The sequence below is a fragment of the Corvus cornix genome, chromosome 5 (assembly GCF_000738735.6).
Source record: "Corvus cornix cornix isolate S_Up_H32 chromosome 5, ASM73873v5, whole genome shotgun sequence".
NCBI classification, from domain to species: domain Eukaryota; kingdom Metazoa; phylum Chordata; class Aves; order Passeriformes; family Corvidae; genus Corvus; species Corvus cornix.
This window is the reverse complement of record NC_046335.1, coordinates 21,690,054-21,805,415: the sequence shown is the minus strand read 5'-3', so window position 1 is coordinate 21,805,415 and position 115,362 is coordinate 21,690,054. Positions and strand designations below refer to the sequence as shown.

The 115,362-nt window shown below is 45.5% G+C and overlaps 1 protein-coding gene across 5 annotated transcripts; it reads left to right on the top strand.

Moving 5' to 3' along the window:
* Positions 1 to 6,314: 6,314 nt before the first annotated feature.
* Positions 6,315 to 86,123, top strand: ADCK1 (aarF domain containing kinase 1). Of its 5 annotated transcripts, none has more exons than XM_039552698.1 (11): positions 6,315 to 6,416; positions 9,268 to 9,405; positions 13,663 to 13,746; positions 36,486 to 36,689; positions 62,474 to 62,632; positions 66,366 to 66,524; positions 69,713 to 69,829; positions 79,241 to 79,390; positions 79,639 to 79,836; positions 83,498 to 83,691; positions 85,120 to 85,655. In XM_039552698.1, the coding sequence occupies exons 2-11, from the start codon at positions 9,280 to 9,282 to the stop codon at positions 85,289 to 85,291; spliced, it is 1,563 nt and encodes a 520-aa protein (XP_039408632.1). In that variant the 5' UTR covers positions 6,315 to 6,416; positions 9,268 to 9,279; the 3' UTR covers positions 85,292 to 85,655. The 5 variants fall into 5 exon arrangements, with proteins under 5 accessions (XP_039408632.1, XP_039408630.1, XP_039408631.1 ...); XM_010393425.3 differs by lacking the exon at positions 6,315 to 6,416 and adding an exon at positions 6,478 to 6,960; XM_010393431.3 differs by lacking the exon at positions 6,315 to 6,416 and adding an exon at positions 6,478 to 6,978.
* Positions 86,124 to 115,362: the final 29,239 nt, after the last annotated feature.

Sequence of the window (115,362 nt, the reverse complement as noted above, 5' to 3'; positions counted from 1 at the left end):
TGTCACATTCAGACTTTGGTTACTACTGAGTCACAGGGACTGAATGACCTTGGGCAATGAGCATGTTTGTGTTGAGAGATGTTTTATCCAAATATTGGCTCTGTGCAGTATGATTGGTAAGAAGATGCTATTCTAAAATTTTATGGCTTACAGAGTCAGCTCTGAACTTTCTGTTGCTGATATAAAGGCAAAACCTGCCAACCTCTATTTAAGCTGGACCAAGAATGGAGTGGGTTTGGCCTATCAGAAGACCTGTGTGAGTATGTTATCTTCTAGAATTACCTCCAGGTAGGAGGTTGCTGTATTTCCTATCCTCCATGTTTATTTTCACATCTGTCAACCATTATACAGAGATATTTGTAATATTTCATCTGGTGACCTGAACTAATCAGGCCTGAACTAATCAGAAAAGAACCAGAAAATATTTGAGAAGTACACAACTCTAGCAGCAGAGATCCCACTGGCCACATCTTTAACTTGTATGAACTGGCATTGCTACTGTGATTTCTAGAGTTGAACTTGTTTATAGCTGCAGAAGATAGATTTTCCTCAATATTTGTGTTGCTGACCATCCACAGGAAGGAGATCAGAAGAGTGAAGGGTCAAGGTGTTCTGGTAGCAATTTCTCACCACACCTTTCCATATCTCCTCTAAGCTACTCCTCTGGGTTCATAAAATCATAGGATCACCTGCTTTCTGGGATGGTTTAGTTCTCTTTTCCCATGCCTCCTCTCCGTATATAAGGAGAGCCTTTGCGGATATCTTGTCATGTTCTTCATCAAAGTGAATCTAAACAACGCATTGATTCTCAGTCGTGAGGGCTGATGCTGACCTTCTGTCCTCTCTTTAGGCTGTCTGGCTGCTCTTGCTGCTCCGGTGCTTGAGACAGAGAGGCCAAGTCTTTGGGTTTGCATCTGCATTTCATGAGATTCACACCTGGGATGCAAATGTCTTCAACAGGAATGAAAAGGAAACGCTTTTCACAGTTTATCTTTCACAGCAATTTGGGGTAATCTGAGATTTAATTTATTCACCAGTTGAAAAGGAAAGGGAAATCAAGCCAGCATCTTTCTTTCAAGCCAAGGTTTTTCTTGCATAGCCCCGTGCAGGCGCACACAAAAGAGCTCTGATCACTCTAACTAGGTGCTTGTTCTAATTATAGAAAGATTTAGCGTTTGTTACATAATTGCCCACTGCACATCAGCACACGGCATTGTTATGCTACAAAATCCTCTTTTTATTCCCCTCTCTGCAGCAGACCCAGTGTCAGCCTGTTTAACTGAAAGCTGCAAGGAACAAAATAATTCTGAAGAAACCTCCCATAGATTTTCCAGGAGAGGCCAGCAAAAATCAGATGCTGACTTGCTCCCTGTGCTGGGAGCATTGCCAGCATGTGGGATCTCGCCGTTAAAGCAGGGGATTGATAGCCTGGGCGGCAGCCTTTTAAGCATCCCGGGCAGAAGCAGTGGGCTGTGGTCAGGAACCAGTGGCTGTGCTGAGTTTAGAGTCGCTATTTTTGATTTTTATATGCAATAGCACAGTAGCTTTAAATGGACACCCCACTATCACGCCCGCTATCAGCCTGAGCCATGGAGGTTGTGAATTTGCAAACACAAAAATCTATCGCAAAACTTACACATGCTTTAGTAGACACAAGAACAGTAGACCTTTTCCCTGTATTTTTCAGCCTTTTTAATTATGTGATTCAGAGTTGTTACTTCACATTCAATCTGTACTAATTTTTCTCATTTCCTCAGCAGTACATCAGGCGTACATCTCCCTGACTTTTTATTTTCTTCCTCTTTTCCCTCCAAACCATGAAGCTTCCTTCCAATAAAGTCTTTCCTACACAATTTGTAATGGTCCAAGACTAAGCTGTGATGCTTCACTGCCCCCCATCAGTTCAAAAGCTCCCATCTGTCCTAGAAGGGAAAGAAACTTATGGGATTGCAGCCAGTTTAGCCATCATATGGCTGATGCAGCAACTGGCCATGTGGGCCCTGTATCCTCAGTGTGCTGGCAGGGTAATCACCTTAACTCTGCCCTTCATAATTTGTAGCTGCTTTGTTTCTTAGAGGCAATATTTAGCAGGAAGCCCACACTGTGCAGGCATTGACATTAAGGTCTGCCACAGTGTACAAGTGGGGAAAACGAAAATGAAGTGAAGCCAGATGGAAACAAAAGGGGTACTGTGGCAGGTTGACCCTACCTGGATGGGAATTACCAACCAAAGCTGCTGTCTCACTCCCCTCCTCAGCTGGACAGGGAGAGAAAATAACAAAAGCTTTATGGGTTGAGATAAAGACAGGGAGAGATCACTCACTAATTACTGTCATGGGCAAAACATGGGGACTGGGGGAGATGAAATGAATTTATTTTGAATTTATTAGCAATCAGATCAGAGTAGGATAGTGAGAAATAGCCTCAAATTAAAAAAAAAAAACCTTCCCCAACTCTCCCTTCTTCCTGGGCTCAACTTCACTCCCAATTTTCTCTACTTACCCTCCACCAGAAGAGCACGGTGACAGGGAATGGGGATTATAGTCAGTTCATCACACATGAATGTATGTTGCTGCTCCTTCTTTCAAATGCTAGAACTCCTCACACTCTTCCCCTGCTCCATTATGGGGTCCCCTCCCATGGAGAGCTCTCCACAAACTTCTCCAATGTGAGTCCTTCTCATGACCTACAGTTCCTCGTGAACTTCTCCAGCATGGCCCCTCCACAGGGTCACAAGTCCTGCTAACAAACCTGCTCCAGTGTGGGCTCCCCTTTACATAGGTCCACAGGTCCTGACAGGTCCTGTTCTAGGGGGTCACAGGGTCACAGCCTCCTTTGGACATTCACTTGCTGCAGTGTGGGGTCCTCCACAAGCTGTAGGTGGATATCTGATACACCATGGTCCTCCATGGGCTGCAGGGGTCTTCACCACAGGTTGCAGGGGAATCTCAGCTCTGGCACCTGGAGTATTATGACCCTGAGATTAGCTCAGCTGGCTAGAGCATGGTGCTAATAACACCAAGGCTATGGGATTGATCCCCCTGTGGGCCATTCACTGAAGAGTTGGACTTGATGTTCCTTCTGGGTGCCTTAGGATATTCTGTGATCTGGAAATAGCCACCTACTCCTCCCTCTCCTTGTTCATGGACCTTGGTGTCTGCAGAGCTGTTTCTCTCACATATTCCCACTCCTTTCTTCTCTGGCTGCAATTACGTCTGCACAATAACTTTTTTTCTCTTCTTAACTATGCTATCACAGAGGTGCTACCACTGTCACTGACGGCCTTGGCCTTGGCCAGCAGCGGGCCTGTCTTGGAGCCATCTGGTGTTGGCCCTGTCAGACATGGGGGACGCTTTTATCAGCTTTTCACAAAAATCATCCCTGTAGCCCCCTCCACTACCAAAACCTTGCCACACAAATCCAATACAAGAACCCATCAAATGTTTCCAATATTATGTTGATCTTTTAGGAAAGTATTTAACGCACCATTGTCTCACAGCCAGGAAGAAGGCAGATAAATTACCTTTACAGCACTTTTCCACAGAGGTTTGGATGAAAAACCTATTTATCCAGGAAAAAAGACTTGTCATCAGGATGTTTTCTTGAGTACAATGTCCTGGTTTATTACTCTTAGAAGCTGAGATCTTTTGCTTCAAACATTTCCATCCTTTTGGGTGTAACTGCATTCCTGCAAGTATGAATGGAAATGCTGCACAGTGATGCTTTCCTTGCTTTGTTTCAGTGTTTCCAGAATCCTGATGGGAAAAATAACTCCCAAAGAATTATTAGGAACCTTTTGGTCTCATTTGGTTATGGTCTCTGACATCCTTCTAAAGTATTAAGGATTAATTTTGGTAGCTGTAAAATACTGGTATTTGGTAGCTGTCCCAAATACTTCTACCGTGGGTTCCCAGGTATTATTGAATTGCAGGTTCTCTTTCTCAGAAGATATTGACTGGAAACAACACTGAGTTTCCTTCTTTTCACAATGGGAGAAAAATTCAATCAGAAATGCCAAGTTTCAAGTGGGTGACTATCAAGATAGGTATTTGCTCCAGATAATATGAAAATTTTACATTACTTTTGATGATTCAGCAGCATTTTTTCATTTACTGCTTTGTTCTTTCTCTCTTTTATTGTAATCTTTATTGCAAGAAGGCTTTAGTGGAGAGATTGGTTTTGCATTGAACCTTGAATATGATCATTTTATAAAATAATTTTCATTTCTTATAGTAAGGAGGTGAAGATTAGCTGTAGAGAAAGCTGGTTTTTTTTCCATTCTGCAATTATTTTCCTAGTCACCAACAGTTCTTTTATTCTTGATGAACACAGTTGTTTTACTGGCTCATTCTTGTGAATGGAGAACAGCAGGTTTTGGGATATTTATGATGCACATCTCTTTGGAATATCCTTAAATATAAGCTAATATTAGACAGCCATGTGTGCATTTCACTGAATGATCAATGCTAAGTATAGCTGCACAGGTTAGGTTATCAATTTACACTGCTTGAGGATCTGACCACATGATAGACAACATTTGGTTCACCTCCAGCAGGAGCAGGACAAGTGTTGCAACTCTTGTCATTGCAATCCCACTGGTGAGAGCACAAGAGCACCCCTCAGCACCAGGGGCAGATGTGCTGCCAGCCCACATGCTACATGGCTGTGTAGGTGACTGCTCACACCCAACCCTGATGTGTTGCAATACCCAGACTCACAAAATAAAATATTCTTAGTGCCCAGGTCAAACCCATACCCTTCACTAAAGAACAGGTTTGATTTCTAGTTGATAAAAACATCAGTGCCCCTTCAGCGTCTCTCATAGACGTGGAAAAGGAGGGCTCTGAGTTTGTAATTTCTACCTTCTCTCATGATTTCTGATATATGTTTGTATATGCCCATACATGCATGCAAGCTTTCTCCCTGCTGCAGAGCTTTTGGTGAGAAAACACTGAAAACCAAATGAAAAGGATAATAAAGATATTTTTATAAATACATTAATAGCAAAATGAGGGGCAAGGAAAACCTCCATACTTTACTGGATGTGGGGGGGAATATAGTTGCCAAAGGTGAGGAAAAGGCAGAGGTACTTAACACCTTCTTTGCCTCCATTTTCAAAAATAAGACACGTTGTCCTCAGGACAAATGGTCTTCTGAGCTAGTAGATGGGGACAGGGAGCAGAATAGCACCCCCTGTAATCCAGGGGGAAGCAGTTAGCGACCTGCTGAGCCACTTGGATGCTCACAAGTCTATGGGACCAGATGGGATCCATCCTAGGGTGATGATGGAGCTGGCAGATGAGCTTGTGAAGCTGTTCTCCATCATTTACCATCAGTCCCAGCTCCCCGGGGAGGTCCCAGATGACCCAAGGTTAGCCAGCATGAACCCATCCATAAGAAGGACCAAAAGGAGGATCTGGGAAACTTCAGGCCGGTCAGCCTGACCTCGGTGCCCAGCAAGTTTATGGAACACAACATCTTGAGCACAATCACACTACACCTATAGGATGCCAGCATGGATTTTGGAGGGGCAGGTCCTGCCTGACCAACCTTACTTGCTTTAAGGACCAGGGGACCTCCCTGGTATATGAGGGGAAGGCTGTGGATGTTGTCTGCCTGGACTAGTGAAGGCTCTGGAGCACAAGTCCTATGAGGAGTGGCTGAGGGAGCTGGGGTTGTTTAGCCTGGAGAGAAGAGGCTCAGGGGAGACCTTATCACTCTCTGCAGCTGCCTGAAAGGAGGTTGTAGCCAGGTGAGGGCTGGCACCTTCTCCCAGGCAACCAGCAATAGGACAAGAGGACACAGGCTGCGTAAGGGGAGGTTTAGGCTGGACATTAGGAAGAAGTTCTTCACTGGAAGGGTGATTAGACACTGGAACGGGCTGCCCAGAGAGGCAGTAGAGTCACTATCCCTCGAGGAGTTTAAGAAAAGACTGGATGTGGCACTTAGTGCCATGGCCTAATTGACAAGGTGGTGTTAGGTCATAGGTTGGACTCGATGATCTTAAAGGTCTTTTCCAACCTAGTTGATTCTCTGAAATATCCTTAAACGTGAAATTTTTTAAGAGTGCAGAAGATGGGTTTTCTGAGAGCCCCACTGATAAAGCGGGATTGCGTTACCTGCAGTTACCGAACGGGAGGAGGTAACAATCCTGCAATCCGGGGTTGTTACGGGGCTGTCAGCGCATCCCGGGCGCTGTCGAAGCGCAGAAGCTCCCTCCACTCCCCCCGCTGACTCCCCCGTGGGCTCGCCCAAGGGCCGCCCCTTGCAGTCCCGCCGCGCCCCCGCCCCTCCGAGCGGCCGCGGCCGGAGACTACGTTTCCCGGCGTGCCGCGCGGGACCGGGCCGTACCGTGTGCGAGGTGGAGGGGGAGCGGCGTGGGGCGCGCGCGGGTTGAAGTGCTGGCGAGGCGGTCGGTAAGTGCCGCTCTGAGCGCCGGCGGAGCGCTCGGGCCCTCCCACCCTCGCGGTGGCCTCGGCCCGTGCCGGGGACTCCGGGCCAAGGCGGCGAATGCTGCCCGCAGCTGCGGCCCCGGTGGCGGAGACCCGGTTGCCGCACGGCTTGGCGAGGCCGGGGTTGTTCGTGGAGGCGGGAGCGGCGCGGGGCGCGGGTGCTGCTCCGGGAGACCCGGGCCCCGTCTGAAGGAGAACCGAGAGCAGGCAGCGCCGGCCCCTTGTGTCCTTCCCGGGCAGTTCTCGGGCGCGGCGGCGGACGCGGGCTCGGGGGCCGGAGCGGCCTGGCCGGGGCTTTGAGCGGCCCTGGGTCCCCAATGCCCTCGAGGCGGTCAGCGATCGCCGCCGCTCCCGGTCTGGACAGGTGGCGATGGGGTCACCTTCGGGGCTCCGACTGGGAACCGGCACCGTCCCGGCTGCCTCTGGTGGGAACAGAAGTCCAGCTGTAACGCGAGGGACCCTTCCGTGAGCGAAGTTGTGTGAAAGTCAAAGAAACCATCTCACCTAGGTGAAAAAAGAGCTGGAGGTGATCCATCAATGCAGGGCTTAATAACGAGAGGCAGTGACATCCCAAGGCTTGTTTCACAGCTGACAGGGCCTTTAAGATATCCTTAGGGGTGTCGTAATGGCTCATTTACATGGAAAAGGCTCCCCTATACCTTATGCAAAACTTTGAAATACAATTTATTCCAGAAAATTCTATTTCTGTACCTTATATTGGCGGGGTTTTAATTATTTCCTTTTTATTGCTACAACATGTTAAGCATGAAAGCAGGAACTTTTTTGCTGAAGAATTCAGCTTCTCTGCCTGTTTATTTGCTACCTAAAGTTCCCATCTTCTGTTCGTGTAGAGCTGGCGGGTATGGCAATAGATGTGATGTAACAAACTGCAGATTATAGCTTCAGGTAGGAATACAATGCAAGAACAGATGGACCTGCATTCTGCTTTCAATAAAATGTTCTGTTAGCAATTGAGAAAGTGAAGGAAAAAGGAAAAAAATAATGAAAAAGAGAGGCATATTTTCTGTTAAGAAAATGTCACTGCACCTTTTACTTTTCAATAAATGAAATGTCCAAGGAGCACAAATGGTTTAATTAAAACACTTTGCAAAAAATGACTTTTGAAGGTGACAGAGGATACAAGAGATCTCTGTACAAAAAAAGATTGGTCCTGCTGGAAGAACCCCCAAAATTTCTAGAATTCCAGTGAGGCAGGGGAAGGAGGGCAACTTTTTTTTTTGTAAAGTGCGTGTTCGTTTGGCTGCAGTCAAGAGCCCAGGTTTATTTTTTGTTGAGTTTTGATCATAGATTCAAAGGAACCCTGGTCAGCCAGCTACCCATTCTGACAGGAGAAAGAGCTGGGGTGCTGCAGGCAATTCTTACAGGCACTGACAGAGTATGTCTCAGCTTTTCTGCCTCGCAATTACCTAGGGCATGTAAGGAAATAAAAGGAAATAATAAAGTTTAGCTAAGGTTCAGGTACAAAGGTCTCTTGTGTTATATTAGCTTATTTTGCTGATTGTGTTCTTGTGAACTGTTTTTGAAAGACGTGACCTGTGTCACTGCATGTGTTTTTTGGTTACAAGGCTTCCAAGAGAAAAGGCACAAGCCAGACTGACCCTGCTAAAGGTTCATAATGAGAAGTAGGAAAGTTTCTCAGTCAAGCCTAGGAGTGGGAGGATTAGTAGACTCCATCTTGGTGGGGTGAGAGCCTGCACTGTGTCGAGGGTGCTCCTGAGAGCTTGCAGAGTAGGTGACCATACCTTTTGATTTGTGATAGAAGCAGAAGGAATAGTGAATCATATTTTCTGCCCAATACCAGCCATAGGGAAAGGAACAAAAAATGTACCTAATTTGTTGTTTTCTTTCAGGTCTGAGTCCTCTAAGATGACATAAGGAAATGGAAAATATATATATTAATGTGTAAAGAGTTACATGTTGATGCTACTTTATATACTGCAAACAGTGAATGTAGTGATCCAAAGTGCTTAGTGTGGGAAATGTGTTCATTCCCCGCCCTTGTCTCACAGAAAACATGTGGTTGAGAAGTGTCTCACCCCAGGCCTGTATTGGGCCTGTGACAGAGCTAGGAATAGGCTGTAGATTCCTGCAGATGAGTGTTCTGCCAGTACAGTTCCTGTCTGGCACTAGAATGGGATGGTGATAATGAGAAAACAAATCTCACTTGGTCACTCTCATCAGGTCCCCCATCCCCTGCATTCTCTCTGGTTGTCTGGCACTGACTGCTGGAGTGGCATACAACATCCTGGGATGCATTGCCTCTTCCTAGACCACTCATCATCAGTGTGGAACTTTTAGAACTAGCCTGGTAGAGTTTCTAAAAAGCTTTGGGTGCTGTTGATATTGCAAGTCCTCTTTTGAAACCCTGGTTTTTTATATCTTCTGTTGTTCCCCTTATAATCTGCCTATGCTGTGATATCTTCAAAAATTTGTGTTGAAGAAATACCTGTTGCTAGGATCAGAATTGACTTCTGGTGATCTCATGTCCACCTGTTGTGCCTCCTTGAAAAGCCTTTAGGATCCTGAACAAATGTTTTGTTGCACATATGCAAGGTCTAGCAGTGAGTTACTTCTGGATTTGTGGCCCATAGACACTGTTGAGTTAGGAATAGCAATGAGCAACTTACCCGCAGTTGCTGGGTGATTGCATGAGCTCTTGGCTGGGGGCAGTGGTAGCAATGTGTCATTAGGAAAGGAGCAATTAAAACTTGGATTGTCAGGTCCTCTGGGGCTGTAGGCATCAGATCACTAAGTCCTTATCAGATGTTACAGTTGCTGTTTTGTGTCTTGGCAGGGTTCATCAGTCATGGCACTAAGGGCATTGAAATTTGCCTCATTGACAGCAGCTGCTTCTGGCATCTATCTGTATGGAAACAAGTTCCTGGATCCTAATGATTTTGGAGTTGTTCGTGTGGGCCGAGCCATTGCCACAGTAAGTTCTACCATAGTAATGTGCAGGAAGATTCCTAGATGGGTAAGGGAATTGAAGTTCACAAGAACTTGTGATTTTCTGCATTCCCTGTCTGCATTTTCATTTGGCAGCTGGCTCAGGAAATCAGAAGATCTGTGGGGAGCTCTTCAAGTTCTTGACACAATGGGGAGAAAGGGGGTGAAAGGATATAAGGAATACAGCTGTTGTTTGCACATTTTGGAAAGAGAAAAATGGAGATACCGAGCTGCAGAGAGCTGTCTCTGCTTTCCTAGATAGGGTGAGACCTTCAGAGCAAGGGCTCACTTTGGGCCCACATTTTCATCAGCCGCCCTTCAAGGTCAGTCACCCAGGTGTGGTGTCTGGGTGCCTTTTAAGAGTGACTTAGTTCAAACCCTCTTCTCTGCATATGCTATTTCTACATTTTGTTATAAGGATCCTGGTTGTATTGATAAACTAGGGTAGCCATTGCCCTATGACCCTTGGTATGAGGTTTGGGGAGAGAAGGACTGGTGTTTTGAGGATCATTCTCAAAGCAAGAGTAAAGTGAGTACGGGTGATTACATACTTCTGAGATTGGAGTGGTTTCCAGATTTGTAAAATAAATGCTGTATGTGCCTAGCATCATTGATATTTCTCAGAAAACTGGGAATGGAGACTGCTGCCTTCTCCTTGAGGATGCTCACTGATGAATCCATGAGCAGCCAGGAACATGGAGAGCAGAGACTCTAGAGGGGGTATCAGTCTCCTTGTACCTCACTTGTATTATACATCTGTCACTTCAGGCCACAATCTCCATCATTTACGGACCCCCAGTGGTAAGCAGCTGTCTGTCTGCATTTTCTGTGACTTTTAAGCACTTCATTAATGAGTTTTACAGGGAGTCAGCTCCTGAGGGCAGATGCAATAAGAAACAAGCTCTGTGGGTTGGCTCAGGTGCCATGTGCGTGCAGCATCATAAACTGTTGAGAAAAATGAATGCTTATTTTGAAAGGGTGAAGGTAGAAATACAAACTGTAATCTTTCCTTCTTACTTAATAAGTGCTAAGCTTCATCCTCTGTCCCTGACCATAAGGTAGCAGCTCTTTCCATTCTAAAGCACAGGAAATTGAAGCATGGAGAGGGAATGCACCTTCTTGTGGCTGGAGGAGAATCTGTTATTCAGGGTGTTTGGGTTCTCCAATCTGCCCTTGAGTTCTGCCTGCTTGACCAGTGTTTCTCAATCTTTCTTAAGCCACTGTTTTTCTGGTAATCTACTGTTTAAGACAGAAGTAAGTGAGAAGTTCCAGTGATGAGGCTGTGCAGTTGGTCTGTGTTTTGAGTGATGGTGAGAGATTACTTTCCTGAAGAACAGGATGTAGGAGAAAAGAAGTATTCTTTGCTTTAGATGCTGGCAAATCACAGACATGCTTGACTTTCATGTTCTTTGCCTTCAGGGAGGTCACAAGTCATTGGCTGTAAAGCGCTTCACTGGTCCTGCTCTTAAATGCATTAGAGGGTTCTGCACCCATAGCTGCAAGCAGTGACCCCCAGAACCAAGTTACCAGTGCTCAGTCTTCTGTAGGTGATGGCAGCATGTGTTTAAATCTGTGTATATACTTTTATAAAAGAATGTTCTGTCTCTTTCTGAATTCTGTTTCCTCTGGTATACATGACTGCATGTATTTGAGTTGTTTCTGAGAGATTCTTTAGTCTTGCTGCACCAGTGACCTCTACCTTCCCTGCTCCTTGTTGGACAGTCAGAAGTCAGCTCTCGTCTGAGCACAGGCAGCCTGAACTGCTGTCATTCCTTAGCTGCGGACCAGATGAAGCCAGTAGAGCAGACATTCACTTCTAAGAAGCTCAGCTTTGGGATTGTTCTTTTTGTAAATCAAAGATAAGTCTCTAGCAAACAAGTGATTTTGGATATTGGATATTGGTGACATCTACATGTACCTAAAGGATCTGTCCTTCAATCTAGCCGTGCCCAGGCTTCTTACCTGGATGCTTGATTCCATCATTGAGCCATAGCCAAGGAAAATTCAGATTCTAATGAAGAGACTGCAATTCTTAAGAACTAATAAGTTCAGCAACAGCAGACACAAAAATTTAAGACAAGTTATGGTGGGGCAAACAAAAGAGAAGCCTGGAGAAAGGAACACACGAGGATCAAGGAACCTGACGTACAACTATGAGACTCTGGACAGATTTAATCTGAGTTTGATTAGAGAGATTTGAATCTGGTTGTATTTTAAGTATGTTAGTTCAGTAGTTCTTTGCAGACTCTGTAAGAAGCCTGATGAAGCTCACTAGTAGAAAATTTTTTTTTAAGCCTCTGTTTAGGGAATTGGCTCTTGCTTGTATATGGGTAGACAGCTATTCAGGGGGAACATTGTCCCATGACTTGGTAAGATCTGAGGATAGGTTTAGGAGCAGTAGAAGAGTGTACAGTGTTGAGAATTCATTGATACCAAAGTGGGACATTTAACACTGGACAGGATGCAAGCTCAGTGAAAGTAACCTGGCATTTGTAAAGGGAGAGACTTGTATATCTTTTTATAATTCCGAGCTTCAGTCTCACACTGTAACATGAATCACAGCACTAGTCTTGGATGAGAACGAAGTCAGTGGCGTGGGCAGCTTCACGCTGCAGAGAGTTTCTGTGTTCTGGTAAAATTAGAAACCTGGCAGAGCCATTGTGCATTTGCCATATTCTTTTGAGAGTATACCAGTTGTTTTGGTTATGTGGAAGGAACATTCTGTGCAGTAGCTAGACACGGGGAGGGATTTGGCAATGTCAGAGTTGCCTATCAGGATCATCATAATATTAATTTAGTGTTTAAGATTACAGTGTAATTAGCAACCGCTTAATTAATTCCCTCTTCCTCTGTAATACAGGCCAATCTGTTAGCTGCTTCTTTTTGAGTTGGAGGTGATAATTACCCTCATGGACCAAAGATAAAATAAGAACCAACTCAAGCCTTCATGCAAGACTGATTTGAACCTTTGAAGTTGTGAAGATGCTTTGAAAATTTTTTCTTCTGAGTGGTCTCTGTAGCTTTGCAGCTCCTGAGTTCATCAGGGGTAAGAAAGCCTGAAATGCCAGAAAAAAAAATTTGCTGTGCTCAGTTTACAATTTGAAAAACAGGAAACATGAGAAACCTAACCTCCACAAGGAGGGACTGTGTCTGTTACTGATTCCCAGCTTGGTCCACTCTTGGATGCATTTCTGAGCTTTTGAGTCTTTCCCTCTTGTCTGTTCTGCTGCCTTTGTCTCAAACCAGGTTTGATTCCCTTGCCTCCCTGGTTTTCATGATAAGTCGACCGTACTTTGTACCCTTCCTGGGCATGTTTATGGTGAAAGGGGGGGCTAGTATCCTGTGCCAGATACTCCCTTCAGTAGGGAGATTTTAGGAAAACTGACTTTGATGGAAGTTACACAAAAGGTTCTTCATGGCAACGATCTTGAAGTTCAAATTAGTTAGTGGACAGGCTCCCCTAGGTGTATATCCCCTTTTCTCCCTCCAAACATGACCTGTATGTTTCTCTTCCATTCACTGATGTTCTGACTGTGGAAAGAGAGGAACTTTAGTGATAGGAATTGTGAAATACCCTAGATCTGTTTTCAGAAATCATTAAGGCACTTAAGAATATAATTCCATTGTCCATGGCAATGTCTAACAGGCTTTGGCTGGATCCCATATCCTGGTTTTGTAATTGGGTTTTCGACCCTTTGGCCCCATAGTCCTTTGTGCAGTTGAATACCCCCAAAAGTACTGCTGCTTGTGCTAATCTATGAGTTTGTCTTCAGTCACTCTGTTCCCTCCTGAGCTTCTACCCAGAGCAAGCAAGTTAGGCAGTTTGGAGGTGTGAAGTGTGGGATAACTGATGGGGTGCAAACGGAGTCTGGATGGCCTCTGTTACTACCAGCAGACCCTACTGTGGAAGCTCCAGATGTCTGACCGAAGATGGGAGTCTGCTGTGCAAGGTGCTGTACAGAGATTAGGAAAATGCTTTGAGCGTCTCAAATAGAAGATGGTATAGGAATGCCAAGTGTTGCTTATTTTTAATAGCTACATATCAATCAGGCCCCTGCACTTCTTTTTGTAAGTGTTCATTGAAATGAAAATATTTTCATTTAATTTATTAATGAGTCTGTTGCTATAGGCTTCACTGTGAAGCCTAAACTTTGAAGCCTAAGGTACATACATTCTCTTTAACAGAAGTCTTATTGTTTTGATAACTGCAGAGCTTGCTCAGCATTTTTGGTTTCATTTGCAGACAGCAGTTATCACCTATGACTACCTCACCTCTCTTCGGAGTGTCCCATATGGATCAGAGGAGTATGAATTCCTCAAATCACAGGTAGGTAATAGCACTGAACTGCATTCCTTGGAAACTGCAAGGCACAGGTGTGTTGCCAAAACCATTCCTGTAATGCTGTCAGCTTAATAATTCAATATGCTTTCTACCTGATTGTTAACAGCAATATTAGATAACAGCCCCATATTAGATAAGCATCTTGCAGGACTTGCATTGCCCAGTGGAGGAGGTCCGGTCCTTTGTCAAAAGTAGCCATATGCATCCAGTGCTCACTTAAGTCCAGTAGAGACTCAAGTTCTTGGTGTATGTATTTGGGCTCTGTTACCACATCTCTGCTGCCCAGACTGGTTGTGTGGAGGTCAGCTGCTGAGAGTGGCCTGGCAGTGCTTTCTTATTCTGCTTATTGTTTGGTAATGGCCATAACATGAAGGCTGAGGGATTTAAGTAAACAGAGTGTGGCGAAAAGGAAATAATAAAGATGAATCAGACTTGCAGATCTCTGAGGAAATGACAATTGTGCAAAGAAGTGTATATCTCATTGTGAAACACTCTGTTGTGTTTTGATGTCAGTAATTAACAATAATAACAAAAGCATTTCTAGTGAGAAGGAAGACAAGCACCCCCACTGCTCCTCTCAAGTCTTGTGCTGCACTGTTCATTCCAGCCTATTGCCCTATAGTTCATTGAGCTGTGAATGACACCTGGTTTTAGTTGATCGCTTGTGATGTATGTTAGCCTGGGTTTCTCTGCTATTCTAGTTCAAGGCCTCTTTGGAGTGGGAAGTACAGCTTGTGCCAAATTAGGCCAGTCTGCATAGCATGTTTGAAGTAAGGTCTTTAACCTCTTTTCTCTTCCTGGTGCATGTAGGATTTAGGCCACTGATGGGGTTATAATGCATGGAGTGGTGCTCTCCAGGGATTCTGAGACTGGGGGGAATGTAAAGCTGGAAACAGCCTTGAGTAAGGTAGAAATCAGTTACATTGGACTCCAGCATGCTTTGGTATTCCTCTGGCAGAAAATCCACATCTGGAATGGTTTGCAGAATGGCTTCCTTAGGCTTGTTGTCATCCTCTCCTGTTTAAAGATGCTAAGCTGTTCTGATGTAGCTCCCCATCCCAGGTGAGTGGCACTGATGCCCTGGCATAAACTGGAGATAGGTGTGTTGGAGTCTGGAGCTTCACTTCCGTCTGCCCGTGTCTCTGCCCTGTACCTTTGAAGTCTGGTTTGCAGAAGGGCTGCCTGTAGCTTCCTTGAGCGACACCCAAGTTGTGGAGTTATCAGTGCTGTGGACAGCTTATTGCTTGGCAGAATTTGCAGCAGCTGTTGCAAATTCCTCACCTTTTGCCATGTATCTCCATGGTTTCATTAACCTCTGTCATGCAGGTTGTGATGATTTGTCAATCCATGCCCCAAGCAGCCAGAAAGGGCCCTGTTTACTAGCATTGCACAGAGCTGTGGCCTCCCTGCTTGGCAGCCAAGACTAGCTGAGTCAGCCCCTGCATGGGGCAGAGCCAGTGGCAAGTACAGCATGCCAGCATGGCCAGCACTAGCCTTTGGCTGCATAGAGGGACATGAGCTAGGAGACAGAAGGAAGTTGGCACAGGCATAGCATGAGTTGGCGAAACTCGTTGACCATGGGATGCCTGTCCTGCTGTTGACAGGTGTTATGGAGTGCCACCACTGAGTCTGGCAGGAACACCACTTACGGGTTCCTCCGCAACATCCCTGTAGAGTTTGTGCCAGTAAAGCATCAGTTTGGCATGGGAGATACTTTGGACCTGGGCAATTGCACACCAAACTGTTAATCTCAGTGCAGTTTTAAGTGGATGGCAACCAAGTCTTTACCACCTTGCAGCTCTTTTAACTCTCTGTGGCGGCTGATTCTGTTGGTGTTGTACTAGCTCAGAATGACTTGTAAGAAGTTGCCCCATTGGAGTTGGTACTTAAGATTAGTCACTGGATAGGGCCAAGAGGATGTGAATGCCCCTCCCAAATTAGTGTTGTAACAATACTTAGCCAGATGTTGCTTCTACTAGCTTCTGTCCTGGATAGATCTCTGGTACTCTCAGCCCTTCATCTTACTCTGTTTCTGTCCTTCTAGTGAGGCCAGCTTAACCTCCTCTTGATATACTGAGAGTTTGGAATTTCTTTTAAGTGTGTGTATAAATTGGCTGCTGATTTCCAGATGCAGTTTTGGTACTGTGCCTAGAAGAGAGATTCTGTGAGGGAGGGTGTATCTATATGTGTGTATGTGAGATCTGGGGACCGTGCTGATAGTGCCAAAAGGTCTGAATGCAGTTGTTGTGCCTCTCTCCAGTGTGGGGTGCAGCTGCATATGTCTGTGAGGTGCTTGCAGCTCGGAGTGGAAAAACAGTTTTCTCTGTGGATCTCCTCCTGGATAGAGCATACTGGTGATGCTACTTCAGTGCAAATAATGCTTAACTTGTTCTCCGTGGATTTCCAGTGAAACATTAAACTGGAGTCTCTAAATTAAATGGCCTTGAATGAGAGATGGGAAGCTTCAGTGGCAGCACCAGTCCCCTGAGCCTATTGGGGCCAAACAGGGACAGAGTCATTAGGAAACAATTAAATGCAAAGCAGATTAAGAAGGAAATGGGTTCCCCTGGGACTTTTAGTCAGGTTCCTGCTTAGCTCCAAGGAATTATCTTCAATTTTACTGTATATTTCTGTCCCTTGTGGACCACTTTTGATGCTAATAATCTAAGCCCCTCAGTTTTCAGCACTTTTTTATCACCAGCAGATTGGGGGTATTCTACTACTTTCCATGAGGCAGCAAGCAGTAGATGGGAATTCACTGTGTGTCCTGAGGTTAGTCTGCCTCTCCATGGATCTCCTGTCAGCTAGGAGATACGAGAATCCACTTTCCAGATGGCGCCCATAGCTGTTCCTCAGCAACAACCACTTTTCATTCCTGCCCCTGCCTGTAGCAGAGATGAACCTGCTTATGTGCTCAGGCTTTATGTCCTTCCCAATGGTTGCTTCATCTCACCACTGGTGGCTCGACCACATTGGCAGCTTGATCTTTCTCCTGAGTTAGGGGTCCTTTCCTGGTGTGTGGGCCCTTTTCCTGCATATGATGCCAGTGTAATGCCAGTGTACTGATGTCAAGGCCAGTGGTAGCCATGGCTGGCTCCAAGACATCGTATGTCTGTAGGTCTACTGTCAGGAATATTAGGGGAGTTATGACCATTCTTTCACTTCATATCTGTTTCATTAAATGATTCTGGACATCTCTGCACATATAAGCTTGGGCATTTCTTTTCATTTCTGCTCCTGCTTGCACTGGGCCAGAGGAAGATGGAGGGCAGCCTGCTCGGTGCCATTCCTTACCTTTTGTTTTCAAAACAATTTTATTCTGTAGGAGGCTACATTTTTCTGACATTCTTCTGCCTCCTGGAGTGTTGGCCCTTCACAGTGTTTGTCTCCTCAGTATCAAGTCAGCCTACCATGTGACATTTCCAGTGGTTTGCTCTCAATGTAGCACCTGGATGTCTTGGCTGACACTTCCTACATTGCTGGCGTCAATTTCTGTTGATCCTGCTGTCAGTCAGGAGGTGTGTCACAACATGCAGTTTGTTTAAGGGCTGGTATCAATGGAATTCTGAGTTGTCAGTGTAGTAAGAGGATTGCAATGGGTCAGTTGTCTTGCAGATTTTGGCACAAGTGGCCACAGTTGAAAATCTTGAGCAGGACATCTTTTTGTTGTTTTCCTCTGTAAGACAAAAGGTTACTGCTGTGAATTTTGGTTTTTTTTTTTGTAATAAGGAGGAGACTGCAAGGAGAAAAAGGATCTGTGGTCAAGGTATCTCAGAAGACAGTGGGAATCCATTCTTGAATTAACTTTGTTGGCTATAAAATTGCTTTGTCAGGGAAAAGCCATTTGGGGAGGTTAATTAAATCTCCTCCTTTTGAGAGCAGAATGAGGATGTTCTCCTCATTCAAACTTATGGTTATTGGACTGTCAGTACCCGGGCAAATATTTGGAAACTGTAACCTTGTGCCATCATTATACAGAATACGATTTCTTGCTCCTTGGAGGCTCTTCCTGTCTTTGCTATGTTTGCTTTTCACAGTGAAGTGGGTGTTCTCAAAATGAGTTTTGTCTCACAGTGAAGTTGTCCAACTGAAGGATCTTGGAAAGAGCAGGAATGAATGTGTGTGTGTGTGTGTGTTTTCAAAAATAATCTATAGTTTCTGGATAGTTCAAACCAATGAAATAGCCTGTGTCTTTGGACTTCCCTTGTGATTCAGTAACACCATGTGCCTTAAATATTAAGTGATGTCCTAAAACAGTTTCTTCCTGATGGAGGTGGACTGCATCTGTAGAGAGAAGTCCTCAGGAACTCTCCACAGCATTCCTTCAAAAAGGCAACTGTGAATGGAGACTGTGGGCTGTTCTACACTACAGACAGTGTGTGCAGTGGTGGGTCTACTTGTGCTTCAGCCTCTGGTGAACTGAGGTGAGAAGCAAATGAACTTCCCTATGAGACACGAAATAACCATTAGGTGGCAGTGACTTTCTGTCACCAAACTAAATGGGAACCAGTAATAGAGAGGTGAAGAGCTTCAGAGTCATCCACAGTCCCTGAGCTGATCATGTTTGGTTGCCCTATTACCTGCTCCCCAGGATATCTCTTCATCTAAAAGGCATGGTCGACACTAATGCAGTCTAGAAAAGCTACTGTCAGGGCCAGCTGGTGGCTTGATGACTCTACATTTGAGCACTGCTGTCTAGCAAACTTCCTGCTAACGCATAAAGCATGAAAGCTTTGCACTGAAATCACATAACAAGCTGTAAAAGAAATCTTCTAATTGCAAGACACTTCCTTTTCCTCCTTGTGCTTTCTGGAGTGGTGTCAGCTGAATGCTCTGGCCATAGCATCTCTAGGTTTTAATTTTGTAGCATTAGGAAGGTCCATTTTTGGGGGGATCTGTGCCTATGAAACTAGATGTTCTTCAGTCATCTGTGGTGATTTATTCAGAGAAGTGGACCATCTACTGTGACATTTTTGAAGGAGCAAGAAGGAGATAAGTGAGGGGAAGGAGGCAGTGCCTCGTTTATTGCATCTTTTTTCCTGGCTGTGCACACTTGTCCCTGAAGTGCTTTGCTCCAGGAGCATGACTATGACTTGTCAGGTGCTCGACTTTCCTGAGTGTCTGTCTCAGCTTCCCAGCAGGAGTGACAGTGTGCCTGGGGAGCATTTAGCTGTCTCTCCTCCAGATGGGGCTATCCCTTTTCATTTGAGTCCCTGAGGCCCTTACCACGTTGCTTTCTTGGAGCTGCTGGAGAGGTACATAGAAGCCAGACTAGTACCTGAAGAACATCTCATCTGGTAGAGTGAGGAAACCATTAAGAAGCCCTGGGAGGATGCAGGCTGCAAGGAGCTTGCATCTTAAGAAACATTATAAAAGGAACAAATGAGAAGTGGAGAAATAATCATGCTTTACTTAGTGTTTGGACTATGCCTTGAGTCCCAGTGTGAAATGAATGCTAAGCAGTGCAAAGTCGAGGTATGGCAGGAGATGGTATCTTCTCTGAAGAGCTCATGGGCGTGGTTGATTTGCCTAGATTTCCACCCTAGATGTGAGTGGTGCAAATAGATGTGAACATGGAATTTTTCAGAGGCTGAAGGTCTGTGTAAACAGGGAAGGAGGCAAAAAGCAGAAATTACGTAGGATGCTACTGTAAGTGACTTAACACTGATCCCATTGACATTGGATCAGGCCCTGATTAGGGATGTTTTCTTAATGAAGGACTGTGTAGCCGTGAACTACTGACCAGTTTATATGGTTCACAGAACACAGAATCACAGAATATTCTGAGTTGGAAGGGACCCACAAGGATCACTGAGTCCATCTCTTAAGGGAACGGCCCATATGGTTGTTGGAGGCCACCTGTAAAATCCGTAGAGCTGACAGGTAGCCAGTACTTAACCTATTTTAAGAACAGGAAGACAGCTGTCTTGAGAGTACAATGATCTTATCTGAGACTAGGAAAAATAGATAACCTAAAAGTTTCGTTTGGGGATAGTGACCTATAGTTGCAATGTCAAAGTGGACTTCTGAAGTGTTTTGTTTGCTCTGTGAGTCCTTGGCAAGACCCATATTGTGGATTCTATTCCTTTTTCTAAGGTTCTTGTAGTTAGCTTGCAGTGAAACACTATCTTGAAAGACTCCAAATTAGGAGTACAAATTAGATATAAAACCAGGGGTGAAGAGAATTGGTGGCATGCAGAGGATATTTAATGTATCAGGCCAGGTTGGAATTTCAGAGCAGGACTGAATATTGTAGATTTGCTCTGCTAAACCAGTGACCTTCTCACATTCTCCGCAAAGTGGATCTGATAAAAGAATGTGCTGGAAGGCAGCTCACAATTACCTGACCTGTCAAGCAAGTGTCTTCATTTAGTCAGTTAAGTCAGTGGTGAGGGAATTGCTGTGGTGGGTGGTGTCTTGCAAACACTCATCTGGACTTGTTTGCAGTGTGGGAGGCATCTTAGTGGGTTCCAGGCAAATCCTGTGAACGTATGTGGGGGCTACACTGTTTGCATACTTGAGGGAAAGGTCTCTCTGAAAGATACTGCTGTATTCTTCTATCTGGTGCCCCAGGACCAGGCAGGACTCTGTAAGGCCTGAGGAAGCCCTGCGGACTAGGAAAAAAGGAAGCTAAGTTTCTCTTGAACTGGAGTTGTTGATGATTTAGTTCTAGGAATAAACCAAAAGGTATTGTTCAATGTCAGGTTTTAAAGCTATCCCTTGCTTTATTTGCTAGAATGTTCAGGTGCCCTGCCTAGAAAATGTGCATTTTTGTACATCTGGACGGACTCATCTGTTTGCCTTAGACACATGCCAGTTTGTTCAGGTGGGAGTGCTTATAGTGAAGTAGCCACTTTTGAACAGAGGCAAAAGTTCAAAGATGGCTTTGGAAGAGTCAATCCACGATGGTAATCACATTCACTGCCACACTAGTTAAGCCTACTTTTGGTCCTACGGAACTGGCTTGGGGTGCCTTTATTTTTATTGGGTGTTTTGTTTACTTGTATCTTTTTTGGCTTGAGAGTTCTGTCTCAGTGGCTACAAGTTCTGCTGGCTACAAGTTCTGCTGATGGTGCACCATTCAGAGCAGCTTGCTGCTCCTTCCTCTGCAGTAGCATCATTTTGGCAGGTCTGACACCAGTAACAACTTGTTCCTGTCAGTGTACTGAGCCAATGTGACACAGAAGAGGGCCACAGCCAGCAGATAAACAAGGATCATCTTTATAAAACCTCCACTCTGTTCTGAGCTCCACTTTAAAAAGGAATTTGCATGTGAGCTTGCACATGTATGAACCTATCCAGTATTTTATGAAATGCCTTCTGCCAAGCCTGGTTCCATTTACTATGTTGCTAGTTTTGCTGAATTTAGAGGTAAATTCACTGAAAAGGTCACTACCAGAATTGCTTTTCAAAAAAACCCCATGTCTTAAAATGTCTTTACTGCCTGTGCAGTCTTTGTTTGAAAATATACTCATTTTGAGTTGCCTGTGAACTCTGTAACTGTGCAGCCTGTTTGTTATTGTATCTGAACACAAGTTGTTTTTTACAGAGCTGTTGAAGGGCAGCAGGCTTTGTTTATTGTAGGACGGGTGTGTGAAGAGAAGTAGGGAAGATACTCTTTTCTCCCTCGGGCCCTTTCCTTGGCATTCACAGTCAGGCAGCACAGCTGGGCATTTCCAGAGCCTGGTAGGAGCTGTTTTATCTCTGCAATGCCCTGGCATCACCTGTTCTGTCTCTCTTTTTCCTCTCCAGGACAACTTCCCTGCTTCTATTTCTTGCAGTAAGCTGAGGTTTTGCTGTGGCAGTCTGAATTGGGAGTTATTCTGTGCCAATATACAGCGTGCTGATCCGTGACTGGGGAATGTTAAATTGGAATGATGGCTCCTGATGAGGAGATGAGATCATCTCTCTGATGGAGATTGAGAAACATCAAGGCTAATTATTAGCTGGAACTGCACTTTCCTCACTCTGAGCTGGTGCTAGTTCAGGACTGTGTGCTTGAAGACAAGAGGTGACTGCAATCTGATGCATGAGAGGGGCTCCCAAGAGCAATACGAGCTCCTGCCGCCCTGACTGGCAGGGTATATCCTCTGCAGCTTCCCTGACTTCCACTCTTCCCACAGTGGACTGAATCTGTACCAGAAGTGGTGTTTGATTCTTTTAAATCTATGTTTTGATTTTAGGGTAGCAAGTGTTCAGTAATCTGGTTAAGTACTGAGCAAAATGCATGCAGAAGCAGCTTCACGCATGCACCTCTCCTGGTGTATCCCCATCTGAATGCATGCAGCTTCCCACACTGGCCCTGCACAGCTGAGCTCTCTGTTCACTTGTACTACCATCCTGTACCAGGCCTGAATCAGCATCCTGCCTGCTCCATCTCTGTCCTTACCTCTGCCCACTGATGTCTCAGCCCAGGCTGCCACCTCCCTGGCCCCTGTGCTGTTGGCGGATTGGATGCAGGCTTACCCCACCTGGCCTCACATTTCTTGGTAACTCATGTGGGAAAGATTTGCCACAATCTTAATTTTCTGAGAACTGAGACCCAGGTGCTGGGAGGATACACTGCCAAACCTAGGCAGGACAGCTGCTGGCTACAGTTTTTCACACTTGTGTCAATGGCAGCCAGACCAGCAGGTTTCCCCTTCCCAGTCCCTCTCTGCAGTAGGATTCCCAGCTCTGGCACAGCTTGGTCCTCATCTGAGAAGACGAGCTCTACGTTGTGTGTGCCCTAGTTTCATTCCTGTAAATCTCACTTCAGAGACAGTCAGATGTCAGGTTCCATAACATGTTGAAATCCAATGAGCTCACGGCCCGAGGAACTCTTCCATTTACAAACAGCCTAGCAACCCACTATATTTCCTATGAGTATGGATAGAGTGAAGCCACTAATGCGGACATGAATTTTATTTGAAGGATACTAAATTTAAATAAAGTAACAATAAAGCGATCAAGCTCTGTCCTTTTGCAAAATCTTTGAAATGGTGGGATGTATGTGTAGCTAATAAAGGAAAGTTCCTTTGTAAACAGTGTTCGCTGCTTATAATTGTTGGACATATGTGTAGTAAATTAAGGAAGAAGCAATGTATTGGTAAGACCATTTACCCACATCGCATCCCAATGACAGATGCCCCTCCTTCCACCTGCATTGCTCAACAAATTTCTTCTCAAGAGGGGAAATGAATTCTCAATAGCAACATGCCTAGTAATTAACCGCACTGTAATTCTGATGTGCAATGCTGTCACCCACCATCAGATGGGAGTGGAAAAGGCACTGCATTTTGTTGATGGTGGAACATTTGTTTTCCTCATCATTTTGACACCAGAGGTAATTGCCGTTCCTGAAATATTCTCTTGCTACTATTACAAAGCAACTGTTAGGGACAAACTAATTATGAAGAATCTCGTTATGACAGATTAATAGGCCAAGAGAGGGGATTTCTTTTTTTTTCTTTAAGGCAACTGAATAGTAAAATCTAACAGCTCCCATATAACTGCTAGAAACACATGCTTCTCTGTAAGCCAGCATATTTTTTCTTAGAGGTGAGGGATTTGAAAAACTAGGACTAGAGTATAGAATGGGTTTCCAAGCTTGCTTTTATTAAGTTTTCGGTTTCCCAACATTATATGCCAAAATGAGCTAGAGTCTGGGTGTTGCCATATGGAGGGGAGGTCTTCATGGTTGGTATTAGACCAGCATCTTCTATCTGGGTCATGGTTGAGCAGCATCATGAAGGCTTGAAGTGAAGAATGCTGGACTTGTGATTTTTACGGATTTTAGAACAAGACACGAAGTCATTATCTGGGCTGCTTTATTGCCTCTAAGGGTTTTCTGTGTCAGGGAGGCCAAACTAATATGCTGGTTGAGTTCCAATGGCTGGTATGCTTGTGTCCCCCTGGAAGTTGCAGACTACCTGCTCCAAATTATTCTTATGGGGTGCTCTCTGGGAGCTGTTGCAATGTGGCTCAAACATGTCTGCTTTCCCGTAGTAGAGGGGATTGAGGCACCTTGCCTCCCTGTGACTGAACCAGTCTGTCAATGCTCAGAGGAGGAGGACTTCGAAATACCTGTACTTCTCACTGCTGTGTTTAAAAGCTCACGCAGTGTATGAGTAGTCTGGACAGCCATCCATGTAGACTTGGTAACTGTGCTTTCAAAGAGGCAGTTAGGTATGTAACTCGTGGCGGACTGACTACTATGCGGTGCTAGTGAATGCCAGGTTCATTAAGGGGGAGCCAATTATAGGCTTTGAAATAGAAATAATGTACAATTAAAGCTCCTGAATGAGGTCTGTTCATGTTCTCAGCTTTGCCTTGATGTCTCCCTCAAGTTGTCAGGAAACTACAGGCAACTACAGATCAAAGGATCTCTGTAGTTGGGACTGAGTCCCCTCTTACTATCTCCAGCCAGGTGTTTGTCCCTGAAGCACTCTATCCAAAAAAGGAGCAAATCTTCAGAGGTAATCAATGCACAGCCCCCATTCATGCCATGATCTCCTTAATGAAAGAACAGGGAAGCTCCATTCTTTTCCAGAGACCGAATCAAGACCATGTTTATGTCATTTTCTATCTTCTCCTGCCTGCTGACATCAACTCCCAGTTTCACTGTAACTTCATTCTTCTTTATGGGATCTCTGTGTGGAGTATGTAAATGCTTTAATATTAAATATTTGAGGCTAGAAGTCATAGATAGTATTAATTTTTGATTACTAGCATGTGCTTTAATTTCTTTGCTTCATGTCCATCTTGTGTTGTGCAAATTCTTTATGGTCATTTTTTTGCCGTGCAAATATTGTCTTTGGGAACATACACAGTGATTTTACTTGGCCAGTAAGATCTGATTCTTTGGAGGATCTTTGTCAGTATTATTGTTCTGTCAGGTTTTGCACCAATACCTTTTGTTTTGAGTTCACTATTTGCCTTCTAGCCAAGGTTAGACATTAGCTATCTTCGACTAGCCTGTTGATGGAGAAATATTGAATATGTAATTTTATATAAAGATGATCTCAGTTTTATTCCCTTCACAACCCTGGTGAGCCACAGCTAAGTGCAGGGGAGGCATGTACAATATTGTTCGTTGTGATACCTGCTGCAGTAAAGGCAATTGCCTCGGGTACTGCTGGAGGTAATTCCTTCTGCTTATTGTGGGAGCAAAAGCAGTCTACTCTGGATAACATGTGGCCTCACCTGGGCTCTCCTTTTGTTCATCTCAGTTTGGTGCCATGTCAGATATTCATGTTTTACTTCATTAAATTGCTATCTCATGCTCTTTTAAAGCGGTACTCTCATAGCCAATACAGGTTCTCTCTCTTCCTTGCGTTCCTAGCAGCCATAAGGATTCAGTAGACCAAATGCTACCTTCGCTGGCACACACACAAGCCAGTTTTTTCCAAATTCTGCTTCCACTGACACCTGCAGAAACCTATTGTTTTCAGTGAGAAAGCATAGGAGTGGCTGCAAGGAAGGGTTGGACCTTCTAATTGCAGTTTAAGAAGTCTATTGTGTATGAGTCAAAACAGACACTGCTCAGTCTCCCATACTGGTGACATTGATGGGATGCTAATAGACACCAGCTGCCTTTCTTGGTGTGGAGCTGTGTGGTGTCAACTTGATGAAAAAACTGGAGTTATTTATATATTTTTTTTTCACTGAAGTCAGCAACTCTGATGGATATCCAGAAGGGAGCAGACCTTCTGAGTAACAAAGAGACATTCCTTGTTTGTTTTTTTTTTTTTTGACACAGGCACTTTTTAAAACACAGAACTGCACTTTGCCATTGGTGATGACTTATCGGCACTGCAGCCACTCTCTGTTGGATGTGGTGCTATGACAGTCACTGCAGTTTTTTGGAATTGACAGCGTAATCCCATGGTTGTTATCTTTCCTGACTTCCTCGTCAATCCAATTTAATCACTTCTAGTTATTTCATGTTTTACTGTCTCTTTCCTTTTCAGGCATCCTGTTCCTGTGGGAAGAGGTCTGTACTTTAAAGGTCAGAGCTTCTCAGATTAAAGAAGGGGGAAGGAATCTGCCTCTGTCAGTTTGGTAATGGGCTGTACTCTCTTTAGAGACACTGCAATAGAAACCCTTCTTTCTGGAGTCTGTCACCCAGCTGAATGCTGGTGTGTGTCTGCATGGCTGTAAGAGAGGGAGCTGGCTTGCTCTGCTCCCCTGGCTGTTGGAGTGACCTGCCAGGAGAGAAGTTACATATGTACAAGGAGGAGAAGCTGCTGTTGCACGATTTAATCGCCTGATGTTGACTCAGATGGGTCCTGACTGGAGGTCAGCTGTGACGTGCAGCTGGTAGGGTGGGATTCGACTGTTGGGAAGAGAAAAATGCCAGCCCAGATTCTTCAGCGTTGATGAAGTGGATGTGACGATTTCTCCCCTCCAGCTGCAACGGCTGCCTCTGTGCTTCCTAGTTTTCTGCACATCCACAGTAGGAGAGCAGACTGTGAAGCTACCCTGTCTGGACCCTCAGCTGCTGAACTAGATGAGACTTAGCTGAGCTTTCTCAATGGTGCTTGGGCCATCCATCCTCATAAAACTCACCTTTCAGTGTGCCTTTCAGTCTGTCTTCTGCATGTTGGGGCTTCCTGTGGAGTCCATGGCTTTTCCAGCTCCATTTTATTGCAGGATGGAGTGTGAGAACTAAGGGAAGAGGCTGTCAGATCTCCAGCTTCATTCCTCCTGCTAGGATTCTTCACTTAGCTTTGAAAATGTGGCCAAATCTGTATGAGCTTCTGTGACAGCTAATTCCTACTGTGGCCTTGTTTGAGTTCTTCCCCCCACCCTCCTCATGGCCCAAGACCAGCCCTCACTTCCCATGCCTACTGCCTTTCCACGGTCTTCTTACATGGAAATAGCTGTCTGGGGAGTGTTCTCCTTTCAGGTCATTTTTACTGCACAACATCATCGTCTCTTGCTATTCTGTCAATAGTATGTGGTTTCTGCAGGGCGTGTGAGCAGCTCCTGTTTAGGGAACACTCCTGTGTGTAATACACAACTTGGTTGATACTGTTCCTTCCAGCAACTGAAAATATCAAATGAAACAGGGCTTAGCAGGACTGATGAGAGGGTGTGAGTGCCCCCCGCCCCCCAGCTAAATACAATGCTAAATAAGATGGTGTCTTTACAGTACTCAGCTTGTTTTCACTGGCATCCCATGTGGTTTGATCCAAGCTGAACTGAATTAATTTTGTTAGCCAGATTTTGAGAGATGCTGTGTCAAATTTATTATCATTTCGCCTGCCTCTGTAACTGGAGCTGCAGGCTCTGTGATCAGTGGATCAAGACATGTGCCTCATTTCATTGCGGCTTCTGTAAATGTCTCCGTGCCTTCTGCAGACATGCTGTTGAATTACTTCCTATCCTCCTTGGGTTCTCTGCAATGAAGCACAGGACAGATCTATTTGTATACCAGCTATCAGGACAACAAGGCACTGAATGCACTTTTCTGAACCTGCTGCCTTTGCAAGTACTAAATGTCTGTGTATACATGGGTCTGATCCTTCTGTCTTGGGCAAATCTGATCTGATCTTATCCTCATGTGTAACTAACCATTCATGATAATGTATGTGCCCCATGAGAGAGCCTGTGTGAAGGACCTCTTGAACAGTCACAGGGTAAAATAGCCTCAAGAGCAGAACCTTGTTCACCAGAGGTAAAGTCTGGGTGTAGGGAACTCAGCTTGACTCTCAGATTCCTGCTATAGGCACAGGAGTTCTACGGCCCAGTTATTTTAGCATGTTATTTTCCCTTTGTCTCTGACCAGCCCATCCCTGTGCTCCTTGTTTTCCTGGCTCAGGAGACTTACACAGAACAGTGCATTGTATCACAGAGGTGTCTAGAGGGGAAACAGCTGCTCTCTTCTGATTTTTATCCCGAACTGCCCAACAGCTAACTAATTGCAGCTCAGTTGCTTCTATTAGCTATTTACCTAAAATTGAGCTGGCTAATGAAAATGTTTCTAATTAATACGAGGCAGATTAAAACTCATTACAGCAAGGTCGTCAGTAATGAGAGATAATCAGAGCACAAATGACCGAGCTTGGAGAAAAATGAAGATGGAACACAAACAGGTGATCAGTGCTGGTTGTGCATGCGCCGGCCAGCAAGGGCAGGGTTCAGCAAGGTGACTGCTGGTGCTCTGCCCTGCAGTTGAGAAACACTGTATCCTCCTCTCCAGAGCATCTTGGGGAGTGACTGGCCAAACGGGTGGACCTCAGCCTAGTGTAAAAATGTTTCTTGAACCAAGTGACATCTCACACTAGCAGTTTGTTGGAGGGGTTTTCAGCCACTGGGAGCTGGCAGAAGGGGGTTTTACCCCTCATGTGCCGACACAAAGAAGTCCGGAGGTCAACGCTGAAACCCCTCTGGAAGGCGGCACTCAGTGCCCAGCACACAATGAAAACGGGGTAGAGCTCCTCACCCAAAAGGGGCTGTATCCTTCTGTCGCTGTTGAGCAGGCACACAGGCAAAGGTAAAGAATTAAAGAGAGGGGACTCTCCGTATGTGTTCCACACAGGTTTATTCCCATGAAAAGACAGGGACGAAGAGACCAATTGGTGGGAGGGTCCAGGGATCTTAAACTGGGTACAGAATAGGTGGGGAAGGGGATCTCAGCCAATGGGATAGAGACAAGCAGGTGGGATTGACAGGAAGGGAACCAATGGGAACAACACATGGAGGGACTCAGGGAAGGATCCAATGGGGCGTCGAGGAACAAAGAGCTTTCTAGAACTAATACATATTAAAGAAGAAAAATGAACATACATAACTTTATACATAAAACAAGGAGACAAAATATTTAATCAGGGGAAAACATGCAAAAGGCAAAACAAGGGAATCATGGGTTCTCACCATGACTGAAAAGTTACTTGCTAAACTTGGGTTGCTAACCACCACAGCTGGTTGTCTGAGTTCTCCTCAGGAGAAAGAGTAGCTACAGCCACCTGCACTGCTACAGTTTGTTGCTAGGCCAGCCTTTAGTCACCTATATGAACTAAGTTTTGAATAGGGGTTTTAGCTGGAAGACTTCGGAGTATGTGTGGCACAGGTGGGATGTCAGCATCTGTGAGCGCTTGTATGTGGAAATTCAGAGTCCTGATGGCTCGAGCGTGTGAGCTTATCTGTTCAGCATAAAATGTTGGCCTAGGTTTGGAAAAGTCCCTTGTGATCTCCAGGGAAGTTTTGCACGAATCATGAAATGTGTTTGCTTTAATTTCAGCTACCTGCTGCATTGCTGATACAAGGCCACAGCACCAACACCAGACTTCAGCTGTCTGATGCAGGCTTACTGTCTACATTCCATTAGTACAGCGTTTACTGGCCATCCTGCTAGTTGTGTGACTCCTTGTTTTCTGTGTTTGTGGAACTGAGAAGCTTAAGAAGATGTCACTTTAGTCTGGGGGATCATCTCCATCCTTAATCCTTTCCAAGCTATAAAGTTCTCTTTCTCACTTCCTTTCTGTCCCACTGGCAACCAACTGTTGTGCCAGAATTTCTGAAGGATCTTATTAAGTTATACATAACTTATACAAATAACAAATTATTAGGTAGTGAGGTACATTGCACCAGGACTTATTCCAATTCCAGAGGTGTGGATCTATCCATCATTGGCAGTATGATCAGTTAGTATTGGTATAAGGAAGCATTTGAATGGGAAATAGCTAGTGTGCTTAGGAATGAGCTTTTGTAAAAGGTAAGTAGGAAAGATAATACAAAAAGCAGACAATCACTATTCCATTTAGAGTTAGTTGTGTGTCTTCCTGCAGCATCCTTGCTGACAGTCAGTTTGATTACCAGGCTGCTAGTGTTAGTGAAGGCTGTAGTAGTTTATATTTACTGTATGCTTATTCTGATTAGTTGAAAGAGGAGATAACAGCCCCTTAGACAGAACTACACTGTCACTGAAACTGGTTCTACGTTTTGTACTGCTGTTTTTAAAGTACCCTATTCACATCACCAGTAGATGTATCCTCCCTAAACATCTTTTGGCATGGCCACCGATTTCAGTTTCTCACTGTGTTAAATTGAGGTGGACATCTTTTCACTTCTCTCTGGTTTGTGCTGTCCTGGGTCATCTAAAGCTCCTTCTGCAGTTTTACTAGTCCTGTGCATATGGCTCTGTCATCATCAGGGGTGGAAGAGAAACGACTATGACCAGATTCCTTTCCTGTATTCTCTGACATGTCTTTTCTTCCTACCCAACTTACTGTGTTTTGGGGATACCAACCACAGAGGTGATGACATCCTCTTTTTCCTCTGTAGGGAGTCCAAAGGACAGCCTGGCTCTTCCAGTCAGTCTCCTGCTGCAGGCATTTCTGGAAGAGTGTTCTTGTCCGGGATGGCTCACAGCATATATGCTTGGGATGCTCCCACCTACTGTGTGCCACACAGAAGTTTCTTCCCAGCCTCTCAAAGGCTTAATATGAAAGACCATAAGCAGCAGTTCTGTTGTTCTGTGGAAAGAAAGCAAGAGTTCATCACCAATGTCAGAACTCCTTCAAATGGCAGGTAATTCAGTGAATATGGAAGACCCTTGGAAACAGGTTGACCTCAGCAGAAGATTTAACTGGAATTTGGGAGTTGGATACACCAAATAGGTTCTTTGAAGATTTCAATAATGCACCCTGTTTGCATTTTCTCATTGTGGCCAGACAATAGGGTAATTTTTGTCTTGATGCCTTGAGCAATAGTGTTCAAAGCCCTTTAGACATTTTATTACCTGTAATGTTCTTATGAGTCTGTAAAATGGGGAATAGTGATCCTGAGTTTTGTAAAGAGGTTTGTAAAAGCACTTTTAGAGATGAAAAGCTCCATATAAAATCAGGTATGGTTGTTTTATCATAAATATCTAAAGCCTTTCTGAATTCCATTAAGCTCTTGGTTTCTTTCTCCTCTGAAAGTGAGTGCCACTGGTTAATGTTGTATTGTGCAAAATGGGATGTAAAAAAAAAACAACTTAAAAACGGTTGTTGCTTTGTGGAATATGCCATTGTTTGTGGGTTTATGAGAGTTGGAAATAGGAATGGGAGCTTTTTTTTCCTTTCGTTATTTTATCCAACTTTTCTCTCTTATGCATCAACTCTCTGTAATCTAAGCAGTCTCCAAACATTTCAAATCTCTTTTTTAACAGACTCTTTTATATTACATGGTCATATTTCCCCTGTCTTTCTCTGTCCTTTTTTATTTATCTACCTCTTTTTTTGTGAGGGGATGTCCTAGAATCCAGGGTGGGGTTGTGCATTGAATTTATACAATAGCGTTTTGATATTTTAAACATTTTAATCTTTTTTATCACAGTCAAACAGCTTTTTTGGGTTTTCCTGACTCCTGCTGTGCATTGAGCATGCTGAGCAGTCCACAAAAATGTGATGCAAGTGTTGGATGGTTCCAGTTAATTGAGAACCCAGCAGTGTCTGCGGGGAGGACGAACTGCACCTCCCAATATGTGTAACCTTGCAGCCATCTATGCTGAGGGTGATCTCCTGGTGTATTGATTTTTCACCTGTCTTTGGTAGGGAGTTGGCAGGGCTTATTTTTCCACAGTGGTGAATAATATCTGTTGCATCTCATGGAATTGTTGTCACTGCACTGTTCTCTCCTTTGCCAGATCAGTAGCAGGAAAATGAAACCTTGGTGTAAGAACAGGTGTTTGTTTTTGACAGTGATGCAGGTCAATCATTTTGTAGTAGAGAGCTCCTTCTGCCTTCTGGGCGCTACCTGGACCTCTTCCCCTTTTCATCATATTTCTCAGTGTTTCCAGTGCTAGTTCATCTTCCCTGCAAGTAAAAATGAATGCAGGTCCTAAGATAGACAAGGCTTCTGCAGGATCATCTGGTCTAAAAATGCTCAGAGGAGGTTGCAAAGAAACTATGGTGAGAACAGCACTAAATGTTGCAGCCTTGTCCTAACTGGAGAGTCTCCCATTGCTGCTTTCTGTAGTGCTGGGTTTCTGAGCTGGGAATGGGATAAAATGAGTAAGTGATGTTCTTGTATCTCCAATAATTGCTGAGTTTTCCTTTCACTCTTTGTGAGGATATTTGTTGAAAGCCACTTGAGAGCCCCAGTAAATACCTCTTTTCTAATGCCTCTTTTCTACTGGCCATTGTATTAACACACAGTATTTTAGTGGACTGGTGAAGAATAGTTTTTCCCCCCTCAAAATCACTATTGGCTTTTTATCAGTTGTATCACATTTAGCTAGATGATTTTTAGTACTCTCTGTAATTATTGTCTCAACTAATTTAGTTGATACAGAATTAAAGCTTGCAGGACTATAGTTTCCCAGATTAGTCTGGATTTTTCTTGAAAATAGGGCAACATTTTTTCCCTTTTAGTCCTCTGGAAGTTAGCAGTTTTAATATAAGATTTTCTTTTTTTATGATTATTAGCATCTCAGCTACTTCTTGAATTAATCTCTAATTTTTATGTGATTGAAGTCTTCCAGGTGTTTTCTGGAGACGGCTTTCTTGAAATACTGTCTTGGAGAGTGTATCTCCATTGTAAGCAGTGATGGGCAGGCTGTTCTCTTTGCATTCCTAATCCTCATTTCACATTTTGTCAGCTAAGAGTATGGCCTGCAGAGTTGGGTTGACTTTTTCTGAGGGATTTCCTATGAGGGGTTGCTTCCACCACTTACTTTACTGTCTTTAGTGGCCTTTCTGAGCATTTTTGCCACCAGGTCTGTCACCAGATACCAAATACTGAAGTTCTCACTGGTATATTTTAGCTTGAGCATTTATTTTCTTCTAAATGAATTCCTTTATTTTAAAGACCAGGTTAGCACCTATCAGTTTATGACATCTGCACATTTGATGTTCTGACGAGCAGTTCTTTGCCAATAATCTGTGTCAGTAAAGGCTCCTTCAAAAGCACCCAAATTACTTGAGAAGCCAGGTCTGCTTGTACATCAAGCATAATTCAAAAAACATCCCTTTGCAGCTCTGCTTGCTGAGCATGTGCTACATCCCAGAGTTGCCTCCTCTCCATGCTTGAGAGTTGTTACTTTCACAGCTTTAATAATCAGTGTTAATCCCAGTCTAACCAGGGTTTAGGTAAAGCAGAAGAGTCTGATAGCCATGTGGGCCAATGTAGAATTTGTCCTGCTGAAGGGATTTGAGACAGAAAAAGATTCCCATGTGGACTGAGGAAAGAGCCATGTACAGAGTCAGACAGGATTTGTGATCTGAAGGGTTTTCTGACGGAAGCTTATTCTTGATATTCCTTGGTACATGAAATGCTTCCTTTCTTTTTGTAGTGTGCTCCTAGGGGTGATGCATACAAGTACGTCTGTGTAAAATTAGCTGTTGTTGCCAGCTCTTTCCTCTGATAAAAACAGTCTTGAAGAATTGCTTTTGCAACAAAGAGCAGTATCTTGAAGAAAAATTCTGAGCCATTCTGGGGATTTCCGTTTACCTTGTGTTTTCTTCAAGGTAGAACAGAAGCATGGGCCACCACTACTGGACACTGTGGTAGGAATGTGATGCTCTTATTTTGTCTATGATTAGGGGAATGTAGTCTGTCAGAGAAACAAGTGCTGCATCTGGACTGTGACCTATCTTGGGGAGATCCAAGAAAATAATAGAGATCATTAGGAAAGTTTTCTGCTAAAAAACTTGATCTGGTTGATAAGAAAAGAGTCCTTGGAAGCTGCATTCACAGTCCTGCTTCATGCTCGCTGTACTTCTGCCTCTAATGCAGACTGGAATTTTGTAAGATGTAGGGTTACAGATTTACTTCTTCTGAGACAAGTTGCTTGGTCATGTTGTCTCTCTAGAGGTGCAGGAGCTGGAATTCCCTGGTCCAGCCAGCCAGTCAGGGCATCTATCTCTTAAAAGTTTAAGCCAAGCCAGTTGTGAAAGCACTGTGGAGAATGCTGTGCATGGGGGTTTTGTTCTGTTTTGTTCCTGGAGCCCTCTGTAACCATCCTCTTTGTCTCTCTTGGCTAGGACTCCTGCATCCATGAGGCCAACCAGCTTCTCAACAGTATGGATAAATTTGTGAGGGCCAAAATTTCCTCTCAGCCTTGTGCTAGAGGAAAGAGGGGCTATTTCCACCTCTTTCTCAGCAGTAACCAATACGAAGATAAACCCTGTATGCAAGTGTGTCTACTGTCAGTTGCATTTTTAGCTACATGAGTTTTCCATCCTGTTTTTTCCATCTCCCTTGGCAATCCATGTGGTGGGGGTAATGCACTGGAGCCAGCACCTCTATCCTGAGCTGGCTGCTTGGCCTGACACCCAGCACTGCATTACAGCCCTGGGCTGCTGCTGCTCTGTCCTGAGTCATGCTGCAGCCTGGAGTCATTTGATGGGCTCCTGCTGTGCATGGGAGATCTTAGGGCCCTGTACTGGCCTGAGCTCAATGCTGGGAGCTCAGTGCTGGGTTTTCTGGGACATACCTGTATAGAGCCTTGCCCCTGTTTCCTGCCAGTGCCTTTGGCTATGGCTGCCCAAAACCTTGAGGGGTGTGGCTGGCCACCACTCTCCTTCACTGCTGGCAAGGGTTTTCCTCCACAGCTGGAGGCCGTGGGTAGAGGGTGACTATTGGAGCTGCAAAAAAGCCGCTTCCCTGTAATGGACTCCTGGTGTTGTGACAAACAAACCAGCTGCTCTAGCTCCCTCTCTCCCTTTCTCTTTCATCCCATTACTCCCTCCCTGGTTTTCTTGCTGTCTCATCTTTTATCACAACTTCCTTTCCTTGTTCCCTTTTGGCCTCCTTTTGTCCTTGCTGCACACAGGGAAGGAGAGCAGGGAAAGAGCCAGGGCAGAGGCTTGTTACAGCAGGAGCTTCGAAGCCGTTGTGTAAAATGCAGGAGAATGATGTGGGAGACTTGAGGCATGCTCATGGGTGTTATTTGCTGCCTATATATGTGGGAGTGTTCTTGAGCTGGCAATATGCTGGGGGAAGCTCATTAACCCAGCACGAGTTACACTTGCCCATATGTGCCCACCTAGGAAAATGTGTGTGTGTGTGTGAGCACGTGTCCATCAAACTGTCAAGTCTCACACTGAAGGCAAGACTTGCACATTAGGCTTTCTCCTCACACTCCCCTAGGCCTATGTTTCATGCACTTGCAGCTCAGCACTCAGTCTGCCCCCGACATGTTCCCAAATGCGAGACACTCGGCCTGTCCCATGATGGGCACCACTTTGCACAGAGAGCAAAGATAGCTGCTGAATGGCATGGGTGTATGTGCTGTTCATGAATGTTTGTGGTATTGTTCCTTTTGTCACGTACTTCAAGGCTTTTGGTGGAGTCCATCACCACAGGATCTTGGGCAGATGAGGGCTGCAAACACAGGATTTGACCTTCAATGACTTCTGACACAGAAGCCAGAGGAATTAGGAGGCTTCATGTCGCTGTTGTACCAGGGATGGCAAGAAAAGCGGCATAGACTTCGGTCCAAAGGAAGGGAATTTTTTTGTTAATTTCCAAACTCATTTATATAACCTGGTTCGCTTGAATGGCATAAGGTTATTGGTCCTTTGACCATCCAGCTCTTAGAATGATTGGTTAAACCCTACAACACCCATTTCAAAATATTTCTCCAGTCAGTAACATAACAAACTGCATAACTAACTTGCAGCTGCAAGATAAAAGATTGGTTTACAAAAACCTCTCACTGTTCCCAGCCAGCATGCATGTGAAAGCAAGACTCTCACACAGATGCTGGCAGAAAGCTGGAAAACTTCCCTGTGATCAAGCTTTCAGGATCCATAGCTTCATGCAGATAGGTGTCAGGCGTTTACAGGAGATGGGTGCACAGTTATTTTTTGTTATTGATTTGCTTAGATTTTATTAATGTACTAGGGTAAACTTATATAATATAAGTTCATTAAATATTATTCAATATAGCTGTGTCCTTGGTAGGAGCCTTTTCTAGTGAGAGTAATAAAGGCAGAAAAAATCATTGTCACTGAAGGATGTGGTGGCTGTTCTATTCTTGAGGAGCAGAATGAACCTTAAGAGCTGAAATGCAGACCAGACAAGTGTTTGGCAATGGGTTTTTGATTTGGTAGTTGCGTTTTGGCCACTGTGAGCACAGCTGGCAAGTCTTCTAACACTTGGTTGCTCAAACCACTGTCACTGCAGACTTTGTTGGCAAAGACCTGGCTGGACTGGAGGGGTGTAATTTCCCCTTGTGCGTGTCAGAGTGAGGTGAGGAAGATGAAGGATTGCCCACATACTGTCCTTCTCACTCCCAAATAGATGTCTGTAATTTTGATTTTTAACAGACTCTAAGTTCCTGGAAGTTTCTGGGATGGTTTCTGTGGTTTTCTTCTCATTTTAATTCACTGCACTTACACTAAGAGTCTGATATAATGGTTGTGGTTGTGATTTTTGTCTTTTGACAAGGGGCTCCCAAACTATGCATCATAGTGGTGAATCACAGTGACAAACCAATGCTGCCCTATGGCCAGACTTTTTTTTCTGTGCAAGGATGAGCCAAAAACTAATGTGCTGTTACTGATCATGGTGCCTGTACAAACAAGTGTTGAAGCCCTTTATATTCTGGGGCATCTTGTGCTGGTCTGGTTCAGACCCTTTAAATCCAGAGAGAGTCCTAATACTGAACTGACGCGTTAGATGATGATGCCCAGAATCAAGAAAGGAAATCCTTGGTCTGCTTAAATACTGGACAAAAAAAGATACATATGTAGACATGTGCATGTAACAGACAGCAAAAGGGCTTGAATAACGTTCTGGTCTCTTCACAGGTGCACCTGCGCTCTGCTGAGCGCCTCCGGGAGTTGTGCTGCTCCAACCGAGGCACCTTCATCAAGGTGGGACAGCACCTGGGAGCGCTGGACTACCTCCTGCCTGAGGAGTACACCCGCACCCTCAAGGTGCTGCACAGCCAGGCCCCGCAGAGCACCAGGCAGGAGATTGAGCAAGTTATCCGTGAGGATCTAGGCAAAGAGGTAGGGGCAACTGTAGCCTGTGGTGGCTTCTCAGGCCTCAGCAGGCCCTGGACAGCTAGAGGAAGGAAAACTGCTGTTTCTCAGTTATAAGAGATACCAAGGGAAGATAGCTCTTCCTTGCCTCTGGGAGAATGCCATGCGAGTTTTCCCTATCCATCAATGGGCATTATTGGCAAAGCTTTGGTAAGGAGAAGATAACAGAGGAGTAAGGGTGTGAAAGGTGCCAGATGGAAATGGCAGGACTCAGCAGAGCAGCGTACTCTATATGATAAGACTAACAGGGTTGTGGGAGGTCAGGATGGAGGGCTGTCTGCTACACTGAGGGGTGGGAGCTGGAGGTATTGATGTTCAGGACGAAGATATATTGGCAGAGCTCTGTGAGGGATGACTGCTCTCCCCTGGCTGCACTAGACCAATTCCAGCTAGCACTGACAGCCCTTTACTTTTTCGAGCCCCTAATTAACCCCCAAAGAAAATAATAGCATAAATCACTTTTGGTGCTGCAGTCAGGTAACGCAGTAGCTCAGGAGTTGGTGCCATCATTAACTCTCAGCAGCCCACAGCACTGAGATCAGTAGGTAGGTGACTGTGTTCATTAGATATGAGGGGAGTAAGCACAGTAAATTACAGAGGGTGTTCTGCTACTTTGCATCTTGCTCTTTACAAGATGTCCCCTCACACTCTAGCCCAGGTTGAGGAGAGGCATTTCAAGGATCACAACTGACAAGGGAAGAGGGAGGCAGGGTGCAACAGTGTACAATGGTGATGCTAGGGAAAGTGTGTGTGAGGGGGAGGAAGACAGAAGGCTGAAGAAGGGAAGCAGTATGTATATCTGTTGGTTCTCATATTTTGGGTTTTTGGAGCTGTTCTGGTTGTTCTGGCTTGTCTGACTGCATGGTAAGGAGGTAGGGGGGAAACACAAGGTAAGTGAAATATTTGCACCTAGAGGGTGCATTACGGGCAGATTTGGATGGGGTGAGTCTGCCTAGGTGTAGTTTAAGGGTCTACATATTGTGTGGTCAGGAATAACCGTTAATATTTCCCTACAGTTTAATGGCAGGGTTAAGGTCAGCCCCCAACCTGCAACATGCTCCCTCTGTCAGCACTCCGTCCTTGTAGCATGGCTGGTACCAGCTGTGTTTCATAGCTCAGTGGATAGATGGAGCAAGGCAGGCTGGCTGCTCCCTGCAGGCCTCTGCCTCCATGGGCTTCCATGTAGCAATCTTCCTTCCACAGGAGCTGTGGAAAGCCACCCCAAGGTTAGCCCACACTGAATTACCACACCACCCAACTCTGGCACAGTTTGTGTGGTGTCTCTTAAAGGCTGAAGTAGGTGCTCAGAGGTGGGACCTTTTCTCTCAAGTGTGTGTTTGTCTAGCTGCCACTGATAATCCCTGGTTTCTTTATGCTTCTTGGGAGCTAGATGAATGCTCCATGCCTCACTGATTCCCAGTGAAGCAGTTCAGATACAAGTCTCCACAGCTGCATTACCTCATAGCATTAACTTCCTTCACATGGGCAGTGCTGGGCAATATTTAATTTTTGAGACAGAGGGAGGGCAAAAAGGTAGAAATGGGAAGATGTTGCAGTGGGGACCCTGCAACATGCATATATCAAACCAGGAGTCCTGTGGAAAGGAAATATGTATGGACAGACAGATTCTTGCTAGATGTTTCAGAGATGTTTATTTCTCCAGCCCCATGGCCGGAGCTCTGCCGAGGAACTGTTCCAGTCACGGGACCAAGGGTCCTTCTGCCCGCGCAGGGAACACAAACCAACCAATGGGAACGAGGCTGAGCAGGGACAGGGAAACCCCGTGTCTGTGCCCTCAGGGCCCCTCTCCCAGGGCTACACGGCAGGGGAGGGACCCCAACACCTCACCCGTTTTATTTTAATAAAAGGGGAATGAAAACAACTGGATAAACATAACAAGAACAGTTTCAAGACAAAACAAGCCACCCTCCTGAGTCTTTAAATGTCCAATCAGATTCTGTGGAACATCTTAGGGCTGACAGAAGGGAGACAGAATTCTCTGAGCATGCTTTGTGGGGAAACTGAGGCAGGAGAAGGTTTAACTTCTTCCCTCCCCCTTTTCATCCCCCACTCGGCATTGGAAAGGGATTTTTGGGGAAACAATTGGCAAAAGCATGGTTTTGTGAGGGAAACCATGGGTGAAAAAACGGATTGGGAATACACTGGGGGTAATAGGACATAGGGTAAAAGGGAAAGGTGGGATTAGGAAAGGGAGACTGTAGGGGGGGTTTACAAGGGAGATATTGTCTAACATGACTACGATTTTTAGCATATATACTGCCTTTCACAGAAACACCATCAGGCCCAGTGACCTGCGATGCTTGTAACCCTTTTCTACCTCGTATAATTTTGAATTCCACTACCTCTCCATCTCCCAAGCTTGGGATGCATTTTTCAGGGTTATTCTTTTTAATAGCAGTTCTATGCACGAATATGTCTTGCTGGTTGTCACACCTTGTTATAAAACCATAATTTTGCTTAACATTATACCATTTTACTATCCCTAAGGTCTTAGTTACTATGATCTTTTCCTTTTTCCGAGTGGCTGCTGTTTTCTGTCTCGCTGCGTCTTTGCTCTCTCCTTCGGTCGCTCCCGTGTTGGAATTGTCGGGGCTGCTGGTGCCTGCGCGCTCTTCCCAGGGTCGCGTTCGGGGCTGTGCAGGCCGGGCCGGGCCGCGCCGCTCAGTTCTCCGTGCGTCGCCTCCTCTGGTCGCAGCTTCGCTGCCGATGCCGGGCGCTGTACCCACGTCTCGGCCGGGCCCCCGAGTGATGACCCCCCCGCGCTCCGCTCCAGCGCGCGTCTCGGCTGGGCGCGGCTCCGTTCTACCGCCGCTGCCGCCAGCCGCCGCCCGCGCGCCACCCCTCTCGGCCGGGCGTTCACGGGGCTCGTTCCACCACGTGCTGCGCACGGCCGGGCGGGCACCACCGGGTCCCGCTGCTCCTCACTCCGCCGCCGACGCTGCGGCTCGCGTGGCTCCGCCCGCACGCAGGAACCGCCTCACTGCTGCTCGCAGAGCGCTCGGTGCACGTGGCCTGGGCCGCACAGTCCCTGCACCAGGCTTCCCTTCGCCAAGACACAACTGACATTGCTCAACAGTCTCGGTAGCTAAATAATATTCACGAAAACATTCTTCCATTGGCATATATTTTGACTCCAGTATTAACTGTGTCCAAACAGTTTTCCAAAAGCCCTTCGCAAGAATTAAATCCCAAGAAACATAGAAAAAGTTCTTAAACAACCATGCCAGGAAGTGTTTCAGTTCTTTTTGAGCTTGAATCAAGCTAAAATTTACAAATCGTTGTTCAAGAATCATTTTAAGTTTAAGATAAATGTCCATATGCGGCTCTGAGAGCCAAGAGTCTTCCCACGGTTCCTCCATAGTTTAGATATGGAATAGCAAAGCAAAACCAAGAAGAGGAATCCAAAGTTTCCAGGGTTTACTCACACAAATCAGTCGCTTAGGGATCGGGGATCGTTCTGCTCTCAATTCTCCACCATTATGTTGCAGTGGGGATCCTGCAACACGCATATATCAAACCAGGAGTCCCGTGGAAAGGAAATATATATGGACAGACAGATTCTCGCTAGATGTTTCAGAGATATTTATTTCTCCAGCCGCATGGCCGGAGCTCTGCCGAGGAACTGTTCCAGTCACGGGACCAAGGGTCCTTCTGCCCGCGCAGGGAACACAAACCAACCAATGGGAATGAGGCTGAGCAGGGGCAGGGAAACCCCGTGTCTGTGCCCTCAGGGCCCCTCTCCCAGGGCTACACGGCGGGGGAGGGACCCCAACAGGAAGAAAGTGATGGAGAGGAAATGGTAACAAGAGAAAGACAGCAACGATAAAAGAGATAAATGAAGAGAATAGCATGTATAAAAATAAAGGACTGTGTAGAACTGGGCAGTATTAAAAGCTGATGTAAATGCCTGTGTTAATAGTTACAAGGTACCAAATCAAAGTATTTAAAACCAGAAAGGATTTGAGAACCTAATGCACCAAAGCTGTCCTATCTGGAGCCTAGAGGTTTTAACAGGGTTGCTTCAGGAACAAATTTAATTCCAGTGTAGCTAGATCCTCAGTGTATTTTAAATATGGTATACTTAGCTGAAATATAGGTGGCAGAGGGGCATGGTGGAGTGTCAGGGCAGAGAAGAGCGCAGAGAGGGATCCTGAAATTTTCCCTCCTGGGGCCAGCATCGCACCTGGGAACTTGCAGATGAATTCAAATAGAAGAAAAAATGACAGTGAGGGAACCTTCCCAGGGTGCCTAGGCCTAGTCCTGCTGCTCAGGAATTCAGTGGTAAGACTTCCAGTTCTCCCATCAGGCCCAAGAGCAGGGCTCTTCAGATGAATCTTAAGTGTAGGCAAGAAGTAATTACATACAGCTTGGATCACTGCAGAACAAATGGGAGAAAGAGCAACTGGAAATACAGAGATACCTAGGGAGGTATGTGACAAGCTAACAAATTAGGCAAGAGCTTGCAAAAGGGCAGGAAGATCAAAAAAAGCCAATTTCATGTATAGAAGCATTATATTTTCAGTCAATTAGAAATAGTTACCTTCTAATGTGACCTACTCCTGTGAATCTTATCATGGGATTGGATGTTTGACAAATTTTGTGGGAAAACTGGCTTAAATGGAGACCATGCCAGTGGGACTGATGTTTGAGCAAAGACAGAGCATTTGTGATGTGGATTTATGGCAGTTCAACATGACTCTGTTGTCCCCACACAGACTTGTTTGACACCCTGCTGATGGGGGATCTCCCATTCTAGGCCAGTATCATGGCTGGGGACTGGGAGCTGCAGCATGTAGCCTTGATGTAAAGGTGAATGGCATGTGTGCTGATTTGACACAGAAGGAGAAGCATCATATATGCTGACTAGTGGGTGGTCCTGTCCAACCTGTTTTAAGTCCAGGGCCAGTTTGTGTACCTATTAGGATCACTGGGATAAAAATAATCAGTAGTGAGCAGATGCTGGCTTTCTAATCTCAGCCACAGTGGTTTGGATGAGTGATGGTGGGAGGTGATGATGCTCTCGGGTGTTACATGCAAGAGGTTGAGGTGGGCGGGGTGGGATTCGCAGGGTAACACAAGTAGTAGCAGTGGGAGAGGCTGCACAAAGAAATCTTTGCAGTAACTCCTGGAAACAATCACCAGTGAGATCACAGAGCAAGAATCTTTTGGGGAGACAGTGGAGATACCACAGGTTAGGCTTGTTCTGGGTATATTCCTTGGAGCAGTTGGGAAAAGCTGTGTTCATAAGAATGGGTGATAAGATATGAATGAAAGACTCTCTCCTACCTCTATTTTTATCTTCCTTGCTTGAACAAGGTTCTGAAAGTGAAAAGGTGTCAAGCATGGAAAATGAAGGCAAACGGAATATGTTCTTTCTCTGCAGAGCTATTAATGACACAGGGAGAGAGAGCTGGTTCAGCTAAGTGCTCTCTTAACCAAGTGCATGCAGGGCAGAGCCAGGCAACTTCTGTTGAAATGTGTACACCACACATTTAGGGAGGAAGACTGATGAGGAGCTCTGGAAAATAAATCTTTCAGTGTGTGTACCTTAAAGCACAAAATCTTTGTGCTTAGAAACTAGAAAAGGTGGAAGAAATTTTGACAGCATTGGGATTAGGGGCATTTCCTCCCTCTGGTAGGTTGTTGGAAAGGACTGTCATGTGGCTGTGGGATACAGGCATATTGGGGAGGTAATGCCACTCTGTTCTGATCAAGTGCATTTCACAGCATCCCTTGTCATGTGATGGAGTGGTTGCAGAAGGACTTGGCAGCTTTTACAACCCTGGTCTTCCAAATATCCTTTGTGCCTTTCTGTTGCCTGGCTCCACTACTGTCCAGTGCATTCCCTAATACTGGTCTCACTTCTCTGCTGCCGCACAATGATAAGGAGTTTAGATACTGGGTCATCTCCTTGCTTCACTGTGTACTCTTGTCTACGCCAACACACACTTTTACCTGTTTCTAGTCCCAAAGTACCTCCTCATATTGCACATTCCAGTAGGCCACAGCATAGCTCTACCCACTCAGCACCAGTTATTACTTCTGTGTACAGCACGATGTCCCTTTTCATAGCCAATTCTCATCAGCTTCCAGCCCATCCTTACACATTGGCATTTTTTAATCAACTTATTGACCTTTTCCCTAAGACTTCTTATTCTCCCTCTTGATGTTTGTATACTCCATACTCTACCTAGGCCTTAACTCATGTTGGAGGTAATTTTCCTTGGTGGGAGACACTCCCTTCCTCCCCATCTGTCACTCTGTCCGTTCAGAAATATCCCAGTTCCCGCTCCTTTCTGGCAGGTTCCTAGGGAACAGGTTCTCCAGTCATTGCTCCTATGTCTGGTTGGATGTTGTGTGGTTGGGGATGAGGGCAAGGACAAAGTTAGCACCCCTGCAACTGAGGGCAGTGGGGTCCCAAGCAGGGTCTTTGCCATGTTGATGGGGCGCTTGTGTAGCACGGCTGCCCAGGTGCTCTGTGTCCAGGCTGTCATTGCTTGGGGCATGACAGGCTGGTGTAAGGCATGTGACTAGCCATGGGAGTGAGTGTCTCTCCTTGTCTCTTGACTTACCTTCACATCTAACAGTTGCTGAAACTGTTGCAGAGATGAGTAGAAATGGTTGAAGCTGAGCAAATGAGGGATCCCAAGAAATCCTGACTGCAGATATCCATATCTGCATTCATGCTTATGCCATTGCTGGTGAGTTTGCTGTGCTCCAGGAAGGCTGAGACAAGACAGGCTCCCTACTGAGAACACACCAGTGATTGAAAGTTCTGCTTACAATGCTTCCTTTGTTCAAAGCTGGGAGTAAGGGCTGGGAGAGCTCAGAGGTCAAGGCTTGTCTCTGCTGAAGCCAAATCATATAAAGGGCTTAAACAGATGGAACCATAGTCATTTGGAAGGATGTCATTCTGGCTCTGCTTTGTGGAAATGCAGGTAGTGGGAAGTAGTTTTTAATTGCTTGATTACCCAGCACCTCCAAAGGAGACTATCCTTTTCATCCGTAGTTAATTGCAGCTTTTACAGGTTGTTCAAGCACTATTTTGCCATTTGCAAGAAACCTCCTGCAGCCATACAGTAAAGGAGCTTGTTGATTGAGCAGGGCAGGATACATCAATGGTTTGACTGTGATTTATAAACAAAGCACATGTGGTAGAGGAACCTCCTGTGCTGTGATTTGTGAAGTAGGATGCATTTCCACAGTGATGTTTGGAGGATTCAGCCTTGGATTCCTGCTGTTGTACCTGGCAGAGCACCAGTGCTGTGCAAGTAAGAAACAGATACTCCTTGTCTGAGAAGTCACTGGCTTTGCAGCAAAACCATGGCTAAGAAGGATACTGCCTTTTTCAAATGTAAGTGGTAGAGACTAGACAATATAGAATTTTTGTCAAGTCTCTAAAGGGGAAAATGATGCCTAAAGATTTTTAGCTTTTTGTATATTTTTCATAGATTTGTAGCCTTGTAGATTACTAATGCATGGCTGTAGCTCCTAGTACTTTTCCTACCCTTTCCCCCTACATGTTAGAACAATAAGCTAACCTTCTAACACATTCCTGAAATACTGTTTAGTCTTACTTAAGAAGAGCACCACCTACAAGGACGTTTTGTTTTCCAACTGGAAACTTAGGAGACACAACAAGAAGTGGGATAGAGAAGCCTCTGGACCAATTCCAATGGGGCAGTACCCAGGGAAAAATTACCTAACCAACTGCTCTTCTAATTGGATGATATTTGATAGGTATACTAATCAACTAACCTTATAAAAAAATCATAGAATTACTGTACCATGTGCGTTTTTCATCATATTGTGTACCTGAAGGCTTTCAAGTAAAGGTTTGCTTTTATATTATTCTAACGTTGTCTGGGAAGGTTTGTTCTATTTCCAGGCAACACTTTAAATTGCTTCCTATCTTTTTAGGAATGGTATTCTCCAATTTAGTACTCCAGCTAAAACCAACTGGAGGCACAAAAGGCAAAGATCACAGGTCGAGATAAGAACAATTTACTGGAAACAGCAATGAGATAAGAAAACAAACGATAACAGCAACAATATTAATAATGAAAGGTATAAGGCAGAGAAACAATTTACGTGAAAAGCCCCTGACAATAAACAATACCTGACTGTTCTGTCCACCACTTTAACTCCATTGGAAGGAACTCCTTTTCCTTGGAAGAGAAAGAGAGTCCCTTTCCCCTGCCTCTGGCAATGTCATGAGGTGGTATCAAGTAACTTTAGGGGCCACACCCCCTCCTGGCTACTGCAAAAAATTAACCCTGTCCTGGCTGGAGCCAGGGCACTTCTAAAGTTCCCAAAGTGTTTTTTGGGTTGGGTACATGAAATATTATTCATCTGTTGTTGAAACATGCCCATATATACCTGGGAGTATGGTCACTGCAATCATCTGCAGTGATGCTGCATGGCCCTTTGATGGGGAGGGACAAAAATTGTATGCCCATGTGTACTGCCATGGGAAAGATAGAGAATGGGACCACAGCAAGGTGCTAATCCCCAGTGCAAGAGACTGCCCTGTCCTCATACTGTTATGAGAGTATGAGAAATAGAAGGAAGAGAAAAGACTCTTTTTACTCCTATTTCTGCGTGAATTCTTGGTATAGTATGGGAGCCTTTGCCGTGCCAGTGAGAGGGAGAAGGATGGACTTGATTCCCGACCTTCTGGAATTTGTTGATTAGCATTTTAAGCTCTGGCAACACATATGCTTATTTCTGATTTGCAGAATGATTCAAGCAATGCTCAGCCCTGTGGGAGAGGAGCTAGGCCTTCAATAGGCTGTTGGGTATTACGCTGCATGTCCTACAGCATCCAAGTTATTCCCAAGGTAGTATGAGCCACTTTCTGTAACTGGCTCCATATGGTGTTCTGGAGAAGATTCATTTACTGTGCTAGATCACAAGGTCTTCATATCATAATGAAGGTTGCTGCAGGTTCTGTTATGGCTCCAGAAAGCCTCTTCCCAGGCTGGCAGTGTTGTCTAACCCACCCAGGATGCCAGGACAGAGCCTGCTTCCTCCAGTGTTGCGCAGCCTTGTGGTTGAATGCTCTGCCCAAAAGCACTGATGTGTGGCACAGTGCACAGTCCCTCTTGTGATTGCTTGGGGCTGTGGACTGACACAGAATGGCTTTGCTGAACACCCAGGTCTCCTGTAGTTTGTGAACCTGGTTCTGTCCTAAAATACCATCTCCAGCAGTGCTGTGCCGGGGTGGTCAGTGAAATCCATCACTGTGCATACATCACTAATGGGCTCGGGGCAAACAGATCTAGGTCAGCAAGAGCCTCTTTTGCCTGCTATGGGTATTGTTGGTCAGAGGTCCTCATTCTGCATGATGTTACCCACCCTTCTTTACTGACCAAAGTGGAAGCTGAGCTGTGGTGGCCATTGCTCTGACAGTGTGAGGAGCTGGAAAGTGGGATGGGAGGATAAGGCCCTTCTCCCACCACTCTGAGTCTCTCTCAGCACACCCGGCAGGGCTTCCAAGCAGGCATCAATAAAAACCACATTTTTATTAAAACTGTAATGAGGAATAAAAAACCTTCACATTTCTTTCAATAACTTGGGATATAAAAAAGAGATTTTTATCAATTATGAAAAGGATTTTGGCCATAAAAAGGTAATTTAAAGAGTCTGAGATGGATGGCGAATAGCATTAATGTCACCCAGAACAAATGGTCCTGCATTACTCAACGGAAAGGCACAAGTGGCTGCCTGTGCAGTCCCGCTGCTGCTGCAGACTCTGCTGTGCTTGCCCTGCCCTGTCTCTGGTAAGAGGCCCCAGTCACTGGCAGATCCCAATGTGGCTGCCTCTACACTGAGCCCTTGTGTGAGCAGCAGCTGTCCAGAACTGCTGCTCCAAGGGCAGATGGGGAAAGCAAACAGAGAGCTTTATGTGGCTCAGGTAGTGAACCTTGCTTTGTTTCTTGTGTCCCTGCTCACTCTTTATGCAAGCTTCAGTGTTACTGACCCTTACTGTCGTGCCAAGGACAACCTGCTGTTCTGACTGAGAGGGGAGCTTTGGAAGAGGGTACTGCCACTTTCCATGGGTTTTCTCTCCACTCAGAGCTCCTGGGAGAGGATGGCTGGGTCCTGCTCATGGCAGCTTCTTCCTGGGTACTCTAGGTCCCATTGTCTAAGAGAGAGAAGGTTTTGAGTATAGATCAGAGGATAATCTCCTTTGACTTCTTTCAAATTAGTAAGATTTACAATATAGGAAGTTGGACAGTTGATTTTCTGAAGGATTGTTTGGAGGGCCTTCTGCAAGGAAGAGAAAAACTTCAGATCAGAAAATGCAATGAGGAATGGCCTGGTAAGGAATAGTTCTGAACTGGATGCTTGGTGACATTTTTTTCCTTCAATTTACGAATTCTTTAGGTGCCTGGGGGTTAGTGTATGACATACCTGCGTGGAATTTGTTGGCTCAGTGTCTGTGCAGATGGTAAGCTGTGTTACAGTACAGTTTTCTCAGAGTTTTGATTGCACCAGAAGTGTTGCTTTGATGCAAATACACCTTGGCTGGCAGTGCACAAAACAGCTGTGTCAGGCTGTATTCAGTATCCGCATCCTGCAGACGTGGTGGATGTGCTGCACAGCAATGCTCAAGCCATTGACAGAAAACACTTCTCAGCATGTGGGCAACCCTTCCAATTCCAAACAATCACTGGAAATTGGAGTCTGTATCTGGGATTAATAGTCCTTATTCTTGCATATGGAGACTTCCTTTTTTCAAATGTGTATCTCCTTTGCTCAGCAATCTCCAGGCATTTCTAACACAGCAGGATCTGTGTAGGGGCAGAAACATTGAGCTGCTGTGTGGAGGGACTGGCTTCTGTTTCAAAGCCCACTGCTGATATACTCTGAAATATTCTTCATGTTCTGATCTTTACACAGGCCGGGTTTACTATGCCTGATTTTTCTCTTGAGGGAGCAGAGAATCCCATCATCTGCCTGCCCACTGATCTTTTAATATCCTACTTGATGCTGACTAGTTATTGTCTCCTGATTTCTTTCAGAATTTTACATCTGCACAGTTACTTGGCTCTTGACCCATCAGAAACATGAAAACATGATGCAGTGAGTCAGGCAACTTTTGGCAATAGGTTATTTGTAGATGAAACAAATGACATAAGATGAAGTAAGGAGTTACAGGGCCTGACCTTGACATATCTGCATTTTTCTAACATACAGAATAGACACATATAATTTTTATGAATTTTTAAGATGTATGGTGATCTAATAAGCTTTGTTTTATGGCACTTCTGGGATCTGTCTGACAGGCAGCTCTTGCTTCTATGGAAGGATGCTGAGCCATAAAAAACGCTTCAACTCTGCCTGCAAGTTTTCTTCCCTGTGAAAAAACTGCTAGGAGCATTGGAAATTCTCCTTATGAGAAGCCACACACTCAACATGCTTTTATATTTTGAGAATTGAGGCAAAAATTGGGATCTAAGGGGTCTCAAAGTTCTTTAGACCATTAGTGAGCAAAATCTGTTTGTTCCTAGTAGGCAGACTAGCCTGAGGAAGTTTTCTCATGTTATGTTTGTGAACATTAAGAATATTTTGCACTTATCTTCTGTAAGCTTTGCAGTATTTAGTTTTACAGAATGTGAGGTTCGGAGCCAAACCTCTGAAGCTGTCTGTGACAACTGAAGAAGTAAACTCACGTGAGCTATTGCTTGTGCCAGGAGAGCTCAGCTGAAGCAAACCTATGAGTTTCTCACTTACAAAGCTCACATAACCACTGCATCTCAAATTGGCAAGTTCTTGGAAAAGGCTGTTCAGCACCAATCCTTTCAAATTTCAAATTATTAGTAGAAAATTTACATTAGTTAGCTCATTTTGGATAATGAATGAAACTGAGGTGGTATGAGTTGTGTGTGGAGAACAAAGCTAATTTTTTCAAGCACCTTATTGGGTGTAGCTGATTGGTTCAGGTCTATTAGCTGCTATTCCCATTTATCAAGAAAGGCTAGAAGGAGGCTAGAGCAATTAAAATTACCAGGGCTTATTAAAAGGGGTTATAGTAAAGAAGTCTCCCCGTGTAACTTTTCCTGCCTTGCCCTTTGTAAACTGCTAATGTCTTTACCCTGGCTGCCAAAAAGACCTATAAGCCAATGCCTCCTCTCCCAGTCTGTCTGTTGTCCTTTGGACTATAACCTAATCTCTTCCTCTTCTATTTTTTTTCCTTTTTGTTTGAAAGAGGTGTGAGGCTGGTTCTTAATGGGATATCCTGGCCAAGGCCTTTGCCAGTCCCTTGCAGTCACTAAAACCAGCTCAGGAATTACAGGTTGGCTGCTCCAACGTAAACATTTGAGACACTGGGTGGTTCTCAGTGAGTGAGCAGGAGGGAATGGAAAGATATGGACCAGACTGGTTCTGTGGTCCTTATCTCTCTAATGACTACATAGCCATAGCACACTGATTACAGTGTGTTGGAGCGAGCGTCTCCAGTGACTTAGTATCGTGTACCTGATGAGGGAGAAAATGCAGCCTGACCGCTCCAGGATACTCTCTCCTGGCTTTGCTCTCCACAGGACACATCTGAAGTCAGTGTCAGTACTTGGCCTCTCTTCGGTGAGGTGAATCCTGGGTTGTAATGAGGTGATTTTTGAGATGGTTAGAATAGATGGAATCCACCAAGTTGCTTTTCTTCATCCACAGAAGCCCAAATATTTTGAACTATAGGAAACAGAGCTACGTACCAGTTAGTATTTTGAGGCTTCCTGTCCTGCTCCTATTCCAGAGGCTGACTTTGTTGCTCTATTTTTGAGCTGCATCAGCCCTAGGGAAGGAAGAAAGGCAGTTGGATTCTCACTTTAGAATAATGGGTTGCTAGATTGCATGGAAATGCATGTGAATTAATCAAAATTACCCCCCTATCTTTGTTTCCGTAGCCTACTCTTCTCCTGGTAAGAACCTCTAGCAGTACACACTGGGGATGCCAGAGGAGAACTTAGGTTCACACTGTTTCCCACTGCACCCTGGACTGTCAGCCCTTCTCTTTGCAGTACTTGTCACCCTGCAGTGGCAGCAGCAATGCTAGGCCTGTAAGTGTAGTTGATTTATGTTAACCGTCGAAACGATAATGTTTAATCTGTAAAGTGCTAATCTATTTTTTATGTTGATTATGAATAGGCCAGCTGTGCCTACTTTCCTATTCATAGAGTTTAGTGAACAAGCCCGCTTCACAGGCTGGGTTTGGAGGGTAATTTACATGAGAGCAGACATCTTAAGGAAAGTAAATCAGCTGAGTTATACCAGTGAAGCAGGGATTTGGCAGCCCTACACGAAGATCTGGAGGCAAGGAAAAATACATGGGAGGAAGAGGAGGAAGAGACAGATAATAAGTGAACTGTAGAAGGAACAGATAGATCAGAGCAGACATGTGAAAAGTAGGGGAAATATGGTCAGGAGAAGAAAGGAAAAGTTGATACTCAGAGGAGAGATTGACAAGAAGAAAACAGGACAGGATGTGGCTGGCTTAGTATAGGACTTTTCTCTTGGCGTCAGTGCAGAGAGCTCAGGGCTCCATGGTTTGTATGACTGGTCATTAGGGATGTACTAATGCATGGTGCCAGTGACACTATTGGCAAAGTCAGTTGTGGATTTAATTTGTCGTGCAGTTGTCTCTTTTGAGGGACTTCTGTTGATCTCTGTACATTTTTTTCTGAGACTTGGCTGTAAAGGATACAAACTCCAGAGCCCCATCCAGACCTCTTTGTAAGTTTTTCTACTGCAGCTTCTCTTTAGTCCCTGTTCTTTGGTCTCTGTGGTGTGCAACTGCACAATAGCTGTGTCTTTTGCATTGACTTCTCTGCCAGGTGTGCTGGTGTTTCCATATCCCATCAAGGCACTGTTAGCACCAGTAACTGGCTTATGAGCTTTACATCTTTGGCAGAGCTTTACTACCTTTTAAGCATTATTCTTCTAAAGTAGTGACCTTATTATATCCCTTTCTTGATACCAGTTCAATTCAGGCAGGGCTGCCCACATCTGCCAGACTGCATGTACTTCCAGGTCCATCTCAGATCCCTACTGCTACTTCCCTGTTCTCTTCATCTGGGGCAGTGTTGTGTCTCAGTAAGACTTCAGGCCTGCTTGTATCTATGTAATTATAACCAAAACCAGAGGAAAGGATATAACTGGGCAGAATCTGTCTGGGATTGGGCTTTGCCCGCTGCATGTTATCATTGTACTGTGCCTCTGTCCACCCTGGTGACAGGCTGCTGGATTGTGCAATGCTGCTTCTGTCATTACTGCTCTTTGTCCCATGTGATGAAGATCATCAGAGGGCTGGAACATCTCTCCTGTGAACACAGGATGAGAGAGTTGAGGTTGTTCAGCCTGGAGAAGAGGAGGACTGGGGGAGACATCATAGCAACTTCCAGTACCTAAAGGGGACTTGAAAGAGAGCTGGAGAGGGACTTTTTACAAGGGCATGGTAGTGATAGGACAAGGGGGAATTACTTCAAACTGAAAGATGGTAGGTTTAAGTTAGATATTAGGAAAAAATTCTTTCCTGTGAAGGTGGTTCTGGAACAGAACTGCCCAGAGAAGTTGTGACTGCCCTGTTCCGAGAAGTGTTTAAAGCCAGGATGGATGGGGCTTTGAGCAACCTGGTTTAGTGGAAGGTCTCCCTGCCCATGGCAGAGAGGTTGGAACTTGATGATCTTTAAGGTTGCTTCCAACCCAAACCATTCTATGATTCTATGAAGCAAAATGCAGTGCTGTTCTGCACACTCACTGCAGGAACCCTCCACTCCTCCTGCACACCCTGTCTCTGCACACACACAAACACCATCCTGATCCTATTCTTCATTTGCCTCTCTGTGGATGGATTTTGCCTACCATTTCCCAGGTAAGCTGTGTACACAAATGCCCTGCCCCATGCTTCCTTTTTAACTCTGTGCTCAAGCCTTGGCACAGCTTCACTTCCTGACCAAATCCTTGTACCTGGCCTCTTCCAAACATCCCCTCATCACTCTCTGTATAGTCACATAAAACTGCCCATACACATCCCCCACCTTGTCTTATACGCTTCTTGAAGCCCCCAGGCTTTCAAGGCTGAATCAGAGCCATTTAAGATGAGGCACAGGTGATGTGTGTTCCTGAAGGTCCTCATATATCCTCAGGCTCTGTCAGCTGGTTATTTCTCACAGGACTGCTGCTGTTGTGCAGGCTTACTGCTGATAGGGCACTTGGGGCATCTCTGCAGTCCTCTCTGAGCCTCCCTCTGCCTGGCTGTGACTAACAGGGAGCTTGTTGTGGCTCCTTGACCCTTTCCTACACAGGTTTCAGCCAGTGAGTGGTGGGGATGTGTTTATACCTGGAGTCAAAATGGTCTTGGAAGTTCATTCGCTTCTGGGTGTTTTCTTAAATCTAACCTTCTTGCTTATGTGCCAACTGGCCCCATCTCTGTGGCATTTTGAAAGAGGCTTCATCTTGATACAGGTCAGAAATTTTTTACATTGAGAACTACCAATCACAGCAACAACTTCCCCAGGAATGTGGTAGAGACCCCATCTAGAGGTTTTCAAAACGTTCTAATCTCTTCTAGGCCTCCTTTCCCAGGAAAAGTTAAGTTAGACCATCTTTTGAGGTCCCTTCCAACCATAGCTGTTCTATGATTTGATGATTCTTCACAAATATTCTGTCTTTGCACCATGCTGCTGGCATCTGTAGGGGTGTTATGTCATTTGGGGCTATGCCTTCAGGAATTCAGTCAAGGGGTTCTGTGTGTTGGGGACCTCCACATATCTTACTACATGTGTGGCTTAAGAGAAATGGGAACTTTGAGGGGATGGGGGACAACAATGGGCTTGTTTTCGCCTGTCATTTATGAGCATTAGCACTTGATGTCTAGTACTAGATTCAGACCTTGAAATGAGATTTGGAGCAAGGTCACTGTTGATGACAAGGTTAGGGCTGCAGGCATGCTTGACGGAAAGTAGGTGACATTCTCTGTTGTGATGAGAAAGGAGACAGAAGGGATGGTTTGAGTGAGAAAATTAGGAACTGTGCTTTAGCTTCGTTGAATGTGAACAGAGATACGACTATCTGAAAGAAGATGACTGAGAAACAGGCTGAAATTGTAGTTTGGCTAGAAGCAGGCTGATGTGGAGTACAGAGCCAGAACTACAAGTCAGCAGAAAGGAAGTGGGAATTTTATGTGAGCTGTTATCCAGATGCAGTGGTGGGGGTAGAGGTTGTGAGCAGAGCTTTGTGTAACATCTCCAGAAAGCTGGGAAAGGGATAAGCAAGCTGCTCAGGTATACTAACAGAGCCATTAAAAGAGCAGAAGGCTGAGGAAACTCTTCCCTTCCTTAGGAGCTACTGGGATGTTCCTGCTATGTTAGCACTTTCAGCTCTGTTGCTTGGGAGCTGAAGAGCTGCAGAGAACACAGAAAGCCTTGAAGATCTTAATAGAATGGGGCAACTACTGCTCTACTGCAACCATGGAATAAGAATCCGTTTGGGCAGATGGGATGCAGCAAGGAGTTGTCTTCTGCTGTGCTTCCACTGTGCACTGGTGTAATAAATGAGACCCTCCTTTGTAGCGGGGGAGGAAAGAGAAAGAATGTTTTCAATTAAAATACAAAAGATGGCTGGGAGTGGAGGCATTGTGTGCTCTTGAAGGACTGTGATCCAGTCTGTCGGAACAACTGACAAGTGTGGCTCCATCCTCACAGACAGGAGAGATGCAGAGGAAGTAGTATTTCCCCAAACAGTCAGAGAGAAAAGAGTGGATTTAATGAGCATTGCTGAACTGGGAGAAAGATTAAAGAGCAAATTAAACAGAGCATTTGTATGTGCAAGGGAAGAGCAGGGAGGCATCTGCCCCATAGCCTGCACTGCTGGAGTGAATAAGTAGCTCATAAGTCACTATTTTCTTTTTCAGCATGATGGAATGGAAAGCAAGCAGGATTATATATGTATATACACACCTTGGCTTTGCTTTGGCGTGTGCAGTTTGCATAGGCTATAAGATACTTATGTCATGCAAAGTAGACTCCACAGTGACATTGTTTACTGTGCACATAGAGAGACTGTCGTTTTTCATCTTCCATTTCCACACAAGCATAGTTGTTGGTGGGCTCTTGCTTGACCATTAGGATCAGGAAGCACTGGCTGCTGTTGGAGGCCAGTCACAGACAGGCTGGAGTGTGGAAGTGGTTTAGGATACCAGGAAGGTGATTAGCTGCACAAGATGTTATACTCTGAGATGGAAAGAAGTGGGATGCTGAATGGGCCAGAGGTCATTGTGCTGATTAACTGCATCTGGAAACAGAAATGAGCATTTTCTCAATGTCCACATCAGTCTTAGAGGCACTGGTTCTTTGTTATCACTCGGGGATTCTGAGGAAATAGTTGATTCAGTCATGCAAGGTCCTTCCACCTTCCATGTTCTCCACAGAGAAGTGAACTGGACTTGCAGCTTAAAATTATGACATAGCTTCCAACAGCAAAACCTTCCCCCTAGTAATGGACATTTTTGAGAAATAGATTTTCTTGGAATTTAATTCTGAGTGTGAGATTAAAGACATGGGGATGTGGGGGAGAGGTACCTATACGGAGTACTTTGACCAGGAAAAATGCTCACACACATGTGGATGGATTAGAAACTTGTTTGGACACATCCCAGCTTTGCTGTTTCCTTTCTCTGGTTTCATCTATATGATTGTGCTACCAAAGATGTTGTGCTAGCCCTGCAGATGATGTCTGGACTCTGCTTTCTTACAATTGAGCTTGATATCTGCCTTACATCAGAATTATATTGTGCAGTTCCTCTGCCTTCAGAGTGCTTTGTGAAACCAGCACTTGGACAAAGAACAGCTGAATGAAGCTAAGCATGGAAGAGACTGTGGTGAAATGCTAGTGGAAAACCTGTAGAACTCCAAACTGTTGAAAGCATGTCTGGGTGCTGAGCTAATCTGTTAATTTTAGCAGCCTGTGTCTCTGGAAGATAGTAGGACATCCAGTAGCTTAATCGGTGAAAAACATTTGTGTCCTTGTGCCAGTCAGGAGGATGTTCCTGAGCCAGTTTTGTTTCAGTCTGACCATGACAATCCTTGCTTTTGTTAGACTAAATGTTGTTTGTTTGTGGGAGCCATGGATAAGTGGCTCCCCTTTTAGAGAGATGGGAGATGAGGTCCACCTCACACACAGGGTCTCAGGAGACATACATCAGCTCTGTCTGCTCATTGCTCATACTGCCTGTTGTAGCTGTCACCACTGAGATCCAGGTTTCGATCTGGGATGAGTGATAGTCTCAGACAGCTCTGCCTTGTCTTAAGGATCTGACTTACTCAGGAAAATAAATGAAGCTACCATGAGCGTGTCTGAGCACAGACTATTACACAGGAGTCTTCAGGGATAGAAAATAAAAGGTGCTTTTCCTCGAGGTATGCCTCTGTAATAATTAAAGGTACTATAGCAAGTAAAGTAGACTGATACTATTGCTGCACAGCTCAGTGGATGGATGTGATGAATACAAGAGTGGCTTCATGTAGGCTTTTCCATTGCTTGTCTAGCCAAGAGAGACTATGGAAAGAGGATCATAGGTGAGCAGAACAGGAAGTAGCCAGGATCCTAGGTATCAGTGAATGAGTGAGCAAACGTTGGTCTCTGGCTGATGGGGATCAAGGACCCTTCCTTTAGCAGAGTTCATTTTCTGTAACAGTAATGGCTTTGTGACTGAGAAATGCTGTTGGTAGGATCCCAGAGAAGATTCTCAGGGTTTTAGCAGGTAGTGGCCTGCAGAGGACCAAAGTGGTACCAGGTAGAAATAACAGGAAAAAACGAACTTCACACCCCACCTGTGTCACAGCCCTTTCCTAGAAGAAAGGCTGATGCTTTATGGACAGCCCTGGTTTTGTGCTATTGTAATGCCACATTAGCAGTGATTAACTAAGTTAGCAGTGATTGGCATGCCAGGAACAAGTGCGTACCATTGGCACGTGAAGTGACATGTTTGTGGCTGTGTGTAATAACTGTTGTATATTTATTATACTGATAGGTTTTTAAAGGGAAAGCTAAAAATTTTGTCCTTATAAATTAGATGGATTTCTAGCTGCACAAGATGTTATATTCTGAGATGGAAAGAAGTGGGATGCTGAATGGGCCAGAGGTCATTGTGCTGATTAACTGCATCTGGAAACAGAAAATGAGCATTTTCTCAATGTCCACATCAGTCTTAGAGGCACTGGTTCTTTGTTATCATCACTTGGGGATTCTAAGGAAATAGTTGATTCAGTCATGCAAGGTCCTTCCACCTTCCATGTTCTCCACAGAGGTACACACAGAACCCCTCTCCACAGAGAGGTGAAACAATGTTAGAGCTCAGCTCTTCCAAATTCTAGGCAGGCACCTTATTGCATATCACCCCCTGAAAAGAACCACGTTACTTTGCCATCCTGTGCACTGAAAGATGCAGGGATTTTGTGTAATAAGCCAAAGGTAATTGTTTCAGTGCATGAGAATACACACATACCTTTACCTGCAATCATTTGGATGCAGCGTGTACCTCTATATATGCACATGTATGTGTAAATGTAATATGAACACCAGCAAGTCTGTTGACAAGAAAACCACTATTCTGTATATATCTGCAATATTATTAAAAATACTGAATTAATAAATAGATGTTCTTGACAGATGCATTTAGGAACCATCAATTAAGCTTGGCATTCATTAGGTGGGGAGAAGTCCAATCAGATTTCACTGACTCAACAAAGCCGCCTATAAATTGTGGGCTGTTTGTTCTGACGTTTGATGAATTATTCTTCATAATCCACTGTCTACTGCGATAAATCTAATCTTTCAGTTTTTGCTGTCTTAATAATTCTCAGAGCAACACTGTGACATTTTGTTTTCATAGAGGGGATAGAAAGGCTTGGACAATGGAAAAAACCCCTCGCTTGCTGCCTGGCAAGTATATTGCTTTACACCAAGGTAACATTTTTCTCACACCTGGAACTCTGGTCTTGCAGACTTGCAGGGATCAGTGAGTCCTTGGCACCATGAGCTGTTATGTGTATCTTGTTGAAAAGATAACCAGCCTAGGATGAGGTTCACATTTCTTCAACCAGGAAAGCCATTCAGATTTCTGAGAGCAATAGTATGCTAGTGTTGATAAAGTGAATTCCAAAAGTTCTGGGAAGCGCAAACCCTAGTAATGCTGTAACAGGCATAGAACTGAATGTCTCTTCAGGTATTCTGTTCCTTGAACTAGAGGGGACATTGTACTACGTAGTGTTATGGTGGCAGCTGCAGCCCCCAGCTTTTCTTCCCAGAGCGTGATACTATGTTGATCTATTTTCCCGCAAGCTGGTGAATCCTACTGTCACACTGCCCTGCACTGTCTTGTCTGGGAGGCTGCAGACAGTAGCTCCCAGAAAGCTCCTGCAGACTGAGCTCACCTTAGCAAATTGCCATCCATGGAGCCATGATCAAGAGGGAACTGTTTAGTGCTATCTCTATCTTTCTGCCTCAGCAGAAAAAACAGATTGAGTCATCTTACCAAGTGAATTCCAGCTTGGAGAATCACAGCACAGGGAATGTGCAAAATTTACCTACCTTAATCGGTTTCTTGCTGTCCACTTCCTCCATGGACTTGTGTCACAGCTGTATCATTCCCTTTGTCTTGAATGGATTTATACCACCTTTTCCATGTGCGTTTTCCTGTGCTGCTACATGGCTTCAAAATGATAGGTGACTGGTCAGCTGATCCTGACCATTGCAACACAATACTCTTGGTAATGGAGCTCTGTTGTATCATGGCCTGTGGTGAGTATCCTGGAGACAAAAACAGTTCCAAATTAATCATGTGTTACCTGGTCACTCCCTTTTAAAATAGCAGGACATCTTATAGATTAAAGTCTCCAAATACAAAATGCAAGACTCAGGAGCAATTACAGTATGCTGTGATCAGAAGAGGAGTTGAGGTTTTGTTGGTTTTGAGGAGATGAGTTGTGAAATTGTAGTTGAGGTTTTGAATGTTTTAGTTTGCACTGGTTTTGGTAATAAAGGAATAGTATTATCCCTGCTTGGCCTCTTTTTGTGAATTATTTTGCACAGCTGTGATTGGTGAAGCTGTCAGGCACAGTGAAGTGTCTGGAGATGGCATCTGCCTGAGATGGTCTCAGCTCTTGCTGCATGTTCCCACTTGTGCCAGACTCTGGCCAAGTTCCCTAACAGAGGCATATTTACCTTTGTTCTGTCTTATTTACCATACTAAACAGAAGCAAATTTATTATTTGAAAGCTACATGACAGACCTTTCATGAAGATATACTGTTACCAAAGCTCAGGGTTTATCCTGGATACAGGGCTACTTTCATTTGTGGTTTCCCTGTACCCTTTGCACTCCCAGAAGCTTACAGGGTTTATCAGGAACTTTCTAGGCTGTCAAACAGTGACTGAGTCCCAGCTTGCCGCAGGTGGAACAGTTCCTCCAGTGTCCATCCTGCTGTCATTGAGACTGGTCAGTCTGTTGGGAGAGCTTCTGAAGAATGTAAGGATGACAGTACAGATCAGACCAAAAGCTGGAGCTCACCACTGTCTCCAGATGTAGCCATGGTTGGCTAAGAGACAGTGGGGTTCAGCAAGCTAAACAGCGCGGGACTGTTGAGATGCCTTCTGTTGTTAGTGATCCTGCATCTCACTGCACCCTAAATTTGTCCTGAACAAACTGCTGACACATGGCCAACATTCTTCACAATGGCAGAGCAGAACCACCACATCTCATGTGGAATGATGTTTTATAGTGCTGGGCTGGGAAAGGGCTCTGTGACTCAGGCTTCTGCTCCAGGGTACTGTGCTAGCAGCCTTTCTGGAGAGGGAAGAGAACATACCTCTCTGTGAAGTAGGCAAGTTGAAACCAGGCAGTAATACTCCATCATTTGCTGCAGCACATGGATATAAAAAGGTTGGGATTAAGAGGCAGTATATTTCAAAAGAAATTAGCTAGCAAGACATGCACATTTAACTTTTATGGTTTAGAGATTAAGATATCAGTCTGGAACTTGGGATATCTGGGTTAAATCCCATCTCTGTCAAAGACTTCTTTGAACATGCCAGGCAGGTCACCTAAGGCAATACTTTCGGAAGGGACGCAGGATTTGGGAACTTAAATCCAGTTGACTTCCAGTATCTTCCTAAGTGTTTAAGGACAGGATTCACAAAAAATACTGAGGCATCCTGATGCTCAACATTGTGGCATCAAGGTGGTATGTGCTGCAGACCTTGGGAAGAGCAGCTGTGCTTTGGGAAAGCACTTCAGCATGTGAGGAAGCCTGTAGCTGACATCTGGGAACTCCTGGAAGGCATGAGCTTTTGCAGGGGCCATGGTGGCTGTGCACCTCATACCATGGCACTCTGGGCTTAATGTGGTCTCTAGGTGCAACCTCAGCTCAAATACATACTAATAAGTGTCTAAGTAGATAGATCCTTTAAGAGCTTTTATATCAGTTCCCTGAGGTGTGAATAGTAATACCAACAATCATGAAAAGATTTCGCATATTTAAAATTAAATGAGCTTCATTCTTTAGAATTAAGCAGTCAGGGCTGTGCTTCCAGTGAAGTACAGTGCACATTCATTTGCTGGTGGAGCATGTGCCCAGTGGGGACCTGGCTATGTAGAAGGAGTGAGGGAAACCACTGTGTGCAGGGACACCTCTCACCTGTACAGCTGTAAACCTGCAGCTGGCTGTCCTGTTCCTTCGAAAGAGCAGCCCTAAAGTTCCTTCTAAACCTTTATTAAACCTGTTGGGAAACTGCTTGTTTCATCTCCTGCCAGGATTACAGATGGTAACAGCGAGTTTGATGATGCCATTTGAGACCAGCTGTAGAATGGAAAAAACTAGAGAGTTCCTTAAGTTAGGTGGGCTCCAAGACTTCCCAGACCTTTGCTTGCTAATTATCCATCCTGGAAATGACAGTTTTTGTTAAGGGTGCTTGTGAGCACTAAGGGCCTGCAGCCTGTTCCAAGAACTCCCTGCTTGTATGAAACGGGTGCAGCCACCTTCCCTTGGAAGGACCCACTCCCTGGCAGGCAGTGTGGGAACCTAGCTCATCTCTTCTCTGCTTCCATGTCATACCGCCTCTTGCTTGCTTTTGCCTGTCTGGGACACACAGCCTGCAGCAGAGGCATTAGCTACCTCCAGTGAGCCAAGAAAAGACAATTCCATAACGAACAAGGGTCATTTGCTAAGTGGGGGGTCCTGGAGCCCAGCCATAATTGTGCTTCGGCTTTATCTCAGCCTCACACCTGCTCTTGTAATGGCTTGGCTGTGATCTGCTCCCTCTCCCTGTGCATGTTCTGCCCTTTTACTCCTGGGGTATCCATCAATTCTCTGTCCCTGTTGCAGTCCCTCGCCTTTCTGTCCTTGCCTGCAGCCTGTGAATGTGCACAGATTTGCCCTGGAATTGCAGTAGGGCCACTGGGCAGGCTCTACTGGACATGACTGCTAACCTGACTTTCATGTCCTAAGTAGCAAGTTTTTAAATGAAAGTCTTCTATCCAAAATAACTCCTAGATGCAGCGTTCTTCAGTTATGTTTCTTTAGAAAATTTAGTCACACGATAATGAGGTGGATATTATTCCTGCCAGAGGGAACACGTGCGGCTTTTTTTTTCCCCTGCATGCATTCAGTACTGGTGAAAATGGTTGGATTGACAGTGTAGGCAATTAAGAGGTTTTGAAATCCAGAGCAGATGGAATTTTATCCAATTTATATATGATCTTACTATAAATGTACGTTAGTGGATTCAAGCCAGTGAACTCCCAATTCTGTGTTTTAACCTTTGGGGGATGTTACCCAGCCTTATGACAGCTAGACTAGTAACCACTTTGTAAAGGGTACATCCCTCTGATACGAGGATGTAGGGTAGGGAGAGAGCTGAAGAAAGTCCCAGCTTGACCTCATATGGCGAATTCTCTGCGTTTTTTTCTTCCTTATGGAATTGTGCAGCCCAGCATGCTCTTGACCACCTTAAATCTTTACCCTTAACAGATCCTCTCTTCAGGCAATAGATAAACTGCACATAAAGGTAAAAGTCCCTGTGTCTTGAACACATTTTCCCTTGAGACACAAATGTCAATAGGTTTGAATTATGGACCCTCTGTAATTAAAAACCACATAACTAGTTGTTTTTAAATGCAGTTGTTTTACTTAATTGATTTTGCCGCCAGGAGCTACGAGAATTAATTAAATAAATAAAATGCACCTTCCTAGTGAATTACTGGAGTCAGCTGAGTCTGTGTTGGTATCTAATTACTGCAAATGCTCCAGTTTGTTGCTAGCAATAGTTTTCTGTGGAAGGGGCTGGGAGAGAAGGGGTAGGGTGGTGTGGGAGGGGGCTCATTCCTTACCAGCTGCAGGAGGGAACAGGCTGCTCCTTGTAGTATTTTTCTTCCTTTTCAGCAAAAAGAGTATTCGTTTAAGGCTTTGCATGAAGACTTTGCTTAGAAGGTCTTTATTCATATTTAATTGCTAGGTTGCTGCAGCTTCCATCTTTAATTATGTATTAAAAAGCAGGTTATAAAATGCACTGACATTCTTTCTTTTTTGTTACTGCATAAATTACAGGCTTCCTAACTGCTCACTTGAAATCAGTTGAGCCCATGAGAAGGGTAGGACAGGTTCCCTTTGCTGACTTCTGGAAACTTCAGAGTTTATGTTCACCTTGCCCTACAGAGCAGGACAAAAATCCTCAACTAGCATTACATGAACTAGGCCTGAAGCCACATATCTGTGTTGGCCCTTCCTGTGAGCTGACTGACTGTGGAGGGCCCTGGCTCGTCAGCCAGGCCGATACCACACTACCATGGGAGTAGTGTTTCCAGAGCCTGCACTAGCTGGTGCTGCACTCAGGGTCTCTAGCAGGGTGCTGTGTTATGCAGGGCAGTGGGCCTTTGCCCCTCTGCCATTGCCTCACCCACATCTACCTCAGGTTTTGCTTCCTGGACCTGCTCCTGGTAAATCTACTTCATCTGCAACTTTTCTTGTAGTCTAGCCCTGAATTTCTCAGCCAGAGCTTCTAATAATTTCCTCTCCTACTCACGAAGTGCTTTGCTGTCCCTGCTTGGTGCTTTTTCTGAGTTGAGAGCACTGGTTACTTTACAGAAGGTGTGACAAAGTCCATCACATTAAACATGTTTTCAGACCAAGTTGTCAAGGTTGAAACAGCAGTTTTTGTCCCCCTGCCCTGAATGCAGCCCTTAACCACTGGTCCCAGTCATGTGCTGGCTTTCACCAAGTAAGCTAGCTGCTGCTGCTGTAATGCACAGGAATACACACTGTCAGGTTTCAGAGGGTGACGGTGGGTGGTATTAAGTATCTGCAAAAGAAATATGTGCAAAGGAACAGCTGTTGGCTTCTGCACCCAGGATGCTGACCATAATCACTCCAACCCATTTTCAGGACAGCCTGGAGAAGTTCCTCATGTACTGCCCACCTGCTACAAGTCCAAGATAAAAGGTGCTGCTGGGGCTCTGCCACAAGTTTCCATAAGCAGAGTATCTCCAGGGCACTTGCACGTTTGGCAGGCTCTACTTGGAGGCCAAACAATGACAAGGCTAAGGGAGGGGACAGAAGAAGGATGAAAGGCCTGAGTCTGCCCAGCTTTGGCACAGGAACTCTCTGGCCTGTGGGCAGGGCTTTCCTGAGAATAGCCTCTGTTACCCCAAGCTGATGCCTCTTTCTCTTCTCTCGGCAGATAAAAGAGCTCTTCTTGAGTTTTGAGGACACTCCCTTGGGAGCAGCATCACTAGCCCAGGTACACAAAGCAGTGCTGCAGGATGGGAGAACAGTGGCGGTGAAAATCCAGCACCCCAAGGTGCAAGCTCAGAGCTCCAAGGATATTTTGCTCATGGAGGTAAAACTACCTGTTGACTTCAACTTACAGAACAATTGCCATTGAACCATATGAAGACCACATTCACGCATGGTGTAAGCAGGTATAACAACACCAACCTGTAGCTTTGAAACCTCCACAGAAATCAGTGCTGTCTTGTAGGATTAACACAGAAAATTGGTGAGGATTGCAGTGCTGGTGAATGTGTGGATGGAGAGACTGAAAAACAGGGTAAGAGGGAAGGAGGGCAGAAGGAGAAGACAGGTAAAGATGAATGACATCATAGTAAGTCCATATAAGATCTAAGAACTAGAGAGTGAGTCCTGAAGTCTCTTTTCAGCCTGTGTGCCCATTAACTGGTCTCAATTCTCTTGTAGTCAGGGCTATGTGGCCAAGGAAGGTCATTCCCCATGATTAGCATGTTTTTTTCGATTAAATTCTAGTGTGGATTCAACAGTGGATGAGGTTGCTATGATTCAGTTTTGTTTCTTGATGAGCTCCTTAATGCTGAACTGATTCATAGTAGAAACAAAAACACTGAAATGCAGAAAGGGTCACCTAACAGGGGAAAATACACAAATGAGGGATTTAGCTAGGAAAAGAGTTTCAATGCCTGGCTCCTGTTCCTCTCCTGAATGGTGGATACCACTCATATTTCCCAGTGCAGTGCTGTAGCTTTTCCCAAACTTCTAAGTCTAGCCATGGAAAGGAAGAAATGGAGAAAAACTGTGGCACTGTACTGCATTGCAGCAGACAAAGATGCCAGCAATATGGTATAGAACAGGAAATGGACACAGGGCTGAGGTGGAGGAGATGGGAAGGATTAGGTCTGTAAGTGGTAACACTGAAGCTTTTTGCTCTCCTAATAAAGCATGTATATCTATATGTATACATATATATGTATATATATGTGTGTGTGTCTGTATAATACAGTAAGTGCACATTAATTGGCAGACAGGTAGGTCCATGGGGCTAAAGAGGGGAAGTTTAAGCTGAGGAGTTCTGACGAGTGTTTGGAGGGTGTTGCTGATGCAGTAACACAGTTCTCCATCACAGATCAGAAATCAAAGATTCTGCCAGCACCCTCTCAGAGTACCACGTAACTAAAGCTTCTCTAGGCTGTTAAAATACCCTGCTTTGAGCAATCCTGGCTAGTCTGCATAGAAACACAGCTGGTTTGAGCTGGGGCAAATTAATTTGCAGCTGAGTATTTAATTTGAACTTATAGTGAAAGAAATTTTTGGGTTCCAAAAAGATGTCCCAATAAGATAAGATCTGTCTGTTTCCGTGCTGGTTTGAGAACACAGAACTGTTTGAACTGGCTTTGGGTCCAGCTGCAGATTTGAATTTGATTCAGATCTTCTCCAGGACTCTGCAGTAGTCTGCCCAATGAATTTGCTTCTGTGAGTAATCACATGCACAGCACTTCTCAGGGGGCTTATGACATCCTTCAGTCCCTCCCAAAACAGAGTAGCAGAAAAAGAGCAGTCAAGGATTAAGGATGAGCAGGTAATGAAAGAGTGTGGGATCAGGGCAATAAGAGGATTCTGTATGAATGAACCAAAACCTGTGTCTACCTTGGGACATTCGCCCTTCCAACAGTGGATATCACAGAAAACATATCTCCTCACACCATGTTGCTGTGATTTCTGGTTATACTGGTAAGAGACATTTAAACAAATTATTTTAGAATGATTCCTGTCTTTTCTGGCTTTAAACCATTCCTCCTGGGAAACTGGAAACTAAACCAGTGTATTTTGTTTTGGTAATTTGGTACTGTCCTTCTTGTACAGACAGTCTAGTTTACCATCCTCAAGATGTGTTGTATATATGGGCAGGTAGCTCAGAACGTGACACATGCAGTTTTGTTTTTAAAAGGTCTCTTTTGGAGTATTGGCTTGCATGCACCATCATATCCTTGTGTGGGACTGTTTTTGTGTAGGTTGCATAGAAAGCCAGATCACATGTGCTAATGTTCTGGTCCTTTAAGAATCAGACAGACATTGCAGCTAGGTAAGAGGTTAATTTAAATACTGATGGAGATGGTCTTATTTAGAGACTGCTGGGAAGGAATCTGAACACAGAAAGGTAGCTTGAGGTTTCATAGCATCAGTGCTGACTCTTTAAAAATCAGTACAGCATCTAATAAACCCAGAGAGAGATACCTCACTGCTCTCTCTATATCAATAATTATTTCAAGACAATATGTTAGACAGATGTCAGAAAAGGGGTAGGTGAAATACTTGTTAGTATGTCCCTGCTGATGGTCGAGTTGGCAAATTGATTGAAAAGAGCATTTGAAGAAAGGAAAAAAAATGCATGAATTTTCTCGCGTCAGGCACCAAAGAAATAATCTTGGAGGCCCTATGAAGTTTATGTTCATGTTCATGAAGATCACTGGTTACATTTCATTTGGGTGACATAAATTTGAAAGGATTTATGCCTCTAGATATAACAGTAAAAAATACAATTCAATAGTGTCTGGAACCTGGTGATTACATTTTTAAAGGAACATTGAGTTTGCAACTGACATTTAGATAAGAGAAGTTGAGACGGGGTGGAGAACAAATGTTGTCACACAACTGAACAGGAGCAGTGATGGTTCATAAATTTATTTTTGTCATACATTTCAATGATAGCAGCTTCCTATGTGTACTTTAAATGTTCCTCTGGCAGTGCAGGAGTTCCCACCTCAGTGGTGGAGATCGAGAAAGGGAAACTGTGCAATAACACACACTTAAAAGCCTTTTTCTGTTTTCGGATAAATGTACAGAACAGGTGAAATAAAGACAGCAAAGTGCATTGTATTTTTATGTTTTTTTACTTGTTTTATGACTCAGTTAGTTAAAAAGAGCCAAAAAAATTATTTTCCTTAAGGTGTGGTCCACATTGTCAGCTTGTGTAAATTTGTGACTCTGGTGGAGAAACTGTCCCTTTCTTTGAACAGAAAGCATACTTGCCTGCTATGCAGCTTTGATTATGCCATCCGGTTGTGTAATGTTGATTCACTCACCCATTAAATGTTGCTTCAAGCAAACGTTTCAAGGAACTTTTTGGCTGGGCTTTTCAAGGTGCTGTGTTGCTGAATACCTAATCCTTTTAAGAAGAGCATTCCATGTGGTGGATATATGATACTTGGAAAATACCTCCTCAGCCTTGTGAGGATGGCTTTGTCTGATGCTGAAGAGCAACTTGCCCTCTGACTCCCACCAGAAGTGTTATTTAAAGATTTGTAACCTACTAACTGTATCCAAATTCCACTGTCTTCTTTGAACTGCCCAGAGGATTTTCTGTGCTCAACAGTGGAAGAAGTAACACAGAGGTGACAAGTCTTACTTTAGATCTTCCTCATCTGCTTTATCTGAGAGCTGTTCAAATGGTCAAAGAATGACATGTAGAATTATCGGACTCAGAAGATAATTGCTCTAGGGCAACACCCTTGGTGAGATCTGGCCATGTCATCTCTTCTCCTGAGATTTACTATCTTCTAGGCAGCAGCCAGCTGGCCTCCCTTTGATGTGTATGCCATCATTTAACTCCTAGATGTGCCTTCTTCTGTGGAAGTGTAGGCCGGAATTTGTGTTACATGACCAAGGCATGACACTGTGTTGTGCTGTGATACTGCAGGAACCCTAAAAGCACTTGGTTTTTTCATCTGTAAGTTATATGGAATGATCCTATCAAAACAGCACAGTGTGTAGCTGTGTGGCTTTGGAGCCAGGATGGAACTGATTGTCTGTTTCCTTGTTCTCAGGTTCTCCTCTTGGTTGTGAAGCAGATTTTTCCAGATTTTGAGTTCATGTGGCTGGTGGAAGAAGCTAAGAAGAATCTGCCCTTGGAGCTGGATTTCCTCAATGAAGGCAGAAATGCTGAGAGGGTTGCTCATATGCTCAAAAACTTTGACTTCCTGAAGGTGAGGAAACACGTATTTCTGTATATGTATGTGCATTAATAGTCTCCCTTACTTAGTCTTAGGCTTCTCATTCACCAGGTGGAGGAACCATAAGGAGGGAGAATGGAGTTCAGCCCCTCTGTGTTGTTCATCCTAGACTGCTCTCCAAATACAGACCAGAAAATGCTCTGAGACATGCTTTCTCCTTGTTTGTTTCCTACTGAATGCACTCTGTTGGGTCGGGAGTGGTGGCTTGGGACCAGCAGTCTCTGGAGCCTGCTACTTATTTTCCCAGGTTTTCTTTCTGAATTTCATTTTCATTTTCTTTCTGAACTTGTTCAGAGACTGTGAATTTGCCATTCGTTGCTGAGCCATCTGATGGTACCTTTCCTTGGGCTCTGTCTCAACTGAGGGCAAGAAATGGACATAGAACAGAAAAGCTAGACTGAAAATGATGATGTCAAGTAGTATTGAGGACACTTTGTATCACAGGAGGAAGGATGTTCACATGAGTCCTTCCTACTGAAAAAAGCATGTTCTTACTCTAGAATTGGATGTTCATTCTTTATACACATCTGTGGCTAATGCATTCATGTTACCTTCATACAGAAACCCAATTGCACCCGTGTGTGCTCTTGCCCACTGACATTTTTACCCCACCTCCCCTGCCACACACTAAGGTCACTGACAAATGTCTCAAGTAAAACCAGACATGTACACATCTCATTCTTGGAAAGACATAAGGTCACATCTTCAAAGTCACACTTTCAGAAATCTTTTGCTGACATATAAAAGGCACAAGCCTCAAGTGTGTGCTTTCTGGAAACACGCATAGTGCCATGGTTGCAGTCACTGATGTGACTGTGCCCATGGCACATACAAAATGGCAGCAAAAACACACCCTCCTGGGGACCTTCCTGCATACACACTTCTAAATGAGCTTTTCACTCCTGTTTATGCAGAAGTTCCAAGATAGAAGTGACAGAGGTCTGAAATAAGGTGAGTTTTTGTTAGACTTTACAGGCTGATACATTCATTTTTCCTTGCTTTTTCCATGCAAAGGTTGTAATTCCATATTGCCTGACTCCAGGTTTGGAGGAGTCCTTTTGGAGCCCAGCGGCAGCAGTGGCTTTCCCATAGACACAGACAGCTAAAAGCCACCAGGGCTATGGAAGGCCAAAGGCGAGTGGTTTTGCTGAGTGGGCACTTACCAGAAGTGATGCACCTTAGAGAATGTATCTGTTGCAGCTGTAAGTAGCATGCTGTGAAGTAAATCCCCACGGAGACAGCCAATCACCTCCTTGCTGGGGTAAGGAGCTATCATGATATCAATATGTGTAACAATAACAAATGACTTGAGATGGCTAAATAATGGATCCTCCCGTCTGACCTGCCAATTCAGAGACGTGTTCATCACCTAAAAACAACAGAAGAATTGGGCTCCTGTATCATAAATTTTCCTGAACACGCTAGAAAGCTGAGAAGTAGATTTTTTGCTGTGAACCTGTGTGAGCTTTTAAAGCCAGAGATAAATTATTTCCACACACTAGCATTAGAGCCAAACATCTGTGAGTAATTAAAAAAATCGCTGAAGAATTTGGCTGTGATTGAGAGAGGCATCTCTGACAGCATGAATAGTGCTTTGCAAGCCCACTGACTTGCCTGTGTAAATCCTGAGACAGGAATGAGTGTTATCGGAAGTGATCTAAGGGATCAGTGAGCTAGATGGGATGGGGAACTGTTAGTTTCGGAGTTAGCAGGCTTTCTCACCAATCTAACTGCAAAGAATGGGCATCCAGATAAGCTGGGAGGGCTGCAAGTGTCTGAATCCCCCTTACTTATAGTGGAACTATGGCATCAAAGTCTAAGCAAGATTCACATGCAAAGTATACCAGGAGTGTTGAACGGTGGGACTGAGGAACACTGAAATTGCTCAGCAAAGGAGCCTTTGATCTGAAGTGGCACACACGTGGTAAAGTAGAAGTGGTCTCTCCAGGACAGGAACAGGAGGGAAGCAGATAGTGTGTAAGGGACTGAGACGTTGTCAATAGTTAAGAGCAGCAAATGCTGCTTGTTCAGGAGCAATGATGAGCATCACCTGTTTTGGTCAGTCAATGGACAACACCTCTTACCTCTTCCTGTCCTGCCCCAAGGTGCTGAGTCCATGGCTGAGTCAGGAGGGTGAGGAGAGGAGACTGCACGGCTGGCTCCCTCTCTGCATGATCCAAAATTATTATCTCTCTAGTGGGGCACAGTAATGGGAATGGGCGGAGTTCCCTTATGTCTTTGGCAAAATGTATATGTGTGGCTTCAGCCATGTGCAAAAGCAGATCTGGGCAGATTGAGGGTTTGGTCAGCACAGTGACATGAGGAGTATCCAAAGGGAATTCAGTGAAATGGCTCTTGACAATAGGGACTTCAACATGGAAGAAATTTGTCTGGAGAGGGAGGCTGGAAAATGGGGAGCCAGCCTGAGCAACACTTGTGTCACTGCCTCTCTGGATGACCCCAGACCTCTTCTCTGGTACCTCACTCAGCTTGATCTACCACAGCTTGGATGAAAAGTGCGTTGACATTTTACACTCGTTACTTGTGTTGTTGGCAATAAGATAGTTAAGGGTCTCCCATGGTTTCTGTGACAAGTCCCTTATTTGTGACACTCCATTTTTCTCCCAGTTCAATTGCAGATGGCCTAAGTATGCAGGGTTTGTCAGCTCAAAGGCATTCGTGTTCCAAGGGGCTCTGCGGAGATACAATTTATGACGATGGCTTGTAATTTTTAAAGCTGCGTAAGTGGACCCTCTGCGTAGCAAACAAAATGCAGTTCCTGTCTAAAGGAGCTGAGTGGATGATTCAGAAACTTGCAATAGGTACTAGTTAAACTGCCCAGCTAGAGGAGCTGCAGAGCAGGTAAGAAAGTTCTCAGACATCACTGGGAATGGGAGGTGGTCAAAATCCTGTAGAGTGTGGCCAGAAATGTTGCATGAGATCAGGTTCTGCTGTGGTTAAATCAGTGTGTTATCCTTGTACACATTGCTGCTGTCCTGGGGAAGAGGCTGATAGATGGATTTACCTCTCTTGTGCTCATCAAAAAACCAAGTCCTCACTTCAGCTGCTTCCAGTTTTACTCCTTTTTTGTGATTTGTGTGATACATTCTCCTTCCCTTCCCAAGCTGTTGCTTGACCTAACCCATCTGTTCCTGTTTCAGGTCCCGAGGATCTACTGGGAGCTCTCAACAAGGCGCGTCCTTCTCATGGAGTTTATGGAAGGGGGACAGGTGAACGACAGGGCCTATATGGAGAGGAATGGCATCAACGTCAATGAGGTAGTTTCTCAGCCGACTCTGAACTGGGCATGGTGGGCAATGCAAAACTGATGTTGGCCTTGGTGCAAAATGGAGGCTGACAAGACAGGATGGGATGGGGCAGAAGAATAAGCACACAGAGATGTGAACAGAGCAATCGATCTGAGAGATCTGTTCTTGTGCTCCTTTGAAAAGTACATAATCCCTTTTGGGGAACACTCTCCTGTATGCTGCAGAGCTAGGGGCATCTTCAAGGAGGCATATGCTCTTACATTAAAGAGATCGTGGTTTGTTCCAAGATGGAAGTTCCTGTCACCCTAAAGGAACAACTTCAGTTTCTGATTATTTTTATCTCATGGACTTTGCTATTAAGAGAGATTTGAAAAGTTCTGTCTGTAGCAAAACATGGTCAGCTCCATTCATCTGGACAAGTCAGCTGGTCCAAAGTAAGAGAGTTGTTTCTTTGAGTGAGTTTATCTTATACTTCTGCTATAGGCAGGAGTCAAATCTATCTCACACGCGCAGATAGGAGAGTGAATACTCCTCAAGTCTTGAAATAGTCAGAAGGGCTTGTTTTGATGCATTAATGAAAGGACTCTTGAGCAATATGTACATTTAGATTTTGAGCTGCGCTTCCTCACAGATCTCAGGCAGCAGATCCATTCTGGGATTGAGGTAGCTAGCATAGCGTAGCTCCCTGGGATTTTCTTTGAATTTTCTCAAACTGCTGGAGATAGCAAGGTTGTAGAGCAGCAGCTAATTTCAGTTCTTCTAACTTGCAGAAGCTTTTGCTTGTGATGGGAGCAATGTAGGCTGAAAATTTCTGCTAATTTTTTTGCTTATCCATGCCTTTGGGAAGGTTGTTTCGTGATGACTTGGCACAGTATGTTCTGTGCAGAAGTGAAATCACGTATTTTCTTGAGTCTGAGCTAGTCTCTAAATGATAGCTAAGAAGTAATTTTTAAAAAGTTGTCAACAGACTTCTACTACTGCAAAGTATAAGCCTCAGAGAGTTCTGGCCATCTGTCAGGTAGAGAATGTTACTCAGCTCAGTGGCAGGACTGAATTTTCTTTCTTCCTTTTCTCTTCTTACCCCCTGAAATTAATGATTAACTTTTACTCATTGCCAATAAAGCAAGGTAGAAAGGAGGGAATACTGAGCCTGTCAGAATCATGTGATGGGAAAAGAGGTCTGTTATTATGGCCACAGTAAGATGAGGTAGGGGCAGTGCTCACCCCAGACTTCTCCTGCAGCAAGGTGCAGCAGATGGGGACAAATATTGCCTGGGTTAATTATTGGCTGCTGCTGTCGTTGCCCTGGGTAAAGGACTGCATGGCATGGTGGGGAGATGAGCAAAAGGCAGCAGACACTGAAAGGAGCATGAGGAGGGGGTTGCAAAACCGTAACCTGGCTTATAGTATGACAGCAGTCTTGGCTTTCAAGAGATGCATGAGCTCCCTATAAATCACCCGTATCTATTTATTTTATCAATCCCTCTATCAACTTACTCCATTTTGTTTTACGGTGTGGAGGAAGAGGAGTCTTCACTAAGCAGGATTTCTCTTTTGTGACAATGCAGCCTTGAAAAGCAAGCTGAGCCTCTCTCCTCTAAATGGAAAGGATCCCTGAGGTGAAAGCTCCCTTCAAACCAGGTTACTGACATTTACTTAATACCGTCTGTAGCAGGATTATCATTAAAGCTGCCCAAAAGCACATTAATCTCTCTGGATCCGTCCAAGTGCTGGATTGTAATGGCATTTAATCAGAGAAGGCTTTGATTTCTAAAGACAAGTGCAAACACTGAAATATCTGCCTGTGGAGCAGTTACTTATTCATGTACAAGTGTAGCTGAGGAGGAACATACAACTAGGATATTGACAGTGAAAGGGAAATCTGGAGAGGAGAGTTATCAAGGATGAGCTGGCAGGAATTTTAAGGGAAGGCCAGAACATGGCAGGGCTAAGAAGGGGGTGCCTGGAAACTGGTCTCTTCCTATTTCAAAACGTAAGAACATTTGCAGTCTTGGTTGGGGAGGTATATTTGGAAGAAGTCAGTAGGGCGGGGAAGAGAGAAAAATTAGATTGAGGGGCTCTCAGGGGATTTGTAGCATACTGTATACAGGAGGAAAGTAAGGATAGCAAGCCTACTTAGAGCATGGATTTTTAAAGAAGATCCCAAATGGCACAAATGCTCCTTTTGCATCCATTCTGATTATACCTGATTAATTTAGAGAGACCTTATTTGTATACAAATCTTAACATTATCTTTGGTTTTCCACATGGCTTCTCCGTGTCCTTCCTTGTGCATTCTCTGCCTGTCTCTGCAGGGGCTGCTGTATCAGCAGGCTGTAGGACCTGTGGAGCTTCCAGATGCGGTCATGGCATGTGGTGTATTGCCTCAAACTAACCAGCCAGCTCAGGTAGCCAAGTGAAGAGTCCCCATGATCACCCTGATTTGGATTTGAGTCAAGGAAAGGAAATGATGCCATATACTTCAGCTTGCTAAGAGCCTGATCATGAGCCATGGTTGATTCAGAAGTTAGGAAAGTGTTTTGTCCAGCTGAGAATTGGAAAGCAAACAGCTAAGGTACTTAAGATGAGCTACTGTGTGCAGTTATTTCCATCTGTTACCCCATCCTACTGTGGCATTTTGCTTCTTTCTGTTACTAAATGGGTTCTGCACTGGAACGGTATCTCTTAGCTCAGTAAAGAGCCCAGTACCTTCCTGTAGCTGACAGCTTTGCAACTTGAAATATGCTTTCAGTCTGGGATTTACCCTTCTGCCAAGAGTCAGGAGTTGTAGCCGTGTAGCTGCTAAAATTTAAGTGGGATTTCCCAGGGTGGGATCCTTTTGTCAGCAGTGGAAACCTCTCATGTCTCAAGTATTTGTGCTTCTAACACTCAAGTGTTAGATGAAGCGGAGCATGGAGAAGAGCACTCTTTCTGGGGAAAATGGCTATTCTTGCTCTTTGTACTTGCTGAGTTAGTCTGGGGAGAGGTTTCTTTGCAGATTGTCCTACGTTTCATCTTGTCTAAAGCTTAGTGAAATTCACAAGGCACTGATAAGCAAGAATAGTGACCTCCAGTATTTTCAGCTTTTGGACTGTGCACAGACACCAGGTAAAAAGAGTTAAATTACACACAAACCTGTTTCTAACTGAAAGTTGGTTGACATCAATGTCAATCAATTGCTTAAGACTCAGCAAGATGCTTTACATTAAATTCAAGGAAATACAACTGCATTTAAAGCCAAGAGAGATGATCCCCATGGTCATTTTGGGTCTGACAGAGATGCAAGAAACAATTAAAAAAACAATGACTAGTCTTCTCTAGGTGTGTCCCTTTGAGAATCTGTGCAAACTTGCAGAGTTAGTCCCTCAGTTCCCTGGGTGGATGAATCATAAAGTTTCTCCCCACTTAAATGCCATGGAAGATGGAGCATTGAGCATGAAAATAATTTCCTGAGTCCCCAACAGAGAGTACAGAACTAGTGCTAGGAGTGCACTCCAGGAGTCCTAAAAACTATTCCTGTGTCTTAATGATATCAAGTGTGTTCAGACATCACCTTGCTGTGATGCTAGATGACTGTGTAGTGATAGTACTGTCTAACAGCACTTTTGATCCTCACAACTGGATCACAGAGGACAGAGTGTTAAATAAAATCTCTACTGTGACCACCCTAATCTGCTGTGGATAAGAGCCATTTTGGAGCAGAGACACAGAAGGCTTCAAATTGTGGCTATTGTCCATTCACACCCTTTGCTAATTTGACACCAGTTTAATTGGGCAGAATTGCCCTAGCAGGATTAAGCAAACCCTTAGATGATGGCTGTAATAACAACAATGAAAGCAAGCAAAAACCCAATACAGTCTTCAATCCAATTAACCTTCGATTAAGGTTCCAAAATCAATGCTATTATTTTGGCCGGAGGAGGTAATACTGAGCCCTGAGAAATGAGCTGCACAACGACCTTTACTTTTAATGAGATCAATAGAAGTTAGTGTCGCCATCTCTTAAAATAATTGGCAAATATTACAGCCAAATTAAGGCCAGAGACTAGTATCTGCTCCTGATCTAAAGAGACAGTCACAGATGGAGGTGGGACAGGAAGGGATGATGCCCTATCAGGCAGTTTCATCTAGGACTTATCAGAGGCAAGGCAGTGAGATCATCTCTACAGGACTATGACACAGTATTTTTTCCTTTGCTTTTCTTCTTTATGTCAGTTAGAGGCATGGAGCCAGAACCACTCCAGCTTGCTCACAAGTCCAGGAAAGGATCAGTGACTTTCCCCAGATAAAACCAGGCTGGTTTGTTACATTGCAGCTAACCATGAGCATGATATATGTGCTTTTTACTGTAGGAATACTCACAAGCTCAAATTTGCATGCATTCTTTCTTTTCTGAGAGATTTCTTGCGTGTTGGTGTTTTTAAAGATACTCATTTGTGATGAACTTTCTAGAGTTCTGTTACTGTCACATCGCTCTGTCAGTGGATGTGCTGATTTGTTAAGGGGAGAGTTGCATACAGGGGCAAGGGTGACAGGTTGTCTAGGCTTTCAAAACTGATGGCAGCAATATATTGTGGCTGTGTACATATACAAGAAGAAATATATCACTGCTGGTATCAAGCTGCACTACAGCTTGGGATCCTCTGAATTAGATGACAGAAATGCAGTAGGTGTACTTATTAAAATATTTGGTACGCTGGATATGACTCCATTAACTAGAAAAAGTGGGGATTAGTAGGGAAATTGCAAAGTAGGTGAGAAACTCGTGGAGGCAATGGTGGACAGAAATTACCATAGTGGAGTTTTGTGAGGTTTGCTCTTCAAACAGATCTTACTTAACAAATTGGTGATGACCTCAACATAAACAGAACTGTATCAAGGAGATTGTTGATGACACCAGGCTGGGAGGTCTGACATTATGGAGGAGGACCAGAGTAGCAATAGCCCTTGTTGGCCTTGAGGACTGAAGTAGTAGAAAGGGATAAAAAGGAGCAATGTTGAGTGAAAAGTCATGTGCTCGAAAACTAATGAGAAGAGTTTCTTAAATAAACTGGGAGTTTGTCAGAGAGAAGTGCCATATTAGAATTAACTTTAGGATATTGGTTGCAGTGTAAGTGTGTCTTTCTTATGCAGTGGAACTGTGCAAAAGGCAGATTGACTCCTAGGACACACCAGGTGAAGGAGCACCCTGTAGAAATGGGGCAAATTTCTGCTGTTTATTATTCTGATTATTATCTGACTGGTCGACACATTGGGATAGTAAATACTGGAGATGAATGGAACTAGTTAAATGCTAGGATTATGCTAGCTAAAGAAGTATTTAAACTGAACATCGTTAAAGTTAGGCTGGGATTTAGGGGAAAGGTTCTGACCATCTAAAGGGTAAATTTTTGGAACTGCTGACAAAGTTATACTTTCTGTCTCACATATTTCCAGTGAATTTGGCCAGTTTATAGAAAGACTGTGATGCTGTACAGTAACAAACCTTAATGTCTTCACTGCATTCTTATTTTCTTCTGTATTTGTTTGTAACTCACATAGGATGGTTTGTGACATGTAGCATCCTTGCCAGATTGATACATGAAAAGCACTTCTTGTGCTTAGGTTGGTGAAGAGTTACTCCTAGGTCGGGCTGTTATACAAGTATCTGTCACTCTGTTGTTTGATTGTTGTCAGCAATCTGTTTATTCCTCAGCTCTGTTTTTTTTCAAAATGAAAACATTGGGCTGAAAGTGTGGGGTTTCCCTGACACCGTGTCATGGTCATGTTGCATAATTTGGCAATGGCAGGTTGGTATTTGCATTGACTGGTAAGGCCACAGGCTCACTTGGTGACTGTAGTCATCATATTCTGCTGCTGCACAGACAGGCAAATTTAACTTCTTTTAGGCAATAACACACCCTCTGGCAATAGGCAAGGACATGCCTCTGGCCAGACCTAGAGCCTGATGTCATCCTGATGTCATCCTGATGTATCAAGCTAAGCTCTGCTTGCTGATTAGCATAGTTTTTGTTATGCCTAAAATATGTGTTATGCCTAAATTATGCCATTCATGATTACACCCGCTTCTGCCTAGTTGTATTTCTTGTAGCACATACAGAACTACAAGTGCTTCTGTTTCCTTGCTATTCAAACCTAACTGGTAGACTGTTCCTCCTCTGCCATTCCTTAGCCAGCTTTGGAATCTTCAGCTCTCTTTTAATCTTTTTCCCAAGTAAATGCCTCCTGCATCCTGCTCATTTATTTGCTTTCTCTGAACTCCCTCTGTGTAGTCTGCATCTCTTGTCTTAATGAGGTGTCTGGAAGTGAATGCAGAATTCCAAGAGTGATTATTATTTTTTTACAGTGTGCAGCAGAACAATGCTGAGGGACGCTGGTAATGATAAAGACCTTGTTTTGTTGGATGATAAACAGGGAAAGGACTGATGACCTCTCTGTGTCATAACAAAAAGCCTGTGTGTTAACTTTGGTCTTTGCTTCTGTAAATCATTGCAACCTTTTTTCTAATTTGTGATGCACCTTCACCCTGAGGTCTTACACAGCTGAAATGCATGCTGAATTCCTCCCTTCTCCTGAGCAAAGGTTTTCATAAGTCTGTTTTCTCATGTCACCTAGCTGTGTTCTTCCAAAGTGAATTCTGTAGATATTATTTATCCAGTGGCCTTCTCAATAAGGGTGGAATAAGGGCCCGAAGTGACAAGGCACAGTACTGAAGAATTAATGTATATAAAGGTTTCATATTTTTTTCCTAAACTTTTTCTCAAGAAATGTGAACTTCCTTTGTCTGAATTACAATGATAGGTTGTTATTCATATTACACTCTAAGACCTAGAGTGTAAAGCTTCCTATTTTGTTTAGAATTTGGCAGTATTGTTACTTTCTATCTTAATTTATTTTGTATCCCATTTTAGAGGTATGACAACAAACAAAACTATGTGAAAATACTTTAGTGTGCACCACATCTCCATGGTAAATTTTTTCCAAAAGTGAAGACTGTTTATATGCTTGTGTCATAAATCCCTGTAAAATATCTTTTGTATGCTAATGAAATAGTACAGAATACATTCATATGTCTTAAAGAAGCCATGAAGTTTAGTTGAAGATACTGGAGATACTCAAGGTTGCATGTTGGGGGAGAGGTAAATGTAAGTACAGCAGGGAAGAGAGAGAGGATGGGGATCTTGCAGTGAACATTGTCTTCTACCTGTGACGCAGCGTGTGGGTCTGAGCAGGGCTATGACCCCTCTGTTTTCATGGGAGGATGGGAAGACGGATCTCGAGCTGCTTTTGTGTTGCATCATGGGCTGCAAGAGGCTATGACCATAGACCTATTTAGTCACCTTTCTGCTGATGGTGACTCAGGAGGGGGGACCTTCTCTGCATCTGGAGCTTGCAGCCATATCATAAGATGCTGTTATGAGGGTGGCATGGATAACTTGGTGAGAGGCGTTTTTGTAGGATCCTAGGATATTTGGGGTTTTGAAGGGAACCTCAGGAAGGCTTCTATCAAATCTCCTTCTAAGGCAGGGTCAGTTATGGGGTCAGACCAGCTTACTCAGGGTGTTAGCTAGTCAGCTCTGTGAAACCTCTAAGGATGGAGATTGCACAACCCCTTCAGCCATGACCAATCAACCGGTTTGTGGAACTGCCAGCCCTTGTCTGGACTTCTGTTCGATGGGTATGAGGCATCATGTTGGACCCCAGATTGTCCTCAAGTCCTCATTTTCAATAATTCTGTGCTTTTCCATGCCCCTGAAGGACAAGCAGCTGAGACAGCGAGGGCCAAGCATGGTTAGTCCAGTGTGTGCACCAATGTCAGGATTGATGCTGTGATCAGTCATGATGTCGGAGTCCATTCCTTCTGGTGTACAGGTCCCTGGGAGGCTTTGTGAATGAGTGACATGATGGGCTTAAAACAGACTATTTGGCACATCCTTGGACTGTCAGCAAGGGCTACTCATCTCTTCTAGGAGATCACAGCACCTGGTACTTTGGTCCTATCTAATTTTAGAGCCTGCCGATCAAGGAGACTTGTAAGGGTCACTTCATGGCTCTGGTGATCTCTGCCAGTGATTCAGAGGGGAAACATCACTCCCCTCAGTCAGTACTTAAAATAACACCTGCATGGTGTTAGGGAAGCTGCACTACAGGAGGTCATAGGGCTGTGCTGTGCTGTCTGTGTGGGTGAATCATCTTGGAGCAGGCCAGCATTCCCTGTGATTCAGCAGTGGTTCCAGGTCCCACTTGAGGGACAGAGGATTGTTTCACCTGATCATACTGCTGTCCCTGTTGGTGTGCTGCAGGAAGGGTTCTTGTTCTTTCTCCTCATTTGTAGTTATTTGGCCACTATTCATAATGAATGCTCTTCTTAGAGGTGGCCACATTTCAGAAGTGGGTAAAGCAAGCCCTTTCTTGTCTGTCTGGTTTTCTGCAGGATGAGCTGTCATTACTATCCCTGTTACCTCTTCCACCACTTCTGCTTGTGGGGACAGCTGCCCCTTTGCTGCTTACATAGTGTGTCTGGAGATAAGCTTGGAATGATTTATAATGGCTGTCTTTTAATTGCTTATTCAGCACTCTGCTGTGGAGCACTGTGCCTCTCTGGGATGGCAGGGAGGGCTGGTGGTGGGATGGCAGAGCAAGGCTGCTGTGTTAGTGCGTGGCAAGGGATTGATCCCGTGCCCTGGGGATGTTTGCTTGCTCCTAGGACATTTTTAACTTTAATAACATCTCTTGGTGATAAGGAGCAGTAGTGTGGAGGGACACAGCAGTGACAGGGTGATTTAAACAGCTTTTCTGTGCTTCTTCATCTTCACAGACATTGCAAATCAGATTAGCATGCGTCTCAGAAAAGGAAGAGGGAAAGTGGGGGACAGTGTGATGAGGGAGGGGAGAGGGAACCCATGTTCATTCTGGTGAGGAGACTGAGAGGCTGAGTGCCCCCCACCCCTTCTCCACTGTGTCCTGCTGCCATCCATGGATGGAAACACCTGAGTATTCCTCCATGCAATCTCACCCACCCCGGCAGCATATTCCATGCCTTCCCTGTGAATGTGTATCTGCCACTATCTGCTGTCCTACTTTCCTCCTCATTATCAGAAACCCCATTCCTACCCACAGGTACTATCTCTTCTTTATGCTAGACAAGTGTCCTTAAATAACCCCAGATCCCACAAACACCTTCATGGTGCTCCCTGGATGGATCCTTCCCTGAATGCCCTGAACCACCCTGCTGCCTGTAGATGCCAGCAGCCACCTTGTGCATCCATCAGTGTGAGGAGCTGCAGGAACTCTGCATGGGGACATCAGCATGTACAGACCCTTGCTCCCTGTAGGATTGTCACATGGAGGCTGCTTCCCCTCCCCGGCAGGCACCCTACTGTGGGTGGCAATCTGTGACCATGTCTTGTCTCCTCACAGATCTCTCGCAACTTGGGGAAGCTCTACAGCGAAATGATCTTTGTGAATGGCTTTGTGCACTGTGACCCACACCCAGGCAATGTGCTAGTGAAGAAATGCCCAGCCTCTGGCAAGGCTTACATTATCCTCCTGGATCATGGGCTCTACCAGGTATGTAGGTGTGACGGGCTTCCAGGGCCTTGTGAGGCTGCCTTTGGGCATCAGGCTGAAAGAGCACACTCAGCTGGAACCTTGCCCCTCTAAGCACATATAAATACATTTTTCCTATTACTTCCATGACCCTCCAATGATATTTTTTGACTCTGAAATGGAGGACAGGGCACAGGTAAGGGGTGCAAGACTTTTCTCCCTGTTTCCTGTCCTCTGTGGCCTTCTGGGGACCATGTCTCCCTTCCCAGGTGCTGAGCGAGTCATTCCGCATGGACTACTGCCGCCTTTGGCAGGCCCTCATCAAGGCTGATATGAAGAGGGTGCAGAAGTACAGCCGACGGCTTGGGGCGGGGGATTTGTATCCTCTCTTTGCCTGCATGCTGACTGCCAGATCTTGGGAATCTGTCAACAGGGGCATTGGCCAGTCACCAGTCTCTGCCAGCGAGGTAGGTCTTGTGTGTCTTTCCCTAACATGTGCCCTTGCTTCTCCTCAGGTGCCTTTCTTTGTTAAAATCACTTGCACCACTGAGATTACAGCAGTGCTGGGCAGCCCCTGGCAGCTCTGTAGCAATTTCTGCTTTGATAACTGAGCTAGAAAAAGCCAGGACTCCTTCTGCAATGTGTTTCATAGTGGCTGAATTTAATTTCCTGGATTCACTTGTCATGGGCTGCTTAAATTTTTATAATATTTGAATACCTAAGTGTTCACCGTTTCTGGCTGGGGAAACATTTTTAGATTGTCCTTTTCTTAAAAAATTGTTGAATGCAGCTGTGCAGGAAACCATCAAGGAGGCTAGGATAAGGTACAGGAGACATAAAGGTTTGGTGGGAAGACATGAGAAGGATAATGCATTATCACTATTCATGTAAATGACTATCAGCACTGATATAAACTCCTAAAAACCCCTGGAAATTACCTCCCAATCAAAAACCCTATTAACTTGGAGTCAAGGTTGCTTAACTGCAGATCCTGTCAACTCAATCACTGCAAATCTGGGAAATTGCACTTACATTCTCCACCCTTTCATAGCCACACATGCTGGGATCCTTCTCACGCCTCCTCGCACACCTGATACACACATAGCCCACCTTAAGAATAGTAGCAGCCCTGCCAACTGTGCTATTTCTAGAAAGGAACTTAAAGTGATGTGATCCAGCCAATGGACGAATGTCTGTAAATAGAAGTGTGTTGTATCCTATGGTTTGCTTTTATCTGCACATATTTATAGTAGAAAGGATGAAGTTCATTTAAGTAGTGTTATAATATTGTCCTATGAAATTCTCTTCTAAAAGTTCCTTCATTTTGATGGATGTGGCAGAATTTGCTGCACTGGCTTGCTGTTATCAATAGCAATGAGTAGGTCAGATACCTTGGGTAATGGACCCCTCCCCAGCTAGTAATTTGATTGGTTTTTATCTGAGTTAATTTTCTGTACATCAGAAATAATATAATGACTATCTAACAGATCTGTGCTTATCTGGTGAGTTTTGTAGCTGGTAGCTCCAGAAAAAAATTCATAGGTGCCAAAGCAAATTGGCACAGCGTTGACTCCAATCCTACCAGGCCAGTGTTGAATCTGAGCTAGTGAGCAATGTTTATTCCCAACTTGCTTTTGAGGGTTACACCAGGGGTGTAGCTGCAGCCTCATGGTACCCTGTGTGTGCTAATGAACTTTGTCATTGAGTTGAATTGCGTGTATGGAACCAGCTCTGTTGTCTTTGCCTACATGACACAATTAATGCTGAAACTAGATAATCCTGCAGCAGATAATGGGGAGCTGAGCAGATTTGCTGTGGCATTAGGAAATGAGCTGCTGCTTGCCCTTACTTTAGAGGTGAATTTGAAAGATTTTATCAGCAGCAAGAGCTGAGCACTGTGTAGGCAGGTACCATCAGTGCAGAGCTCCAGAGAGTGTGCATGAGGATGTATCAACATGACAGCAGCCTGTGAGACAAGGAACCAACCTTCCTAAACAAAATCTTATCTGTAGTACTGTACTCAGTCTGGGGCACTGCATCTTGAGAAAGGTTTGATGAAACTGGGGAAGTCCAGTAGGAGTCTACAAGGACTAGTGGCCAAGCAGATGCAACCCTTGAGGTAAGTCTGAGCAAGTTAGGTCAGAAAAAAATCTAGAAAAGGCAGGTCAAGAAGAGTTGTAGAAGTGATTTTCAAATTTCTTGAAGAGAGCTGCAAGCAGGACAAGCAGTCATGGGTTTAAGTTTAAATTCAGCTAAACATGAGAAAAGCCAGATCTAACGGCAAAGCAGTGAAATGCTAGTGCAGATGGTCTGGGGAGGTTTCAATTTGTGTTACTGGAGAGTTTTAGGTGCAGGCTGGGCAAATGTAAGAGGATTGCCGTAGGTATAGTTGTTCCTGCCTTAAGCCAGGGCCAGGCAGCTGATCGCTCAGGGTGGCTGCTAGCCTCATCTCATCTGATTTTATGATGTCTTTTGCTGCATCCTGCAGCAGCCTCAGCAGCTGCAGCCAAGGGGCTTTTCTCAGGTCCTGTGGCATAGCTTACTTCTTCCTCTGCACACAGGCTTTGCCCTTGACAGAAAATGACAGTTCTGATGACAGATCATGTGGTTGTTTTGTGATGTGGACAAGCAGCTGGAGCTAAAAATAAAAAGAAAAGAAATAGAGAAGAAAACCTATGTGTGGAAAATAATGTAGGCTCTGCAATGATGCTGGCTGGGAAAAGGGATAAGAGATAATCAGCGAGGAATTTTCTGCCAACAAATAATGGAACAAAACAATTAACATTTAGGAGAGCTAAGCATCTTCTTGCTGAAGCCTTGTGTATCTGGTCAATGATAGAAGCAGGAGGACACAAAGATTTGTTTGTCAGTAGCAAAGCAGCCATGGTGGTGTGTGAGCTGTGTACATCTCTGACCATCATGACCTGCACACTCAGTTTGTACAGGTCTGTTCCTTTATAATAAGTTTGAAGTTCACAAAGAGTGAGTGTGAGATCCCACATCATGAAATATAGGCCATCCCTCATTCCAGAGGAGAGAAGGCTTTAGAGCTGTCATTTCCCACAAAGGAGCTCCTTCCTGTAAGAAATTATTTACTGCCCCTCTGCATGTGTCCTCCTGGATTTTGGAGATTTCAGATGTTCCAGGGACTTGTCTTTGGATTTCATGTCATGATTCATGACATGGCCTCTGTAAGAAGAGGTAGGGACATGGTTTGCATATAGGATCAGCTCCCAGCTACACTGTGCTACATTTACTGGGATGGTGAGGGAAATCTCAGATCTAAAAACAGGCAGAAGAGGCAGAGCTGACTGTCTTGCATGCTCTGGTGGCTTGTATTTGGAGAGGAGCTCATCTTATGTGGCTCAGGCTGTAGCCTGTAAGTTATCCCTGGGTTCTTACAGTAGGCAATGTATTAGTTGGAATCTGGAGAACCAGAGAACATGAAGGATTGCCTTGGACTTAAACTCTTCCCTTAATTATCTGCTACTGGCTGCTGTAATAGAGGATATAGGTCTAGATCTGACAGATGACAATTTTTGATCTTTTGGGTTAACATGATGCTTAACTGCATAATGCTTTCTCACCTCTGCTGAATTGTGTCGAGGACAGAGGACTAAACTAGGCCTTGGAAACAGCTTCACCAGTATAGCATAGAGCCATCAGTTGCATGGGGCAGGAAAGAGCAAGCAGCCTGGTTGTCTTGCAGCATGCCTCCACCTTCCTGAGCAATCCTGCTACCTGCAGCTCTGCCCCTTTTGGGGCTCGTGAGGTGAGAAGTCTCCAAGGGCAGTAACGAATTCTGGTTGCTGCAGGCTGCCTAGGACCAAGAACCGAGATAACAGTGAGTGGCTGTTCTCCTGAGAGGCTATTAATACTACCAGTGAGGAGATAGGTCCTTATCTCACCAAGGGACAGATGGGATATGGCAAGAGTGATCTGTGCTGTGAGTGCTGTGCCCAGTGTCTGCAGGAAAGGAGGACAGAGCTCTTTAGCTTCTGGCCTAGTGTCATGGTCTGTAAAAACACTGTCTCTTCCTGGCAAATCTCAGCTGCATCTGGACCTGGATTTCCCATGTACTCTCACCTTCTCTCTCTTTTCTCCCTGATATGACCTGGCTGGCCACAGGACATGGAGATCCGGTCCAACGCTGCTGCTTACTTGCCCCAGATCACCCAGCTCCTCAACAATGTCCCGCGCCAGATGCTGCTTCTGCTGAAGACCAATGACTTGTTAAGGGGGATTGAGTCAGCCCTGCACACACGGGCCAGTGCCAGCTCCTTCCTCAACATGTCTCGCTGCTGCATCAGAGCTGTTTCCACGTGAGTCTCTTATCCAGGCACCAGAGGTCAGACAGGGAGCAGCAGGAGCTGACTGTCCCTGTGGTCCAGGAGATGAGGGAGATCCCAGGTACACCAGGCCAGTCAGGGTCCAGTCCCACTGCAGCTGAGCAAGGCGAGCAGGACAGACCCTGAGATGGTGGTCAGATCCAATCAAAAGTCCTCATGATAAGGCAGCATGCTGGTGATGTGGCAGGTCTAAGAACAAACCAAAGTCAATCTGTAGATTATGTCCAGTGGTTGTCAAGCAGGTCCCTGGTGACAAGACAGGGCTGAGGTCAAGCAAAGAGGTCAGTATGTGACTTGAGGTCCAGGCCATGGGGCTTCACAGCAGGGCATGAGTTGGGGACCATTACTCTTACAGTGTAGCTCAGGCAGGAACGGAAGGTGCAGGTCTGAGATTAACTGGGGTTCCTGGGCCTATGACCAGAGGGTTGGGGGAGGTTCCAGGCTAGTCAGGGTCATTAAGGCTTATTAGAGGCCCCCCACTCAGGGGGCCTGACAAGCCTCTGACTTGACTTCTTGGCCTATTACTCTTAGCTGTGGGTCTTGTCCCCTCATTGTGGTCCTACCTCTGCTCAGTTACACATCTCAGCCTTTGTCTACGCTGTTCTCACATCCATCAGCCTCTCCAGATGACAAACCTGTCACCCTGGGGCTGGGGACAGGGATAGAGTTGGAGGCCTTAGGTTAAGGGTTTAGGATTTGTCCCCCCAGAGGAGGGGAAGGGGCTTCCTGCCCGTTACAGGCATTACCACTGGGTGGTATTTGTGGGTAGGATAGATCTGCAAGTTCACTGCACCCTGATTGAGGGAATTGGGCTGACTGAAGATCAGGCTGATGTTTAAAAGCCAGGAACAGGAGTTGTGCAAGTGATTTCCATCTGTGAGTCTTATGAGTCAATGCACTTCTGCCTCAGATTCCTCCTCCTTGCAGATGAAATAACACTTATTTCTCAGGCTGATGAGGGACCTATGAATCCCAATTAGCCCCTGCTAAAGAAAGGTGGAGAAATACTTTTCCTGGAATCTGTGTGTCAGGATTGCTGGACTCTTACAGGTGTGCTACCAGGAAAAGCAATAGGAGTGTGCACCTGTCCCTGTGAGCTGAAGTGAAGCTGGGCATAGAAGCAGAGGGCTGCCATAACCCAGGATCACTATGCACAGTGGGAAGAGAACTGAGTTCACAAGGGAAGCAGGCTGTCTCTCCTGCCAGATTCATTCTAAGAAAGGCAATCCCCAGCTCCTCAGAAGCACTGCTTAGAGAAAATCCCTGCTTCCTGGGGATTCTCCAGATGGCAGATATTGCCCACCCCTGGGGAGGGTCAGTTGTACGGATGATGTAGGACAGGCCTCCTTCCTCCTGGGCTGTTTCCTGCTGGATCTAATGCAGCTGTTTCTCTCATTCTAGGTACCAGAGGAACAAGAGTCACTCGCTTTACAGGAGGGCCCAGATCTCACTCGCAGAAGCCCTAAGCCTGTGGCAGATCAACTTGTATGAACTCTTTCTGTGGCTGAAGGGGTCCCAGCTGGGGAACTGGGTCATTGCTCTCCTGAGACGGATGCACCATTTCACATACTGACATGAACTGGTGGGAGAAGCCTGGGTGCTCCCTCCCTCCTTTCTGCTCTCCATGGCACATTTGCCTTTCTCACTGTTTCTGGTTTTGGGTCTTACTCCACATCACACACTGCACTGTCCTTGTCTTTTACAGCATTAGCTTCCTCTGTGGTACAGAGAAGTTGAGTTGGTACCAGAGCCCTATTGTTTTGTGGTTTAGGAAAAGTAGGTGCATGATGCCTTGTGTCAGGAAAGACAGGAAAGTATACTTTCTTTCCTCATTTGTGCAGTTTAAATTCCACTTAGATTCTAGTGGGATCGCACCAGAAGCAAATACCTCTTTGACTCTTTCTTAAACAATCTTAAAGAATTTAAGAGAATCCCAACCCTACCTAGAATGCCCCAAAACATTTCTCAGACCCTCAGAGAGAGGTGGTAAGTCCCTTTAAAATGCAATAGGGTTTATATTAGTTTGTACAATCTCCTTAGTCTGATTTCTGTTCAGGTGTGTAGAAGGTTTCTCAGACTACTGAGGCCTTGTGGAAAGCTGTCACTAGGGTTTTCTCTTCCAGCACCAGGGAAATAGGACTCAAATGGTAAGAGTGGTAGACTGGGAGTCTGACTTTCTAAGGTTCATCTCCAGTCCTGTCAGCCGGTGCCTCTGTTTTTGGACTTCTCCTGGCCTGTTTCCTTGCAGGTGAAGTGGGAGAAGAGGACAGTGATCTTGCCCCTCTTCTCAAATTCAGGGGAGGCAGTAGGAATGACAACTCAGGGCTCTGAAACTGCTGGTAATGTATGTGTACTGTACAATACTTCCACACAACAAAATAAATGAAGACCTTTGGGGGAGGGATGCTTGGCTGTGCACTAGAGTTATGTTTGGGCCTCTATCCTAAGTCCTGTTTCCACAAGTGAGTGATGCCAGGCAGTACCGGCAATTTCTTGTAAGTAAAATGTCCACTTGGTCTTTCCTCTATCCAAGAGGTTTGTACCACATCTGAGTCCTCTGGTACTGCATCAGATGTGTGTTGGGATGGAATGGAGGAGCAAGCATCTTTCTGCTGGGAGGACACCTCACACCCTGCTGCCCAGATCCATGCTGAGCCTGCGTCCTCCCTGCCTGTGGGAGTGCGCTGCAGCACATCCGTGAGATGTCACCATCCCCATGCCACACTGAGCACTTCACCTCGTCACAGCCTGTGATATTTTACTGCTCCGGCCTCAGACAAAAACCTGCCATTAGCTCAGTGGTGCAAGTGACAGGTCTGATGGCTCTGACTCTGCAGTTGTGGGACAGCTACCAGAAAGTCTCATCTAGAGGCTTGCTTTATGGGAGACATGTTTGAGGTACTGGGAGACATCTCTGCTGCTTGTAAGAATTCCTTTAGCCAGGAAGGGTGGATGGTGGTGACTGCTCACATCATCTCAGCTTTTGTCATAAACTGTCTTGGTGAAAGGGGACATGAAGGACAGGATGGGAATGTCTCTCTACTGTCAGAAAGCTTGCTAAGCTGAGGGTTACTCAGGCGCCAAGCTGTGCCTGAGAGCAAGCTACAAGAAGGCCATTCACTCTCCCAGTTCCCATACAATTTCCCAACTTGCACGGATGCGAGACCCCGCCTTGAAGTGAGTTCATTTGCTTGGGAAGGAGTGGGAAGGGAAGCAGGGCACGGAGTGCAGGTGAGTGTGTGTGTGTGAGTCCCTGGGGAACCAATCATCTTGCTGGCTGTGCAGGGAAGGGAAGGAATATAATCCAGAAAAAGTACCTGACTGCTGGTGGGCTTGGGCATGATGGGTTAGGGACTGCAGATGTACAGACAGTGGCTGTGTACACGCACAAGCATGTAGGCAGAGCTGGCTGGCTCAGGACTCCAAGAGGTGGTGTGTGATTGGCAGAATTGTGGATAGGGTATTACTGAATGGGGGCTTGAGGTCTCTTTGTGTAGTCAATCACCTGATCCTGGCATTAACTCTGAGCCCTTCCGACTTTGGGGGCAGCAGTAGGAGTGATGTGCTCTCTGATCTTTGCTAAGAGCAAAAAAGAAACCCTGGTAAGACTGAACGTCCTTGCAAAGCTTGTTCCTGACCCATGCAATGACAGGTCGTAGATTCCCTTGACTTCTCAGTTGTATGATGGCATCAGGGAATGGAGTGGTGGTAATTGCAGGATGAGATTCCTGAGTCGACAAAGAGTCACAGGGGCCTTGGAATACTGGGCCTGCAGCCTGTACATGACTAATCTTTGCTCATCTGAGCAGTCTGGCTGAATCACTGCCTTGCTCAGGCACTTACAGCTGGTAGGCTGGCCAGTATGGGCCTGACTTGTTCTCATCACAAGTAGAGCTCCTTTCAGAATGGTGGCCTGGTGTGCCTTGTTAAAGTCCCAGAGACCCTCTAATAATGGTCACCAACTGCATATCCTCGCCTTGTAGCTGCCTCTGCAAATGCCTTTGCCTGTTCATGGCTGGATATGCTGACCAGAGCACTGTCTGGGTCTCTCATCTGTGAGTGAAAACTCATCCCATGTTTAGGCCCTCATTTCTAGAGAATCCCATGTTGTGGAGAGGCTCCCTGCAGCTGGCATTTGCACTGGCTGTCAAGCTCACAGTGTACTCTCAACTATGCATGTTCTTTCAGTCCTTAAAAATCCCACCACATGACTGCTAGTTCTGCTACCTGAGGAAGGTCCTGACTCTAAAAGTGGTAGGGAACCAGCAGCCCCTCAGACTGGTTTCTGGCAGTGTACAGCAGGCAGAGAACAGGGTATATTTGGCAGAGCTTTGTCTATTGACATTAGTTTCTGCTGGGAGGCTGTGTTGCAGTGTTAGCAGAGGGACTCCTCCATCAGTTGTGCTCAGCTCTCACCCTTCCCATAGTCAATCAACGAAGGTTTGTCTTAGGAAAGTACAAGCAAATACATGGAGTTTGACCCTTTAACATTTCTGCCTTGTCTTTTTGCTGAAAGCTCTCAAAGGTGAATGTGCTAACAGGGTTTTGAAAAGACACTTTCTCATCACAATTTGCAGTTGTCAAACATGGGTAACCTGGATCAGCTCTGTGCACTTGGCCTCTCCTTCCAACCTGCATTTATTGTTGTTTTCACCACCAGCAAACACAGCTTCTGCTGTTTTGCTTGCAGGCAGCACATGGGTTGCTGTCTGCCCAGCTTCATCTGTGAACAAAATGAAGTTTAGTGCAGACACTAAATGCTGACCTTGCAGCCCATCAACTCTTTCTCAGGACTAACATGGGGGTAAGAGCTGGGACCAGAGGTGCAAAACTGATGGGTATCTTTCAGCTCCTGTAATACGAAGTACTGTGTTGTAGCCTTATGGGATCACCAATCCTAGTGGTCTCAGATGTGTTGGGAAACCAGTGGACATTTCATCTAGCACTTACATGTACCATCATTACATCTGCTGGAGGTGGAAAATGGGGCAGTCAGGGAAAGTGAAGTTGCCATGCAAAACTTCAAGAATCTCAGGTATGAAGTGAACATGCTTTTGCACATCCAGCTGAAGAAAAACCAGAGAGAGCATTAGTCCAGGCGGAACAGCATAGACTTTGCCTAGCCCATCTAGTGAATGCTAATGATGCTGAGTGGGTGGCATATAGATTTGCAGATCAAGGCTGCATGGTGCCCTCTGCCATCTTGCAGGGCATACAAACCTCATGCACTTGCAGTGTAGAAGCTTTGGAATGAATCACACCCTGCTTCCCACAGCATATGTCTTTTGAACTATGACTTGTATGCAGCTTGTCCAGCGTCAAAGTCATTCCCCTCACAATGACTCCCCCTTCCAGGGCATCACTTGGCAGGGCTCTTCCCCCACCTCCACTGTGCATCCCTGCGTCCCCCGGTACTATTCCCTCTGCCCCCATGCCCTGAGTCCAAAGGGGTATGGGCAGCCTGCTGGGTCCTGGAGCATGCAAGAAGGTGTCACACATGGCGGGCTGTGCCAAGATGCCCAGCAATCAGGTGGGAATAGAGGGAGGGTGTAACAGTGGGGAAACTGCAACACACATATCAATCAACTAGGCCTGTGGAAAAGAAATATATATGGACCAGTTCCTGATGTTTCAGAGATGTTTATTTCTCCAGCTGCATGGCTGAGGATCTGCCGAGGAACTGCTACAGTCACCGGACCCGAGGGTCCTTGCCCGCGCAGGGGAACACAAAACAACCCATGGGGAACGAGGCTGACCAGGGGTAGGGAAACCCCGTGCCTCCCCTCAGGGCCCCCCTCCCAGGACCCCATGGCAGGGGGAAGGGCCCCAACATTTCACCCATTTATTTTTAACAAAAAGAGATTTAAAACTTAACATTGAAAGCAACTGGATAAACATGAGATAACAAGGACAGTTTCAAAACAAAACAAACCACCCTCCTGAGTCTTTAAATGTCCAGACAGATTCTCTGGAACATCTTAAGGCTGACAGAAGGGAGACAGGACTCTCTGAGCATGCTTTGTGGGGAAACTGAGGCAGGAGAGGGTTTCTTCCATTTGTACCTGTTGGAACTCTAAACAACAATAGTTAATTTTTTCCCTCCCTCTTTTCATCCCCCACTCAGCATTGGAAAGGGATTTTTGAGAAAACAATTGGCAAATGCATGGTTTTGTGAGGGAAACCATGGGTGAAAAAATGGATTGGGAATACACTGGGGGTAATAGGACATAGGGTAAAAGGGAAAGGTGGGATTAGGAAAGGGAGACTGTAGTGGGGACTTATAATGGAGATGTTGTCTAACATGACTACAATTTTTAGCATGTATACTGCCTTTTACAGAAACACCATCAGGCCCAGTGACCTCTGATGCTTGTAACCCTTTTCTACCTTGCACAATTTTGAACTCCACCACCTCTCCATCTGCCAAGCTTGGGATGCATTTTTCAGGGTTGTTCTTTTTAGTAGCAGTTCTATGAACGAGTATGTCTTCTTGGTTCACACATCTCTCTATAAAACCATAATTTTGTTTAACATTATACCATTTTACTATTCCTAAAACCTTAGCTACAGTGATTTTTTCCTTTTTTCAAGTGGTTGCTGTTTTCTGTCTTGCTACGTTTTTGCTTTCTCTTTTGCTTTTGCTCGCTCCCATGTTGGAATTGCCAGGGTTGTCAGTGCTGCCGGGGCCATCAGGGCTGCTCGTGTCTGTGCGCTCTTCCTGGGGTCGCATTCGGGGCCGCACAGGCCGGGCCGGGCCACGCTGCTCAGCTCCCCGCACGCCGCTGCCTCTGCTCTCAGCTGCACTGCCACTGCCTGGGGTCACGCCCATGTCTTGGCTGGGCCCCTGAGTGACGACCCCCCCGTGCCCCGCTCCAGTGCGCGTTTCGGCTCGGCGCGGTTCTGCTCCGCTGCCAGCCACCGCCTGCACGCCGCTCCTCTCACGGGGCTCGCTCCACCACGCGCTGCGTGGGGCCGGGCGGGCTCCCACTGTGCCTCGCTCTGCTGCCGACGCTGCAGCTTGTGTCACTGTGCCCGCGTGTGGGAATTGCCTCACTGCTGCTCACAGAGCGCTCGGTCCACGTGGCCTGGGTCGCACAGTCCCTGAAGCAGTTTTAACTTTGCAAGGACACATCTGACATTGTTCAACAGTCTCGGTAATTAAATAATATTAATGAAAATATTCTTCCATCGGCATATATTTTGACTCAGAAATTAACTGTGTCCAAACGGTCTTCCAAAAGTCTTTGGTAAGAATTAAATCCCAAGAAACATAGAAAAAGTTCTTAAGCAACCATGCCAGGAAGTGTTTCCGTTCCTTTTGAGCTTGAATTAAGCTAAAATTTACAAATTGTTGTTCAAGAGTCTTTTCAAGTTTAAGATAAGTGTCCATATGCGGCTCGAAGAGCCAAGAGTCTTTCCAAGGTTCATCCATAGTTTAGATAGAGAATAGCAAAACGAAACAAGAAGAGAAATCCAGAGTTTACTCACAAATCAGTCGCTGTCCTTAGGGCTCGGGGGTCGTCCTGCCCGCATTATCCACCATTTGTTACAGCAGGGAAACTGCAGCACGTGTATCAAACAAGGAGGGCCATGGAAAAGAAATATATATGGACAGATTCTTGATAGATGTTTCAGAGATGTTTATTTCTCCAGCCGCATGGCCGGAGCTCTGCCGAGGAACTGCTCAATCACGGGACCAGAGGGTGCTTGCCCGCACAGGGGAACACAAACCAACCCATGGGGAACGAGGCTGACCAGGGGCAGGGAAACCCCGTGCCTCCCCTCAGGGCCCCCCTCCCAGGGCTCCATGGCAGGGGGAGGGCCCCAGCAGGAGGGATGCCTGGAGTGATACAGCCCTCAGGGCAGTCAGTGCCTTATTCCTTTCATCCCCCAACAACTGAATGGCTAGAAAGAGGGTATGGATATTTCTTCCTCCTTGGCTCCTCTCTAGAAGTGAGAGGCTGGGGCTGGCTTTTGCCTCTGCAGCCTGAGCTCTGTCCATGCCCTTCTCACCCAGGGATTGTGCTTGTCTCGGTGATGGCAAGAGTCTGTATTGCAGCTTTCAAATGGCTCAGAGCAAACAAACAGCACTGAGATAAGAGGGGTGCGGGCTGGGGCCATGCACTGTACTGGGAGGGGGAATTTGCTGGTGCTGCCAAGCTGAAAGGTGGAAGGAATGCTTCAGAGGCTCCCAGTCCTTGGGATAAATCCAGGTCTGATTGGGGCTGCTGATTCTCAAGTAGCTTGAATAGGTGTGCCCTAAGGTGAAGCAAGGTGTGTAGGGAAGAAGCAGTTGGCATCTTTGGCTTTGCTCATGACTTCCTTCTTGGTGTCCTCTGCAAAGCAGCAGAAGGGCTGCTCTCTGCATCAAAGAGCCATCTCCTGTCTGCAGGCTGAGATGAAGGTCTTGTTTTGCTGTAGGAATGCAGTAGCTCCCAAGGAATCCTGCTTCCTCTGCTGCCCCTGCTTTGGGCTCCTGAGCCACATGGCTGCAGCTTCACACCTTGAGCAAGGCTGCAAGCAGTGCTGGAGGCCAGGACCTCCAAAGCTTCCTAGGGGCCACCCTGAGCAGTAAGGTGCCAGCAGCTGACATCTCTGGGGGCAAGCTGCTGCCGCCACTCCGTGTTCACTGCCTCCTGCTGTGCTGTGTGGAGAGAGCCTGCAAGGCCCAAAGGCTTTCTGCTCCTTCCCATGGGCAGTCCTCAGTTTTGCCAGCTGGGGGGGTGATTTCTGTCCTACCCCTGTTGATGTGAGAGGACTTGGCCCCAGCTGCTTTGCTGCAGCATGGCAGTGGCCAGTGGCTAGCATGGTGTTGGCACTCCAGCCAGGCAGCAAATTGCTCTTCACAGAGCAGTGGGAGGATGCACATGATTCTGAGTGTTTGCAGCAATTAATTTTGCTAGTGAGTCCTGGGAGTTTGGAGATGGGAGGGGAGGAGAGGTAAGGAAAGGAACAGAAAAGGGAAAGGAAAGGGCTGGCGCTCTGTCAGCCCCACTGAGGCGCCTGTGGGGTGTGGGTCATCCTCCTTCCTTCAGCATCTGGCCAGGACTGTAAAAGAGCTGGACAGTAAGAGACTGACATTTAATTAATGAATTATCTGCCTGAGGAAAATTACCCTTTCCAAGAATCATATGGGTGGTGGCGACGTCACATGTTACTCTGTGAGGTATCACTAGAACTAGGAAAACCTACTGGTTGACTAACAGCCCTGCAGGAAGGGGTTACAGGGGACCCCAGGTAAACACGAACTTACAGTGGAAATCATGTCCAGGGCTACTTGTTCTCCTCCTCTGCTTGGTGGTACTGAGTCCACATGTGAAACTGTCCTCTTTCGGTTCTCTTGGTTGAAGACGGATGTTGGAAAACTGTATTGGGTCTGGTGGAGAGCACATGACATGGTCAGGACCTATTCCTATAGCCTGTAAGGGAGATGGGCTTGTTTAGTCCTGCAAGAAAGAAGCAAAAGGACGAGGTGATAATGGCTGGAGGCTCTGAAAGGGGATTAGAGCCAATCTCCTTCTGGCAGTGCCAGATGACTAAACACAGGCTGATGGCCACAAGTCACAGTTTTCAAAGTTAGGATTGAACTTTACCAGGAGGGTGGTGCAAAGCTGGGACATGTCACCCAGAGAGGATTTCCATCCTGTCTGGCCAGCAGAGTGGCTCAGCTGGTCTTCTGTTGGCAAGAGTCTGCCTCAGAGCAGGAGAGGATTCAGATCCCCAGTGGGCCCTCCCAGCCAGCCTGTTGGCGAAGCCATACAGCCATGGCATGGGGCAGGCAGGGAGCTGGCTCACATCACCATTGAGTCAGTGCTGTGGGATGAGGTTGGATCTGGGTTTCACCTTTCCCATCTCTCCTTCTGTTTCACTGTCTGTGCTCAGACGCGAGATAACATCCCTGACTAGGTCTTGTCTTTGCTTTGAAGCCCAGGCCAGGGCTTACCAACTGTTTTTGTTTGGTTCAGTTGTGGAGCTGCGTGTGAGCCTGCCTGTGCTGGCAAATGCCAGCCTGGGTAGCTTGCCTTGCAGTTTTTATCAGCCAGGCACCTCTCGGGTCCTTCTTGGGCAAAACCTGCATGTCACAGTGCCTTCTGGAGAAGAGGCAGTGGGTGTCTCCCCAGCATCCTCTTGTGGCTAATGCAGGCTTTAAACGGGTTTTAAACTGGGAGTAAATTGTACGCACCTCCAGCTGAAGGGTTCCTGAGTGGGCTGGAGGGATGCTCAATGATCTCTGTGTGATGGTAATCAGCCCCATCGAGACAGTTCAAAGCTTCCCTGACAGGGCATTTGGAGCTACACACCTGTCTGAGGTAGTGATCAGAGCTTCTGTCCCCTGCAGGAATCATGGCTGTGTGTTCATCCACAGCAGTGCCTGAGGGGGCCCTGGGCAGGACATTGACCACACTCTTACCCATGCACATCCCGATGACCCTGTGCAGCTCATGCTGACCTTGTCAAATGGTAACAACGTTTTTGGGTTGACTTGTGTGACCCAGAGAGCATCATTCTCTGTGTCACTCCAGATCAGCCATGATGTCAGAACTTGGAATGCTCTGTGCACAGCTTCCCCCTTGAGCTGCTGGCTGTAACCAGGTACTCATAACTTCTGGTGGTCTCTAAAGACTGTTCACCTAGACTGCATGAACAGTGGAGTAGGGAGGAGCCTTAGCATTTTACTATTATTTTATTTTGTTTTACTTTATTTCTGTTTGATTCAGAGTCTTTTTTGCTCAGGCTACTTTTCCATACTCTGATATATATGAGCATAAAAAACACTCAAAGTCTCTTCCTGTAACTGAAGCTCTGCTATGAAGGTTATGGGACTTGGGTCTGACCTATCAGGACAAGTCTGCACGTAAAATGCACATTAGCTGCTGGTGGTTTGCAGGCTTGCAGCTCCAGGCTCAGCATTGATGTACACAAGCTGCCCCGTGAGCCCTTGCTCTCCTCTCAACTCTCAGCCCAACAGTGCATCTAGCTTTAATAAAGCAAAGATGGAAGAGGTTACTAAATGGTAGCTAATAAACCAAGTGACATGCATGAAGCCTGGTAATACCATATTGCTCTTAAAGAAAATATGAAAAAAAAAATCATGGACATTGTTATTGCTGTCTTGTACTTCACCAAGGCTAAACTATCCATCATGCTGATAAGGCTGAAAGGATAACTTGGCAAAATAAGATGCATACATCACAGGGCAGTGAGTCCTATGGCTGCCTGTGCTGCACCCAGTCTGCGCTGGGACTGCAGTTGCTCCTCTGCATCACTGGATAAACTGGAGCAGGGCTAGCCTGTCACCGTAGTCCCTGGGAGCAAAAGGTCAGTGGGAAAATAGCTGTTCTGAAACAGACAGTTTGGAGACCTAAGCAATGAGGTGATGCAGACTGAGGATTTACTTTGGGGTACCAATGAGCCTAAAACACATTGATGTGAACTGGAGGGAGCACCAGAGGAAGACAAAGGGAAGAAAGCAGACTGATGTGGTTTGGGAATCAGCTAAGTGTGGTACTGCTGATAACTTTGCACAACAGGCTGAAGAATCAATTTTATGGGAGAAGAGTCTTGCCCTGGAGAAACCTTACTTGGCTGTTCAATTGTGTTCCCAGGAAATGAGAGTTCCTGAAGCCAGTGAATGTGATGGAGAGCTGCACAGGCTGTGTAAGGTTGCCCTTACAGCCCTTGCTGGCCGAAGGCTGTTCCCTGCAGTTTGCTCTTTCAGGTTATGTGGTTAATGGAACTTCTTCATTTTTGAGACTGCCCTATGGTCTTACTCAAGGGAGCTGTGTCCAAGGTCTTCTTCCCATGCTTTCCTTTGGTTGCTGCATTTGCTCTCTCTGCCAAGCAGTGGCTGCACAAGAAACAGATCCCGTAGGAGTCTCTGTGGGAGGGTATGGGATTGCAAAGCTGCTTGGGTGTTCCTGTGCCATGTGCAGTGTCCTTGGCACCACCCAGATTTTGCTATGGGAGCAGGTGCTCCTGTGGCCCCTACCCTGGAGCCTTCTGCCAAGTCTGGGCTGGGGAGTCCCACCCTGATGATGTGGATGGCTCTGGGTGCACTGCATAAGCTCTCTCCACAGCCTGTCTTTGCTGGGAATGGGGAAGGATTATTTGCCATACTGTGCTAAGGGAAAAAAACCCCACAAGTATACATGGTAGCAGGCAGGCGGCAGAGCACAGAGCACAGAGCAGGCTGTTATCATTGGTAGTTACATTCTTCTTGCTCAGGGGCCTACAGATGTTAGAGCATGGCTGCTGAAATGAAATGCTCTTAAACCTGGGACATAAATCATGGGCAGGACACAACACTGCATGAAGGCTGCCCCTGGCATTTAGCTTGGCCTTGTCACATCAACACCATAGCAGGGATGGTCTTCTGCACGGGATCCTGCTGGGCTGGGTCATGATCTGTGTCCATGCAAGTGCATCCTGTGGCTGTGGCAGCTCACCAGAGCCAGACACGGCTCTCTGCCTCTTTCCTTTCCTTGTTGCTTTCCCTCTGGGCTGGGCTCCCATGCTGTCTTGCCATAGCTGCAGTCAGCCCCATCTCTGGCCATTGGGGGAGGTTTCAGGAGAAGATGGAGTACCCCCTGGGAGAGAGGTGCTTTGTACTGCAGTGGCACACCTTAGTAGAGCACAAGGAAGATGTAAAGAAAAGCCTTGGCAATAGCCCAAAGCAAACTGCTCTCAGGCAGTGGCACAGTGGTGTTATGTGATGCCTGGGTCATCCCCAGTTTACACCAGGATGATTACCAGGCCCCTCCAGGACGTTGCCAGGGCATGAGTGTTGGCAGGGAGCACAATATGACCGAGTTGTCTTCTGACCTCTCAATTGAGGCATGGGAATGGGGTGGCAGAGGTAGGGGAATAGGGAGAGAGGCTGGCCAAACTGCCCAGCTCTGGAAATCAGCAATACGTTTGTCTCCTTCAGAGCTGCTGGTCATGAAAACTAACTATGTGACATATGCCAAGGGCTGGGGCTGTCACTGGACAGTTGGAGTGGTTTGGTTGTTGTCATGCTAACCCATGACAACAGTTCAGGCCATGCTGTTTACTCACACTCCCCACCACTCACACATCTCTATATCCCCCTGTCTTGTCTTGCTCCTATTCTTATAAGCTCCCATCGGGCCAATGGAGCCTTGGGCCCCTTGCAGGTACCTGCCAGGACGGGATGCACTGTGACCCACTGGAGCCAGCTTCATGGATGTAGGTCTCCACCAGCTGCCATCAGCCAGTCCAGGACATGCCCCTCTTCCCCATACAGCAGGGTTTTGGCACTGGCTGCCACTGGGGACACCCAGCTGCTCCCTCTCAGGTAGTGACAAAGGCAATTACCTCACTGCTGAGCTCCCCGGCTGGCTACTGAGACACTTACCTGAAATTAGCTGTGGCCAGTGCATCGCAGAGGTGAATGCAGTTGTGATTATGAATGCACTTCTTGTTTGTCTTTTCAGTGCCGAAATCCTGTCAGCGAGGAGACGCGATAATAACATGCTATTAAGTTCTTTCTGGATAATGTAATTCAGGAGTCAGGAGGCAGTTTGGTCATTTATGCCTTTGAAAAGCTCAGAATAATTTTCGGTGTCATTATCTTCCATTTTAAAGAGGCTGTTTCAAACATCAATACCAAGAGCCCCTCTCCTCACCGCCTCCCCTCTGCTTATGTGGTTTTCTTCCACTTTTTGTTCCTGTTTTCTCTGTGCTTTCAGGGATCTGGGGTTTGTTTCCAGTCATTCACTCCCCCTGAAACATACCACACTGAACCCTTTCTTTCACCCTTTCTCTTTTTATATTGGTTTTGGAACTCACTGCTATTTTATTCAGCATCTTTCAGTTGTGGTTGGTGAAACATCCCTTTGCGGGGGAGCACTGCTCGGGCCATGGTGGCAGTGAGAGGAGGGTGGGTGTGATGTTGATTCAGGTCTGCAGGACTGCAAGGGTTTGAAGCAGTGTGTGTCTGTCCCCCAGGGGCCAGCGAGCAGGTGGGCAGAGCTGCCATGAGTGTCTGGCTGTCCTTGGGAACGGTAGCTCTCTGGTGGCACTGCACATGCTGGAGGTTTTGGTTGCATTGGGATGCCCCAGGAGCAAGTCCTGCTGCCAAGGCCATGGCACAGGCATGGTGCTGGGGAGCCCATGCATCCTGGCCACCCTGCTCCTGACCACTCCCTCCCATCTCTCCAGGCATGGCTGTAGTCAATGACTTATATGTGGAGCTCGAGTCTTATGTTTTTTGCTCATGCTTTTGTTAAATGTGTGCTTCAGAGTAAGCAGTTAATGGATGGGGAGCTGAGAGGCTTCTTAGCAGATGCAACTTCAACACCAGCTTACACTGCAGGCATGAAAACAGACAGATGTCTCTGAGTGAATGCAGCAAAAATTATTATCCAGAACTAGGACAGGAAAACAATCCAGCTCCTCTCCAGCATGCACAGAGCATGGCTGAAGAAGAGAATTTTATTCATTAAGTTAACTGGCAATGGTCCCTGAAATGTCAGCCTTGGCCTTAAGTTTGTCTCTAGGCTTGGAAAGCATCCTAGCCCTTCTGTTTTTGAAAGAAGAAGGTATATGGCTCCTTCCATTTTTTATGTGCTGGCTCTGCCGAAGTTTCAGTGCAAATAGGAGGGATAATGCCCTTCCATTTGCCGCCTATTTCCTTCAGAGGGGAAATGGGATCTCCCAAGCAGAGTACAGAAAATCCGCAGGGAGCATGCAAGAGTCACATCCATCATTAAGCCTGGTTCATATTGTTCAGCAGCTTCTGAAGGAGCTGTCGGGCACTCATGTGCCAGCAGTCAGCAGTGGAGTCAGGCTGTGACCTGGCATGAGCTTATTTGCGGAGAGGGTGTGGGAAGACTTGTGCAGAGAGCAGGCTCATTGGCCTTCCTCTGCCTAGAGGATGCGGGAGCATTAGCGGCACAGTGTGGCTTATTTAAAAAGCTGGCCCAGCATCGTTAGTGTAGAGGATACAGTCTCCTTGGGACAGATGTAAAGAGGGACGAGAATGCTCTTTCTTTTGTGAGAGATGGAAAGGCCTTTTAAACACTTTTGGCAGTCCCAGACATGAATGCACAGTTCAGTGCTGGCCAGGGATGCCAGGAAGGGAACCCACATGATAGACTGGGTGCAATGGATGCATCTGCTCCCAGATGCTGTCTCTACTGTCTGCAGAGAGGCTGCAGAAGCAGAGGCCTGCTGCTGATCCAGCCGTTATGGGCTGATCCAGCCGTTACGGACTGATCCAGCCGTTATGGGCTGTGCCTGCCTCCATTGCCTGCTGATTCGCTGCTCCATGTCCAGCTGCAAGTGCCCTTCTGAGTGCGGAGGCAGACTAAATGTGTTTCCTATGGCCTGTGGTAGTTATGGGATTTCTTCCACAAAGGTTTTCTGGTGCTTGGTATTTTAGCTCGCACTGCAGTCTCTCGCAGTGGGGACGCTCAGAGAGTCCTCTCTCCGCTCTCTACCTACCTATTTTCATTAGATCTAAAAGACTTTAATTTTCTCTGGGGTCTGTATGCCTCTCTTGTTGAAACTGGAGAAGGATTTGAATAGAAGCTTGTCAGTAGGAAACTGGTAAAGGTTCAGACAGCCCAGTCCCTCCTCTCAGGGCAGCTTGATGGGATAAGCTGTCTGCCCTTAAAAAATGGACTAATAAGGGAAACATAAAGGGAAAAAGAGAAAGAAAAGATGGTGAAAAGTAGAGGAAAATGGATTTCTTAAATGGCTTGTTATATCAGCCAGATATCCATTCACTCTGCCAGCACCCTGGCCAGCTTAGTCCCACTCCCATCAAGAAGCTTGTGTCTTGCACTTTGCCTCTCTTCTTGCATGTTTGTTCCACTTGCAGCTGGTTTTCTGAGCCTGATTTCTCTCCAGTTTCTGCTGCACTGAAAGCCTGTGTACCATCACTTCATGGCACTGCTGGCTGGTGCTATGGGCAGAGCAAACAAGGCACAGGGAGGGACTGACAACTAGCATGGGGCACAGCTTCTGTTCGATCCCTGCTTTAGCCACAAGGCAGATGTTGCTCCATCTTGGCTGCATGAAGCTGGTAGGGCTGTGCCCACCTGCCCAAAGCAGTCTGCATGGTACACCCATGTGCCGAGTCATTTCCCTGTTCCTTTTCTTGCTGCACCCTTCCTTCTCAGTCCACTCTGCAGTGATGTTTCTCTCATGCTTGATTTGCCTTTCCAGGCTGAAGGAGACCTGGCTGTGGTTTGGGCCATATTGTAAAGATGCTGATGTTGCTTTTCAATAGTCCTTGTTGTGGAGGGATGTTGGGTGTGGTTTAGATCACTCCAAAGACCAATAGTTTAGTCTTCAATAGTGGTGTAACTCAGATCTCGGCTCAGCCTGGGCAGTTGGGACAGGCACAGCAGTCAGGCTGGAGGCATTTTGGCAAGGCTATGAGGAAAGCCAAGTCTGCAATGGCATCACCAGGCCAGGAGATTGTCAACCATCCCATAGAAGCACCAGCTCTGGCAGGGAACTCTTAGAGCATTGCAAGAACAGGGCTCAGGGAACCCTGTGTGCTCACAGGATGTGGGCTCAGCATGGGCATGATGTTCAGCTCCAGCTCACTTTAATATTTGCTTTAGATAATAACACTACTCAGGTTCCATAAGTCATCTGAAAACTCTGCCTGGGTCTTAGCAAGGAGAGTTCCCCCTCCTGATGTAATGGAGGTCACTGCAGTATGAGAGCAGGCAAGTCATCTCCTGACAGCTAATTCATTCCTGTGCTGCTCTTCCAGCCATCTCCTGGGATTTGAGGCTGTGGAGCTGCTAGTATGAGCGTGCATATGTGTGCTCATTTTTATGTGTGCACATGCTGGCTGAAACACTGAACTCCAGCCTGTGCTGGTTTTGCTCCCGGTGTGCTGCCTTCTCCGCGCTCTGCTGGTTGTGCAGTCAGAGACCTTCTAGCACTAGTGCCAAAGGACTGCGACAGACCCCTGGGTGGCAGCAGGCCATTTGGTTGATGGATTATCCACTCCAAACATGAGACAGTAATCTTCAGAGGAACAGGCCCAGAGAAAGGGGCAGAGTTAATCACTTTGAGCATGGACAACAGTTGGAGAAGGAGGGGGTGGGCAGTTCTAAGAGAAAACAGTGTGGTTTGGAGGGGAAGAGAAAGCAAAACATACAGCAAAAAGTCAAGGGCTCTTGCTTGGCCAGGAGAGACAGAAGATGACTGGGTTTTTTATAGCAGGATGGGACTCAGCCTCCACCAGCACCCTCATTTTGTTATTGATTTCTCACATGTTCAATGGAAAACAGCTGCCCACTGATCTCTCCACAGTGGGACACTGCAGCCTCTCCCCATAAATACACACACGCTGCACGGTTACAAATGGGAGAGGTAGGGGAGCAGAGTGCTGTTTAATCTCTGACCTCATTGTCTGTATTGGGATGACAATGAGAAGTGCTCAGGCAGGTATTTTATGCCTTATGGATTCAAACAACAGATTCTGCTTGAGACTATATTAAGAAGTGGGGAATTTAGATTACAAAGGCATCTCTGTGTTACTACAATATTCACATAAAGATGTTTTTGAACTCCATACCGCATTACTCCAGGAAAGCCATTCTGGGCTTCATACCAAACCAGCTGTATGTTGGGCAGAGGGTTTTGTCAGTTTTCTGACCTGCAGCTGGGTCAGTGAGTATATTAGTCACTATTTCCAAATCTTAACGGGTTATCTCTAGGCTCCTAGCAGCCTACACAGCATCTCATTTCACAGAAGGGCTTTGATATATAGGGGTTGAAAGCATTGCAAGTCCTGAGTATTAATGCCTGAGTTAAAAATTCAATAACTAGTGTCAAGAGACAGGATACGTTTATATTGTTATTGCATGTGCCAATGGATGATCCCACTATACACAGTCTTTCAATTTATTTTTATTGTCTTTGGTCATGGAAGGATGTGATATGGCGCAGAGATTTTGCAAGGTTTAGGACAGTCAGGAGACCTGAAGTGAGAGCCTTGTAAGCACCTCTGTTCTGCTTTGGGCTTTTATCAATGTCAGTTCAAGGGGAAATCCACACCAGTCCTGGGCTGAGGTCCCTGAGAGCACTTGCATGCTCTTCACCACCTGTGCTCCAGGGCTGCATGTATAAAGCAAATGTGTACACTATTCCCAGGCACAAATCTTCTAGTTTTCTTTTGCTGGAAGGACAAACCACATACTGTAAACATCTGGTATTACACAGACTAAAGGACAGTGGATGGAAAAAAGTAATTGAAAATATTAGCACTGGTTACAATTAAAAACCACAATTTCTAACATAAGACTGAAATCTTAATGACCAGATTAGACCAATGCTCCACCTAGTCCATCCTGCAGCCTCTAAAAGTAGTTCTTCCTGGCTGGTCCAGAGGGCGGTGGAAAAGACACACAAATGGACAACACCTAAAACTTGTCAAGTGGAGCAGTTTCTTCCTACTTTATACTTCTGTTTATAACAGGTCTAAACTTTTAATAAGAAAGTTTATATCTCTTAACATTTATAAATATATATGTACGTATTTAGATATAGTGCAGCTGTGCCTGCTTTCAGTAATTACTGAGTACCCTAAAACCATTATAACCAATGCAGGGCACAGTGACAAACCAATTGACTGTGTCTTTCTGGGCCCAGCCATTCCTTGTGATACAACAGTGGCAAAGACTGAATCAAAGTGGTCACCGAGGTGTCCTGTCCAAGCCTTCCTAGTCATATGAATCACTTGGCTCCATCACATCACCAGCTCATCTTAGGCACTTGTGTGGGCTGAAGTTGAATCACCAAGACCATATGAGGCATCTCAGTTCCCAAGATCAGTTCAGTTGCTCCAGTTAACTGCAGGTAAATTCCAGAGCATCTTTAAAAATACAGTAAAGATATTGTAGAAGCCCAGAAGATAAGAGGCTAATATGTATGTCTCAAACACCAATATCCAGATAGCCATGGAGACAAGGACTGCTGGTAAAATCATGCTGTGCAAATGACCAAGAAAGAACATGATGTGACTGGAGAAAGGGGCCATATGGAGGTAGGGCAGTGCCTTTCTTGGACAAATATCCTTGTTCTGGCTCCTGGTGATAAGCACAACACAGTACAGTGCAAGTGCAGGAATGAGGTCAAGAAGTAGCCATGGACTGTTGAGCAAAGGTCAGTCCTGTAGCGGAGGATGAAGACACCAAAGACCCCCAAAAACTTCTGACCCATTTTCAGAAAGAAATGAACTGTGCATTATAACTAATTTGCATAGAAGGATAAACTCAGCTCCAGCGTGGAGAAAACATGTATACAAAGGTACCCCCACAAAGCCCAGGTGTGTAGCCCCAGCACCCTGGACACCATCAGCTGGATCAATGCTGGAGCCAACACTGACTGATGGACTTCCTTTCCTTCCTTTCCTTCCTTCCTTTCCTTTCCTTCCTTTCCTTCCTTTCCTTCCTTCCTTCCCCCTTCCCTTTAATCTCTCTCTCTCTCACCCTACCCCTTTTTCAAAGTCCGCCTGTGTGTATTTATAAGGGACTAACTTAAACCAAGTGCATCGCTTGTGTTATAATTTGGGCTTGGAGAACCACTCCTGTCCCCTCCCACTCATTGGCCTGGTGTTTGGAATGTTGGGGACCCAGAGAAAAGATGTTGCTGGTCCCTGTGGAAGAAGGAATCACTTGATGAGAGGAACTTCTGTCTGTCATGGCTTTTGGAGAGAAAGTCAAGAGAACAGGCTGCAAGGGTATGTGTCTGTAGAATTTGGAGGAGGAGGAGTAGAGGGCCTTGAATTAGAGACAATGGGCAGGAGATTAAGGTAGAGGACTCTTCATGTATAAAGTCTCAGATGTTATATTTGGGGTGGAGAGGGGCTGGCCTCTGTTGATCGCCACTGCCTGGTGGGCCTGCAGTGCTGGGGAAATGTGGAGGCTGTGGAGAGACAGGGTCTTGTGGGGACATCTGTAGTTCCAAGCTGAAAGAAGACAAGAAAACTCGATGTGATTCAGAGAACAGCCTTGCAGATGCACCACAGCCCACCCTGCAGGGATCTCCCTTGGGATGATGGAACATTTGCTGTCATGGCCTCTCTGGCTCCTCCTGAAGCTGCCAGCAAGGAAGATATCTGGGGAAAGTATGATAGCACCTGAGCTGCATTTCAGCCTTGCGAGTCCCCAGCCCTGTGGTTACCATGCAGTATTGAGTGCATGCTTTTTTGTAAATACTTATTTTGCAGTCTTCCTCTGCAAGTGGAATCACTCAACAGTACTCAATGCTTCAGCTGGACAATTTTTAATAGATACAATATAAGGGAAAAAGAGCATCTTGGTTCCAAGCACTTGATAAAGGGTCTTAAAACCCCCAACCACAACACATTCTCTGGTGCAACATGACTCAGTGTCTTTGGCTGACGTCTTTGGTGACATTGCTGATGACTAAAGGTTTTTCCCAAGCAGCAGAAGGTTTAACCCTGATTTACAGCAAGGGCTGATATATTAACACCAGCAGTATTTCTCTTTTGCTGTTTCAGGGTGTGGCACAGAAGGGGAAGAGTGAGTATACCCCTTCCTGCTGGGCTGAGGGTAAGAGATACATGCAGTATACGAGAAGCTGTCCTGAAGTTATGGCTGGGACAAAAGACAAGGCCAGCCAGATTCCACTCATAATAATCAGGAGATCGCTAAAGATTCTAATCAGGCAGAAATATTTTCCCATCAACTCATTACAAATTATAAGGAGGTTGTGGCTCTGCATTCTGGCTGCCTTTTCACTTGCTGAAGTTAACGAGTGCCTCTGCTGAAGGCTTTGGTGGCTCATTTGGTGTGACACATGGGCAGTGTGAAGAAGAAAGGGAAGAAGGGGCAGGGGAAAGAGCCCAGAGCAGGGAGGGTGTCCCAAGGAGCAGGGTTGTTTTTGTCTGGTGACCTGGAGAAAGACGAGCATTTGCCTGCTTCTTTTTCTGGGAAAAAAACAAGGGAAGGGTGGCTAGTGGAAGTGCTGCTCCTGCAGATGGTGGTGGCTTTTGAATATGATCTCTTCTTGAACTTCTTTGTGAGCCTGACAATGAGTACCTGAGGAGACCTTCATCCTGTCTGGTATATTGGTTGTGGGCCTGGGGTGGTGTGTGATAGCAGCTGAGAACAAATGTGAGAAAGTGTGAGAAAAGCGAAGCAGTGCAGAGACTTGGAGGGAGCTGTGTTTTGTGGAGGTCTCTGCTGGCCTGTGTTCCTCCTCACCCCTTGTCACTGAGGAGAATTTTGATTGAGTGCACCAATGCATTGCTTACACAGACACAAAACGTTGCTGCCTGTTGGCTCACCAGCGCCTCTGTTTTCCTCCCTGGTCTTCTAAAGAATTTGGCCATGTGAGGAGAAGCTTGCAGTAGAAACATCTCTGGGAGACTCAAAACATGAACTAAGTTTTATTAAGCAGCATCTGACTTTTGCTGAGACTAGTGCTAGGTCTTATTGACTGACCAAAGCTACCACGCCTATTGATCCTGAGAGGCTGCTCTTAAATATGGAGGTCCATGGCAGGCTGTATTTGTTATGAAGATAACCCATACTCTTGTTAATTCCTCTTGTGTCAGCTACTCAATAACCTACCTCACAGATTCCTCTGTATCTGTGAAACCATTTGTCAGCTGAGACAAACATCCTCCTCTCCTACCATCAGGGGCAAAGGTCATCAAGGTGGAAGCAAAGAGCTTCTGTGAAGTGATAGGAATCTGTGGCAAAATAGGTTTTGGATATATAGTTCTGCTAATTCACCACCTACTTTGATGTCAAGATGCTAAATAACAAATTTTGGTTCTGCAGACCCTACAAAGCAATCTTGACTTTTTCATCTCTTTATCTTAGCCACAAGGACTATCTGGAAACTTGAGGAATGAACAATGTCAGAGGAGCAATATCCAAGATGGAAGGAATATAAGCAAGGCTCAGAGGCTGCTGTCCAAGAAGAGTTTGTAAATAGACAGGAATTTTTGAAGGTAAGCTACAAATACACCCTTGGGCTCAATGGCTGGCTTTCTCTTCTTGCAGAGTCAGGAAATGAACCTGAGAAGCATCTATTGGATGCTGTTAACATGTTGTGGTGCATCTCTTTGGACTCTGTTACCGTCCCAATAGCCTTTGTTGAAGGGTGGGTAGCTATATCTAGTTGATAGACATGACTGAAGGCCCATTCTTTACTTGTTACACAATTTACTGTCTTCACGACATGAAGGCAAAAGCCACATAGGAGTTAAAATTGTACTGTTCCTTGTGTGGTATCTAGGTACTGGCTAGCAGGAAATGCTCTCAAGGAAAAAGATGCTTGGAGTCTGTGTGGGGGCATTAAATTAGATGTACTTTAATTTTGACAGAAGAATGTTAAGTACAAAAATTAAAACACAAGTAATTAGCATCTGTGGTTACAGGAAGCAATTCATTTGGTAATTCCACTGTGAGCTTGCTGGGCTTAAGATTCTGGGGTGTGTTCTTAGTTTTTTGCCCCTGGCACTCTTTCAGCTGCTATCTCTATACTACATTGCTTCACACCTGGATTGACCTGCCTTTATAATGTGTCCTTGACATCCAGTCAAGGTGGTTTTGAAGCAGAAACAGTCCTATTAAAATGCTGGTGAGAAATCTGAGGCTCCTTCTCTAGTACTATTAATAGTGGGTTTGTATCCTCCTCTAATGCGGCTGTGCTTTCATGCTCCCATCTGAGCCCCTCCAAGGATCTCCGGATGTGCCTGCCAGAGATCCTTGTTCACAATACTGGGTGTATGTCTTGGAGCAAATGCAGGGAAGGGCCACTAACAGGGCTGCTGCCCAGTCCGAATGTGGCGAAGTACCTGAAGACTAAGGACCAAACCAGACTTTGTGGTAGCACTCCTGCTGCTTGCCCTCTTTCTCTGGCTAGAGATCCCTGTGAATGGTGCCGTATCTCCACAAGAGTGCAAGGAAGCAGTGAGCTTGGTGTGGTGACTATGAAGGCCTTGTGCACATGACGGGATTTAGTCAGGAAACTTTCAGATACTTGTGTGAATTCCTCTCTGCCTGATCTGGATGGTATCCAAGGTGTCACATGACCAAGCCATGCTGAAGTGGCTATGCAGTACAGCAATTGACAAGTGGTGTCCCTTGGGAGTCTGTATTGTGACCAGTGTTATTTAATACTTTTATTAATTACATAGATGAAGGAATCAAGGGCACCCTCAGCAAATTTGCAGGTGACAGCAAGCTGAGTGGTGTAGTTAGCACACCTGAGGGATGGGATGGCATCCAGAGGGATCTGGATAAGCTTGATAAGTGGGGCACGGGAACTCATGAGGTTTAACAAGGTCAAGTACAAGGTGCTGTACCTGAGTTGGGGCAACATCCGATATCAACACAGGCTGGGGATGAAAAGACTGGGAGCAGCCCTGCTGGGAAGGACTTGGGGGTGCTGGTGGATGAGAGGCTGGACATGAGCCAGCAATGTGCGCTCACAGCCCAGAGAGCCAATTGTATCCTGGGCTGCATCCAAAGCAGCGTGGGCAGCAGGGTGAGGAAGGGGATTCTGCCCCTCTGCTCTGGTGAGACCCCACCTGCAGTGCTGTGTACAGCTCTGGGGTCCCCAGCACAGGAAGGACATGGACCTGTTGGAGTACATCCAGCGCAGGGCTGTCGCTGTTGTCCGTAGGGATGGCGAGAAATCACAACATGGAAGTCCAGGATAAAATGGCATTATTTAATTAATTACAGACTCATTTATATAGCATTATTCGCAAAAGTGGTATATATAACATTATTGGGTGCTTGACCATACACCTCCCAGAGTGATTGGCTGAATGCTACGATGCCTGTTTCAAAATATTTTCTTCAGTGTGGAAAACAAGACTGTGCATAACAAGTTTGCACCTGTGAGATAAAGTCTTGATTTACAAAACCCTCTACACTGTTTTCAGCTAGCTAGTGTGAGAAAGGAGACTTTCCAAGCAGCTGTAAAAAATAGGAAAATTTCTCTGCCAGCCTTTTCAGCATCTACAAAGGGCCACCAAGTTCTTTGTAGGGATGGAGCACCTTCCCTATGAGGAAAGGCTGAGAGAACTGTGTTTGTTCAGCCTGGAGAAGAAAAGGCATCAGGGTGACCTAATTGCAGCCTTCCAATACATAAAGGGAGCCTACAAGAAAGATGGGGAGGGACTTTTGACAAGATCCATGCAGTGACAGGATAAGGGGGAATGGCTTCAAACTGAAAGAGAGTAGGTTTAGATATCAGGAAAAAATTCATTACTGTGAGGGTGGTGAGACACTGGAATAGGTTGCCCAGAGAAGTTGTGGATGCCCCATCCCTGGAGTGTTCAAGGCCAAGTTGGATGAGGCTCTGAGCAATCTGCTCTAATGGAAGGTGTCCCTGTCCATGGCAGGGGAGTTGGAACTAGATGATCTTTAGGGTTCTTTCCAGTCCAAACCATTCTGTGATTCTATGAATTCCAACAGGGAACCTGTGCAGGCTGTGGAAAGGAGCATGATGAGCAATTATGCACTGTGTTGCAACACAGCTACACAGGGAGGTTTAAATGCCTCTTTCCAGCTATTGCCTGATTGCTGCTGTGTTAATAGGAGCAAGGATGCTCTCTCTTTTGGCATTAAAACCCTGCATGTGCAGTACAACATTTGTAGCAGGGACTTCAGCTTTCAACTAGTTTTGCTGCTACTTTTGCAATCTTCTACCTTCACTGTCATCTCCAGCCTTCTTTTCTAAAACTGTCATGCCTGCTATCCATCCATCACAGCTCCTTGCCACCTGCTTCAGGATTTTAACATCCATTGGGGTGTTAAAAACCAAACACATTGCTTGGCATGTACAGTTTTTGTAGTAACAGATAGAGCAAGTGAAAGCCCTAGAAAAGACATATTGGTTAAGTTTTATTAATGCACTTGGCTTTAGGGAAGACAAGACCTACCTTGAAGCAAAGGGCCTAAATCAAATGCTTCAAATGCATAAAGATCTTCAGACGTAGAACTTTGGAACAGCTACAACTGCGGATTTTTTTTTTAGTTTGTTGTTGTTTTGTTGGGTTTTTTTCTGTATGCTTTAGGATGCTAACCAAAAGGGACTTGAAGAAAAAAGTAGGGCTTCACTTTGGACTATAACTGTCTCCCACCAATATACTTAGTGTTTCCTTTTACTTCTGTACCAGCTGGGAAAAGTGGGGGGGAAATGGAGCAAGTTGGTAAGATAGCTTGGCTTGGTTTCTCCACCAAGATCTTCTGTTTCCTGATGTATTACAGTCACCTCTTCCAGCGTAAGTCACTGACTTAGGGCAGTGCATGTCCACCAAATAACTGTGAGTGGCTGCCCATCTCAATGTCCTCGCCAATCAGCTGAGCTGCCCACCCTTTGCTTCAGATGTAGATTCTGTAGAGGGGACGAGTAACCTAGAACTGACCTGCTCACTGGGTTCTAGGGCCCAGATCTGGAAAGAAAGACCAGATTAATATTACAAAATGTGAAAGAACAGCCACTGAACAGTTAGCATAGAGCCTGGAGTTTGGCGCTGGGCTAGGAAGACGGAGGCAGGGAAGAATTGGTGCAGTTTTGAACATGGAAAACCCATCTTAACACAAGTCTAAGAAAGTGAAGTTGGGTCGGGATTTTTTTTCTAGTGAACTAATGGTGAGTGCTAAGCCTTGGAGAGGGCCAAGATCATATGGTGTTCAGGTAAACACCTATTTTTGTTACAAAAAGTTTGAACTGTTCATCCCAGCCTTCTAGTCTCCTGGCAACAGTGAAGAACAGACCATGCTGGGACCACTATTTTAATCAACCTAATTGTAGATCCTCTGTCTCCTCCCCCAGCAATCAGCCTCCTGGGAGAGAGAAAACCCTTTTGAGCACGTCACCTAAAGGACTTGGAGACTCTTTAGTTTGCCCTGGTGCAGTTACATGTTTTGCAGTGCAGTATTCATTTCATATTTCTTGCCTGGAAACAAGCCATAACTTTGGGGGGTTTGCATTTTCCTGTCTGTTACATTAAAAAAAAATTGTTGCTTTCACTTCACCAAAAAATTAACTGCAAATAGAAATGCTCTGCAGTTCCAACATGTTTCCCCGACTACCTCTCTTCCTGCCCATGATGTTCAAAAGGCCTTTCTACCTCCTGCTCCTGTCCAGAGAAGTGCTCTCTTGCCAATGCAGATATGCAAAACAATAAATATTTTGTGTACAAAGCATACAGTGATAAGAAACATTTACTCTGATAATGAGAAACACCAACTATTTTCAGTCTTCTTAAATACTTCTAGTATTTTATCAGGGAATTGGTTTATCCTAACCTTCTTAGCCTCCTGGACTTCTGCAGCCCCTGGGCTGCTTTTCCAGCATGGTCAATAAGAGAGAGAAGCCCTGGTGCTGAAGTGTCATCACACAGTGGGAAATTCTGGCGTCTGGGATGATACTGTGAACAAGCTCAGAAGTGTGTGGCTACACAGAAGGAGTGGTGTAATCCTGGTGTGAAAATGCTTCAGTGCAGTGTAATTGAACTGCTGCACTTAGTGCAAAGGAACCAGGCTGTCCCTTTGCCTCTCACTCTCTTTCACTGTCTCTATCTATTGGCAGTAAAAGGCAAAAATAACAGTTTTGTATTTTTCTCCTCAAAACTGTGTATACAGTACTGGGTGACAAAACCCATCTGCTCTCCTTTGCTGCCTGGCAGCAATGTAACACTGGTCCCAGTGTCATCTGGCAGGGCACATCACAGCTTCCTCTTCTTGCTTTCTCTTCTTCTTCAGAGCACCTGAAAACAAATAGGAAGCCATTTCTGCCCATTTTTTTTCTGGTTACACTCTTTCCCCTCTGTGTTCAAAGGATTGACCTCAAATCTATCCTTATCAGACAAGTGACCTGAAGTGCATACTTCTAGCCATGGCCCTTCTGGGGATTTCTGTTTCCACAGCTGATCCTGCAGCACCCCTTGTCCACATAAAACCTGCCCAAGAAATGGGTAGGACCCGCACCAAGCTGAGCGGTTGCTGGGGGTTCATGGTGCCTGTGCCCATGGGGGCATCCTGCTGTGCTGGGAACACTGGATGCCCAGGAAGCTCTCCTGCCTCTCCGCAAGTGAGCTCTCAAGCACCAGGAAGTATCTTGAGGCAATTTAGCAGGCACTGGGGGAGGCTGATGCAATTGTTTCTTTATCCCCCACTCTGTTCTAGCAAAGGCCTGTCTATCAGAACTGGGAGCAGCATGCAGCCCTCACGGGGGCACTAAATAAAACCTTTGGTGCTGCTCAATGGCGCCTCAATTTCTGTTATATTGTTGCAGGAATCATACTTTCTTTTTTCATTTGTATCCTTGCTCTCCCTACCCCTTTTTCTTTTGAAAAAATCCACGGAGTGATTAGATTTGCAAATGAATGGGCAGGGAAGTGACAACAGAAGTGAGCCGGAGCTGAGGAGCACAGGTATAATTACTGTAATTAACTCAAGCAGCAGGGGCATAGCCAGTGTTGGGAGCATCGCTGGGAGTTGCCGTGGGCGAGAGATGGGAGAGGAAGAATGGCCAGCTGCAGAGATAGTCCTCTGCCCCACGGGCCCCCGTTCCCTCCTTGAGTGCCTTGATAAGAAAAGCGTAGTTGTGCCCTGTCCCTGTGGCACGTCCACTTAGGCTGCAGGGACCCACATCTCCCCAGATGAGGTGCAGAGGAGCTCATTCTGTCTTGTACCAAAATTACTCCATGTCCTGCTTGGGCAGCCGCTAAGATGCCCTCGTTTCCTGTAAGTCCCCAGGAGGTGGGGGCACCCAGTGTGCAACAGCAGTAGCTCCCTGCCAGGCAGACAGAGCCAGAGTGCAGGGAAGCAAAACCCCTCAGCCACAGCTGAGCCCTCGCAGGAGGAGCTGGGACAACTGGGGACAGCTTGCCTCAGAAGCTCTTCAGCATCAAAATATGTTACCCATTGACTTTGCTAGGTGCTGGTCTGTGACTTTATGGTTGATCTAAGAAATGGCCTTAATGATCTTCATTGCTGGCAGACTGAATAGGAAGCATGACCTTCTCAATTTGGAGAGAATAGCCATGTGTCCATATGGAGACACATGTATGGCATGGGAGGCAGTGTTTCGTGCACTCCTGATCATAACACCAGGAAAGTTTTATGATCACTAAAGAAGGAAGCAGTACGTCTTTGTCTGCCCTAATTCCACTAGTTACAGTGCTGCCGTCACTTTTCTCCTCTTGGTAGTATACACTTCCATAACCCGTGCCATGCTCCTCTGGCAGCACTGCTGGGCATGATGCTCCCAGCACATGCTCCCTGCCCATTTCCATGAGCACGCTCTGCCCTCCAGCAGAACACTGTGACACGGCTGCCTGCACCACAGGTCCTGCAACAGCTCTAGCTCTTGGCAGAAGGACTTCTCCTCTTTTTGTAAAGAGATGGGGGGGGCTGATTTCAAATACAGGTGTTAAAAACATTAATTGCCATTGGTCCTATTCTTGGAGTCTGAGACTGACACTGGTTTTAGGGTTTTATAATCTTTCTAGAATGTGATTGTAATTTGTTGGGTGGGTGCATTAGATTTAGTGTATGAGAAGTTCCCACAGGAAGACATAAACAAAACAACCCCCAAAACTCTCTATTTTTGGAACTGCATGGACCAGTGAGCCTGGGATGTAAACAGTTTTCCTAGCTGGGGCTATAGGGCGAGGGAGGCATGTGCAGGCAGCCGCAGGGGTCTGAGGCTCTGTAGTCACCCCTAGGAACAGTTACACAGGTTTGTTGGAAGAGCACTGTGGTTTTGTTGCTGAAAGATTAATGTTCAAGGCTCTGCTCCACATAGTGTTGAGAGCACATAAATGTGTGTCTGGTGTATTTAGAAAAGAGATTTGCTGAAGCTGGGTAGGGAATGGTGTGTGTGTTTTGCTGTACTGTAAAAACTTCAAAACTCTCCCTTTTCATTGTGGAAAATACCTGATGTGAGGGATGGGGAATGCAGAGTTCTGTGAACATCTTCGGTTTAGACTTGCTACTGCTGATCAAAAAAGCTATAGGAAACAGGATTGGAAGGGGCTTTGAGAGATCATCTAGTCTGTCTCCTTGCCCAAGGCATGTCCAGCTGCACCTCCTTTGCCTTTGTCAATATTTTGACTGAGCTCTGGGCAATTTATTCCAGTGCTTCGCTATTCTTAACAGATTAGCCCAAATCTTCCATGCTGAAGTTGAATTTATTGCCTGTTATTCACCATGGGCATGGAAAACTGATTACTTTTTTCCTTGTAGCAGCTGTTCAGATATTTGAAAACTGTTACAGTGTGCTTCCCTTGTCATCATTTCTTTATCTGGACATCCTCTGTCTGTTCTGTGTACCCTCGTTTGCCATGGATCCTAAATGTTTGACTATTCCTTCTTTCCTGGGCTCTCTCCAATGGGCCTCTGTCTCAGAGTGGGACACCCAACACTGGACATAACACTTCAGGGAAAAATCTACATCACAGGTCTGTCAGACTGACGTTAGCATCCCAATATGATACTTGTTTGTCCTGTGGTGATGAGGCGTGCTTTTTACTGCTTTTCAGACTGTGGTGTGCAGGAACTTCCAGAATTTTTGTAGAATTGCCACCTAGACAGCTGTTCCTTTTTCTGTATTTATGAAGTTGATTATTCCTGCTTAAGTCTAATTACATCAATATGTCCTGGTTGAATTTTATCTTGTGTTCTCAGATCATTTGTCCAATTTAGTGTGATTGTCTTGTAGTCTATTTCTGTCCTCTAGTGTATTCAGTCCCTCCCAGCTTGATGTCATCTGCAGATTTAATAAGTATACTCTTTATTCCATTATTCAAGTCATTAATGGAAATACTGACTAGTGCTGGACCTTCCAATGAATACCTCTAGGATCCACTCAATACACCTTTCATTTGGCAATGAAATAATGATAACTATTTTAAAGAAATGTTTTTCTAACCAAATGTTATTATGTCACAGTAGGTTCAGCTAGACATTGTTCTCTTGAATATCTTGAGTCACACGTCAAAATGTCAAGACATTGCACTTGCTGCCTCCCAAGCCCTGTTACTCTGTTGGAAGGGGAGACTAGATCACTGTGACTAGAGATGCTCTTGTAAATCCCTATTGGTCGTTATGCTGCTCTTTAGGAATAATTTCTACTTTAGGTTCAAGGCTCTCCTGTTTAAAGGATAGAGCTCAGTGCTTTAAACCAATAGCTCTGAGTAGCTTCCTGTGTACTCATAAAATCCACTTCGTGCTTGGAGGAAGTTACTTACTACTAGTGGTATTTATACTGAAGGGAAGGCTGAGTCCCAGGAAACTCTGATGATTGGTCACACAATGAAGGTTGAAGCTCAGAACCGACCCAAGGAAACTTGCCCCTAGATCCTGGTCCAAAAAGGTAACTCAGGTCAGCCAGGTTGCAATGGGCAGCACAATTCTGCAACAGCATCAGCAGCTTTCCTCAGAGATGCAGGCACCAAGCAGGGCTGGCTATGACAACCAAGCCCCCTCAGGCCGAGGATGCTCACAGCTTGGATCTTCAGCTGTGCTGGGCACTGGGCTGCCTAACATGCAGGGGCAGTGCTTAAAAGAAACAGAGTAAGCATAGTCCCACATTCCCTAAAGAAATAACTTGCATCCTAATCCAGGAATGAGGATAGGTTGTGCATCCCAGTTGCTCAGAGATGTCCTGGGATGAGAGTTTGGGCAGGCACCTTGCTCCAGGCATGTCCCCTCTCCTTGTGCACATCCTGCTGCTGTCCTTGGTGGCTCGTGGCCCCATTCACTCTGCCTCAGGTGAGGAGTGGCACTGATATCCTGCCTGCTGGCACTCTGGGCTGAGCCTTGGCACAGCTGGGTGTGCTGCCAAACACTTCAGCCACGCACTAACTGGACTCTGTTCCTCAACATGTTCTGTAAACGGGCATTTAAATGCTCTGTGTTCAGCAGACAACTGTCAGGGAATATCAAATTGTGATTGTCTGCCTCTCTTGTTGCTTGGATAATTGGATGGTAAAAAGCAGAACACCGATTCTTCCACCACACCAATAAGTGCATGTAGGTATTTTTAGCAAACAAATGTGCCAAAATTTAGAAGCTACTAAATATAGAAAGTCTCAGCACTTTTTTCCTTTTTTTTTTTTTTTGGTCTTTTCTTATTGACAAGAACTCTCTCTCTTGTATTTTGGAAAGAAATGAAGCAATCAACAGCAATATATACTTTTTTCCAGTGTGGGGATATTTTTTTGTTCTGACCCATTAATTCCCAGCTATAATTCCAACATCACACTGCGTGGTGTTAACATGACTGAAGGGACTCTTTCTAAAATTAAGGTTTTTAGTTTCTCAGCTCTGCCAAGGAAAGACTCACCTTCCACTGCACCATACTGTGAATGGGTGAGAACTGGATGAAAAACTTGGCAGAAAGGGAAGAAAAACAGTAAAAAATCACAGCAACCAACATGTTGAATGCTCTCTTAGTCATGCTGGGGTTTGCTTCCTTTCTGCCTGTTCCTTGTCATATCTAAAGCCCTGATGCTGAAGTCAAGTCTACATGTATATGTGTAGGATCAAGGGGCACAGATTGGAGCTTTTCAGCTGCTTGAAAAACTCATATTACACTTTTATAAATAATTTTAAAAATAAGGGCTGATCCAAATTTGTAATAAAATGGTGTGAC

What these genes read in the sequence shown, in the direction of transcription:
- ADCK1 (XM_039552698.1), top strand. Translation starts at nt 9,280, where the DNA reads ATGGCACTAAGGGCATTGAAATTTGCCTCATTGACAGCAGCTGCTTCT. An exon ending in ATGAATTCCTCAAATCACAG is followed by an intron (nt 13,747 to 36,485) that starts GTAGGTAATAGC and finishes GTCTCTTCACAG; the next exon opens with GTGCACCTGCGCTCTGCTGA. An exon ending in AAAACTTTGACTTCCTGAAG is followed by an intron (nt 66,525 to 69,712) that starts GTGAGGAAACAC and finishes TTCCTGTTTCAG; the next exon opens with GTCCCGAGGATCTACTGGGA.